This window comes from Delphinus delphis, chromosome 6 (assembly GCF_949987515.2).
Source record: "Delphinus delphis chromosome 6, mDelDel1.2, whole genome shotgun sequence".
NCBI classification, from domain to species: Eukaryota; Metazoa; Chordata; class Mammalia; order Artiodactyla; family Delphinidae; genus Delphinus; species Delphinus delphis.
Genome location: NC_082688.1, coordinates 87,731,564 through 87,839,455, shown reverse-complemented (window position 1 = coordinate 87,839,455; position 107,892 = coordinate 87,731,564). Strand labels below are relative to the sequence as shown.

At 36.5% G+C, this 107,892-nt stretch overlaps 1 protein-coding gene and 1 pseudogene across 9 annotated transcripts; one reads left to right on the top strand and one right to left on the bottom strand.

The window, feature by feature from the left end:
• Nucleotides 1–36,680: 36,680 nt before the first annotated feature.
• Nucleotides 36,681–90,648, top strand: ZNF782 (zinc finger protein 782). Of its 9 annotated transcripts, none has more exons than XM_060015023.2 (7): nucleotides 36,764–36,815; nucleotides 37,099–37,225; nucleotides 38,409–38,500; nucleotides 39,031–39,081; nucleotides 45,363–45,489; nucleotides 83,835–83,930; nucleotides 87,976–90,648. In XM_060015023.2, the coding sequence occupies exons 2-7, from the start codon at nucleotides 37,144–37,146 to the stop codon at nucleotides 89,853–89,855; spliced, it is 2,328 nt and encodes a 775-aa protein (XP_059871006.2). In that variant the 5' UTR covers nucleotides 36,764–36,815; nucleotides 37,099–37,143; the 3' UTR covers nucleotides 89,856–90,648. The 9 variants fall into 9 exon arrangements, with proteins under 9 accessions (XP_069396889.1, XP_069396888.1, XP_059871008.2 ...); XM_069540784.1 differs by having other exon boundaries at nucleotides 36,798–36,815; nucleotides 37,064–37,225; XM_069540787.1 differs by lacking the exon at nucleotides 37,099–37,225 and having other exon boundaries at nucleotides 36,727–36,802; nucleotides 38,338–38,500.
• On the bottom strand, nucleotides 81,176–81,850 carry LOC132427489 (NTF2-related export protein 2-like; annotated as a pseudogene).
• Nucleotides 90,649–107,892: the final 17,244 nt, after the last annotated feature.

Here is a 107,892-nt window from a genome sequence, read left to right as displayed (position 1 = left end):
CTAACAGCAGACAGGCTACCTAAAGTCATACTAAGGCCACAGGCAACCCAAAACACCACTGACAAGGTCCTGCCCATCAGAGGGAAAAGACTCAGCTCCACCCATCAGAACACAGGCACCAGTCCCTCTCATCAGGAAGGCTACACAAGCTACTGGACCAACCTCATTACCAGGGGCAGTGAACAGAAGGAAGAGGAACTACAACCCTGCAGCTTGGGGAGAGGAGACCACAAACACAGTAAATAAGAAAAAGTGAGAAGACAGAGAAATATCTTGCAGACAAAGGAGCAAGATAAAAACCCATAAGACCAAATAAATGAAGAGGAAAGAGGCAAACTACCTGAGAAAGAATTCAGAGTAATAGTAGTAAAGGTGATCCAAAATCTCAGAAATAGAATGGAGGCACAGATGGAGAAGATACAAGAAATGTTTAACAGGGATCTAGAAGAACTAAAGAACAGACAATCAGTGATGAACAACACAATAACTGAAATGGAAAATACACTAAAAGGAATCAATAGCAGAATAACTGAGGCAGAAGAACGGATAAGTGAGCTGGAAAATAGAGTGGTGGAAATAACTGCAGCAGAGCAAAATAAAGAAAAATGAATGAAAAGAAATGAGGACATTCTTAGAGAGCTCTGGGACAACATTAAGTGCACCAACATTCGAATTACAAGGGTCCCAGAAGAATAAGAGGAAAAGAGACGGTCTGAGAAAATAGTTGAAGAGATTGTAGTTGAAAACTTCCTAACATGGGAAAGGAAATCGTCAATTAAGTCCAGGAAACACAGAGAATCCCATACAGGATAAACTCAAGACATTGAGACACCTATTAACATATTAACGCCAAGACACATATTAATCAAATTAACCAAAATTAAACACAAAGAAAAATATTAAAAGCAACAAAGGAAAAGCAATAAATAAAATACAAAGGAATCCCCATAAGGTTAACAGCTGATCTTTCAGCTGAAACTCTGTAGGCCAGAAGGTAGTGGCAGGATATATTTAAAGTAATGAAAGGGCAAAACCTACAACCAAGATTACATTACCCAGCAAGGATCGCATTCAGATTAGACAGAGAAATCAAAAACTTTACAGACAAGCAAAAGTTAATAGAATTCAGCACCAAGAAACCAGCTTTACAACAAATGCTAAAGGAGCTTCTCTAGGCAGGAAACACAAGAGAAGGAAAAGACCTACAAAAACAAACCCAAAACAATTAGGAAAATGGTAATAGGAACATGCATATCAATAATCACCTTAAATGTAAATGAATTAAATACTCCAACCAAAAGACACAGACTGGCTGAATGGATACAAAAACAAAACCCATATATATGCTGTCTACAAGAGACCCACTTGAGACCTAAATAGACATTTCTCCAAAGAAGACATGCAGATGGCCAACAAACACATGAAAAATGCTCAACATCACTAATCATTAGAGAAATGCAAATCACAGCCACAATGAAGTATCACCTTACACTGGTCAGAATGGCTATCATCAAAAAATCTACCAGCAATGAATGCTGGAGAGCGTGTGTAAAAAAGGGAACCCTCCTGCACTGTTGGTGGGAATGTAAATTGATATAGCCAGTATGGAGAGCAATGTGGAGGTTACTTTAAAAACTAAAAATAGAACTACCATATGACCCAGCAATCCCACTACTGGGTATATACCCTGAGAAAACCATAATTCAAAAAGATACATGCACCCCATTGTTCATCGCAGCACTGTTTACAATAGCCAGGACATGGAAGCAACCAAAATGACCATCCACAGATGAATGGATAAACAAGATGTGGTACATATATGCAATGGAATATTACTCAGCCATAAAAAAGTATGAAATTGAGTCATCTGTAGTGATGTGGGTGGAGCTAGATTCTGTCATACAGAGTGAAGTAAGTCAGAAAGAGTAAAACAAATACTGTATGTTAACACATATATATGGAATCTAGAAAAACAGTACTGATGAACCTAGAGCAGGGTAGGAACAGAGACACAGACGTAGAGAACAGAATTGTGGACATGAGGGGAAGGGGAGGGTGGGACGAATTGAGAGAGTAGTATTAACATATGTACACTACCATGTGTAAAATAGATAGCTTGTGGGAAGCTGCGGTATAGCACAGGGAGATCAGCTTCGTACTCTGTGATGACCTAGAGGGGTGGGATGGGGAGGGTGGGAGGAAGGCTCATGAGGGAGGGATTATAGGTATACATATAGCTGATTCACTTTGTTGTACAGCAGAAACTAATTCAACATTGTAAAGCAATTATAATCCAATAAAGATATTAAAAAATAAAGGTTAAAAGCATAATGGAGAAGAAAATGAAAAAGATTATATATATGTATAACTGAATCACTTTGCTGTACATCAGAAATTAACAACATTGTAAATTAACTATACTTAAATAAAATTATTTTTTAAAGTAAAAAAAGTAGAATATGACACAAAGTAAAATTAAGTAGCATTTGCTTGTATTGTGAACATTTGGAACAAACATGCTGGGTTTCTGGGAGGCACTTGCTTGTAGGAAACAACTAAGTCATTGTCTGGGAATAATTAAAAGACACATTAACGAGTTTATTGATATGGATAGGACAGATCCAATTGAGGTGATGGATTGTTTGCCATTATATTGTTGTATCCTCTTTAGCAGAAGAAGGAGAGATTACATAGAAATGTATCCATCTTGTGAAATTCTCCTTATAACAAGGAAAAGTGTGGTTTACCCTGTATCAGGTCCTTTGTGTGATAAAGTTTATTCCACAAGAAGGAATGTATCTAGTCTTACCAAGAGAAGGCAAGAAGGACATTATATTATTTATCAAAGGGTCAGTTCACCAAAAAGATATAACAATTTTGTAAACAAATAACTGAACATCAGACCCCAAAATATCCATATATGAAGCAAACATTGACCCTAATCTCTGGTAGAAAACCCCAGAGATTACTGACATGTGCATGTCTGCACGTGCACACAGACACACACACATGCACACACAGCTAATTCAGGGAAGTTGCTAATAAACCAAGACAGTTGCAGGATCCAAATTAAGACACAAAAATCAGTTGCTTTTCTGTACACTAGAACAATGAATGATCCAAAAGGAAATTAAGAAAACAATTCCATTTACATAGCATCAGAAAATAAGTAGATAAAACACTTAGGAATAAATTTAACCGAGAAGGGAAAGATTTGTGCACTGAAAACTACAAAGCATTGCTGAAAGGAATTAAAGAAGACAAAAATAAATGGAAAGACATCTTATGTTAATGGACTGGAAGACCCAATATTATTAAGATGACAGTACTACTCAAAATGAAATACAGGTTCAATACAAACTCTATCAAAATCCCAGCAACATTTTTTGCAGAAATGGAAAGACTAATCCTAAAGTTAGTTTGGAATCTCATAGGACTCCAAATAGCCAAAACAATCTTAAAAAAAAAATTGGAGGACTCACACGTGATTTCAAAACTTACTACAAAGATAATAGTAATCTAAACACTGTGGTACTGACATAAGGACACATAGAGAACAGGATTGAGAGCCTAGAAATAAGTCCTCATTTATGTGGCCAATCTGTTTTTGACAAGGGAGCAAAAATCATTCAAGTCAACAAATGGTACTGGGAAACTGTATATCTACATGCAAAAGAATGAAGCTGGACCCTTATGCCACACACAAAAATAAACTCAAAATAGATTGAAGACCTACATGTAAGATCTAAAACCATAAAACTCTTGGAAGACAACACAGGGAAAAATCTTCATGACATTGGGTTTGGCAACTGGATATGACAGCAAAAACACAGATGGTAAAAGGAAAAATATTAGGTAAATTGGACTTAATCAAAATTTAAAACTTTTGTGCATAATAGGACACTATCGACAGAGTGAAAAGGCAACTCACAGAATGGAGAAAATATTTGCAAATCACGTATCTAATAAGGGATTAATATCCAGATTATATACAGAACTTCTAAAGTTCAACAACAACAACGTAACCTGATTATAATATGAAAAAAGGACTTGAATAGTTATTTTCCAAAGAAGATGAACAAATAGAAAATAAGCACATAAGCTGGCAAGCACCATTGTGGAATCCTCCCTCTAGCTTATTAGCCCTAGAACCCAGCCCTACCCTGGCCCAACAGCCTGTAGATGCCATTTTTGGGAAACCTCAATGGTTTGAGGCAACTTGACTGGGCAAGGAAGTGGACTCACACATTAGCAGACAGGCTGCCTTAAGAACCACTGAAGCCATGGCCCCCTCTGGACATGGCCCTGCCGACCAGATGGCCCAGAACCCAACGCCACTGACCAGTGGGCAGGTACCAGCCCTAAAATCCCCTGGGCCCCAGCTCTGCCTTCCAGGGCCTGCTTTAGCCTCTGGACCAGCCTCGCCTACCACAGGGCAGTTACCAGATGCAAGAAAAGCAGAATCCTGCAGCCTGTGAACCCAGCCTGCCCGTCAGCAGGCCAGACCCTGCCCTGACCCATCTGGGCCCTGTCCTGCCAACTAGCAAGCCAACACAAGCTTTGGGACACCCAGAACCCTTACCCAACTGTGTCAGGAACCACTGCCCCCTCCACCACCAGTGATCTGGCATCAGCTCTGGGACTCCTGGGCCCTGCAACCAGACTCTAGGACCTGGCTTTGCCCACCAGTAGGCTGGCACTAACCCCAGGACCTGGCTTCACCAAGCAGTGGGTGGGCAACAGCCCCAGAGCCTTCTAGACCCTGACGCCACCCACCAGTGAGCCACACTAGCCCTGAGGTCCCCTGGGGTTCTGCAGTCAGCCACCTCATGACCCAGTCCTGCAACCTGCAGCTGGCAGGCTTTTCACAAGGCAGGGCCTGGCAACCAACCAGACCGGGTGCAAACCAAGCCTAGCAGACCACCCAGATAGCCCACCATGATAGAAGGACCCACGCAGCCCTCATAAGGGGAAACCCTAGAAGATATAGCTTGGGTGACAATAGAGGAGTCTGCTGTTGGGACCCATAAGACATCTCCTACAAAAGGCCACTTCTTCAATGTCAGAAAACATAACCAATCTACCAGATAGATTAAAATATAAACAGTAACTTAGGCAAAATGAGTCAACATAGGAATATATTCTAGATGAAGGAACAAGATAAAACCCTAGAAGAACTAAGTGAAGTGAAGATAGGCAATCTACCCAAGAAAGAATTCAGGGTAGTGATTGTAAAGATGATCAAATAAGTTGAGAGAAAATGAAGTTAGAAAATTTTAACAAAAAATTAGAAAATATAAAGAAACAGAGATGAAGAATAAAATAACTGAAAAGCAAAATACACTAGAAGGAATCAACAGTACACTAAATGATACAGAGGAGTGGATCAGTGATCTGATAGATAAAGAAGTGGAAATCACTGATGCTGAACAGAGGGGGAAAAAATGAAAAGAAATGAGGATGGTTTAAGAGACCTCTGGGAAACATCAAAGGCACTAATATTTCCATTATAAGGGTCCCAGAAAGATAAGCAAGAGAGAAAGGGGCTGAGAACATATTTGAAGACAAAATAGCTGAAAACTTCCCTAACCTGTGGGAAAAAACAGACATCCAAGGTCAGGAAGCAGTCCCATACAGTATTAACCCAGAGAGAACACACCATGACACATTGTAATTAAAATGGCAAAAGTTAAAGATAGAGAATGTTAAAAGCAACAAGGGAAAAGCAACAGATAATATAATAGGGAACTCCCATAAGGCTATCAGCTGACTTCACAGCAGAAACTCTGCAGGCCAGAAGGGAGTGGCATGATATTTTTAAAGTGATGAAAAGGAAAAACCTACAAGCAAGAATACTCTACCCAGCAGGGTTCTCATTCAGATTTTATGGAGATATCAAAAGCTTTATAGATAAGCAAAAGCTAAAAGAGTTCAACACCAGCAAACCAGCTTTACAAGAAATGTGAAAGGAAATTCTGTTAGCAAAAAAGAAAAAGCCACAATCAGAACATGAAAATTATGAAAGGAAAAAGCTCATCGTTAAAGGCAAACATACAGTAAAGGTAGGAAATCATCCACACACAAAGCTAATAGGAAGGTTAAAAGACAAAAGTAGTAAAATCATCTATATCCATAAATAGCAGTTAAGGAACACACACACCAATTAGATATGAAATATGATATCAAAAACTAATCATCAGGGGAGGAGAGTAAAATGCAGGGTTGTAAAATTGCATCTGAAATTAAGAAATCAGCAACTAAAAACAATCATATGTATATACGTTGCTATATAAAAACCTCTTGATAACCACAAACCAAAAATCTATAATAGATAACACACACAACAAAAGAAAGAGCAGGCTTCCCTGGTGGCGCAGTGGTTGAGAGTCTGCCTGCCGATGCAGGGGACGTGGGTTCGTGCCCCGGTCCGGGAAGATCCCACATGCCGCAGAGCGGCTGGGCCCATGAGCCATGGCCACTGAGCCTGCGCGTCCAGAGCCTGTGCTCCACAACGGGAGAGGCCACAACAGTGAGAGGCCCGCATACCGCAAAAAATAAATAAATAGAAAAAGCAATCCAAACATAACATTAAAGAGAGTCACCAAATCACAAGAGGAGAGAAAAAAAGAAGAAAGGAATGAAAAAAAACCTACAAAAACAATTCACAAAATGGCATTAAGAATATACATATCAATAATTACTTTAAATATAAATGGACTAAGTTCTCCAATCAAACTCCCTAACACCATACACGAAAATAAGCTCAAAATGGATTAAAGACCTAAACGTAAGGCCAGAAACTATCAAACTCTTAGAGGAAAACATAGGCAGAACACTCTATGACATAAATCACAGCAAGATCCTTTTTGACCCACCTCCTAGAGAAATGGAAATAAAAACAAAAATAAACAAATGGGACCTAATGAAACTTCAAAGCTTTTGCACAGCAAAGGAAACCATAAACAAGACTAAAAGACAACCCTCAGAATGGGAGAAAATATTTGCAAATGAAGCAACTGACAAAGGATTAATCACCAAAATTTATAAGCAGCTCATGCAGCTCAATAACAAAAAAACAAACAACCCAATCCAAAACTGGGCAGAAGACCTAAATAGACATTTCTCCAAAGAAGATATACAGACTGCCAACAAACACATGAAAGAATGCTCAACATCACTAATCATTAGAGAAATGCAAATCAAAACTACAATGAGATATCATCTCACACCAGTCAGAATGGCGATCATCAAAAAATCTAGAAACAATAAATGCTGGAGAGCGTGTGGAGAAAAGGGAACACTCTTGCACTGCTGGTGGGAATGGGAATTGGTTCAGCCACTATGGAGAACAGTATGGAGGTTCCTTAAAATACTACAACTAGAACTACCATATGACCCAGCAATCCCACTACTGGGCATATACCCTGAGAAAACCATAATTCAAAAAGAGTCATGTACCAAAATGTTCATTGCAGCTCTATTTACAATAGCCCGGAGATGGAAACAACCTAAGTGCCCATCATCGGATGAATGGATAAAGAAGGTGTGGCACATATATACAATGGAATATTACTCAGCCATAAAGAGAAATGAAATTGAGTTATTTGTAGTGAGGTGGATGGACCTAGAGTCTGTTATACAGAGTGAAGTAAGTCAGAAAGAGAGAGACAAATACTGTATGCTAACACATGTATATGGAATTGAAGGGGAAAAAATGTCATGAAGAACCTAGGGGTAAAACAGGAATAAAGACACGGACCTACTAGAGAATGGACTTGAGGATATGGGGAGGGGGAAGGGTAAGCTGTGACAAAGTGAGAGAGAGGCATGGACATATATACACTACCAAACGTAAGGTAGATAGCTAGTGGGAAGCAGCTGCATAGCACGGGGAGATCAGCTCGGTGCTTTGTGACTGCCTGGAGGGGTGGGATAGGGAGGGTGGGAGGGAGGGAGATGCAAACGGGAAGAGATGTGGGAACATATGTATATATATAACTGATTTATTTTGTTGTAAAGCAGAAACTAACACACCATTGTAAAGCAATTATACTCCACTAAAAATGTTAAAAAAATAAATAAAAAATAAAAATAATTTAAAAACAAACAAATAAAAAATTGTATAAAAACACAAAAGACACTGAATAGCCAAAGCAATCCTAAGAAAGAAAAACAGAGCTGGAGGAATCAGGCTCCCTGGCTTCAGACTGTACCACAAAGCTACAGTCATCAAGACAGTATGGTACTGGCACAAAAACAGACATATAGATTAATTGAACAGGATAGAAAGCCCAGATATAAACCCATGCACCTATGGTCAATTAATCTATGACAAAGAAGGTAAGAATATACAATGGAGAAAAGACAATCTCTTCAATAAGTGGTGCTGGGAAACCTGGACAGCTACATGTAAAAGAATGAACACCATGACAAAAATAAACTCAAAATGAATTAAAGATCTACATGTAAGACCAAATAGTATAAAACTGTTAGAGGAAAACATAGGCAGAATCCACTTTGATATAAGTTGCAGCAATATATTTTTGGATATGTCTCCTTGAGTAATGGAAATAAAAACAACAATAAACAAATGGGACCTAACCAAACTTATAAGCTTTTGCACAGCAAAGGAAACCATACACAAAATGAAAAGACCACCCACAGAATGGGAGAAATTATGTACAAATGAAACAACTGACATGGATTTATCTCCAAAATATACAAACAGCTCATGCATCTCAATATCAAATAAACAAACAATCCAATCAAAAAATGGGCAGAAGATCTAAATAGACATTTCTCCAAAGAAGACATACAGATGGCCAAAAAGCACATGAAAATATGCTCAACTATGCTAGTTATTAGAGAAATGCAAATCTAAACTACAGTGAGGTACCACTTCATACCAGTCAAAATGACCACCAAAAATCTATAAACAACAAATGCTGGTGAGGGTGTGGAGAAAAGGGAACCCTCCTACACTTTTGGTGGGAATGTAAATTTGTACAACCACTATGGAGAACAGTATGGAAGTTCCTTTGAAAACTAGAAATAGAACTGCTATATGATCCAGCAATCCCACTCCTGGTCATATATCCAGAAAAAACCATAATTCAAAAAGATACATGCACCCCAATGTTTATTGCAGCACTGTTTACAGTAGCCAAGACATGGAAGCAACCTAAATGTCCATTGACAGAGGATTGGATAAGGAAGATGTGGTACATATATACAATGGAATATTACTCAGCCATAAAATAAAATGAAATTATGCCATTTGCAGCAACAGGGATGGACCTAGGGATTATCATACTAAGTGAAGTAAGTCAGACAAATATTATATGATATCACTTATTGATGGAATCTAAAAAGATGATACAAATGAACTTATTTACAAAATAGAAACAAACTCACAGACTTCAATAAAAAACTTATGGTTACCAAATGGGAAAGATGGAGGTGGAGGGGTAAATTAGGAGTTTGGGATTCACATATACATACTACCACATACACACTACTACTATAAAATAGATAATCAACAAGGACCCGCTGTATGGAACAGGGATCTCTACTCAATATTTGGTAATATCCTTTATGGGAAAAGAATTGAAAAAAATGGCTATATGTATATATATAACTGAATCACTTTGCTGTACACCTGAAACTAACACTACGTTGTAGATCAACTATACTCCAATATAAAATTTAAATTTAAAAAGTAACTGCACTTATCTCCCTCACCTATAGAGTGAGTGTAATATATCCCCACCTCATTGGGTTCTGTGGAAGTTAAACTTGCAAGATGCCATAAATAATTTCAAACTTTCCCAATGGTTGGTAAATACAAAGTGCTCACCACAAACCCTGACAAACAGTAAATGCTTTAACAGGGAGCATCATCCTTCAATGAACCTGATTTACACAGACGACATCAAAGCCTGCAGGGAGAGGCTGCATCCACAAAATCAAAAGACCTCCCTTCAAGGAGATGCATGATGCATAAACCTGCAGATTAGATTAATGCTCACCAAAGAGAAACGGATTCAACCCATATCCTGTCTTTGGTATACATTTGCAAACAGCCTTCTCCATCTTAAGGATTTCTTCAGAAGTATGTGTTTCATGGTGAGATTTGCATCCCGGTTTCCCTCTGCCTCAATTGATAGTACCTTTTACTGGGAAATACTGTAATTTTGATGTCTTTCCTTATCCTGCTTCTTATTCATCTTCCAGATTTAGCTGGTCAAGAGCTCTTATCCCCAGATCATCCTGGTCCATGACAGTGTGGAATCTGGAGCAGTTATCATTAAAAATGTTTTAAAAATATTTTTCTCTATCATCTCCATGCTAAGAGTAGGCTTAAGTAATATTTTTAATTTGTTCTGGAGAATTTGTAATAAGGTGAATGCTAAAAACGATTCTGGGCAAATTGAGTCTGGCTTAAAATGTGTGACTAGGATTCCACTGATGGATTCTCCCTACATGGTAAGGATGGGACCCAGCAGGGAGGTGATGAGAAGTAATTAATCTGACTCCTCCTAGGGGAAAAGAAAAGTTACCTTGGGGGAGGCCTTTGACAGGGCACACTTGTAACATTCAGGGAGATACAATCACGGGTTTACGCTTTCAAAGTAACTAACCGTTCCCTGGAAGGAGTGGATGTGTACTTAGGTGTCTCCTGGGGCTGTCAGAGTATTATTTTATAGGAAAGTCGGTGATTAGTTATCATGGTCTCAGTGAATCATTGAAGCACCGCTTGCAGGCCAGTTGATTGAAAGCCCATGTCCAATGCAATTACCAACTTGTCGATCAGATCTCCCAAAACAGAACACGGAGCCCTGCATGGGGCTAGTTAAACTATTTATACTGGCATTAATTGTGATTCCCAACATTGACAACATGCATCTAAAGAGAAATTTATTTTAATATCTCCTCAAGAATTCCATGATGGCATTAACCTAAAAAAATATACTTTTAGTATTTGCTTCCATATCTTGGCTATTGTAAATAATGCTGCTATGAACATTGGGGTGCATGTATATTTTCAAATTGAGGTATCATAAAATACAAACGAAAATTAAGTACCTGCTTTATGTTTAAAATACGTTCAGTCAAAATGTGCAACAGAGGCACCTAATAACAAAACTTTAAAGCAGTTCTGTGTTTAATTGGAAAACTTATACACAGATAAATTATGACATGAATTAAATCATTTCTATATGCATAAACAAAGTGTAAGATGAGAAAGTTTAAAAATATGAAACACACACATAGTTGCAATGAATTGAATTTGGAGAATTTTAACTAATTTTTCAAGTCAGACTAAAATAGTAAGTATACCATCCATTGATTCTACAAATGTGTATATCAATATGATAATATACAGTACTAGGAAAAAAAGGACATAAGAATTGAATCTATGCACACACACACACAAGCTAGAGGTTACAACATTTTATCCAAAATTGCTCTTTATTTGGACTTTTTTTCACTATAACACACAGTGTTAGAATTACAGAGCTATGCTTCTCAAATTTCAATCTCCTAGAGAATTACAGAAAATCAGGACCTTCTTTGTATCAGAATTTCCATCACTTAATGGTTTTAATCCATGTAGATCCTCTCTTTTAATCTGAACTTATTTCATGGACCTGAGTTAATAACTGTTGATTTATGACATACTCTCATTATTGGCTCATGAATTACTTCCTCTTTTTTTCCCTTCCTCTCTCCTTCCCTCCCTCCCTTCTTTTTTTCCATCCCCCTTCCTTCTCTCTCCCATTCTTTGCCCATCCTTTCCTTACCCCTCTTATTTCTTCCACCTGTCACCCAACACACAAAAAATATAACCTTGATAATAACTTAAAATACTTGTAATGCCCTCTTCATTCCAATCCCCTGCCTTCACTGCCTCAAATCATTACCTTAAATCTGTACCTATTATTTTATTGCCTTAAGGTTGATGGGATATATATATATATATATTCTTTAAGAGAATATCATAAGGTTTAAATAAAAGTGTATTATACTCTTGGTAAAAAAAAATGAAAATTAAATTGGGTGAAACCTGTAACTTTAGGCAACATTTTACCTCTTATCATGGAAATAAGAATCTCCATGCTGTATTTTTGCTGTATACTGGACAGAGAGAATCTCCAAGGGTGGCATGTGATTTGTGATTTATATCTTTGTAGAAAAGAGAAGTAAAATGAGCATCACAAATGCAGCCAGAGTCCAGAGTCCAGTAATGACAGCCATGGACACCCAAACCTGAATGCTTTAGCCTGAGGGATATCAACACAATTTAGTGCACTAACTAATCCTAATCCTTTCCCCAACATCCATCTAGTTGTAAGAGCTCCATCTAAGTTGTCAAGGGCACTTGTTTCACTCTCCTCATTCGCAGAGATGTGAAAATATGAGGCACTTACCAAATGTCATTCTTCTGCTATCAGTCACAAACATGGGAGCATTTGAGAGCAGGAGGCTGGAGGGGAGTGATAAGGATGTCTGCCAGTTATGGGGAAGGAACTCTGGAAAAAAACATCTCCAAGACAGCTGTGATTATCACCTCAGTTGCAGTCTCAAAGGGAGTACCCGCCTGACAGGTTCACAACAATTACAGCCATTTCAATAACTCTCAAGTTCTTTTTCTGAATTATCTGGAGTAACCTTAAAGACAAAATGCTACCATCTATTCAGTGTCTTGTGGGATCAGTCTCTTAACCATTAAGCTCTATTGGCTCCAAATGGGGCCTGGGAGATTATTTTTTTCCCAATACAACATTTACAGATGGAGATTCTAACTGAAACTTAGAAATATTAAGTAAAGTTTGTGCAGCCTTTTCTGCCAAACCTGGAGTTGTTAAAAGTCTTCTAGCCTCCCACTGTAATATTCTTAAAGTGCTTTATACTCATTGATCCCAAAAGTTGATTTCTAGAAAAACATTCCAAGAAGTGATCATGAGCACAAATAATTACTTTAAATATTTTTTACTATAACACTAATTTTGACAAAAATAATAGAAAACACATGAAATAAGGACATGTTCTAATGAATTACAATGGTATATATAGTGCTGTTATTTTGTTGTTATTGTTGATGATGATGATATATTAGCTAACATCTTGTTCAGAGCCAGTGACAGTTTTAAGCACTTCATCTATACTAGTATATCAATTCTCATAGGTATAATTATAATCCCCCTTTCAAGGTAAAAAACAATTAAACTCAAATGATTAAGATTAACCCTTGGGGGCTTCCCTGGTGGCGCAGTGGTTAAGAGTCCGCCTGCCGATGCAGGGGACGCGGGTTCGTGCCCTGGTCCGAGAAGATCCCACATGCCGCGCAGTGGCTGGGCCCATGAGCCATGGCCGCTGAGCCTGCGCGTCCGGAGCCTGTGCTCCGCAACGGGAGAGGCCACAACGTGAGAGGCCCACGTACTGCCAAAAAAAAAAAAAAAAGATTAACCCTTAAAGTCACACAGTGTATGAATGATGGAGTCTAGATATGAACCTAGTCAGTTTGACTATTGTTTAATAAATAATCTATTATGAAAAATTTCAAAACCCACAAATGTAGAAAGAATAGTATAAAGAACTTTGATATACCCATAACCTAGTTTCAATAATAATCAATTTTTTCAATGCTATTTCATTTATATCTTCAACTATTCATTTTTATTTTTATGGTAATATTTTAAAGCAAATACCAGTCATTATGTTATTTCACCCATAAACACTGCTGTAAACTTAAAAAAGGAATTTTTTACATAATAACCATGTCATTTTCACACTTAATGAAGTTAATCATAATTTCTTAATGTCATCTATAGCCAATCCATACTCAAATTTCTCTGATTGTTTAAAGATCTCTTTATATAGGTGGTTTGCTTGATTCTGGATCCAGAGTTGTAAAGAATGGAGTCATGGAAGATTTGGAAGCAAAGACCAGTCGAAGCTATGACTTAAGAATGGGTAGCAAATATGATAAATTGAAGCTATTGACCATTACATTACTCTTCATTTCTTTGTATGTATTCAAATTTCTATTATTCCTTTCCTTTTGCCTAAAGAGCTTCCTTTATTATTTCTTGTAGAGCAGGTCTGTTAGCAATTGGGGTTTCTCTGTTTGGAAAAGTCTATATTTAACTTTTATTTTTTAATGTTTTTTTCTGTTTAATTTTGAAATACAAGCAGTCCTCATTTTACATGATTCCAATATGCATGTGTTTCTTCACCAAGTTTTAGGTAAATAATACCAGTCCCCCAACAACACAGTCTGAATTTCACCTATCATGGTATTTTGACTGGGAGTGGTTGCATGAGGTACCAACTTAGCTGCTGGATCATCAGTCCACAAATCACCACATAAGTAACAGATAGATATCTTGATCTGTGACCTCTTGCCACTTTTTTCAAAGTCTGACAGTGATTTGTCACAACAGATTTATCATTCACTCACAGACAGTGAAGTGTATGGTTGTGTTACCTACTTTCCCAGTGATAATCCCACAGGACGGTTTATAAAAATAGAGAAATGACCAACAAATATGAAAGTGTAGCAACAGAAATGAAAAGTAAGTATGCTGGAACTGAAATCTGAATCCAGTGTAAGTGAAATTATAGAAGAACTAGCTGCCAGTGGGAATACTGGCACTGCCATTGTTCTAGACATGCAGCTGGAGGAACTTAGTGAAGGAGAACTTATCAACATAAAAGAGGGAAATGACTTCGACAAAAAGGATGTGAAGATATCCTAGAGGTAGTGATGTCAGCAAAAACTTCTTGTTAAAGGTAATCTGGGAGATATTTCAGGACATTGAAAGTGCAAAGGGCATTATGTTGGAAGTTGATCCATATGACAATTTGCCAAGGATAGAAAAGGTATTCACTTCAGAGTCCTAAGTTATATAACAAAAGGAAAACAAGCACTGTTGGAACTACTCTTGATAAGATTTTTACAAGTTAATGGAACACTTTAAGTCTCCATGTTTCTAATGTTTTAGATTACCATGAGCTACGTAAATATTGATTTTACTGTTTTCACATTTCCCTATGCATGTATAACTGATAGGAAGAGTTTCAGTGTTTTGTCAAGAAATTTTAAAGATCACAGAACAATTGTAATTTTTCCCTTTGATTATTAAGATTGCTTTGCACAGATTCAACTTGCACAATAATTTTTATGATTCTGCACTTCTTTGCAAAGCAAGAACTTCCTGTAATTACAGACTCATAAGAAGTTACAAAAATTGTACAGAAGGCCTTGTGAACCCATCACCCAGCTTCCCTCAATGGTAACATCTTATGTAACATTATATTATCAAACCTTGAAACTGACATTGGCCAACACAACTAGAGTACAGACCTCACAAGTTTTTTTCATACACTAATTTTTAAATGTTTTGTGTTTAGTCCTGTGATGTTTTTATCACAAGTACAAATTCATATGATTGATATGACCACCACCACAATCAAGATGCAGAGCTGTTATCACTAAAGAACTCTTGCTTCCTACTATAGTCTCTCCTTTGCTGGCCACTGGTAACCCCCTTGCAACTATCTATCTCTTCTTTATCTGTGTAATTTTGTCATTTGGAGAATATTGTATAAAGTAGTCATACAGTAACTCTTTGAGATTGGCTTGCTTTGTTTCTCAGCATAATGCACTTAAGATACAAGTGTATCAATAGTTTGTTATTTTTGTGGGCTAGTAGTATTTCCATTGTATGAATGTGCCAGTTTGTTTAACCATTCACCCACTGAGGGACGCTGGGGATTTGTGCAGTATTTTGATGCAAAGATATGTGTGTAAAATGTGTGTGTGTGCATGTGTGTGTGTGTCTGTATGAAAATAGTTATTATTTTTTTAAATAAATTTATTTATTTTTGGCTGCCTTTGGTCTGCATTGCTGTGCACAGGCTTTCTCTAGTTGTGGCGAGCGGGGACAACTCTTCGTTGCTGTGCGCAGGCTTCTCGTTGCAGTGGCTTCTCTTGTTGCGGAGCATGGCTCTAGGAGTGCGGGCTTCTGTAGTTGTGGCGCGTGGGCTCAGTAGTTGTGTCTCACAGGCTCTATAGCGCAGGCTCAGTAGTTGTGGCGCACGGGCTTAGTTGCTCCGCGGCATGTGGGGCCTTCCCAGACCAGGGCTCGAACCTGTGTCCCTTGCATTGGCAGGCGGATTCTTAACCACTTGCTACCAGGGAAGTCCAGACATAAGTTCTTTAGTTCTCAGAACTTTGGTTATGCTGTGCTTTGCCATAATTTTTTTTCCTTTGATCCTGTTTGAGGATCACTAGCTTCGGTAATCTTTTAGGTTTATGCTCTTTGCCAAATTTGGGAAATTGGTGTTTTGCCTTGTTGCTACCAGATGTGAGTGGCAATTCCCCTTTGAGCCCTTCTGAACCCATTAAGCCCTCACTGGGGGAAGGGAAGTGGAGTGCCTCCTCATACTGCCTCATTTCACTTTGCTGCTGTGGAGTGGAATAGAGGTTCAACTTCCTGCTGGACCCAGCTGGTCTCAAGGGAGGTCGGAAAGCAGAGGGCTAATTCATACCTCCTCCTTGCCACCTACATGGGAGAGGATGTTTAGCTCCTCACTGGCCCCAGTGACCATACTTCAATAGAGATATTTGAGAGCCAACAAGGACAACCTAGTTTTACCTTGCTGCTATGTGGGGTAGGGGGGAGGGTTGGAACTTAAGCTCCCTGCTTGGCCTCATTCACACCAGCTGCAAGAAAGTAGATAACCCTAGTTGCTGCTGGGCGGGGGTGGAAGTGCAACTCCCATTTGGCCTCACTGACACCACATGGGGGAGTTTTTCTGTTCATATTTGATTGGAGTAGGGTAAGTATTCTGTTCTGTTAGATCACCCTTTTCACAGGTCTTTAGCTAGAGGAAGGAGGCTTTTTTTGAAAAGGGCTTCTATTGCAGACTTTTTTGGAAAAAGGCTTCTATTGCAGACTTCTTCGGCTCCCCATCTTGTATATATGAGAGGCAAAAAGAAAACCCAGGGTACTCACCACTGCATCACGTCTCAAGTCCCTAGCCTGTCCTCCTCCTTTCTACCATTCAGAATCTTCTTTTATTTATTTGTTGTATTATGTCCAGGGCACGTAGTTCTAAGAGGGATGACTGGGAGGAATGGGGCTACTCCATCTTGGCCAGAGCTGAAAGTCCTTTTGTCCTTTAAAATTTGAGTTGCTTTCCTTCTTATTGCATTGTGGGAGTTCTTTTTATATCCTGGATTCAAATTCTTTATCAGATATGGGATTTGCAAATATTTTCTCCTTGTCTGTGGCTTGTTAATTGTTTTCTTACTGATGTTTTTGAAGGGCACACACTTTTAAGTTTGATAAAGTTCAATTTATCAATTTTTGTTTTATAAATTATGTATTTGGTATGATATCAATGAATTCTTTGCCTAGCCCAAGGTCATGAAAATTTTCTCCTATGTTTTCTTCTAAAAAAGCTTGTAGGTTTAGCTTCTATATTTAGGTCTATGATCCATTTTGTATTGCTTTTTGGTTATGATATAAGGGTTTTTGTTTGGTTGGTTTGGGGTTTTTGGGGGTGCAGGGGAGATGCAAGAAGGTTGCATATGGATAGTCCATTGTCCCTGCACCAATTTCTGAAAATACTATATTTACCCCATTGAACGGTCTTGGCACCTTAGTCAACAATTATTTGACCATAAATGAAAAGTTTATTTGTATTCCATTGATATACATGCCTATCCTTGTGCCAATACAGCATGATAGTGATGACTATGGCTTCATAGTAAGTTTGGAAATTGGAGAAGTAAGTTACTCAACTTTGTTCTTTTATAAAATTAGCCTGTCTATTCTAAGTTCTTTGTGTTTCATCTATAGTTTAAGATTAGCTTGTCAATTTTTACCAAAAAAAAAATCCTACTGTTATTTTGATAGAGATTGCTTTGCATTTATAGATCAACTTGGCAAAATTTCTATCTTGACAATATTGAGATTCCAATTCATGCACATGAAATGTCTCTATATTTATTTAGTTTTGCTTTAACTTCTCTTAGCAGGTTTTTGTATTTTTAAGTGCACAAGTCTTACACTATTGGTTAAATTTATTCCTAAATATTTTTTAGATACTATTATTAATGGAATTATTTTCTTAGTCCATTTTCTGATTTTTCTTTGCCAGTGTGTTGAAATGTAGTTGATTTTGGATATTGATCCTACATCCTGTGACCTCTGTAACCTTGTTTATTAGGTATAGTGTGTGTGTGTGTGTGTGTTCCTTGAGATTTACTACATATAAGATTATGTCCATCTGTGAATACAGATAGTTGCACTGCTTCCTTACCAATAAGGATGCCTTCAGTTTCTTTTTACTGACTTATGTACTGCCTAGAAACTTCAGTACAAAGTTGAATAGAAGTGGTGAGAGCAAACATTCTTGCCTCGCCTCCTCTCTTAGGGGAAAACATTAAGTCTTTTATCATTAAGTATGATGTTAGCTGTGGATTTTCTATAGATGTCCTTTAGTTTTTTAAGAGTTTTTATCATGATTTGGTGTTGCATTTTATCAAATGCTTTTCCCTGCATCTACTGAGATGATGTTATGATATTTATACTTTCTTCTATGAATATAAAATGTTATACAAGTTGATTTTCCGATGATTAACAAAAGTTGCATTTGGGGGCTAATTCTCATTTGTTTATATTATATAATAATTTCCATAGATTGCTGGAATTGGTTTGCTAATATTATTTATTTATTTACTTTTTGGGGTTAATGTTTTATTTTGATTAATTTCAAACTACAGAAAAGTTGTGAACACTACACATTTTCTATTTATTTTCAAATTTTACATTCAAGGTATTTAACAAAAATTGGAAGATTTAATTTTTTCAGCTTAGTGAGATCTAATTGACATACGACAATGTGTAAGTTTAGCGTGTACACTGTGGTGACTTGATAAATGTATGTATTACAAATGTTTACCATAATAAGGTGAGTTGATACATTTCACCTCAAATGATTACCATGTTGTCGTTGTTGTTATTGTTGTTGTAGTGGTGGTGGTGAGAACATTAATGCTCTTCTCTCATAGCAGCTTTCAAATACACGATACAGTATTGTTAACTATAGTCACCATGTGCACGTTAGATCTCTGGAACTTATTCATCTCATAACTGAAAGTTTGTACCCTTTGACCAGCACCTTCCCATTTCCCCCAACTCTCCATACCTGGCAAATATCATTCTACTTTCTGTTTCTGTGAGTTCAGTGTAACTTCCACATATAAGTGGATCATACAGCATTTATCTTTCATGTATGACATTATACTTGGCATAATGCCCTCAAGGACAACCCACGTTGTCACAAATGGCAGGATTTCCTTCTTTTTATGACTGAATAATATTCTATTTTATACAGAATTTGTACAGAATTTTATACAATTTTTTTAACATCTTTATTGGAGTGTAATTGCTTTACAATGGTGTGTTAGTTTCTGCTTTATAACAAAGTGAATCAGCTATACATATACATATATCCCCATATCTCCCTTTTGCATCTCCCTCCCACTCTCCCTACCCCACCCCTCTAGGTGGTCACAAAGCACCAAGCTGATCTCCCTGTGCTATGCGGCTGCTTCCCACTAGCTATCTATTTTACATTTGGTAGTGTATATATGTCCATGCCACTCTCTCACTTTAATCCATTCATCTGTTGATAGACACTTAGGTTGTTTCCATGTGTTGACTTTTTTGAATGATGCTTCAATGAGCATGGGAGGGAAGATATCTCTTTGAGATAGTGATTTCGTCTCCTTTGGATATATACACAGTAATAGGGTTATTGGATTATATGTTATTTCTATTTTTAATTTTTTGAGGCGTTTCCGTACTGTTTTCCTTAGTGGCTGCACCAATTTATATTCCCAACAGTGCACCAGCGTTCCCTTTTCTCCACATCCTTGCCAGCATTTGTTATCTATTCCTTTTTGATGATGGCTGGTCTAACAGGTGTGAGGTGATATTTAACTGTAGTTTTGATTTTCATTTCCCTGATAATAAATGATATTGAGCACCTTTTCATGTACTTGTTGGCTAGTTGTATGTCTTCTTTGGAAAAATATCTGTTCCGGTCCTTTGCCCATTTTTCAATCAGATTGGTTTTTTGCTATTGGGTTGTATGAGTTCCTTATATATTTTGAATAGTAACCTCTTATCAGATATATGGTTTGCAACTATTTTTCCCCACTCCATACGTCGCCTTTTTACTCTGTTGGCAGTTTCTTTCTTTGAGCGGAAGTTTTCTAGTTTGAGGTAGTCCCACTTGATTTTTGCTTTTGTCGCTTATGCTTTTGGTGTCATACACAAAAAATCACAACCAACACTGATGACAAGGTGCTTTCCCCAATGTTTTCCTGTAGGATTTTCATGGTTCTAGGTCTTACATTTAAATGCTTAATCCATTTTGTGTTCATATTTGTGAATGGTATAAAAGAGGGACCCAGTTTCACTCACTTGCATGTGAATATCCAGTTTTCCCAGCACCACTTATCAAAGAGATTATCCTTTCCCCCACTTATTCATGGATCCCTTGTCAAAGATTAGTTAACCACATACACGTGGGTTTATTTCTGGGTTCTCAGTTCTCCATTGATCTATGTGTCTGCTTTTATGCCAGTACCATACTGTACCAATTACTATAGCTTTGTCATAGAGTTTGAAATCAGGGAATGTGATACTTCCAGCTTTGCTCTTTCTCAAGATTTCTCGGCTACTTGAGGAATTTTGTGGTTCTATATAAATTGTAGGATTGTTTTTTCTATTTCTGTGGAAAATACCACTGGAATTTGGTAAGGCCATCTATAGGTGGCTTTGGGTTATATGGACAATTTTAACAATATTAACTCTGCTGATCCATGAACACAGGATGTCACTACATTTATTTGTGTCTTCAATTTTTCATCAATTTCTTATAGTTTTCATACTAGATCATTTATTTCCTTGGATTAATTGATTCCTAAGTGTTTTGTTATTTTCGATACTATTGTAAACAGAATTTTTTAAATTTCTTTTTCAGATAGTTCATTATTAGCATATAGAAATGCAACTCATTTTATATGCTGATTTGTATACTGTAACTTTATTGAATTTGTTTATTAGTTCTAACAATTTTTTGGTGGAGTCTTTAGGATTTTCTATATACAAGACCATGTTATCAGCAAACAGAGCCGATTTTACTTCTACGTTTCTGATTTGGATGACTTTTATTTCTTTGTCTTGCTTAATTGCTCTTGTTAGGACTTCTATTACTATGTTGAATAGGAGTGGTGATAGTGGGCACCCTTGTTTTGTTCCTGATATTAGAGAGAAAGCTTTCAACCTTTTACTATTGAGTATAATGTTAGCTGTGGGCTTGGCCTTTATTATGTTGAGGTTTGATTCTTCTTTACCCAATTTGTTGAAAGTTTTTATCATGAAAGGATATTGAATTTTGTCAAATGTGTTTTCTGCATTTATTGAGATCACTATATGATTTTTGTCTTTTATTCTATTAATTTATCAATTTGCATATATTGAACCATCTTTGCTTTCCAGAAGTAAATGACACTTGATCATGGTGTAGGATCCTTTTAATGTGCTGTTGAATTCAGTCTGCCAGTATTTTGTTGAGAATTTTTGCATCAATATTCATCAGGAATATTGGCCTACAGTTTTCTTTTCTTGCATTATCCTTATGTGGCTTTGGTATCAGGGTAACACTGGCCTCATAAAACAAGTTTGGGAATGTTCCCTCTTTTTCAATTTTTCTGGAAGAGTTTGAGAAGTATTGGCATTAATTATTTAAATGTTTGGTAGAATTCAATGGGGAAGCCATATGGTCCTGGACTTTTCTTTGTTTGGTGGTTTTAGGTTACTGAATCAATCTCCTTACTCATTACTGGTCTGTTCAGATTTTCTATTTCTTTGTGATGTGGATATGGTAGGTTTTATGTTTTGAGGAATTTTTTCATTTCTTGTAGGTTGTCCAATTTGTTGGCAATACTGTTCATCTTTTAAAAAACCGAACTCAATTTTATTGATCTTTTCTATTGATTTTTTAATTCTCTATTTTATTTATATCTGCTCTGATCTTTGTTATCTTCTTCCATCTGCTAATTTGGGATATAGTTAGTATTTTTATAGTTCCTTGAGGTGTAAAGTTAGGTGACTTATTTGAGACTTTTTGTTTTTTAGTGTAGTCATTTATCACTATAAACTTTCCTCTTAGTGATGCTTTTGCTGCATCCCATAAGTTTTGATATATCTGTTTCCATTTTCATTTGTCTCAAGATGTTTTTTGATTTGTCTTGATTTCATCTTTGACCCACTGGTTTTTCAATAGTGTGTCATTTGATTTCCATATATTTTTGAAATTTCCAGTTTTCTTCATATTATTGATTTCTAGTTTCATACCATTGTGGTCAGAAAAAAATACTTGGTATGATTTCAATCTTTATAAATTTGCTGAGATTTGTTTTGTGACCTAATATATAATCTCTTTTGGAGAATGTTTTATGTGTGCTTGAAAAGGATATGTATTCATTCCATTGCTGTTAGATGGAATGTTCACTATATGTCTGTTAGGTTCATTTGGTCTAAGATGTAGTCCAAGTCAAATGTGTGCTTATTTATTTTCTTTCTGTGTGATCTATCCATTATGGAAAGTGGGGTAATGAAGTCTCCTACTATTATTGTATTGCTGTCTATTACTCCCTTTATATCTGTTGGTATTTGCTTAAAATAGGTGCTCCAATTATGCATGCATCATATTTATAATTATTATATCCTCTTGATGAATTGACTTCTTTAAAATTATATAATGACCTTCTTTATATCTTGTGACAGTTTTTGACAAAAGTCTATTTTGTCTGACAAAAGTACAGCTCTTTTTAGTTTGCATTTGCATGGAATCTTTTCCTATGTCTTCACTTGAGCCCGTGTGTGTCATGAAGTCAAAGTGAGTCTCTTGTAGGAAGTATATAATTGGATCTAATTTTTTTATCTTTCATCTACTCTATGCCTTTATATTTAGAATTTAACCCATTTACATTTAAAGTAATTATTTATAGGTAAGGACTTATTTGTGCCATCTGTTTATTGTTTTCTGGCTGTTTTAAAGTTCCTTTCTTCCTCTCTTGTTCTCTTCATTTGTGAATTGATATTTCATAGAGGTACACTTGATTCCTTTCTCTTTATCTTGTGTGTACCTACTATAGATTTTGGTTTTGTGGATATTCTGTGGCTTACTTGAAACATCTTCTAGATAAACAGCTTATTTTTAGCTGTTAACAACTTAATTTTGATCACATACAAAAAGTCTACCCTTTTATTCCCCTCCCTTTTTACATTTTATGTTTTTAATGTCACAATTTATATCTTTTTATATTGTGTATACATTAACAAATTTTTGTAGCTTTAGCTATTTTTAATACTTTTATTCCTTTATTCTTTATATTAGTGTTAAGTAGTTAACACTGCCATATTATAGTATTAGAGTATTCTGAGTATGACTGTATACTCACATTTGCCAGTGTATTATGTATTTTTCATATGTTTTTATGTTAGTAGTTAACCTCTTGTTTCAGCTTTCACCATTTCTTGTAAGGCAGTTCTAGTTGTGATGAACTCCCTCAGTTTCTCTTTATTTCTTTATTCCTGAAGGACAACTTTTCTGGGTAAAGTATTCTTAGTTGGCGTTTTTTTTTTTTTTCTTTCAGCTCTTTGAGTATATCATCTCACTCTCTCCTTGCCTACCAGGTATCTGCTGAGAAATTTGCTGATAGCCTTATGGGGTTTATCTTGTATGACAGAGATTTTTTTTTTCTTTGCTGCTTTCAAAATTCTCTCCTTGTCTTTGATTCTAGACAGTTTAATTATAATACATTTTAGAGAAGTTCATTTTTGATAGAAAATTTGAGATGACTTATTAACTCCATGAACTAGGATGTCCAAGTCTCTCCCCAAGGTTTGGGAAGTTCTCAGCCATTATTCCTTTTGCTTGTTTATTTTATTTTATTTTATTTTATAGCCATTTTTCTTTAGAAAAGGTTTTTACACTTTTCTCCCTCTCTTTTCTTTCTGGGACTCCAATGATGTGTAGATTGCTTCTCTGTGTCTCATAAATCTTGTAGGCTTTCTTCATTCCTTTTTATTCTTTTTTTGTTTTGCTCCTCTGATTGGATAATTTCAATTGATCTGTCTTCAAGCTGACTAATTTCTTCTTCTACTTACTCCAGTCTGCTGTTGAAGCTTTCTATTGAATTCTTCAGTTCAGACATTGTATTCCTCAGTTCCAAAATTTCTGTTTTGTTCTTTTATATGTTTCTCTCTCTTTGTTGAACATCTTTTTGTTCTAGTAATGTTTCCATGATTTTTTTAAATCTCCTATCTATGTTCTCTTGTAGCTCTGAGTATCTTTAAAAGAATTATTTTGAATCCTTTGTCAAGCAATTCCTGTATCTCCATTTCTTTGGGGTCAGTTAATGGAAGTTTACTGTGTTCTTTTGGTGGAGTTGTGTTTCCCTCATTCTTCATGATCCCTCTAGCCTTGTGTAGATATCTGTGCCTACACAATAATAAACAGTCACTTCTTCCTGACTTTATGGACTGACTTTGGTAAGAAAAGACATTTACCTAGGGGTGGGGATATGCTGGAGCTTGTAGTGACCCTGGATCTAGTGATGCAGAGTGCCAAGTGCAAGGGCATGTGGTGGTTCCAGTTTTGGCAGGGCGTGCTGACCTATTTTTCAGGCCACTGAGTCCTTGGAATGATCAACAACTGTGTGATCCTTGGTGAGCACTGCAGGGAGTCCACAGAGGCTTCAAAGGCTATTAGGGTCCTCAGAGGCACCTCTAGTTCCAGCATCTAGGGACCAGGGCAGGCAATGGTGGTAGCCAGAGCCAGTGGTGTATACACGCTCAGCTGCAGGGGTAGCTGTGGGTGCCTGCATAGTGTCAGAGCCAGTTACAAACACACTTATAGTAGTGGGGGCCAGGGTAAGGGTCGAGGCCAACTGCAGGCACCCTGGAAGCTCTGGGGGCCATGGCTGTTGGCATGCACCACCATGGCTGCTGGTTCTCTCTACAGGTGCATGGCAGTGGAGCCCGGTGTTGAGAGTCAGGCCAAGGGCATACAAATATACAGCCCAAGGGGTTAATTGCAGGTGAGCCGAGTGGTGCAGGTCAATTATAGAAGAGAGGGACAGATGCAGGCCCACAAGAAGCTACAGGGGCTCTGGCATGCAATCCTGTGGCTGCACAGTCTCCTCACAGGCATACACATGACAGTGGAGGCCAGGGTCAGGGGTCAGACTGGGGTCATGCAGATGCACAGCTGAAGTGGCTAGCTGCAGAGGAGCCCAGTGGTGTAGGCCAGTGACAGGAGACAGGGCTGGGTCAAGGCCCACAAGTAGCTGTGGGGCCCTTGGCTATTGGAGCGTACTTCCTTGGCTGTAAGATCTTCCTATGGGTACACACACAGCAATGGAGACCAGTGGTGTGCAAGTACAAAGATTGAAGTGATAGAGGTCAGCCACCAGGGTCTATACTTGACATTTCATACTCACGCAGCTGCAGAGGCCTGGACTGGTTGCCAGCATGGGTCCCAGGTTCCAGTGGAAATGGGGATGGGGAGCAGGGAGGGACTCAGGTGGCTGGCATCTACTAAAGTGAATACCCATGAGGCAAAAATCAGTGAAATTTGGGGGGTTTGAAGTGGCTGTTTCTTCTGTGATAGAAGCTGCTGAGGTCAAAGAACTGAGGTTGCTTTCAATATATGTTGATATTAGTAAACCCTACTTTTCTTCCTTGCTCCTAGCCATCTCTGTACATTCTCAGCTTTGCCAGTCTCTGGGAAGGTAAAACTGAATCAAGTGCTTTTTGTGTGTCCTGAAAGGCTAGGAAGCTGGTCACTCACTCCACTCTCCCTTTCCCTTCAAGGAGAATGGTTTCTAGCTGGGGAGTTTTCTCTTGGCACTGAGCAGTGCCAGCTTGGAAGACAGGGTGATGTAGGCAAAATGAAGCTGTTCTTCTTTCCCTTTTTGTGCAGTTATTTTCAATTGCTTTGTTCCACTGTGTTGCTGAAGTTTCTTAAGTGGACTCCAGCACTCTTTTTGTTCATGGAGAGATGTCTAATTGTTGATCTTTGTTGGGGGATGGAGGCTGAAGTCTCCTACTCCACCGTCTTGGTGACATTACTCTGGCTTAATAATATATTGTTAAGGATTTTTTCATCTATATTCATGAGGAATATCAGTCTTTTCTTTGCATGTGATGTCTTTATCTGCCTTTGATACCAAGATGAAACTGGCCTAATAGAATGATGTGAGACATGCTCTCTTTTCTACATTTTCTGGAATAGATGGTGAGGGATTGAGATTATTTCTTCCTTTAATATTCAGTGGAATTCACCAGTTGAGTCATCTGAATCTGGGCTTTTATTTCCTGAAAGGATTTTAATTACTAATTTAATTTTATTATTTGTTATAGATCTATTGAGATTTTCTATTTCTTTTTGAGTCAGTTTTGGAAATTTGGATCTAAGAATTTGTATCTTATAAAACGTCTAATTCGTGGCATAAAGTTGTTCATAATATTCTCTCATACTCCTTTAATTTCTGTATCTAAATTTCTTGTTTTGGTAAATTCTTGCTTGGAATGCTAGCTAAAGGATTGTCAATTTTGTTGATCTTTTAAAGAGCCAGATTGACAAAATTCTGGTTTTATTAATTTTTGTGTTTTGTATTTTGTTGACATGTGTTCTAACCTTTATTATTTCCTTTCTTTTGCATGGTTTCTTCTTTTTTAGTGTCTTGAGGTTGAAACCTATGTTATTGATATGAGACTTCGCTTCCACTACAGGTGTTTAACAGTATAAATTTCTTTCTAAGCACTGCTTTAGGCACATCCTATACATTTTGATATACTATTTAAAATTTTCATTTACTTCAAAATACTTTCTAATTTTCCTTCCAATTTATTTTTTGACTTATGTGTTATTCAGACATGTGTCATTTAATTTCCAAATATTTGTGGATATCCCAGATATACTCTGTTCTTGATATTTCACATTCCACTGTGGTTGGAGAACATATTTATATTGTTTCATTCCTGTTTAATTTATTGATATTTGTTTATGGCTGAATACACAGTCTATCCTAGAGAATGTTCCATGTGCTGTTGAAAAGAATGTGTATTCTGTATTTATTGAACGGAACATTTTATATATGTCACTTAAATTACTTTGGTTGATAGTGTTTTTCAGATCTTTCTTCTATAACCTTGATGATTTTGTTTCATTTTTCTTCTATTATTTTTGGACATTAGGAAATTGAAATTCCCAACTATTATTGTTGTATTGTCTATTTCTCCTTTCATTTCTATCAGATATTGCTTCATGTATTTTGAAGTTCTGTTATTATATTTGTATACATTTATAATATTATTGACATTTTATCATTTGGATTTGTCCCTCTTTATCTCTAGTAATATTTCTTGTTTTAAAATCTACCTTGTCTAGTATTAATACAACCACTTCAGCAGGCTACTACTTGCATAACATATCTTTTCCATCCTTCTACTTTCAATGAAGATGTGTCTTTAAATCTAAGATATGTCTTTTGTAGCTTGTTTATAGTTGGATCTTGCTATATTATCCATTTTGTCAATCTCTGTTTTCTAATTGAGTTGTTTAGACTATTTACATTTAGTGCAGTTATTGATAGGGTCAGAGTTACATTTGCCATTTTGTTATTTGTTTTCTGTTTTCAGTCTTCTTTGTTCTTCTGTTCTCCCTTTAATGACTTGTGTAAAATATTTTAGTACATTATTTTAATTCTTTTATTGATTTTTACTACATTTTTGAATTATTTTCCTAGTGTCTGAACTTCGTATTCCAATATACATCTTAACTTATTGCAGTCTATTTGAAATTAATATTAACTGAATTCCCATGAAACATAGAATGTTTTCTACAATATAACTCTATTCTTTTCCCTTCTTGAGTAATTGTTTTAATATATATTACATCTATATGCCTTACAAACCAACAATACAGTGTTATAATTATTTATTTATACAATCTTATGCATTTTAAAGAATTTAATAGAAGAAATGAGAAAATATATTTATAAATTCTTTTATTCTTAAAATCTAGATATTTATTACTCCTGGTACTTTTCATTTCTTCCAGTTGATTTGTGCTAGTGTCTAATGTCATTTTCTTCTAGCCCAAAGAATTTACTTTAGTATTTCTCATAAATCAGTTCTGATAGCAAGGAATGCTCCCAGCCTTTTAAAATTCAGAAATGTCCTTATTTCACCTTTATAACTGGTGGATAGTTTTGCTGGATAAAAAATTCTTCATTAGCAGTTTTTCTTTCAGTATTTTGAATATGTTATTCCACTGCCTTCTTGAGTCCATTTTCTCTGGTGATAAGCTAGGCTTTTATTTATAGTGATGCTCTCCAGTACGTATTAAGTTGTTTTTCTCTTTCTACTTTTAAGATTTTTCTCTTTGTGTGTGGCCTTCAACATTTTGACTACAGTGTGTCTGGGTACACAACTCTGTGTATTTATTCTACTGAGGATTCATTAAGCTTCTTGGATGAGTAAATTAACATTTTTCGTCAAAGTTAGGAAGTTTGGGCCATTATTCTTCAAAAAATAACAATAACAATTGGATTCACAATTTGAGGAAGTATATTAGATGAAACTTGATACATTTAGTGCAAAAGTCTAGGGACCTTGAAATTGGAATGAGTACATGTCTTTGGATTCAGATATAGCCTGAATACATTGAGCATGATGAGTACACCTTGATCTCATAAGCAGTTGTTTCTCCCCATGTGAGACAGTTTCTAAATTGCTGGTACACAACTATTAGATAAATCTCAAAGTCATTATCCTGAATGGAAAAAAAAAAGACATAGAGAAGAGTATGCACCATATGATTCCTTCTGCATGAAATACTAGAAAATACAAAGCTAACCTATAGTGACCAAAATGGAGGGGGACAATTCCTAGATGGAAGTGATCGAACAGTTTCAAAAGTGATCCAATATATTTGGGCTCTCAATAGATGGAAATTATTTTAAGTATTCATTCTGATAAGGCTTGAATACAAGAATATCTTCAAGAGGGACATTATACTTCTGAATCTTTTATAAAATTCTACACATAGGAGGATGGGTGCCAAATAAATACACCTTCTCCCCCAAACCCTACTAGGATGGACTCAATGTGAGGTCAAGATCAAGGTGAAGATATTCACTTAGGCAGATTTACCAAGCATCCAGGAAGCCTAATGTTATTATCAGAGGAGAAGGATATGGCCAAGCATCTGCTACTAGTTGGTCAGAGCAGATATTCTCTGCTCTGTACACCTTACCTGGCAAATTAGGCACTTGAAGCTTGTGAGGCAGTTCAGGCTTGTTGTACCTGAAATGCTCTCTGAAATTTTAAGGCCTCTAGGGTTGACTAAAAGTTACTGCTTGTGAGCAGATATGAAAAAGAAGTGATTAACTGACTTCTAACAGTGGTGCTCTCATTTCTTTCTCACCTAATACTAAGGAGTGATCCTAATATAACTCATCCCTCTTCTAGGGGAGTGCACACTCTCCTCAGGGTCTGCCTGTACAACCTCCCTTACTGACTCCAGGTGCATAATGGGAATTTAAAAACCAACTATGCTTGGAGGGAAAATTGCAAGGTCTAATCCAGAAAAAAAAAACACACAAAAGGAACTCAAGATCTTTCTCAATACTAAATGCTGCAATCAAAATACATAGGGTAGCTGATTGGATGAAAAAAACAAAATCCATCTACATGCTGCCTATAAGAGACTCACTTCAGAGCTAAAGACACACAAAGATTGGAAGTGAGGGGATGGGAAAAGCTATCTCATGCAAATAGAAATGACAAGAAAGCAGGAGTAGCAATACATGTATAAGATAAAGTAGACTTTAAAAAAAAGTCTATTACAAAAGAAAAAGAAGGGCATTATTTTTTTAATAAATTTATTTATTTGTTTTTATTTTTGGCTGTGTTGGGTCTTCTTTGCTGTACACGGGCTTTCTCTAGTTGCAGCGAGTGGTACGCGGGCTTCTCATTATCGTGGCTTCTCTTGTTGCAGAGCATGGGCTCTAGGCATGTGGGCTTCAGTTGTTGTGACACACGGGCTCTAGACCACAGGCTCAGTAGTTGTGGCACCCAGGCTTAGTCGCTCCGCGGATGGATCCACGGATCCATCTCCAGGGATCTTCCTGGGCCAGGGATCAAATCCGTGTCCCCTGCATTGGCAGGCAGATTCCCAACCACTGCACCACCAGGGAAGCCCAGAAAGGCATTATTTAATGATACAGGGATCAATACAAGAAGAAGTTATAATATTTGTAAACATATGTGCACCTAATATAGGAACACCTAAATATATAAAGCAAATATTAACAGACATAAAAGGGAGAAATTTATAATAATACAATAATAGTAGGGGAATTTAACACCAACTTACATCACTGAACAGATCATCCAGACAAAAATTCAATACAGAAACAGTGGCCTTAAATGACATATTAGACCAGTTGGAATTAATAGATATCTACAGGACATTCAATCCCCAATAAAAACATAATACACAATATTTTCAAATGCATGTGGAACATTCTCCAGGATAGATCCCATGATAGGCCACAAAACAAGTCGCAACAAATTAAAGAAGATAGAAATTTTACCAAACATCATTGCTGACTACAACGGTATGAAACTAGAAATCAGTTACAGGAAGAAAAGTGGAAAAAACACAAACACATGGAGATTAGACAACATGCTATTAAAAAACCAATGGGTCAACAAACAAAGAGCAAATCAGAAAATATCTTGAGACAAATGAAAATTAAATGCAACTTTCCAGAAGCAGTTCTAAAAGGGAAGTTTATAGCAATACAGGCCTACCTCAAGAAATAAGAAAAATATCAAATAAACACCCTAAGCTACCATCTAAACGAATTAGAAAAAGAAGAAAAAGCCCAAAGTCAGGAGAAGGAAGGAAATAATAATGATCATAGCAGAAATAAATAAAACAGAGACAAAAAAAATAACAACAACAGAAAAGATCAATGAAACCAAGTGTTGCTTTTTGGTTTTTTAAAAAGCTAAAAAAATAGATAAGCCTTTATCCAATCTCATTAAGAAAATAAGAGAGAGGACCCAAATAAACAAAATAAGAAATGAAACCAATATCACAAAAATACAAAAAAAAATCCTAAGAATACTACAAACAGTTATATGCCAATAAATTGGACAACCTGGAAGAAATGGATAAATTTGTAGAAACATACAATCTTCCAAGACTGAATCAGGAAGAAATAGATAATCTGATCGGACTGATTACTAGTATGAAATTAAATCAGTAATCAAAAAACTCCCCAAAAAAACAAAATCCCAGGACAGAACAGCTTCACAGGGGACTTCTACAAAACATAAAAATAAGAGTGAATACCTATCCTTCTCAAACTATTCCAAAAAGTTGAAGAGGGGGCTTCAGTGGCACAGTGCCTGGTGGCACAGTGGTTGAGAGTCCACCTGCCAATGCAGGGGACACAGGTTCATGCCCCAGTCCAGGAAGATCCCACATGCCGAGGAGCGGCTGGACCCATGAGCCATGGCCACTGAGCCTGCACGTCCGGAGCCTGTGCTCCACAATGGGAGAGGCCACAACAGTGAGAGGCCCACGTACCACAAAAAAAAAAAAAAAGTTGAAGAGAAAGGAATATTCCCAAACTCATACTATGAGGCCACAATTACTCTGACACCAAAACCAGACAAAAAAGAAAATTACAGGTCAATATCATTGATGAACATAGATGCAAAATGAAATATTAGCAAACCAAATTCGACAATACATTAAAAGGATCATACACCATGATCAAGAGGAAGTTATTCCAGGGATACAAAGATGGTTCAATATGTGCAAATCAACCAATGTGATACACTATATTAAAAAAAAAAAAGGATATAAATCACATGATCATCTCAATAGATGGAGAAAAAGCATTTGATGAAATTCAACACTCATTCATGATAAACTCTAAACAAATTGGTATAGAGGGAACATATCTCAACATAATAAAGGCCATATATGACAAGCTCACAGCTAGCATAATACTCAGTGGTGAAAAACTGAAAACTTTTCTTCTAAAATCAGGAATAAGAAGGAATGCCCATGTGACACTTCTATTTAACATAGTGTTGGAAGTCCTAGCCACAGCAATCAGGCAAGAAAAGGTAATAAAAGGTATTCAAATTAGAAGGGAAGAAAACTATCACTATTTGCAGATGACATGATACTATATTTAGAAAGCCCTGAAGTTTCTACCAAAAAAACTACTAGAACTAATAAATAAATTTAGAAAAGTTGCAGGATACAAGATCAATGTACAGAAATCTGTTGCTTTCTGTACACTAATAATGAACTGTCAGGAAGAGAAAGCAAAAAAGCATTCCTATTAACAATTTCATCAAAATGAATAATATATCTTAGGCATAAACTTAACCAGGGAGGTCAAAGACCTAACTCTGGAAATTATAAGACATTAATGAAGGAAACTGAATAGGAAGCAAATAAATGGAAAGATATCCAATATTTGTGGATTAGAAGAATTAATATTATTAAAATGTCCATACTACCTAAAACAATCTACAGATAAAATATCCATGAAATTTTTCATAGAAGTAGAACAAATAATCCTAAAATAGTGCTCCCTGACTTCAGACTTTACTACCAAGCTACAGTAATCAAAACAGTATGGTACTGGCACAAAACAGACACATAGATCAATGCAACAAAATGGAGTGTTCAGAAATAAACCCATGCACTTATGGTCAATTATTCTATGACAAAGGAGGCAAAAATATACAATGGGGAAAAGACAGTGTCTTCTCTAAGTGGTGCTGAGAGAACTGGACAGCTGCATGTAAATATTGAAATTAGAACATTTTCTCACACCATATACAAAAATAAACCCAAAATTGATTAAAGACCTAAACATAGGACTGGAAATCATAACATTCCTAGAAGAAAACAACAGCAGTACACTCTTTAAGATAAGTCTTAGCAATATATATATATATATTTTTGATATCTCCTAAAGCAAAGGAAACAAAAGTAAAAATGGGACCTAATCAAACTTAAAGGCTTTTGAACAAAGAAACCATCAACAGAACAAAAAGGCAACCTACTGAATGAGAGAAGGTATTTGCAAATTATATTTCTAATAAAGGATTAATATAGAGTTCATACAACTCAACATTAAAAGAAAAGCCCTATTTTAAAATGGGCAGAAGACCTGAATAGACATTTTTCCAAAGAAGACACAGATGGCCAACAGGCACATGAAAAGATGCTCAGCATCACTAATAAATGCAAATCAATCACCATAGTACCTCACACCTGTCCAAATAACTATCATCAAAAAGATAACATATAATAAATGTTGGCAAGGATATGGAGATAAGGGAACCCTCATACACTGTTGATGAGAATGTAAATTGGTACAGTAACTATGGAAAACAGTATGGCTGTTCCTCAAAAAAATAAAAACAGAGCTACTATATGATCCAACAATTCTGCTCCTGGATATGTGTCTGAAAAAAAATGAAAACACTAATTTGAAAAGATATGTGCACCCCCATGTTCATAGCAGGGTTATTTACAATAGCCAAGATATGGAAGCAACCTAAGTGTCCACCAACAGATAAATGGATAAAGAAGATGTGGTATATATACAATGGAATACTACTCAGCCATAAAAATGAATGAAATTTTGCCATTTGCAACAACATGAATGGACCTGGAGGGTATTATGCTTAGTGAAATAAGTCATACAGAGAAAAACAAATACTGTGTGTTTTCACTTATACGTGGAATCTAAAAAAGTAAATGAATGAATATAACAAAACAGAAACAGACTCACAGATACAGAGAACTAACTAGTGGTTACTAATGGGAGAGGTGTAGCAGAGGGGCAATGTAGGAGAAGGGGATTAAGACGTACAAACTACTAGGTATAAAATAAATAAGATACAAGGTTGTAATGTATAGCACAGGGAATGTAGCCAATATTTTATAACTTTAAATGGAGTATAATCTATAAAAATATCGAATCACTATGTTGTATACCTGAAACTAATATAATATTTTAAATCAACTATACTTCAATTTTTTTTTTTTTTTTTTTTTTTTTTTTGGTGGTACGCGGGTCTCCCACTGTTTTGGCCTCTCCCGTATGCGGAGCACAGGCTCCAGACGCGCAGGCTCCGCGGCATGTGGGATCTTCCCGGACCGGGGCACGAACCTGTGTCCCCTGCATCGGCAGGCAGACTCTCAACCACTACGCCACCAGGGAAGCCCTATACTTCAATTTTTAAAAAATGATCTTGCTCAGTAGTACAAGCAAAAACTTGGTCGCATATATTTGGGTGGATCCTTAGGGTATTAAACCAGGAGAGATGAATTATGTTTAGATAGGGGCAAATTTATCAATATGTGTATACCCACGATGGACTCAGGAGCAGCCCATGCTGCATTTCATAGCAATGAAATACGTATTTCTCTAACGAGATCCTGATAAATATTTTTTAAAACTCTCTAAGTTTTTTTTGACATGCAGCCATCTTTTGTGGTAACCTGAAGACATCTGTGGTGGTGGCTCTTCAATAATGAAGTCTGTGAAATAGAATAGATGGGCACCCTACAAAGATACTTTTTGACATATATACCTATATGAAATTCTGTGTCTCGTGGGCAGAACACACAAGTCATCATAACAGGGATTCAGATCCTCTTTCTCAGTCCTTGATATATCCTACTTTATAGACAGGAGGCTTCAAGTAAAGGAGAGACTGGGTCCTTTTGACAAAATTTCTCGTAACTTAACACAAGTATATAACACAAGTATATACAATTAATCATTCCCCAAAAGTCCCTAAGGGAGATCTGTGCCATCTACCAGTTGAATCTCCTTCAAACTGGATCTACAATGTATGGTAGCATCATTGGAAGTTATGGCTACTGCAATTACAGTCTCACTTAGGAGTGGTTCTCAAATGTGTAGTGATAAGAAATCTTCCTAGGGGCAAATTTTAAGGAGGTATATTTAGTAGTTCACTTTGTGAAGAAGAGCTGTGTCCTGAGGTTAGATTTATACTGATTCGTGTCCAAAGCTCAATGAGTTGACGGGTAGAAGGGGGCTAGACAAGAATAAGACTGGAATAAGATGTCTGGAGGAGACAGATGTGGATGAAGTTCTAGGAATAGGTACTGAATAGGGTTTACAAATGCTTAAGAGAGGATAGGACATTAGAGGGAAGAAAACAAGTGAGGTTTGTGTATTTATAATTTTGGCTGGCTGTGCAGAGCCATGTAATGGCCATTACAATGTTTCTCTTCCTAAGGCCACAGCTCTCATAAGTGTAGCCTTTTCTGCCAGGCTCTGGTAATATTACTTACCCTCACTATAAGCCTGATGGTGATAATGGGTCCCTACCATCATCAGTTACAGGATGCTTCACCAACCCTACCCATGTTTTTGGAGCCCCCGTTTATTAAACTCAAGTGTCCTTTTGTTTCTTGACAACCGACACGTGTTTTTTGAGGTGACCCTGACAACAACCCTGATCATAAACTCCATGGGGATAGAGAATTTAATATCTTTTATCTGCTGTTGTTATCCCAGCATCTAGAATGATGTCTATCACACAGCAAGTTTTCAATAAATATTTGTTCCATGAACATATGTAGTGACCACTTTCTTTCCGTTAGTGAAATTTATGTTAAAGTCTATTATGATTGATTTAATGTAATATTGATTTAATACAGTTTGACCAGCATTTTTGTGCTGTTATTTGTAATTCATTAAAGAATGACAAAGAATTACGTATGTCAGCAAAAAGCAAGCAAACTTGTTATGTGCACAGTAATCCAAGACCAACGTAATTTAATTAACAAAATTTGTTGAAACAATAATAGAATTCATCTGAAAACAATGTTGAGTCATAAAAACTAACAGCTTCCTTATATATCAATACATCTATACCTGCAGCACTGCCTTGACCTCCAGTAGAACCTCCACACTGGGCTCCAGGGGTGCTAGCACGGGGCTTAGGGGTTAATGGGTCTGTTGGCTGTATAGAAACAGTGTAGAGGTCCCAAGTTGAAAAATTACAAAATTATAATTTTACAGCTATTTAATTTCAATCCTAAATGCCTCAGTCGTCCGGCTTTTTTTTTTTTTTTTTACAAAACCAATTTTCTTACGTAACTCAAAATTTTTTCACACTTTACCTACGTAATGATAATTTTAACGTTTTCAATATCCAATCCATATTCAAGTTTCCCCAACTGTCTCCAAATGACTTATGAAAAAACTGCTAGTTCAATTGGGAGCCAATAGAAGACCACCCTTTGCATCTGGCATTTAAGTTGATATTTAACCCGTTCTCTTCAGGATCTTTGAGAGGCTGGGCAGGATACTTGTAAGACATCGCCCTTCAGCTTTCTAAAATACGCAAACGCCTAAACAGTGACCGCAGCAGTGGACGCGGAGGTCTATGGGAAATGTAGTCTTGAATCCTTCTGTTTTACCGCGCGGCGCTCTGGGAAGGGGATTCTGGGCTGCTTCTGCGCGTGTGCGGCTGTATCCCCGCCTCCTCTTTCGTCTTCTCTGGACTCCAGGGAAGAGGTTTGGGAAGCTGGGAGTCGGCACGGAAAGTGAAGGGTGCGCGCCTGGGGTGAGAGTGCGGGGGAACCAGCTGAGAGGGGTGCATTTGTGCCTAGGGATGGAAGCGGAAAATCTTTGGAACTCCCTCCCGCCAACGCCGGTGTATGCGCCCGGGCGGGCCCTCAGCCTGGGGGAGGCTGGTAGGGGGTGACCCCGGCCCTCGGGCTCCCGGGGTACAGGTCGGGCTGGTCCGGTTAAGAGCAGGTGCTCAGTGTAGGCCTGGGTGTGTGGGGACTGTGTGCTCGGCCCCGCCTGCAGCCCGACAGGGGAAAAAAAGCCCATGTCGGCGGCAGGGGGCAAAGTGAATTTATAGTGCTGACGGTGGCCAGGGGTCTGCGATGAGAGCCCCAGCTCTGGAGCAGAAGGGCCCGGTAAATTACAGGTCTGTCACCTGTAAGCAGGGTTACAGAAGGAATCTGGGTAAGAGGTATTTCATATGAAAATGATACTAATGATGACTGTTTCATGGCGTTGTTTTGAAACTTAGATCTAAGTCATCACTTCTAAAGCATTTAGACTAGTGCCAGATACTGAGCACTGAGTAAGTGACAACTGCTATTATAGTTGGAAGACACTTTATTCTTTTCATTGGACGGCTTTATGTTATCTCACTACCACTTTAACAAAAACCGAGGCTTAGATTGGTGGAACGGTGTGGTCAGGTCACAAGCTAGTAGTGAGGGAGTTTAGATTCAAGGGCAGGTGTGCTTTACTTACAGCCTCAGGCTTTGTCTAAATATCACACCTACCTAATACCGACATTGTAGCCTTCACAGCACTTAGCAAAGAGGCCTGTCGCTGGTTCCCAGAAGTATAAGGGAAAGTGAATGTAGATGGAATCCTACCATGTGTCAAAATGTGTTCTGGGATTTCTAGTGTCTCTTCAGGTCACTTGGGGCAGACAGAGGTCCCTGGCCCATTCTGCATTGTCAGGCTGTCTGTCTTTTAAGTCTGGTATTATAATGAATTCCAAGAATTAGGTTTTTGCTCCTAAAATGAATTGTTTCTTGGATCCACGTCCCAGTTACCTTGAAACAAAGTGACCCTTGTGAAGTAGGAAGCAGGGAGTCTCTGTTAACAGGGAGTCTCTGTTAACAGGAGTCTTACCTGGAAGAGAGCACCCCTATGACCTTAGACCTCGTTCCAGAGCCTCAGAGCAGAGACAGAAGAGCCCAGAAAGGAGCAGATCCTAGATTTGCAAGATCAGAAGCTGTTCTTAATCTCCCTGCTCAGAATGAGCCAGTCTTGATGATGACCCCATCTCCAGAAGCCACCAGACTATGTGGCAGTGGGGGGTTTGGGCCAGCCTTGAGAAGAGCAAGGTGAGCTGAACTGGTCCAGGGGCAGGCTATTCAGGAAAGACCATTTTTGCTGGAGAGCTTGTGAGGGTGAGGTCTGGGGGTAAGGGATAACCAGGCAGAGGGAGGAAATGCTGTCTCCACTCCCCTTAAATGCCCCCCCCCAAAGATGCTGTGTTGCTGTCACGTGTGTCTATCACCACATGTGACACTAGTGATATGCTGACCTCACAGGATCCCAGAATGATGATATGTGAAGGGTTTTCCAAGGTCATCTATTTCTAACTCTCTTGAAATCTTTAAAGACATCGGGCCTGAAAAGTTCAGTGACTTGTCCAGGGAAACCCAGTTTGTTTGTTACAGAATCAGGAAAACAGTGCACTTCGCCCTCTCACAGGTACGTCACCAAAAGGGCCTTTTGACAAATATATCACGGCTGAAACAATTAAAATTTCCTGACTTAAGGCATCCCATCTCTTTTATTAGGCTTTCTGTAGATTGTTTATACCAGCGGGTAAATAATATTAATAAGAAAAATAGATAAATGGTGCATACTGAGTATTGTTCTGCTACGTTAATTTTAATGAAAGTATAGTGTCTTATCCTTTGGTGTATTTAATTCAGCTAATCTTCTGTTGTTTTTATTTACTTGTGTTAGGACACATGCATTATTTTTAAAGTGATTGAGAAAAGTTTACATTCACTCAGTTAAAAACTGCAGATTTAATCCTCATGGTCATCTCAGAGTCACACAAAGACAGGTGGTACCACCTGTATGTGATCACTCTAGTGCCTTTTCAAGGCCGAGAGGGCCCTATGCCTATAAGGAAGATGATCCCCACCTGGGGTGCTGAGATTTTGGGGGGGTGAATCTAGGAGCTATAAGACAGGTTATGTCTCATGACACCCATCTTTCTGTCCCCTCAGCTGAACCACAGTTCTCTACTCTCCCAAGAGCAGAAAATGAACATACCTCAGGTGAGCTCTTTCTTCTTTCCCCATTTTGCATTTTTGTGGATTTATAAGGTTAAGAAGCATCCATGCATTAAATGGAAAAAAATAAAAATAGATCAAGTCAATCTTGAGGGATAATATACACTATTTTACTATTAATTGTGATGTTTGCTGTCAGCTTTTGGTGGGTTACCTTTGTCAGGGTAAGAAGGTTGCCTCCATGTATCTGTTTGTTAAGATTTCACATTAGTCATGAATGTGCATTAAATTACATTGATTACATTTTGTGTATCTATTGGAGCAAAGCTATAGTTTATTTCCTTTAATCTATAAATACTGTAAACAGTATAATGGATTTTCTAATGTTAACTTAAATCCCTGTGTAGACCCTAATTGCTAATAAGTGTGGTAAGTTGCTTCTTACATATCTTCCTAGGACTTTTTGCTAATACTGTATTTAGGATTTTTATTTTTGTATCCACAACTTGGATTAGACTATGCTTTCTTGTTTCTGTGTCCAATTATGGTATCATGGTCACAGTCTCATAAAAGGAAATGGGACATTTTCCTGCTCCTTTTCTTTAATAATAATTTAGATGAGAAAATTGTGTTACATGTAGATTTTGTTAAACTCACCTATAAATTAGGGCCTTATGAAGACTTTTTGCATGAAGATTTTGATTAATTTATTGGTCATAAGTCTATGATGGATTTGTATGTTTTTTTTTTAGTGTAACTTTCCTCATTACGTTTTCATAGAAAATTGTTCATTTTTATTTATTTATTTTTAAATTTTGGCTGCAAAGGGTCTTAGTTGTGACACACTGGATCTTTGTTGTGGCATGCAGGATCTTTAGTTGTGGTATGCGGACTCTTAGTTGTGGCACGCAGAGTCTTAGTTGCAGCATGCATACAGGATCGGATCTAGTTCCCCAACCAGGGATCGAACCTGAGCCCCCTGCATTGGGAGCGCAGAGTCTTACCCACTAGACCACCAGTGAAGTCCCTATTTATGTTTTTAAATGTATTTTCATGAGCTTGTTGATAGTATTCTCTTAGGATTTCAAAATCTGTGTTATATCAATAATTTCCTTTTTTGATCAACTTTAAAATTTTATTTCAGTGTAAAGCTTGCCAATCAGAAAAGGACAAAGTATGTTCTCGTTGGTGCAATCTAAAACCAAGAATTTCTGTGTCTGAGGGTCTTAGTATTCTGTGCTGGCAGAATAGAATAGAGGAATTGGGAGTAGAGGAACGTGCACTTACCATGTTTGTGCTTTCTACCTTTGCATACCCACCTATCAGCACCATTTGTTGACAAGAGTATCCTTTCTCCATTGAATTGCATTGGCATCTCTGAGGGAAATCAACTAGCAACCTATGTTTGGGTCTGTCTCTGGATTCTGTTCACTTCTTTTTTTTTATTTTTTAAAAAATTTTATTGCAGTATAGTTGATTTACAATGTTGTGTTAATTTCTGCTGTACAGCAAAGTGACACAGTTAAACATATATATACATTCTTTTTTGTATTTTCATTATGGTTTATCACAGGATATTGAATATAGTACCCTGTGCTATACAGTAGGACCTTGTTATTTATCCATCCTATATATAAAGCTTGCATCTGCTAATCTCAAACTCCCAATCCTTCCGCCCCCCACCCCTCCTCCCCCTCGGCAACCACAAGTCTATTCTCTGTATCTATGTGGACTCTGTTAACGTCTGATGACCTTAATCCTTTTGCTAATACCACATTGCCTTGATGAGTGTCTCTTTATAGTAACTCTTGAAATCAGATAATATGTGTCTTCCAACTTGGTTCTTTATTAGGAGTGTTTTGGAGATTCTAGGTACTTTGCTTCTCTATAGAAGTTTTGAAAATTGGCTTGTCTATCTCAGGAAAGCCTGCTGAGATTTTGATTTTGACTGCACTGACTCTATAGAATCTGTAATATCGATCAATTTGGGGAGAATTAACATCTTGATCAAAATGTCTTCCAGTACATTAACACATTATCTTTCGCAATGTGGGGTTTTGAGGGTTTTCATTTTTATTCTTTTGAGTCAAAAGGATAGTTTTCACTTACAGTTTAAAAGAATAAGTCTACATTTTGAAGATAAACTCTAGTGGGGTAGTAGTGAAAGCAGGAACAATATAGGAGGCTATTTCTATAAGCCTAGCAATAAATGATGATCATTTAAGGGTGTTAGTTGCTTTCAAGTGGTCAGATTCTGAAGGTAATTTAAGGTAGAGCCAACAGTCTAGGAGTGTGTGTTTCTTCTCCACAACCTTACAAATAGAGTGTGCCATCAAACTTTTTGAATTTTTACTAATGTGATTAAAAATGATAACTCAAGTTTAGTTTTACAAGCTTTCCTCTTCTCATGAGTGAGGTGGAACATCTTTTTTGTTTGTAATTCATCTATATTTCTTTTTTATTGAACTGTTTATTTCTTACTGTTTTCCTGTTGATGTGCTGATTTTAATTAATATATCCAATATATCTTTATAGCCATTTTTCAGTGATATAAATTGCACAATTTTCCTAGTTTTTCATATTTTTGCCTTGCTCATGTTTTTTTTAATTTTTGCCATAAAGGCATTTGTTTTTTGTTTTTAACTGTGGTGAACTTTTTTGGCATTTAAAAAAATGTATTGAAATACAGTTGATTTACAATGTTGTGTTAGTTTCAGGTATACAGCAAAGTGATTCAGTTATACAAATGTATATACATATATATACATATACATATATATACGGTATATATATTCTTTGTCAGATTCTTTTCCATTATAGGTTATTACAAGATATTGAGTATAGCTCCCTGTGCTATACAGTAGGTCCTTGTTGGTTATCTGTTTTATATATTGTGGTATGTATATGTTAATCCCAAATTCCTAATTTATCCCTCCCCCCCCTTTGCCGTTTGATAACCATAAGTTGTTTTCTACGTCTTTGAGTTTATATCTCTTCTGTAAGTAAGTTCATTTGTATCATCTTTTTAGATTACACATATAAGTGATATCATATAATATTTGTCTTTCTTCTTCTTATGATAATCTCTAGGTCCATCCATGTCACTGCAAATGGCATGATTTCATTCTTTTTTGTGGCTGAGTAATATTCCATTGCATATATATAGATATATGTAGATATATACACACCACATCTTTGTCCATTCATTGGTTGATGGAAATTTAGGTTGCTTCCATGTCTTGGCTATTGTAAAATGCTGCAATGAACATTGGGGTGCATGTATCTTTTCGAAGTATGGTTTTCTCCAGATATATGCCCAAGATTGGGATTGCAAGATCATATGGTAGCTCTATTTTTAGTTTTTTAAGGAACCTCCGTACTGTTCTCCATAGTGGCTGCACCAATTTACATTCCCACCAACAGTGTAGAAGGGTTCCCTTTACTCCACACCCTCTCCAGCATTTGTGATTTGTAGATATTTTGATGATAGCTATTCTGACTGGTGTGAGGTGATACCTCATTGTAGTTTTGATTGGCATTTCTCTAATAATTAGTGATACTGAGCACCTTTTCATATGCCTGTTAGCCATCTGTATGTCTTCTTTGGAGAAATGTCTGTTTAGGTCTTCTGCCCATTTTTTGATTAGGTTGTTTGGTTTGAGCTGTTTGTATATTTTGGAAATTAATCCCTTGTCAGTAGCATCATTTGCAAATATTTTCTCCCAGTCTGTAGGTTGTCTTTTCATTTTGTTCATGGTTTCCTATGCTGTGCAAAAGCTCTTAAGTTTAGTTAGGTCCCATTTGTTTATTTTTGTTTTTATTTACATTACTGTAGGAGACAGATCCAGAAAAATATTGCTGTGATTTATGTCAAAGAGTGTTCTGCCTGTGTTTTCCTCTAGGAGTTTTATAGTAGTTGGTCTTACATTTAGATCTTAAATCATTTTATTTTTGTGTATGGTGTTAGAGAATGTTCTAATTTCATTATTTTACATGTAGCTGTCAAATTTTCCCAGCACCACCTGTTAAAGAGACTGTCTTTTCTCCCTTGTATATTCTTGGCTCCTTTGTCATAGATTAGTTGACCATAGGTGTGTGGGTTTATTTCTGGGCTTTCTATCCTGTTCCATTGATCTGTATGTCTGTTTTTGTGGCAGTATCATAGTGTTTTGACGACTGTAGTTTTGTAGTATAGCTTGAAGTCAGAGAGCATGATACCTGCAGCTCAGTTCTTCTTTCTCAAAATTGCTTTGGCTATTCAGGGTCTTTCGAAGGCATTTGATTTTTATGTTGTCAAGTTTAGCGGTTTTTTCATTTATGCTTCCTGGATTTTTAGTCATAGTTGGGCATTTCCCACTCTGACCTTATAAAAGAATTGCTCTGTGTAGTCTTTTAGAGTATGATTTTATTTTTTACAGTTAGATCTCGAATACATTTTAATTTTATCCTGCTCTGTGGTGTGAGATATAGATCAGTCTTTTCCCAGATGGCCATCTAGTTATTCCGATGACATTTGTATCTAGCCATTTCTCACTCATTTAAATGATGTCACCTGTATTCAAATAGGAAATTGACTCTGTTTATCATTTCTCCTACTACACAGTTTCTTCAGTTTAAGCTTGGACGTCTTTCTGGGCTTTCACCAGTGCCCTGTTCCTTTTTCCCACTTCTACATTTATATTAGATTGTGGGCAATATTGTTCTATTTTTTTTATCAATACTACCTTACCCTCTATCTTCCAGAATTTGTTCAAAATTCAGGCCTTGTGCTGGGACGTTTCTCTGAATTCCTCTTTTGTCATACTTTTATAGCTATAAAAGCTTTTTATTTTACCTGAATGTGTTTTTGGAGGCAGGGGATGTAAATGTGTGTGTTCAGTTTATTCCCTTGAACTAGAGAAATAATTTTTGCTTGTAATTCTCTCGTCTCTTAATTTCTGGTACTCTAATCTTTCTGTTTTCTCTTTCTATCACTTAGAAATTCTTTCTCAGCCTTCCTGGCCTATCTTTCTACCTGCCTTTTAAATTTTGCTATTCCCTTGAATTTTGTACTTGCTCCTTTTCTTTCCTAAAGTTTCTATGTCCTTTCTGAACCAGCCCTTTTTCCCTGATGACTTAAGTTACCATCTTAATGACTGTCTCCTAGATCCTTATTTTCATTTTAGATTTCCCTTCTCCGTTCCAGAATCTTGCAGCCAACGATGAAATAAATAATTCCATATGTTCCATGGGTGTTTTGAGTGCAGTTGAACAACATCTGCTCCCTGTGACCCAGCCTCTGATTCTTACTTATTCTTCCAGTCTCTGGGTATGGCATCAGCATCTACCCACTTGCTTGTGCAGCATCTCTGTGTATTAATTTCCCATTCTTTATCGCTGTTGCTTTGCCTTAGTATAGGTCATTTCTTAAACTGGGTATTTTGTTCGGTCGCTGAAGATATTGTCCACTATTCATATAGAACGATGGTTCCTAACTAGGGGTGATTTTGCTTCCCAGGAGACATTTGGAAGTATTTGGAGATATTTTTGATTGTCATGATTGGGAATGCTATTGATATCTAATCAGTAGAAAACAGGGATACTGGTAAATATCCTAAAATACACAGGACAGTCTTCCACAAAAATAGCATTATCTGGTCCAGAGTGTCAGTAGTGCCAAATTGAAGATACCCTGCTATAGAGCAAAGGCAGAGTTAGTCATCTTCTATAGCATTTTGTTTTAAACTCTAAACAGTAAAAATATATCTGGAGAAAACCATGGTTCGAAAGTATACATGCACCCCAGTGTTCATTGCAGCACTGTTTACAATAGCCAAGGCAAGGAAGCAACCTAGATGTCCATCAACAAATGAACTGATAAAGAAGATGTGGTAGATATATATACACACACACACACACACACACACACACACACACAATGGAATACTACTCAGCCATTAAAAAGAATAAAATAATGCCATTTGCAGCAACATGGATGGAAAGGTGGGGAGGGAGGGATAAATTGGGAGTTTGGGATTGACATATACACACTAGTATATTTAAAATAGATAACCAACAGGAACCTACTGTGTAGCACAGGGAACTCTGCTCAATATTCCGTGATAACATAAATGGGATAGGAATTTGAAAAAGAATAGATATATTTATATGCATAACTGAATCACTTTGCTGCACACCTGAAACTAATACAGCATTGTAAGTCAACTATAGTCCACTAAAAAATAAAAATTAAATAAACAGTAAACATAGTAGGAGTTAGTTTTCAAAAATATTTTCCATGTCCCAATTCTGAACCCTCAGATTGATTAGAAATACGTTGTTAACAGGCATCAGTGTCATTCAAGGACGTGACTGTGGAGTTCACCCAGGAGGAGTGGTGGCAGATGGACTCTGCTCAGAGGACCCTGTACAGAGATGTGATGTTGGAGAACTACAGCCACCTCGTCTCAGTGGGTGAGCAGACCTTACCATGTGACTTCCTCAGGAATGCAAATTCAGTTTTTTCTCTTTTTAAATGTTAATCACTTTTGTTGACGAATATTAAATGGAAAATTTAGCACTTTTCAATGTACAAGTCAATAGGTTTTAAAAGATTATACAGTAGATTACCATCATCAAAATCATGATTTGGAATATTTTCATCATCCCCCCCAAAATTCCTTGTACCCCTTTGCAGTGAGTCCCCTCCTTTCATTCCTACTTCTCAGACCCCAAGCAATCACTGATCTGTTTTCTATTTCAATAGCTTTTCCTTTTTTCGAATTTTACATAAATGAATTCGTAAAGTATATACTGTGTTTTGTCTGGCTTCTTTCATTTAGCATGATGCTTTTGAGACTCGTGTGTGTGTGTGTGTGTGTGTGTGTGTGTGTGTGTGTGTGTGTATGTGTGTGTGTGTGTGTATCACAGGTTTATTCTTTTTATCCTTAGTAGAATTCCTTTGTGTGCATATACCGCAGTTTGTTATCCTTTCAGTTCATAGACACATGGGTGTTTTCCCAGTTTGGGGCTGTTATGAAAAAGCTTCTATGAACATTCACATATAAGTCTTTGTGTCAATATCTTTTCATTTCTTGCGTAAATACCTAGGACTGGGCTTACTGGGTCTTCTGGTAAGTTTATATGTAACTTATTTAGAAAGTGCCAAATGTTCCCAAGTTGGGTCTACTGTTTTTCATGCCTATAAGCAATGTCTGAGAGTTATCATTGCTCTTTGATTACCAACATTTCTAGTTGCATCTTATTGGATTTTAATTTGCATTTCTCTGATAATTAACAATGTTGAACTTCTTTTCATGTGCTTTTTAACCATTCATAATCTCCTTTAATGAAGTATCTCATGAAATCTTTTGCCCATTTTTTTGTATAGTTTTTTGGTTTGCATCTTATTGTTGAGTTGAAGGAGTTTAGATCTTTATCAGATACATGTTTTGCAAATGTTGTATTCTCTAGCTCTGGCTTGCCTTTTTTTTTTTTTTTAACATCTTTATTGGGGTATAATTGCTTTACAATGGTGTGTTAGTTTCTGCTTTATAACAAAGTGAATCAGTTATACATATACATATGTTCCCATATCTCTTCCCTCTTGCGTCTCCCTCCCTCCCTATCCCACCCCTCCAGGCTGTCACAAAGCACCGAGCTGATCTCCCTGTGCCATGCGGCTGCTTCCCACTAGCTATCTACCTTATGTTTGTTAGTGTACATATGTCCATGCCTCTCTCTCGCCCTGTCACAGCTCACCCTTCCCCCTCCCCATATCCTCAAGTCCATTCTCCAGTAGGTCTGTGTCTTTATTCCTGTCTTACCCCTAGGTTCTTCATGACATTTTTTTTTCTTAAATTCCATATATATGTGTTAGCATACGGTATTTGTCTTTCTCTTTCTGACTTACTTCACTCTGTATGACAGACTCTAGGTCTATCCACCTCATTACAAATAGCTCGATTTCGTTTCTTTTTATGGCTGAGTGATATTCCATTGTATATATGTGCCATATCTTCTTTATCCATTCATCCGATTATGGGCACTTAGGTTGTTTCCATCTCCGGGCTATTGTAAAATAGAGCTGCGATGAACATTTTGGTACATGACTCTTTTTGAATTTTGGTTTTCTCAGGGTATATGCCCAGTAGTGGGGTTGCTGGGTCATATGGTAGTTCTATTTGTAGTTTTTAAAGAACCTCCATACTGTTCTCCATAGTGGCTGAACCAATTCACATTCCCACCAGCAGTGCAAGAGTGTTCCCTTTTCTCCACATCCTCTCCAGCATTTATTGTTTCTAGATTTTTTGATGATGGCCATTCTGACTGGTATGAGATGATATCTCATTGTAGTTTTGATGTGCATTTCTCTAATGATTAATGATGTTGAGCATTCTTTCCTGTGTTTGTTGGCAGTCTGTATATCTTCTTTGGAGAAATGTCTATTTAGGTCTTCTGCCCATTTTTGGATTAGGTTGTTTGGTTTTTTTTGTTATTGAATTGTATGAGCTGTTTGTATATTTTGGAAATTAATCCCTTGTCAGTAGCATCATTTGCAAATATTTTCTCGCAGTCTGTAGGTTGTCTTTTCATTTTGTTTATGGCTTCCTATGCTGTGCAAAAGCTCTTAAGTTTAGTTAGGTCCCACGTGTTTATTTTTGTTTTTATTTCCATTACTGTAGGAGACAGATCCAGAAAAATATTGCTGTGATTTATGTCAAAGAGTGTTCTGCCTGTGTTTTCCTCTAGGTTTTTTATAGTATCTGGTCTTATATTTAGATCTTTAATTCATTTTGTTTTTGTATATGGTGTTAGAGAACGTTCTAATTTTATTATTTTACATGTAGCTGTCCAGTTTTCCCAGCACCACTTGTTAAAGGGACTGTCTCCATTGTATATTCTTGCCTCCTTTGTCATAGATTAGTTGACCGTAAGTGTGTGGGTTTATTTCTGGGCTTTCTATCCTGTTCCATTAATCTGTATGTCTGTTTTGGGCCAGTACCATACTGTTTTGATGACTGTAGCTTTGTAGTATAGTCTGAAGTAAGGGAGCTTGATTTCCTCAGCTCTGTTTTTCTTTCTCAAGATTGCTTTCTCAAGATTGCTTCTCAAGATTCGGGGTCTTTTGTGTTTCCATACAAATTAAAATGTTTTTTTGTTCTAGTTCTGTGAAAAATGCATTGGGTAGTATCATCATTTTGAAAATATTAATTCTTCCAATCCAAGAACATGGTATATCTTTCCATCTGTTTATGTCATCTTCTGTTTCTTTCCTCAGCATCTTAGAGTTATCAGAGTACATGTCTTTGGCCTCCTGAGGTAGGTTTATTCCTAGGTACTTTATTCATTTTGATGCGATGATAAACAGAATAGTTTCCTTAATTTCTTCTGATCTTTCCTTGTTAGTGTATGGAAAGGCAATGGGTTTCTGTGTATTAATTTTGTAGCCTGCAACTATACTGAATTCATTGATGAGCTCTAGTAATTTTCTGGTAGCATCTTTAGGATTTTCTATGGATAGTATCATGTCATCTGGAAACAGTGACAGTCTTAGTTCTTCTTTTCCAATTTGGATTCCTTTTATTTCATTTTCTTCCCTGATTGCTGTGGCTAGGACTTCCAAAACTATGTTGAATAAAAGTGGTGAGAGTGGACATCCTTGTCTTGTTGCTGATCTTAGAGGAAATGCTTTCAGATTTTCACCATTGAGTATGACATTAGCTCTGGGCTTGTCATATATGGCCTTTATTATGTTGAGGTAGGTTCCCTCTATGCCTACTTTCTGGAGAGTTTTTATCATAAATGGATGTTGAATTTTATCAAAAGCTCTTTATGCATCTATCGTGATGATCATATGGTTTTATTCTTCAGTTTGTTGATGTGGTGTATCACACTGATTGATTTGTGGATATTGAAAGTCCTTGCATTCCTGGGATAAAGCCCACTTGATCATTATGTATGATTCTTTTAATGTATTGTTGGATTTGGTTTGCTAGGCTATGTTGAGAATTTTTGCATCTATGTTGATCAGTGATATTGGCTTGTAATTTTCTTTTCTTGTGGTGTCTTTGTCTGGTGTTTGGTATCAGGGTGGTGGTGGCCTCATAGAATAAGTTCGGAAATGTTCCTCCCTCTGCAATTCTTTGGAATAGTTTCAGAAAGATAGGTGTTAACTCTTCTCTAAATGTTTGATAGAATTCACCTGTGAAGCCATCTGGTCCTGGACTTTTGTTGGGAGTTTTTAAATCACAGATTCAATTTCAGTAGTTGTTTGTTCATATTTTGGTCTGTTCATATTTTCTATTTCCCCCTGGTTCAGTCTTGGGAGATTATACTTTTTAAAGAATTTATCCATTTCTTCTAGGTTGTCCATTTTATTCGTATATTTTATTGTCCATGTTGTTGGCCTGTAATAGACTCTTATGGTCCTTTGTATTTCTGTGGTGTCAGTTGTAAATTCTTTTTCATTTCTAATTTTATTGATTTTGGCCCTCCTCTTTTTTCTTGATAAGTCTGGGTGAAGGTTTTTCAATTTTGTTTATCTTTCCAAAGAACCAGCTTTTAGTTTCATTCATCTTTTCTATTGTTTTCTTAGTCTCTCTTTCATTTATTTCTGCTCTGATCTTTATGATTTCTTTCCTTCTAGTAACTTTGGATTTTGTTTGTTCTTCTTTTTCCAGTTGTTTTAGATATAAGGTTAGGCTGTTTATTTGAGATTTTTCTTCTTTCCTGAGGTAAGCTTTTATCGCTATAAACTTCCTCTTGGAACTGCTTTTGCTGCATGCCATGGGTTTTGGATTGTCATGTTTTCATTTTCATTTGTCTCTGGGTATTTTTCGATTTCCTCTTTGATTTCTTTGGTGATCCATTGGTTGTTTAGTAGCATATTGTTTAACCTCCATGTTTTTGTGTTTTTTGCAGTTTTTTTTCTTGTGGTTGATTTCAAATCTCATAGCATTGTGGTCAGAAAAAATGCTTGATGTGTTTTCAGTTTTCTTAACTTTACTGAGGCTTGCTTTGTGGCCCAGCATGTGATCTATCCTGGAGAATGTTCCATGTGCACTTAAAAAGAATATGTATTTTGCTACTTTCTTATGGAATACTCTAAAAACATCAATTAAGTCCATCAGGTCTAATGTGTCATTTAAGGCCTGTGTTTGCTTATTGATTTTTTTGTCTGGATGATCTGTCCATTGATGTAAGTGGGGTGTTAAAGTCCCCCACTATTATTGTGTTACTGTCGATTTCTCCTTTTATGGTTGTTAATGTTTGCATTGTATATTGAGGTGCTTCTGTGTTGGGTGCATGTATATTTACACTTGTTATATCTTCTTGGATTGATCCCTTGATCATTATGTGGTGTCCTTCTTTGTCTCCTGTAACAGTCTTTATTTAATTTATTTTTTATTTTTTTGCGGTACGTGGGCCTCTCACTGTTGTGGCCTCTCCCGTTGCGGAACACAGGCTCCGGACGCGCAGGCTTAGCGGCCATGGCTTATGGGCCCAGCCGCTCCGTGGCATGTGGGATCTTCCCGGACCAGGGCACGAACCCGTGTCCCCTGCATCAGCAGGTGGACTCTCAACCACTGCGCCACCGGGGAAGCCCCAACAGTCTTTATTTTAATGTCTATTTTAATGTCTATTTTGTCAGATATGAGTATTGCTATTCCAGTTTTCTTTTGATTTCCATTTGCATGGAATACCTGTTTCCATCCCTTCACTTTCAGTCTGTATGTGTTTCAAGGTCTGAAGTTGGTCTCTTTTAGACAATATACGTATGGGTTTTGTTTTTGTATCTATTAAGCCAGGCTGTGTCTTTTGGTCAGAGCACTTAATCTGTTTACATTTAAGGTAATTATCGATATGTACATTCTTATTGCCATTTTGATAATTATTTTGGATTTGTTTTTTTAAGTCTTTCTTCTTCCTTTCGTCTTTTCTTTTCTCTCTCGTGGCTTGGATTCCTCTTTCTTTTTCGTGTGTATATCTATTATAGATTTTTCATTTACAGTTACCATGATGTTTTTATACCGCAGTCTATATATTTATATACATGATTGTTTTAAGTTGCTAATCTCTTAATTTCAAGTGCATTTCAAATATCCTGCACTTCTACTCTCTCTCACGATTGCTGGTTTTGATATCATAATTGTGCCGTGGATGATTTCCTACCCTTATGTTTGCTTTCCCATTTTGTAATTTTCTTGTTTCTAGTTGTTGCCTTTTCTGCCTAGAGAAGTTCCTTAGCATTTGTTATAAAGCTGGTTTGGTGGTGCTGAATTCTCTTAGCTTTCACTTGTCTGTAAAGCTTTTGATTTCTCCATCAAATCTGAATGAGATACTTGCTGGGTAGAGTATTCTTGGTTATGGATTTTTCCCTTTCAGCACTTTAAATACATCATTCTAGTCCCTTCTGGCCTGCAGAGTTTCTGCTGAAAAATCAGCTGCTAGTCTTATGGGGATTCCCTTGTATGTTATTTGTTGCTTTTCCCTTGTTTTTAATATTTTCTTTTTGTCTTTAATTTCTGTCAGTTTGATTACTGTGTGTTTTGGCATTTTCCTCGTGTTTATCTTGTATGGGACTCTGTGCTTCTTGGATATGGGTGATTGTTTCCTTTCCCATGTTAGGGAAGTTTTCACCTATTATCTCTTCAAGTATTTTCTTAGTCCCTTCCTTTCCCTCTTCTCCATCTTGGACCCCTATAATGTGAATGCCGGTGTGTTTGACGTTGTCCCAGAGATCTCTTAAACTCATTGTTTTTCATCCTTTTTTCCTTTTTATGTTCTGCAGCAGTGATTTCCACCACTCTGTCTTCTAGCTCACTGTTTCATTCTTCTACCTCATTTATTCTATTAATTCCTAATTGTGTATTTTTTATTTCAGTTATTATGTTCTTCTACTCTCTTTGGTGGTTCTTTATATTTTCTGTTTGCTAAAAATTTCTTATAACTTCTCACTCTGTCCATTCTTTTCCTACCTTCTGGGATCATCTTTATGATCAGTATTCTGAACTCTTACGCAGGTAAATTGGCTATCTCCACTTCACTTAGTTGTTCTTCTGGGATTTTATCTTGTTCCTTCATCTGGGATATATTCCTTTGCCATCTCATTTTGTTTAAATTAATACTTGTATTTTTATGAATGTAGTAGCTTAGTTACGTTTTCGACCTTGGATAAGTGGGCCTCTGTAGGGGATGTCCTATGTGTCCCAGCAGTACACTCCCCTCCCATCACCCAAAGGCTGGGACCAGCTCGTCCCAGGGTAGGTTCTGACCTGTGTTTGTGGACTCAGTTCTGTAGGCTGCACGATCATAATTTCCTTGCTTCTGGTATCTGCTCCCTGGAAGATGAGGTTTGTCTAGAACCTTGTGTGGGCTTCCTGGCAGGAGCATCTGGTGCCTGCCCACTGGTGAGTGGAGCTGGGTCTTGGCCCTCTGGTGGGCAGGACCATGTCAAGGGCTGTGTCTAGAGGTGACTGTGGGCTCAAGAAGTCTTTAGGCAGCCTATCTGCTGATGGATGGGGCTTATTCCCCCCTTGTTGGTTGTTTGGCCTGAGGCATCCCAGCACTGGAGCTTACAGGCTGTTGGGAAGAGCCAGGTCTTGATGCTAAGGACCCAAAATGTCTGCCTCCAGCCAGAGTTCATGTACGTCTCCGCTATGTCTGCAACCAGCTTTTATGACCCCAGAGAGAGCCACAGCCTCCCTAAGAGACCCTCCAAGACCAGCAGATATGTCTGGCCCAGGCTCCTATGGAGTCACTACTTTTGCCTTGGGACCTGGTGTGCACAGGACCTTGTGTGTGCCCTCCAAGAGTGGAGTCTCTGTTTCCCCCAATCCTATTGTGCTCTTGCAGTCAAGCCCCACTGGCCTTCATAGCCAAATGCTCTGTGGGCTCCTCCTCCCGATGCCGGACCCCTAGGCTGGGGAGCCTGGAATGGGGCTCAGAGCTCTCACTCCTGTGGGAGAACTTCTGCTATATAATTATTCTCGTTTGTGGGTCACCCACCTGGGTGGCATGGGATTCTATTATATTGTGAGTGTGCCCCTGCTACCGTCTCAAGGTTTCTTCTTTGTCTTTGGATGTAGAATATCTTTTTCTTGTAGATTCCAGTCTTTTTTATCAATGGTTATTCAGCAGTTAGTTGTGATTTTGGTGTGCTGTGCCATTTTATCATATGTGGAGATTCATGTAACCACCACCACAATCCAGATACAGAACTAACTATTCCATCACCACAAGGATTTCTCTCATGCTACCTCTTTAGTTTCATACCCATCCCCTCTCCCACACTATGCCTAATCTCTGCCAAATATTAATCTGTTCTTCATCTCTATAATTTAGTAATTTCCAGAATATTATATAAATGGAATCATACAGTATTTGATATATTGAAATTGAGATCTGCCCAAGTTGTAGTGTGTAGTTTATTTCTTGTTTTACTACAATGGTATTCCAGTCTATAAATGAATGTATTATAATTTGTTTAGTCATTCACCTATTAAAGGACATTTTGGTTGTTAATTTTTGGCTATTATAAATAAAGATGCTATGAACATTCATGTTCAGATTTTTGTGTAAAATAAATTATTATTTCTCTGGGATAAATGCCCAGGAGTGTGATTGGAGCTGTATGGTAAGTATGTGTTTTGTTCTTTAAGAGACTGTCAAACTCTGTTATCAAAAAGACCACGAACAACAAATGTTGGCAAGCATGTGGAGAAAAGGGGACCTTTGTATGCTATTGGTGGGAATATAAATTGGTGCAGCTGCATACTAGAAAACAGTATGGAGGCTCCTCTAAAAGCTAAAGATAGAACTATATGATCCAGCAGTTCCACTCCTGGGTATATATCCAAAGGAAATTAAAACACTTTAATTCAAAAAGATACATGCACCCCAATGTTCACAGCAGCATTATTTACAACAGCCAAGATATGGAAGCTACCTAAGTGTCCATCAACAAATGAATGGATAAAGATGTGGTATAGATACACAATGGAATATTTACTCAGCCGTAAAAAAAAGAGTGAAATTTTTCTATTTGCAACAACATAGATGGACTTGGAGAGTATTATGCTTAGTGAAATAAGTCAGACAGAGAAAGACAAATACTGTATGATATCACTTATATGTAGAATCTAAAAATTAAGACAAACTAGTGAAGATAACAAAAAAGAAACAGACTCACAGAGGGAACGAACTAGTGGTTACCAGTGGCGAGAGGGGTAAGATAGGGGTAGGGGATTAAGAGGTACAAACTACTATGTATAAAATAAGCTACAAGGATATATTGTACAACACAGGGAATATAGCCAATATTTTATAATAACTATAAATGGAGTGTAACCTTTAAAGATTGTGAATCACTGTGTTGTACACCTGAAACTTACATAATCTGTAAATCAACTATACCTTAATTTAAAAAAAACAGAAACTGCCCAGAATGGCTGAACCATTTTGCATTTCCACCTACAGTTTGTGAGAAATCCAGTTATTGATACTTTCTATCCTTCCTTGTACTTGTTACTATTTTTTGTATTAGTGGTTGTAATAGGTGTATAGTAATATCTCATCTTGGTCTTAACTTGCATTTCCTTAATGGCTAGTGATGTTAAATATTTTTTCATGTGTTCATATGCCATCTGTATATTCTTAAATAGTAAATGTTCATGGCTTTTGCATATTTTTTTTCTACCTTTATTGAGGTATAATGACAAATAAAGATTGTATATATCTAAGGTGTAAGACCTTTTTTTTTATATATGTATACATTGTGAAATAATGGCCACAGTCAAACTAATTAACATACCCATCATTTGACATAGCTCCCTTTTTTCGGAGGTGGGGGGTGGGGCTTGTGAGTACACTTAGGATCAACTCTCTCGGCAAATTTCAAGTATACAGTATAGTATTGTTAACTACAGTCACATTTGTATATAAGATCTCCATAGCTTATTCATCTCTGGTTAATTGACCTTTGTACCCCTCGACCAACATCTTCCTGTTCCCTAGCTCGCCAACCCGTTTAAACCAACATTCTACTCTCTGTTTCTATGAGTTTGACTGTTTTGAATTCCACTGAGATCATGCAGTATTTGTCTTTCTGTTTCTGGCTTATTTCACTTAGCATAGCGTCCTCTAGTTTTATTCATGTTGGGGCAAATGTCAGGATTTCCTTCCTTATGTGGCTGAATAATATTCTATTGTGTGTTGATATACCACATCTTCTTTAATCATTCATCTGCCAATAGACATTTTTAGATTGTTTCCAAATCTTGGGTATTTTGAATAATGCTGCAGTAAAAACGGAGTGCAGATATCTCTTCAAGATCCTGATTTCACTGACTTTGGATATATACCCAGAAGTGGAATTGCTGGCTCATAAGGTAGTTCTGTGTTTAGTTTTTTGAAGAAACTCTATTGTTTTGCATAATGGCTGTACGAATTTACATTCCCACCAACAGTGTACAAGGGTTCTGTTTTCTCCACATCCACAGCAACACTTACCTTTTGTCTTTTTGATAATCACCATTCTCTAACAGCTGTGAGATGATACCTCATTGTGGTTTTGACTTGCATTTTCCTGATGATTAGTGACATTGAACACACTTTCATATTCCTGTTAGCCATTTGTATGGCTTCTTTTGAGAAATGTCAACTCAGGTCCTTTGCCCATTTTTATTTGCTTTTTTGCTATTGAGTTGTATGACTTCTTTATATATTTTGAATATTTACTCCTTACAATTATTATTATGATTTGCAAATATTTTCACCCGTTCTTTGAGTTTCCTTTTTCATTCTGCTGATTATTTCCTTCTCTGTCCAGAAGCTTTTCTGTTTGATGCAGTCTCACTTGTCTATTTTTGCCTTTGTTGTCTGTGCTTTTGTTGTCATATAAACCATTGCCAAGACTGATGTCAAGGAGCTTTTTACCTATGTTTTCTTCTAGGAGTTTTATGATTTTAGGTCTTCCATTTATGTCTTTAATCCATTTTGAGTTGATTTTTATGTACAGTGTTAGACAAGAGTCCAGATTAGACTTCTACATGTGGGTGTCCAGTTTTCTCAGCACGATTTATTGAAGAGACTATTCCCCCATTTTGTGTTCCTAGCACTCTTGTTGAAGACCAGTTGACTGTAGATGTTTGGATATGTTTCTGGGCTCCCTGTACTGTTCCATTGGTCTGTAAGTCTGTCTTTATGCCAGTGCCATACTGTTGTCATTACTGTAGCCTTATAGTATATATACTGAAGTAAGGAAGTGTGGTGCCTCCAGGATTGTTCTTCTTTCTTAAGATTGCTTTGGCTAAGCAGTCTTGAGGGAAAAAAACAGAGCTGGAGGAATCAGACTCCCTGACTTCAGACTATAATACATAGCTACAGTAATCAAAACAACATGGTACTGGCACAAAAACAGAAACATAGATCAATGGAACAAGATAGAAAGCCCAGAGATAAACCCATGCACCTATGGTCAACTAATTTATGACAAAGGAGGCAAGGATATACAATGGAGAAAAGACAGTCTCTTCAATAAGTGGTGCTGGGAAAACTGAACAGCTACATGTAAAAGAATGAAATTAGAACACTCCCTAACACCATACACAAAAATAAACTCAAAATGGATTAGAGATCTAAATGTAAGACGGGACACTATAAAAATCTTAGAGGAAAACATAGGAAGAACACTCTATGACATAAATCACAGCAAGATCTTTTTTGATCCACCTCCTAGAGTAATGGAAATAAAAACAAAAATAAACAAATGGGACCTAATGAAACTTCAAAGCTTTTGCACAGCAAAGGAAACCATAAACAAGACCAAAAGACAACCCTCAGAATGGGAGAAAATATTTGCAAACGAATCAACGAACAAAGGATTAATCTCCAAAATATATAAACAGCTCATGCAGCTCAATATTAAAAAAACAAACAACCCAACCCAAAAATGGGCAGAAGACCTAAATAGGCATTTCTCCAAAGAAGACATACAGATGGCCAAGAAGCACATGAAAAGCTGCTCAACATCACTAATTATTAGAGAAATGCAAATCAAAACTACAGTGAGGTATCACCTCACACCAGTTAGAATGGGTATCATCAGAAAATCTACAAACAGCAAATGCTGGAGAGGGTGTGGAGAAAAGGGAACCCTCTTGCACTGTTGATGGGAATGTAAATTGATACAGCCACTATGGAGAACAGTATGGAGTTTTCTTAAAAAACTAGAAATAGAATTACCATATGATCCAGCAATCCCACTACTGAGCATATACTCAGAGAAAACCATAATTCAAAAAGACACGTGCACCCCAATGTTCATTGCAGCTCTATTTACAATAGCCAGGTCATGGAAGCAACCTAAATGCCCATCGACAGACAAATGGTTAAAGAAGATGTGGTACATATATACATGGTGGTACATATAGACATGGATGGATCTAGATACTGTCATACAGAGTGAAGTAAGTCAGAAAGAGTAAAACAAATATCGTATATTAACGCATATATGTGGAACCTAGAAAAATGGTACAGATGAACTGGTTTGCAGGGCAGAAATTGAGACACAGACGTAGATGTAGAACAAATGTATGGACACCAAGGGAGGAAAGTGGCGGGGGGTTGGGGTGGTGTTGTGATGAATTGGGCAATTGGGATTGACATGTGTACACTGATGTGGATAAAACTGATGACTAATAAGAACCTGCTGTATAAAAAAATAAAATAAAATTCAAAAAAAATTAAAAAGAAAAAACAGAATGCTTTGGCTATCCAGGGTCTTTTGTGTTCCATATGAATTTTAGAATAGTTTTCTCTATTTCTATAAAGAATGCCAGTGAAATTTTGATAGGGATTGCATTGAATCTATAGATTACTTTGCATCATATGGACATTTTAACAGTATTTATTTCTTCAATTTGTAAACATGGGGTGTCTTTCCATTTATCTTCTTTGATTTCCTTCTTCAACATTTTATAATATTCAGTGTACAAGTCTCTGACCTCTTTGGTTAAGTTAATTCCCAAGTACTTTTTAATTTCCTTTTTGGATAATTCATTGTTGGTATAGAAACACAACTGATTTTTGTAGGTTGATTTTTGTATCCTCTAACTTTCCAAAATTTATTTATTAGTGCTAACGTTTTCTTCAGTTGAGTCTTTTGGGTTTTCTACATATAGAATTTTGTCATCTGTAAACAGAGGTAGTTTTACCTCTTATTTTTTTATTTAGATGTCTTTTATTTCTTTTTCTTGTCTAATTGCCCTGGGTAGGAGTTCTAATGCTATGTTGAATATAAGTGAGAGTGGGCATTCTTGCCTTGTACTGGATCTTAGAGGAAAACTTTTAGTTTTCCCCCACTGGCTGTGGGCTTTTCATATGTAGCCTTTACTAGGTTGAGGAAATTGTCTTCTATACCTATTTTGTTGAGAATTTTAATTGTGAATGGGTGTTGAACTTTGCCAAATGCTTTTTCTACATCTTTTGAGATCTTTTTTCTTTCATTTATTTAATGTGATGAAACACATGGATTGATTTGCATATAGTTAACCATCCTTGTGTCCCAAGGATAAATTCCACTTGTTCATGATTTAAGTTCTTTTACATGTGCTGTTAAATTTAGTTTGCTAGTCTTTTGTTGAGCATTTTTGAATCTCTATTCATTAGGGATATTGGTGTATAGTTTTCTTGCCATGTCTTTCTCTGGTTTTAGAATCAGGGTGATGCTGACCTCATAAAATGAGTTTGGAAATGTTCCCTGTTCCTTTTTTTAAAAAAATTTATTGGACTATAGTTGATTTACAATGTTGTGTTAGTTTCAGGTTTACAGCAAAGTGATTCAGTTATACATGTACATATATTCATTCTTTTTCAGATTCTTTACCCAGATAGGTTATTACAGAATATTGAGTAGAGTTCCCTGTGTTATACAGTAGGTCCTTGCCCTATTCCATTTTTTAAAAGAGTTTAAGAAGGATTGGTATTAATTCCTTGAGTGTTTGGTAGAATTCTACCATGAAGCCATCTGGCCCTGGACTTTTCTTTCCCAGGAGTGTTTTGATTACTAATTAAGTCTTCTTATTTTTTTATAGGTCTGTTCAGGCTTTCTGTTTCTTCATGATTCAGTTTTGACAGGTTGTATGTTTCTAGGCATTTATCCATTTCACCTCAGTTATCTAATTTGTTGGCCTAGGGGCAAGACGGGAATAAAGATGCAGACATACTAGAGAATGGACTTGAGGATACGGGGAGGGGTAAGGGTAAGCTGGGACAAAGTGAGAGAGTGGCATGAACATATATACACTACCAAGTGTAAAATAGATAGCTAGTGGGAAGCAGCCGCATAGCACAGGGAGATCAGCTTGGTGCTTTGTGACCACGTAGAGGGGTGGGAACCACGTAGAGAGGTGGGATAGGGAGGGTGGGAGGGAGGGAAACGCAAGAAGGTAGAGATATGGAGATATATGTATATGTATAAATGATTTACTTTGTTATAAAGCAGAAACTAATACACCATTGTAAAGCAATTATACTACAATAAAGATGTTCAAAAAAATCTGTTGGCATAGTTGTTCATAATAGTCCTATATGATCCTTTTTATTTCTGAGGCATCTGTTATAATATCTCATCTTTTCATTTTTTATTTTGTTTATTTGAATTTCTCTTTTTTACCCTTAGTCTAGCCTAAGGGTTTGTTGACTTTGTTTAGCTTTTCAGGAAGACAACTCTTAGTTTATATTGTTGTGTTCTCTATTTCTAATCTAATCTTTATTATTTTCTTCTTCCCACTAACTTTGGGCTTAGTTCTTTTTTCTACTTCTTTGAGATTTAAAGTTGTGTTTCTTTGATATGCTTCTTTTTTAATGTAGATGTTTATCACTATAAACTTTCTTCTTATACTGCTTTTGCTGCATCTCACACGTTTTAGTATGTTTTTGTTTTTCTTAAGATACTTTTAAAAATCCCTTTTCATTTTCTTTTTGACCCAGTATTTGTGCAAGAGTATGTTATTTAGTTTCCACATATTTGTAAATTTTCTTATTTTCTTGCTGTCACTGATTTCTAGTTCAGAAAAGATACTTAGAATGATTTCAGTCTTCTTAAATTTGTTAAGACTTGTTTTGCGACCTAACATCTATCTTGCAGAATGACCCACGTGTGCTTGAAAGAATGTGTATTTTTCTGTTGGGTGATGTTCTATATATATATATATACATATACACACACACACACATACATACACACACACACATGCACACTCTAGACTGGGTGTGCATATGTTTATAATTATTATACCTTCTGTGGAATTTACCTTTTTATCATTATATGATGATTTCCTTTGTCTCTAGAGACAGTCTGTTTTGTCTGCTGTAGGTATAGCCACTTCTTTCTTTCTTTCTTTTTAATGTGTTGTTGGATTCTGTTTGCTAGTATTTTGTTGAGGATTTTTGCATCTATATTCATCAGTGATATTGGTCTGTAATTTTCTTCTTTTGTAGTATCTTTGTCTGGTTTTGGTATCAGGGTGATGGTACCCTCATAGAATGAGTTTGGGATTGTTCCTTCCTCTGCAATTTTTGGGAAAAGTTTGAGAAGGATAGGTGTTAGCTCTTCTCTAAATGTTTGATAGAATTCTCCTGTGAAGCCATCTGGTCCTGGACTTTTGTTTGTTGGAAGATTTTTCATCACAGTTTCAATTTCATTACTTGTGATTGGTCTGTTCATATTTTCTACTTCTTCCTGGTTCAGTCTTGGAAGGTTATACCTTTCTAAGAATTTGTCCATTTCTTCCAGGTTGTCCATTTTATTGGCAGAGAGTTGCTTGTAGCAGTCTCTTAGGATGCTTCATATTTCTGTGGTGTCTGTTGTAACTTCTCCTTTTTCATTTCTAATTTTATTGATTTGAGTCCTCTCCCTCTTCTTCTTGATGAGTCTGGCTAATGGTTTATCAATTTTGTTTATCTTCTCGAAGAACCAGCTTTTAGCTTTATTGATTTTTGCTATTGTTTTCTTTGTTTCTGTTTCATTTATTTCTGCTCTAATCTTTATGATTTCTTTCCTTCTGCTAACTTCGGGTTTTGTTTGTTCTTCTGTCTCTAGTTCCTTTAGGTGTAAGGTTAGATTGTTTATTTGAGATTTTTCTTGTTTCTTGAGGTAGGCTTGTATAGCTATAAACTTCCCCCTTAGAACTTTTGCTGCATCCCATAGGTTTTGGATCGTCGTGTTTTCATTGTCATTTGTCTCTAGGTATTTTTCGATTTCTCTTTGATTTCTTCAGTGATCTCTTGGTTATTTAGTAACATATTGTTTAGCCTCCATGTGTTTGTGTTTTTTACGTTTTTTCCCCTGTAATTCATTTCTAATCTCATAGCGTTGTGGTCAGAAAAGATGCTTGATGTGATTTCAATTTTCTTAAATTTACCGTGGCTTGATTTGTGACCCAAGATGTGATCTATCCTGGAGAATGTTCCATGCGCACTTGAGAAGAAAGTGTAATCTGCTGTTTTTGGATGGAATGTCCTATAAATATCAATTAAATCTGTCTGGTCTATTGTGTCATTTAAAGCTTGTGTTTCCTTGTTATTTTTCTGTTTGGATGATCTGTCCATTGGTGTAAGTGAGGTGTTAAAGTCCCCCACTATTATTGTGCTACTGTTGATTTCCTCTTTTATAGCTGTTAGCAGTTGCCTTATGTATTGAAGTGCTCCCATGTTGGGTGCATATATATTTATAATTGTTATATCTTCTTCTTGGATCGATCCCTTGATCATTATGTAGTGTCCTTCCTTGTCTCTTGTCACATTCTTTATTTTAAAGTCTATTTTATCTGTTATGAGTATTTTCACTCCAGCTTTCTTTTGATTTCCATTTGCATGGAATATCTTTTTCCATCCCCTCACTTTCAGTCTGTATGTGTCCCTAGGTCTGAAATGGGTCTCTTGTAGACAGCATATAAATGGGTCTTGTTTTTTTTTTGTTTTTGTGGTATGCGGGCCTCTCACTGTTGTGGCCTCTCCTGTCGCGGAGCACAGGCTCTGGACGCGCAGGCTCAGCGGCCATGGCTCATGGGCCTAGCTGCTCCGTGGCATGTGGGATCCTCCCAGACCGGGGCATGGACCCGTGTCCCCTGCATCGGCAGGAGGACTCAACCACTGCGCCACCAGGGAAGCCCGGTCTTGTTTTTGTATCCATTCAGCAAGCCTGTGTCTTTTGGTTGGAGCGTTAAATCCATTCACGTTTAAGGTAATTATTGATATGTATGCTCCTATAACCATTTTCTTAATTGTTTTGGGTTTGTTTTTGTAGGTCCTTTTCTTCTCTTGTCTTTCCCACTTAGAGAAGTTGCTTTAGCATTTGTTGTAGAGCTGGTTTGGTGGTGCTGAATTCTCTTAACTTTTGCTTCTCTGTAAAGCTTTTTATTTCTCCATCGAATCTGAAAGAGATCCTTGCCAGGCAGAGTAATCTTGGTTGTAGGTTCTTCCCTTTCATCACTTTAAGTATATCATGCCACTCCCTTCTGGCTTGTAGAGTTTCTGCTGAGAAATCAGCTGTTAACCTTATGGGAGTTCCCTTGTATGTCATTTGTCATTTTTCCCTTGCTGCTTTCAGTAACTTTTCTTTGTCTTTAATTTTTGCCAGTTTGATTACTATGTGTCTCGATGTGCTTCTCCTTGGGTTTATCCTGTATGGGACTCTCTGCCCTTCCTGGACTTGGGTGGCTATTTCCTTTCGCATGTTAGGGAAGTTTTTTGACTATAATCTCTTCAAATATTTTCTTGGGTCCCTTCTCTCTCTCTTCTCCTTCTGGGACCCCTATAATGCAAATGTTGTTGCATTTAATGTTGTCCCAGAGGTCTCTTAGGCTGTCTTCATTTCTTTTCTTCTTTTTTTTTCTTTATTCTGTTCCTCAGCAGTGAATTCCACCATTCTGTCTTCCAGGTCACTTATCCGTTCTTCTGCCTCAGTTATTCTGCTATTGATTCCTTCTAGTGTAGTTTTCATTTCAGTTATTGTATTGCTCATCTCTGTTTGTTTGTTCTTTAATTCTTCTAGGTCTTTGTTAAACATTTCTTGCATCTTCTCGATCTTTGCCTCCATTCTTTTTCCGAGGTCCTGGATCATCTTCACTATCATTATTCTGAATCCTTTTTCTGGAAGGTTGCCTATCTCCACTTCATTTAGTTGTTTTTCTGCCTTTTCATCTTGTCTGTCTTTCTGTGAATGTGGTTTTTGTTCCACAGGCTGCAGGATTGTAGTTCCTCTTGCTTCTGCTGTCTGGCCTCTGGTGGATGAGGTTATCTAAGAGGCTTGTGCAAGTTTCCTGATGGGAGGGACTTGTTCTCTCCTTTCTTTTGGTTACCATTTCTGTGGAATAGCCTTTTCCATCCCTTCACTTTCAGCCTATATTTGTCTTTAAATTTAAAATGAGTCTCTTGTAGATAGCACATCTCTGAAACTTGTTTTTTATCCATTCAGATAATCTTTGCCTTTGATTTGAGCATTTAATATATTTATATTTATAGTCATTATTGATAAGTGAGGACTTACTGTTGCCATATTGTTGTTTTCTGTGTCTCTTGTAATTGTTTTGCCGCTCTCTTCCTGTCTTGGTGTCTTCCTTTATTATTTAATAATTTTTGTTGATTTGCTTTGATTCTTTTTCGCAGTATCTTTTGTGTATCTATTGTAGTTTTTTTTCTTTGTTTTTAGTTAGCTTGACTTTTGCAAAAATATTTTGTAGTTATAACCGTCTATTTTAAGTTGATAATGTCAGCTGCACACAAAAACTCCACACTTTATGTTCTTGTGGTCAGAGTTTGCTTCTTTTTCATATTACGGACCTATTATATAATCTTTATCTAATTTTTATCTTTTAATTTTTATATTATCATTAAAAGTAATTTAACTATTACAGTGTTACATTATTCTGTATTTATTTGCCTTCATCAGTGAGACTATTTCATGTTGCTCTTTAATGTATTTTCATTTCATTTTGAAGAACTCCCTTAATTAAGCATTTCTTATAAGGCTGGTCTAATGGTTACAAACTCCATTGGTTTTTCTTTGTCTGGAGGAGACTTTATTTTTCTTCATTTGTAAAGGATACTTTTGCCAAGTGTAGCATTCTAGTTTAGCAGGTTTTTTCTTTTAGTGTTTTGAATGTAACACCCCACTCTGTCCCACCCTGCAAGGTTTGTGCTGAGAAATCTACTAACAGTCTTATGGGAGTTCCCTTCTATGTGATGAGTGACTTTTGCTGCTTTCAAAATTCTCCTTGCCCATGACTTTTGACAATTTGATGATGAGTCTCAATGTACTTTATGTTAATCTTATTTGGGGCCCTTGAGTTTCATGAATCTGGATGTCCATTTCCCTCCCAAGATTTGAGAACTTTTTAGCCATAATTCCTTTTTTATTCTTTTTACTTTTTTATTGAAATATATTTGACATATAACATTGTATAAATTTAAGGTATTCAACTTGTTAATTTGATACATTTATGATACATTTATATATGGTAATATGTTTGCCATTGTAACGATAATTAGCACCTCTATCACACTATATAATTATCCTTTTTTGTAGTTGGAGTAATTAAGTTATAGTCTCTTAGCAAATTTGTTGATTATAATACAACATTGTTTCCTCTTTTTACTGTGCTGTGCATTATATCTCTAGGGCTTATTTACTACTCGTTGCAAATTTGTACCCTTAAACAACATCTGTCCTGCCCCCTACCCCGCCATCCCCTGGAAACTATGATATTATTCTGTTTTTATAAGTTTGGCATTTAAAAATTCCACATATAGGTAACATCATACAGTATTTGCCTTTCTCTGTTTGACTTATCTTACTTAGCATAATGCATAATGTGCTAAAGGTCCATCCATGTTGTCATAAATCAAATGGCAGGATGTCCTCCTTTCTCATGGCTGAATATTCTGTTGTATATGTGTACCACATATTCTTTATCCATTCATCTATCAGTGGGCATTTAGGTTGCTTCCATATCTGTAAATAATGTAATAAATAAATAATTAATAAATAAATAAAATAAAAATAAAATAATAAATAAATAAAAAAATTTAAAAATGTATCTGTAAATAATTACTGTAAATAATGCAGCAATGAACATGGGGGTGCACATATCTTGTTGAGTTAGTGTTTTTGTTTCCTTGAGATAAATGCCCAGAAGTGGAATTGCTGTATCATATGGTAGTTCTATTTTTTAATTTTTTGAGGAGCTTCCATACCCTTTTCCACAATGGCTGTACCAATTTATATTCCCACCAACAGTGCACCAAGTGATCCTTTTTCTCCACATTCTCACCAGCCATTGTTATTTCTTGTCTTTTGATAATAGCTATTCTAACAGGTGTGATGTGATACCTCATTGTGGTTTTGATTTGCGTTTCCTTCGTGATTTATGACATAGAGCATCTTTTCATGCATCTGTTGGCCATCTATATGTCTTATTTAGAAAAATATCTATTCAGGTATTCTGCCCATTTTTTAATTGGGTTGTTCTTTTGTTATTGAGTTGTATGAGTTCTTCATATATTTTGGATATTATCAGATATATGTTTTACAAAATTTTTCTTCCATTCTGTATGTTGTCTTTTCATTTTGTTAATTGTTTCTTTTGCTTTTCAAAAGCTTTTAAGTTTAATGTAGTCCCATTTGTTGATTTTTACATTTTGTTGTTTGTGGTTTTGGTGTCCTGTTAAAAAAAGTATTGCCAGGACCAATGTCAAGGATCTTGTTCCTTGTGTTTTCTTTTTCTTTTTAAAAATTTATTTATTTTGTTTATTTATTTTTGGCTGCATTGCATCTTTGTTGCCGTATGCAGGCTTTCTCTAGTTGCAGCAAGCAGGGGCTACTCTTTGTTGCAGTGCTCAGGCTTCTCATTGCAGTGGCTTCTCTTGTTGCAGAGCATGGGCTCTAGGCGCACGGGCTTCAGTAGTTGTGGTGCACAGGGTTCAGTAGTTGTGGGGTGCGGGCTCTAAAGCGCAGGCTCAGGAGTTGTGGCACGTGGGCTTAGTTGCTCCACGACATGTGGGATCTTCCCAGACCAGGGCTCGAACCCATGTCCCCTGCATTGGCAGGCAGATTCTTAACCACTGCACCACCAGGGAAGCCCTTCCTTGTGTTTTCTTTTAGGAGTATTGTAGTATCAGGTCTCATGTTTAAATGTTTGATCCATTTCAAGTTAATTTTTGTGAGCGGTGTAAGTCAGGGCTTCAGTTTTATTGCTTTGCATGTGTTTCTCCAGTTTTCCTAGCACCATTTATTGAAGAGACTATCTTTTTTCCATTGGGTGCTCTTGGCTACCTTGTCAAATATTAGTTGACCATATAAGCAGGAGTTTAATTCTGGGATCTCTATTCTGTTCCATTGGTCTGTCAGTTTTTGTGCCAGTACCATATTGTCTTTACTACCATAGCTTTTTAGTATAGTTTGAAATCAGGAAGTGTGATACCTCCAGCTTTGTTCTTTTTTCTCAGGGTTGCTATGGCTATTCAGGGCCATTTGCCAGTCAATACAGATTTTAGGATTTTTTTCTATTTCTGGGAAGAATGCCTTTGGCATTATGATGGGGATTGCATTGAATCTGTAGATGGCTTTGGGTGGTATGGACATTTTAACAATATTCTTTTTTTTAATTTATTTTATTGAAGTGTAGGTGATTTACAATGTTGTGTTAATTTCTGCTGTATAGCAAAGTGGTTCAGTTATACATATATATACATTCTTTTTCATATTCTTTTCCATTATAATTTATCATAGGGATATTGATTCCCTGTGCTATACAGTAGGACCTTGTTGTTTATCCATTCTGTATATAATAGTTTGCATCTACTAATCCCAAACTCCCAATCTGTCCCTCCCTGTCCTCTCTTCCCCCTTGGCAACCACAAGTCTTTTCTCCTGTGATCCATGAACTCAGGTCCATTTGTTTGTCTTCTTCGATTTCTGTCAACAAAATCTCGTAGTTTTCATTGTAGAGATTTTTTACTTCCTTTGGTTAAATTTATTCCTACGTGTTTTATTGTTTTTGGTGCTATGGTGAATAGAATAGTTTTATTTATTTTTTCAGATGTTTCATTCATTCTTAGTGTAGAGAAATACAACTGATTTATGTATGTTGATTTTGTACCCTGAAACTTTACTGAAATTGTTGATTAGTTCCAACAGTATTTTGGTTGAGTCTTCGAGATTTTCTAAATGTAGAATTATATCATCTGCAAATAGCGAAAGTTTTGCTTCTTCCTTCCCAATTTGGATGCCTTTTATTTCTTTGTCTTGCCTAATTGCTGTAGCTAGAACTTCCAATACTATATTGAATAATAGTGGTAAGAGTGGGCATCCTTATATTGCTCCTGATATTAGACAAAAAGCTTTTCAGTTTGTTGTATATGGCCTTTGTTATGCTGAGGTATGTTCCTTCTATACCCAATCTGCCAAGGGTTGTTATTATGACAAGATGTGGTATTTTGTCAGATTCTTTTTCAGCATCTATTGAGATGATCCTGTGATTTTTATCTTTCATTTTATTAATGTGATATATTACATTTATTAATTTGCATATGTTGAACCATCCTTGTATCTCAGGTATAAATCCCACTTGATAATGGTTGTATAACCTTTCTTATGTGTTCTTGAATTTGGCTTACTGATATTTTCTTGAGAAAATTTTTGCATCTGTTATTTGTCAGGCTTACTGGTGTATAGTTTTCTTCTGGTGTCCATCTCTGGCTTTGGTATCAGGGTAATGCTGGCCTCATAGAATGAGTTTGAAAGTATTCCCTTTTCCTCGATTTTTTGGAAAAGTTTGAGAAGAATTGGTATTAATTCTTCTTTAATATTTGGTAGAATTTGTCAAGTGAAGCCACCTGGTCCTGGGATTGTCTGTGTTGGGAGGTTTTTGATTACTGATTCAATCTCTTTGCTCATTATTGTTCTGTTCAGATTTTATTTCTTCCTGATTCAGTCTTGGTAGGTTGTATGTTTCTAGAAATAACCATAATTTTTTTAAATAAACTTTTTTTTTATGATTTCCATATCTTTGTTTAACTTCTCATTTTGTTCAAGTAATGTTTTCCTGATTTCATTGAGTTGTCTATCTGTGTTCTCCTCTATCTTGCTGATCTTCTTTAAAACATTTTTAATTCTTTGTCAGACATTTTGTAGATTTCCATATCTTTGGAGTTTGCTACTGGAAATACATTGTTTTCCTTTGGTGGTGTCATGTTTCCTTTATTTCTCATGTTCCTTGTAACTTTGCATTGATGTTTTTGCTGGTGAAGGAATAGTTACCTCTTCCAGACTTTACAGACTAGATTCAGTAGGGAAAGACATTCACCTGTGGATGATATGAAGGGGGCAGCTGGGTTGGGTGCCAGTTGTGGACTTCAGGCAGCTCTATCAACTGAGGTCAGCATTCGCAAAGACTATGGGGGTCCTTGACATTAAATGCTGCAGTTATTTGCAGCAAGGGCAAGGACTGTTAGGGTTCTTGCTGGCAAAGGTTGCTTGATTCCTCTTGCTCTCCTTTTCTCTTGCAGAGGGATGTCTCAGCAAAGGGGATCCCTTTTGGTGTCAGAGTACAGGCATGCACAGTGGCAACACTAGAGTCCACAGCTCAAGCATGTGCATGGTGTTGCCAGGGAGGGGTGGGGGATTGTAGTGGCTCCAGCCCCAAAGGGAGCACAATAGAATCTCCTGCTCTAGAGCACTGTAGCAGCATGGGCTCCAGGCACCCCCATCAGCTAAGATAACCATAAGCAAAGACCGTAGGTGTCCTCAGTGAAGAAACTTGCAAGTGTCTGTTGCAACAGTGAGATCTCGGGGTACTTGGTGGTAAAGGCTGCAAAGGGGTAACTTGGTTTTTCATCTTCTTCATAAGGTCTTCTGCAGAGCCTAAATTTTTAATTTTGACAAAGTCCAATTTATCTGGATTTTGTATGTACGTGTGTACCTAAGAACACTTCACCAAGTCCTTGGTCCAGTGGTTTTCTCCAAATTTTAAAAATTACATCATTTTACATTATATTTAAATCTGTGGTACATTTTGAGTTAATTTTTTATAGGGAGTGAAGTTTAAGTGGAGATCATTTTTTAAAATATTTATTTACTTATTTATTTATTTGGCTGCACTGGATATCTTCGTTGCTGTGTGTGGGATCTTTGTTGCAGCATATGGGATCTTTAGTTGCAGCTTGCAAACTCTTAGTTGCGGCATGTGGGATCTAGTTCCCTGAGCAGGGATTGAACCCAGGCCCCCTGCATTGGGAACGTGGAGTCTTAGCCCCTGGACCACCAGGGAAGTCCCTAAGTTGAGATCATTTATTAACCTATCCATTTGTTCATGTACCATTATCTTTCTTTCATTGAGTTTCTTTTTCAACTTTGTCAAAAAATCATTTTGGTGTCTTTGGGTGGATCTCTTTCTGGGTTCTCTAAATCCGGTAGAGTACTGCTTCCCATGTTATACTTATTTTTCAATATTGTTTTGGCTATTCTAGTTACTTTGCCTTCACATATAGATTTTGGAGTAATGTCATTATGTTTTTTAAATGCTTGCTTGGTTTTTGATAGGAATTATATTAAAAATATATAAATTATCAATTTTGTAAGCTACCATCTTTGCTGTGTTGCCATTCAAAGTTCCTAATATATTTATTTATATCTTTGATTTTTTCATCTGTGTTTTTTAGTGTTCAGCATAAAAGTCCTATACATGTTCTGTTAGATTTATACCCCAATATTTTATTTTGAGTAATTGTAAATGTTATTATATTTTAAATTTCTGTCTCCTTATCATTTGCTAGTTTATAGAAACATTTTTATATGTTGTTCTTTTATGCTGAGACCTTGATGAACTTTCTTAGGAGTGATGAGAGCAGACACATTTGCCTTGTTTCCAACCTCAGAGGAAAAGCATTCTCTCTTTCACCAAGTGATGTTAGAAGATTTTCTACAGCTATTCTTTATCAACTTGAGGAAGGTTTCCTCTATTCCTAGTTTTCAGAGAGTATTTTTCATGAATGGGTATTGAATTTTGTCAAATACTTTTGTTGTATCTATTGCTGTGATTATGTGGTTTTTCTCATTTACACCATTAACATGGTAGACTACACTGGCTGATTTTCAAATAGTAAACCAGCCTTGCATACTTGGAATAAACCTTACTTGGTCATGTCATATAATTCTTTTTATTTATTGCTCAATTATATTTGCTAATATTTTTAAAGTAGTTTTTCATTTTTATTCATGAGAAACATTGGTCTACAGTTCTATACTGTGTTTGTCTAGGATTTATATAAGGATAATGCTGGCCTCATTAAATTAGTTGGAAAATGTTTCCTCCTGTTGTATTTTCTGGAAGAGATTGTGTAGTTTTGTTTATTCTTCTTTGAATGTTTGGTAGAATTCTCTAGCAAAAGCACCTGGGCCTGGAGATATCCTTTCTGAATGCTTTAACTTACAAATTCAGTTTCCTTAATAGTTATAAGACTCTTTAAGTTGTCTCTATTGGACGAACTATGGTATTTTTGCTTTTCTTTCTAGCAATTAGCCCATTTTATTTAACTTGTCAGATTTATAAGTGCAGAGTTGCTCATACTACTCTCTTGTTTTCATTTTAATATCTGTAAGATCTGTATTTATATTCCTGTTTTATTCATCATATTGATAATTTGTTCTCTCTCAAATAAAATTTGTCAGTTTTATCGCTCTTTTCAACCATCTTCTTCTATCATTGATTTTTCTCTGTCATTTTTCTGTTTTTAACTTCATTGATTTCTGCATTTTATTTTTTTCCTTCTGCTTAAGTTGGTTTGTTGTGCTCTTTTGTAGTTTCTTAATGTGAGACTCTTTTGGACGTTTCCTGTTTTCTAATGTAATCATTTAGTGCTATAGATTTCTCCTTCAACACTAGAAAAGTAATTGTGACCAAAATGCAGTCCATCTCTGCTTTCAGGGAGCTCAACATTTTGAGAGGGAAACTTAAATTATATAACCAAATGTAACTTTGTAAATTTGATATGCAATGCAGTTTCTCTAATAGCGGTACTTGACTTTAGGGAGTGCAATGAAATCTTTCCATAAAAAAGGTGTGATATGAGACTTCCCTGGCAGTCCAGTGGTTAAGACTCCATGACTCCAATGCAGGGGGCATGGGTTAGATATCTGGTTGGGGAACTAAGATCCTGCATGCTGCACAGCACAGCCTAAAACTAAAAAGCTAAAAATAAATAAAAATGTGTGATATTTGTTGATACTGGATGAAGGATATATCAGGAGAGGTGTTCACTGGACTATTTACTATTTTATAAAGTTTTTCAAACTCAAAAAGAAATGTTACAATAAAGTGATGCTTGAGGAAAGCTCTAAGGAAAGTGTAGGAAGAAGTGAAATAAAAAATGTAAGTATTCCAAGCAGAGAACAGGCATCAAGATTCTTGGTAGAAGAGAAGATAGTGAGCACAGGGTCCTAAAAATAGATTAGTGAGGCTGGAATGAAGAAAGCAAGAAGACATATGGGGGCTTCCCTGGTGGCGCAGTGGTTAAGAATCCGCCTGCCAATGCAGGGGACACAGTTTTGAGCCCTGGTCCGGGAAGATCCCACATGCCACGGAGCAACTAAGCCCGTGCACCACAACTACTGAGACTGCCCTCTAGAGCTCGTGATCCACAACTACTGACACCCGCATGCCTAGAGCCTGTGCTCTGCAACAAGAGAAGCCACTGAAATGAGAAGCCTGCACACCACAACGAAGAGTAGCCCCCACTCACCACAACTAGAGAAAGCCCGCAAGCAGCAACAAAGACCCAACACAGCCAAAAATAAATAAAATTTATAAAAAAAAAAAGATAGATATATGGTATAAGATGTGGAAGAGGACCAAGAGAATATATTGAGGCCATATTCTGAAGTTTTTAAGCAATGGGTAGCCATTAAAGGTTTTAAATAAAATCGTAACACAATCAGATCTGCCTTTAATAAGTGTACATTTTTGGCACTAAAAAAAATTCCAGATATATTAGATTTTACCCAGCAATCTCATCCCCAGGAATCTATCTTAAAGCTATACCTGCACAGGTATAATATGATACATACCCAAGGTCATTCATCATAGCATAGTTGATAAAACATCAACAACACAAATGTTCATCATTGACTAGTTGACTTAAACTTGGGTTACATCTACCCACAAATGAATGTTAAGCAACCATAGTATAGGAAGAGTTTTTAAACAGGTAAGGAGTAATATTCAGTATATATTAAGTCAAAAAGAGAGAAGCAGAACAGTGTGTATTAAAAGTTATCTTTTGAGTAAGAAAGACAGGAATATATGTAATTGCTTATATTTGCAAAAATGAAATACTGGAAGAAAATCAGAAAGTAATAAAAATGGGAAGGAAGGGAATGAATGGAGGGGACAGGAATGGATATGAGCCTTTGAATATATCTTTTTATACAGTGTGGATTTTTGAACTACATAAATATTTTACATATTTAAAAGTTACACAAAAATTTAAAAGCAGTTTTTAAGTATGAAAATTCTGGAGACTGATAGTTTCAGATATGATTGATTAGACATACCCTGTTCCTCCCCTTAAATACAACTAAAACCCTAGACATTATATATAAAACAAACATAAGACTTTGGACAGTGGAGAGAAGGAAACAGACTGGCTAGTGATCTCAGAACCCAAGAAAAAACAGTTTCCTCAGTTTTATTTTTGTCTAACATATTTGAGCTTGGGTGCTGTATAAAACAAGCAACTCAGAAACACCAATGGGCACAGGCAAAAAAAGCCCAAGTAAAGGCTGTTTCCTCTAGACAGGGAAAAGAAAAGGAGCAGCATAGAAAGAAAAATTTAGAAAACTGCCCTACCTCAGCTAAAACACCATGGAAAAAAGTGAAGCCCACCTCCATTAGTAAAGACTGACATCCCTCATTCTGCTGTAACAAGGTACCACTCCACCTTTCTAATAGGGTGATGGCAGAGAAGGCCTGATGGGGAACCAAGACTTTCAGCACTGACTAGCAGCAAAAAGTGGGTCCAGTCCCTACCCCATGGTGTCCAGAGAGGCCAAGTGGAGAACCTAGACTTCAAACCTCACGTGGCAGTGAGAAACAGTATTTCCCTCTCCAGCTGCCACAGTGTCAGAGGAAGCCTGCTATAACAGAAGATAAAGAAGATCCAGTCACATAACAATGCTTAGAATGTTCAGGATGCAATTGAAAACAACAGTAACAAGGTATTAGGTGATTATAGCATATGGATAAGTTAATGACAGCAGTAGCACAAGGGATGGCAAAGACCATAGGGAATACACTGTTATAAGGTGCATGCACTACATGTGAAGTGGCATTGTTATAGTGTTATTGTAAGGTGGATGTAGATTACTTTAAAATGTATACTGTAAACACTAGGCAACCACTAAAAAGATTTTAAAAGAAGTGTAAATGATACACTAAGAGAAGAAATAAAATGGATTCATATAAAATGAATGGCTACAAGAGGGTAATCTAAACACAAAGACTCAGGTAGCTTAAAAGTAAAGAGAAATAGAAAAATATGCCATGCTAACACCAAACAAAAGAAAATTGAAGTAAGTATACTAATTTCAGACAAAGTATACTTCAAAACATGGAAGATTACCAAAGATAGAGAAACATTGCATACTGAGGTCAATTCTCTAAAGAAGACATAACAGTCCTAAACATTTATGTACCTGACAACAAATTCAAAATACAGGGGGAAAAAACTGATAGAACTGGAAAGAGAAATAGGCAAATCCACTATTAGAGTTGGAGCCTTAAACTCTGCTCTGTCAGTATTGATAGATCAAGAAGGCATAAAATTAGTAAGGATATAGATGACCTGAACAGCACTATCAACCAATTTGGATCTACTGATACACACACACACACACACACACACAGACACACATATATTTGTGTGAATATACACAGACACACATAGACTATTCCAACTACAAGAGAATACACTTAATTCACAAGTATACATGAAATGTTAACCAAAATAGAATGATTCTAGACCAAAAAGCACACTTTAACAAATTTAAAAGTATAGAAATTAAAAATATGTTCTCAGACTACACCAGAAGTAGATAAGAAATCACATACAGAAAGATAGCTGGAGTACTTCAAAATATTTGGAAATTAGCCAACACGTTTCTAAATGATGCATGGATCAAATAAGAAATCACAAGAGAAATTTTGAGAATTTTTTTAAATGAAAAATAATTTTTCATTTAAAATGAAATGAGTTGCAACTAAAGCAATACTCAGAAGTTAGTTTATAGCACTAAGTGCACATAATAGTAAAGAAGATCTAAAATCAGTAACCAAAGTATCCACCTTAGGAAACTAGAAAAAGGAAATTAAACTTAAAGCAAGCAGAAAAAGGAAACAATAACAATTAGAGCATAAATCAGTGAAATTGAAAATAGGAAAAGAATGGAGAAAATTAAAACAAGATGAGTTCTTTGAAAAGATCAATAAATTGCTTAATCTCTACCTAGGCTAACAGAGAAAAGACACAAGTTACCAATACCAGTTATGAAAGAGCAGTCAGCACTGCTGATCCCTTAGTCACTAAAAGTATAATACTACAAACAGTTCTGTGCCCATAAAGTTGATTATTTGGACAAAATAGACCAATTCCTTGAAACACAAACTTCCAAATGTACTTGTGACAAAATAACTAACCTGAGTAGTTCTATATCTATAAAAGAAATTTAATTTAGAGTTTAAAACGATCTAAAAAAGAAAACACCAGACCTAGATGATTTCACCAGTGCATTCTACCAAACTTTTAAGAAATAACACCAATTCTATACAAACTCTTCAAGGAAGGTAAAGAGCAGGGAAGAATTCCCCACCATTTCATGAGCCTAGAATTCTAATATGCAATGAGAAAACTAAAAGAAAACTATAGACTAATATTTTTCATGAACTTAGCATGAACTAAAGGAATGGAGAGTTCAGTGATCACACACTACAAGCAATTGACTTTCCAAAAAAATAGTTTGGAAGAGTCTCAAGACAGATGAACTACTACAGCGTCCAACAGTTAAAAAAATAAAATCAGCAAACCCTGGGGAAGAGGAGAATCTGATTTCCAGAGTTGCCACATTATAATAGTCTAATGCCCAATTTTCAACAGAATATCACAAGGTATACAAAGAAACAGGAAAACATGGCTCACTGAAAGGAACAAAATTCTTTGACAGGCAAAACCACCCTTGAGGGACCCAGACATTAAACTTGCTGGACAAACAGTTTAAGATAACTGTCTTAAATATGACCAAAGAGGGCTTCCCTGGTGGCGCAGTGGTTAAGAGTCCGCCTGCCAACGCAGGGGGCGCGGGTTCGTGCCGCGGAGCAGCTGGGCCCATGGGCCGTGGCTGCTGGACCTGCACGTCCAGAGCCTGTGCTCCACGACAGGAGAGGCCACAACAGTGAGAGGCCCGCATACCACAAAAATATATATATGACCAAAGAGCTAAGAGAAAACATGGAAAAGAACTAAAGGACATCAGGAAAACAATATAAAACTAGAATAACAACAAAAAGATGGAAAAATTAAAAGGAACCAAACAGAAATTCTGCAGTTGAGAAGTATAATATCTGAAATGAAAAATTCACTATAGGACTTCAACAAGAGACAAAAAGACAGAAAAAAGAACTAGAAGATAGGATAGTCAAAATTACCTAATCTGAGAATCACTAAGGAAAAAGAATGAGGAAAAGTGAACAGACCAAAAGACTTGTGGGATACCTTCAAGAGGGACAATGAATACATAATATGAGTCCCAAAAGAGAAGAGAGAAAAAGGAACAGAAAGTTATTTGAAAAACTTATGGCTAAAAACTCCAAACTTGATGAAATACATGAATCTACAAATCCAACAAGCTCAATGAACTGCAAGTGTAAGCCCCAAAAGACCAAAACTGAGGCACATACTCTGTCACAGTACATACAGAAAATCTTGAAAGCAGCGAGAGAAGTGACTCATCACTTACAAGGGACCCTGAATACAATTATCACCCTATTTCTCCCCAGAAACTTTGGAGACCAGAAGGCAGTGGGATAATATAAGTAAAGCGCTGAAAGAAATGAAATGTCAAATGAGAATTCTATATCCATTAGATGGTCCTTTAAAATTGAGGGGAAAATTAAGAAATTCTAAGATAAACAAAGTCAGAGATAGTTCATTACCACTGGAGCTGCCCTATAAGAAATGTTAAAGGGAGTTCTTCAGGTTGAAATGAAAGGATACTAGATGGTGACTAGCATCTAGCATCTCCAGTAAAGGCAAAGGCATGGACTAATATATAAGCCAGTATTATTTTAACTTTAGTATATAACAACACTTTTTATTTCTTCAAAATTTAACAAATACATAAAAATAATTATAAATCTATGTTATTGGGCTCACAATGTATACAGGTTTAATTTGTGAGATCAGTAATATAAAGGTAGAGGATAGAGCTCTAGAGTTTTTTTATGATTGAAATTAAATTGACATCAATTTAAATTAAATTGTTATAGCTATGTATATAAACACCATGATAAAAAATATACAGAATATACATAAACAGAAATGAGATGGAAATCAAAATATATCAGGACAAAAAAATCAACTAAACACAAATGGTGCCAGTAATGGAGGAAATGAGGCCAAAAAAACTATAATACATAAGAGAAACCAGTAGCCAAGTAGATGAAGTAAGTCATTACTTGTCAGTAAGTACTTTAAATGTAAATGGATTAATTCTATCAAAAGATAGAGATTGCCAGAATGAATTTTTAAAAAATTGATCCAACTCTATTCTTTCTTATAAGAGACTTAATTTAGATCTAAAACACATTTGGATTGAAAATGAAAGATGGGAAAAGTTATTCTATGCAAATAGTAACCAAAAGACAGTAAGGGAGGCTATACTATTATCAGACAAAGTAGACTTTAAGTCAGAAATGGTTACAAGAGACAGAAAAGGACATTATATATTGATAAAAGGATCAATCCACCAAAAAGAATGTATAAGCATATATGTACCAAACATCAGAGTCTCAAAATATATGAAGCAAACATTGACAGAATCGAGGAGAAAAGCATACAATTCTACAGTAGTAAACACTTCAATATTCCACTTTCAATAATGGAATAAACAACCAGATGAAAATTAAGTAAAGGACTTGAACAACATCATAAACCAACTGAACCTAACAGATATATAGAAGGCTCCACCCAAGTTCAGTAGACTACACATTTTTTTCTTATGTGCACATGAATCATTCTCTAGAATAGATCACAAAACAAGTTTTAACACATTTTAAAAGACTGAAATCATATGTAGTATCTGTTCCAATCAAAATTAATGAAACCAAGAAATCATTGACAGAAAATTAAATGTCATAAATATATAGAAAATAAGATGCTCTTAAAAACCAATGAGTCAAAGAAGAAATCATATGGGAAATTAGAAAATACCTTGAGAGAGTAAAAATGTTAACACAGTATACCAAAACTCATGGGATATGGTGAAAGTAACACTTAAGGTGGGAATTTGTAGCTGTAAACACATATACAGGACAAGAAAAAAAGATCCCAAATCTATAACCTAACTTTACAGCTTAAGGAACTGAGAGACAGAAGAGCAAACTAAACCTAAAGCCAGCAGAAGGAAGAAGATAATATAGATTAGAAAAGAGATAAATAAAATAAATAATAGAAAAACAGTAGAGAAAATCAATGAAACCAAAAGTTGGTTCTTTGACAAGGTAATGAAATGCACAAACCTTAGCTAGATTGAATAAGAAAAAAAGAAGGCTCAAATTAACTAAAATCAGAAATGAAAGTGAGGCAGTATTACCAATTCCACAGAAATAAAATAATTATGGAAATATTATGAGTAATTATATGCCAGCAGATTGGACAACATAGATGAAATGGTCAGATTCCTAGAAACCCATTGTTTTCCAAAACAAAATTATAAAGAAATAGAAAATGAAATAGATCTATAAGTAATTTCTAGTACAATTCTCCAATAAAAGGAAGCAACTATGGAGAAGTGGCTGGTTCTGGGGGCATGGAACATAGAAGATGAGTATGTAGGAACTTAAGGAAATACTCAAAAACAGAATGATGGGGGTATGTCAAAGAACATAGGAGCCAAACTGAAAGAGCTCCCAATAGCCAAAGCTGCAACAATTTGAGCAGTAAGATAATATAGTGTTGGTTTATAACACAAAGTATAAATTACTTATGAGTCCATACTGATATGTGATTAAGTAAATAAATAAATGGGAGAGAACAGAAACATCTCTGTCACAGAATTACTAATAATTTATGTAATTGCTCCACCTTCAAGGAGGTGGAGCAGAATTCCCCACCCATTTAGTGGGCTGTGCCTAATGACTTCCTTCTAAAGAGTACAATATGGGGACTTACCTGGTGATCCAGTGGTTAAGACTCCGCACTTCCACTGCAGGGGGCATGAGTTCAGTTCCTGGTCGGGGAACTAAGATCCTGCATGCCGCACGGCCAAAAATTAAAAAATTAAAAATTAAAAAAAATAAAGAGTACAGTATGCATGGGGGTAGGGGTGGGGGTGGGGAGTAACTTTACATTGGAGAATCCTGGCACACACTACCTCAACCAGGTTCTCATCAATGATAAGTCATATTGATAGCATGTACCCTTGATAAGGTGGGGTAAGAATGACAGTCATTTTACCACTGTGGTCTTTCTCCCAAAAATACAACCCCATTTTTAACTGTGAGAAAAAGATCAGACAAATCCAAACTGAAGGACCTTTTTACAGTGTCTTCTAAACTGTCAAGATTACCAAAAAAGATTATCACTTACAGTCTAGAGGAGGCTAAAGAGACATGATAACTAAATGTAATGTGGTATCCTGGATGGAATTGTGGAACAGGAAAAAAAATGATTAGGTTAAAAAAAAAACAAGGACATCTGAATAAAGTATAGATTCTATTTAATAATGTATCAATATTATATTAATAGGTATGACAAATCTGCTAGTAATGTAAGATGTTAACAGTAGGGTAAATTGGGTGCAGGTTATACAGGAATTCTCCTTTCTCTCTTTGCAACTTTTCTGTGAGTTTAAAGCTATTCTAAAATAAAACATTTATTAAAAAAAAAAAACAAACACCTCAGTGCATGTGCACAGCAGAATGGAGAGGAAAGAGGGGAAAAACATCACTGAACTTTATAAGGGGACAATAGAAATGGCTCAGTCATTACAGAGGAAAAACAAAATAGAATACAGATTAACAGAACATCAGGGAACTATGGGTCTACAACAAAATCGCTTAACATTTGTGTCTTTGGAGTCAGAAAAGGAAAGGCTAAAAAAATTTTCAAAAACATGGCTGAAATTTTTCCAAATTTGGAAAAAGCAATTCATATACAAGCCGTAAAACATTCAATTCATGAACAGTATACAACCACTCAATTCCGTTATTGCTAGTTATATCCAGCTTTTACCTGAGACTGTTCTCCTTAAGGGAAAGGGCAGTGTTTGGGCAATCTGATTGTTGCTGCTAAAGCTGTGGTTTTAAAAAGCCAATCTAAAATTAGAATAAACTCACTTTGTGTAGAATATAACGTGTAAGTTTTAGTCAGTACTACAAGAAGGTGTGGTCTAAAATCAGTTCCATCCCCTTATCCCACTTAATTCTATTTTGTTAATATATCAGAAATGTAATGTGTAGTTTGGGACAAGAGTAAATGAATCACTGGTTTTCAAATTAAGTGGCAAGAAACATTAACTTTGAGCTGCATTGTAGAAACAAAGCTGGCACATCTAGTGTAAAAACATGAAAACAGTAAATTCAAAAATGGAAAGACACTTAAAGTTTAACCAAAAACAAAGCTAGATTTATTTTTCTTTAGATGTTGAGATGTAAAATCAATCAGTTGGTTCTTTTGAAGTATGTGGGCTTATGAAGATCTGCTGTTCTTTATTTTCTCTAAAAAGACAAAGTGTTAGCCACATAACAGAAACATGTTTTATAACAGATTTATTTGCTCAGTGCCATATGGAAGAAGAAATGATGAGATTAGATGATTTTAACTTTAGTAAAAAGATTGTGCAGTTGACAGTGTAAACACAGGGAACAAATCACTCACTTTGGGGGTGGGTAGTACATATGAGACTTTTGGTCTGAAGTTCATGTGGAAGACTTAGAAGGGCCCCAAAGAGAGAGCGATGGCTTTGTTTCCAACTTTCCTGTCAGACCCTGCTGCAGGATCAAGCTTATTGCTGACATTTTACCCCCATAAGTTCTTGAATAAATTGAGACATTTATTGGTGATAAGCATGAGGTGAATTGGAAAAACCTTTAAAAATAATTCTTAGAACAAAAGTGACATTCATGACCATTTGGTTAGGATACTTATTACCTTAACGGCTTAAATCCTAAAATTAGGCTACATTTTTAGGAGGTAGAAAACTAGTACCAAAAGTATACCATTTGATACCCTGCCTTACTTTTGGCCAACCTCTGATCTCTACAGTTCTCACTCCACATTCTCCCATTAGAGCTATTAGTCCTACTACCTACCATTCACTACCTAGAGTTACAGACCTGGAGCTGCCAAGAAAAATGTTTTTAAGAAGTTTGCTTTTAAGCCACTGAGTGTATTCAGCACTCAGGTATCAATCCAGAACATTTTACACCTCTCTAGTAGATCAATTCACTTCATAGGAAAACAAGCTGACATTTAAAGAACCCGCATTTCTTAACATAAAAAGACTATTGAACATCTGTACGTGAGATTCTAGTATGTCAGAGTAGTTATGTAAACCTAAATTAGCAATGTGTTCATTGATTGAAAAAGCCTTATATTAAAACTGCATTACCACTGTTTACCAAAAATAGGTACATGTTGTACTACAAAATTAACTAAATAAAAAAAAAAAAAACCTCCACATCCGCCCAGAGAGATTACATTGTGCTGATATCCCATAGACAGTACAATAAAAGGATTTCATTTTTGCGATATGCCGGGCTCACAGTGAGTATGTTAGTACAGAGATCATAGCTTTAGTATTACTGTAAGAATGTCATTAGTGAAACTTATAAAAGGCATGTAGAAAACTAGCATTAAAACTCTTAAGGGCAACAATTCAAACTGGCAGCTGCTAGAAAAGGTGCTGCTAGGAATAAAAAAAATATTAAAGAAATTTAGTTTCAGCACATACTAGTTTTTAGTGCTTCTACAATGAAATTAATTAATTCATATAGATTTCTGTTGCTGGAACTAATGGACCAAAAGTGAATGGACTTTTGCCCCCTTTGACGACTAGCCCAATCTTGAAAATGGAAGCAGTCACTTGCAGTCTTCCACACGGTATTGTTAGAAGACTAAGCAGTCAGCAGGAAGTTCTGGTTGAAGTAGTGTTTGTTTCCATCAAACTTCACAGTTCCACTGGTCACAACAAGAACTGTAGTCTGGGCCTGAGTAGCTTGCTCATGAACTGGCTGGCAATCTAACATATTGACCTGGAACTCACTAGAAGGCAGTATCTCAAAAAAATTAGGGCTTCCAGTCCTGTAACATTTCCATTACATATTAAAGTGGCCTTGTCCAGATGGAGCCTGGTTAGTGCCCATCTTCTTTTGTCCATTGTCTCATAGTAAATATTGACAAATTCCTCAGCAGCTCTGCATGCCTGATCTACATAAGTTTTAAAATCCCTAACATTCCCAACTCTCGCTAGTTCCCATTTCCTACAGTACATTATTGTTTTAAAACACAATTTATTATTTTTAAGAGAGTTCTGAAAATGAGAAAAGTTTATTTTTATCCTCTTGTTTCCAGATAATGGTGCTTTTTTTCCTATGTATTAATCCAAATTTCCACCCGATAGCATTTTTCTTCTGTCTGAAGAATTTCTTATAGAGAATTAACTTTCCTGTAACACATGTCAGTTGGTGATAATTCTTTCAATTTTTGTTTGAAAATGACATATTTGCCAAGCATAAAATTCTAGGTTGACTTTTTTGCTTTCAGTACTTTAAAATTGTCACTTCATAGTCTCCTGGCTTGTATAATTTCTGACAAGAAGTAGACATTCATTCTTTTTTTTTCTCTGTACATATTATGTCTTTCACTATCTATTGAACATTTTCTCTTTATCACTGGTTTTAGCAATTTAATTTTAATGTATCTTGGTGTGGTTTTCTTCATGTTTATTCTCCTTGGCATTCAGTTAGCTTCTTGGATCTGTCGGTTTATACACTTCTTCAAAAATTGAACCTTTGCCCCTTATTTTTTCCATCCTCCATTTTTCCTTCTGAAATGCTAATTACACATGTTACATAACTTTATCCCACAGGTCACAGAAATAACTCTGTTTATTATTTTCCAGTCTTTATTCACTGTGGGTTTCTTCTTTCATAGTTTTTATTTCTATACTTTAAAGTTATCTATCTACCTTAGGTCATTTAGCCTTCCTTATGTGGTATATATACTATTATTAATCTATCCAGTGTTTTTTTGTTTGTTGTTTGGTTTGTTTTCTCATTTCAGATGTTTTTCATATTTAGAATTTCAGTTAGGAACTTCTTTTTTTAATAAATTCCCTTTCTATTCTCATCATGGAGTATATTTACTGTTTTAATGGCCTTGATTATTAATTTTATATGTGTCATTTCTTACTCTGTGGCTTACTGATTGATTTTTCTCCTTGAGTACAGTCATATATCCCTTTTATTCCTACCTAGTAATTTTTTATTGAAGGCTAAATGTTGTGGATTTTATATTGTTAGGTGCTAGTTTTGTTGTATTATTTTAAATCTTTTGGGGCCTTTTCTGGAATGTAGTTAAATTACTTGGAATTAATTTGATCCTTTCAAGGTTTGCTTTAAGCTTTGTTATATTGGATTCAGAGCTCACTTTACTCTTGGACTAATTTGGCTCCTCTACCAAGTCAATAAATACCCTTCTGGTTATTCTACCCAATTGGCCATGGATTAGGAAGTTTTTCTACGCTGGCTAACAGAAACAGAAGTTCCTACCTCTCTGTGTGCTTTGGTAATACTTCAGGCTACTCTTTTTTCACTGGTCTTCCCCCCAACCTCAAGTGTTTTCCTTACACTTCCAAGTACTCAGGAGATACTTCTGCATATCAGATAGAGAAATACACTGTATCTTTCTTTTCTTGTATTTTATTTTACAAATCCTAGTTTTCATGACTTCCTTAAAATCCACTTCTGTTGCCTTAACTTACTGAATCAGCTAGGCTCTGTTTTGGTGATCTCTTTTTACATTATGCGTTGAAAACTCTCCAAGCAATAAGCTGTGATAAGCACAGGGCTCACCTCATTTGTTTCTCTATTCTCAAGTATCCCTGTCTGTACTGCCTGTTTTCCAAAGTCTAAAACCCATCTCATATAGTTTGTATGGTTTTTTTTAGGTGTTTGATATGAAGGGTAAATCAGTTCCTTTTACTCCATTACGGTCAGGTATGAAATTGGTCCTTACGAAATCTCATTTGAAGCACAGACATTGACTATTTTAGAACTTAATGTTATTTAGGCTTGTGACTTAAGGGTTTAAGAAGAGGGATCCGTTATGAGTGTAAGAAAATGTTTTTTGCTGTCATTTCTGCCCCCCACAAAAAATTCTAGCAAGCACCCTCAATGTACCACTTCTGAAGCTATACCTTTCTTCACATTCAGAAACAGTAAAACCTATGCAGCTAACTCAAGTGCTAAAGTATTTCCCTTTTACAGGGTACTGCTTTACAAAACCAGAACTGATTTTCATGTTGGAACAAGGAGAAGATCCATGGTTATTAGAGAAAGAATTTGTAAACAGAAGTTCCCCAGGTGAGTTATTGAATACTGGCAGAAGGCATCCAAGAAAATTAGATCCAAAGTGATCACCTAGAAGTGAGCAGTTTGAAATGTTTTTCAGCACTCTCCCATTAGAGGCCTTCACATTTGAAACATTAGAAATAATAGATCTATTAAAAAGTAGAAGGGGGACAACTAAAGAAAGGAATGTAATGTAAGTATGTTGATATTCTCATCTTTAAAAAATGGGAGCTAAGTGTACCCTTTGAAGCTGAAAAATTAAGTAATGGTTGTATATTTAACAGTAAAAAGATAAAAACAAAGAAAAGTTAATAAAACAACTAAAATTGGGAGTAAACAGATCAGAAGAGAGAAATAATCAAATTTTATCATTATATAATAATAAATTACTATATACAATCAAAGTAAATAGATGATTGCATAGTATAATTAGAAAGCATTAAAACTAGAGCAAACTGCAACCTTCCTTATTGTTTACATTTGACAGAGCAAAGAAAACAGATCTGTTACTAGAAAAGTTTCTTATAAAGCTGTATATCAAGGGTCCCCAGGATCATCATCAGGTTCATTAACTCACCTTGGAGGACTCAGCATATAGGCATACTCATAACTAAGATTTATACAGTGAAATCATACAAATCAAAATCAACAAAGAGAAAAGGTGCATGGGGCAAAGTTGAGAGAAAACCAGGTGTGACAACACATGTGAAATATGTACCTGGAAAGTTCATTTGAGATGAGGTGCCCAGAGTTTTCACTGGGGGCTGCTCATGTAAGCACACTCTGTCTAGCATGTATCAAAATTGTAGGCTTTCAGATGGAAACTAGGTGTTCAGCATAAATATATTGTTTGTACAGTTTAGGCTCATTGAGTCCCTCTTAGCAGTTCTGGGAATCTTGGGAACCATCTCAAAATCTAAGTTCCCAGATGCCAGCTAAGGACTAATCTTGTAAACAGGCCTTTCTAAGGGTAGCAGTCTCAGGCCTGCTGTGTTAAACATTTTCTGCACAAAAGCTATGCAAACACACATAGAGTAAGACAAACATATCTGACATATGAACTACCAATGTAAATGGATCTTAATACACCTATTAAGAGAAAATCCTATCATACTGTATCAGATACACCTAGAAAATAATTTAGAAAGTTTGAAAATACAGTCATGAGTTGTTAAGACTATAAACATAAAAACAACTCAGTGTTTATTTATCTCAAAGTTCAATTCAGGTCAAAAACAGGTGAGAAAAAGGACATTTTGATAATGCTAAAGAAGATAATTTTTAAAGGATACATAAAAGTTTAAAATATTAGTACACCAAATAAGTTTTTCATCAGGATTCATAAAACAAAAAACTGCAAGAGTTATAAGGAGAAATAGGAACACATTAGATATAGTCAACCTTAATATGCCTCTGATTTCATTCCGTAGCCTGTGGACTCTAGAATAGTGCTTGGCAAACTATGGCCCACAGGTCAAATCCTGCCTACTGCTTGTTTTGGTAAAGAAACATTTATTGGAACACAGCAATATCCATTTGTTTACATATTCAAACTACAAGGCAGAGTTGAATTGTTGCAATAGAGAGTGAATAACCAGCAAAGCCTAAAACATTTACTCTCTGGCCTCTTACAGAAAAAGTTTACCAACCTCTGGTCTAGACATTATAAATAGCATATTTTATAAAATGAATCTATTATGTTCTGAAAACAAAGCTATGCAAACACACTACATAACTATTCTGAAAACAAAGAATAAACTCCTTGTAAATGACCTTGGAACATTGACAAAATGTAAAAGTATTTTAGGCAAATTCTACAAAGTAAAGATATTATTGTCAAATAACACTATAAATTGCAAACAATATGAGAAAATTTTAAATCCCTCTATCTTAAAATTAATAATGAATATATAGCTTTAAAAACCTATTTTATAAAAGAGTAACTTAAAACTGTACAATATCCAGAAATTATTTTTTAATGAAAAACATGTTTATTAGACTCTTTGCACTATAGATGAAATGGTGCTTAGAGGAAACAATTTTAGCCTCATATACTTATTTTTTAAAGCAATAAAGTTTTAAAAGAAAACTAAGCAAAGCAAGAAATGTAATAAAGATAAAACATTATAGTTATAAAACGTTATAAAGACAAAAGGTGGTTCTTGGAACAAAAGCAAATAAAATAGCTAACCTCAACTAGAAAAAGAAAAGAAAGCACTATTACTCATTTTAAGTTTGGGCTCAGATTCCTACTTCTATAATATAATCTTGGAATACTTTAGCCTATACTTTTTCTCTTACTTTTGTAAACTCAGCCCATTTGATGGATGTGTCAAAAGAAAATGAGATTCTGTGTCAGGTAGCATATAGTTACTGAATGAGCTCCTTTCCTCACCTGGATTATAATGTCCCAAAAAGAATGGTCTCTGTTTCACTCTTCCTTTCTGGGTATTTGTCACATGATAAATATTTTTTAATAACATTGTAGGCTGATTCCAAAGTCAGGTGAAGAGAGGCATTTCATACTGATTTACTCAGAAAACACAATCCACAAATGTGAATGCCCAAGTCAAATTTCTGGGACTTTTGAATCATCTAATGTAGGTGTTGCTGGATCTGAACCCTTATATTAGTAAAAGAACTCTCTAGGTAATTCCTATGCATGGAGCTTTTTATGGACCACTAAATTTATATTACAGAGAGATGCAAAGTATATCACAGTGAGGGTTTTATTTTGGAAAGGTGAGCAAAGCTGCATAAACATATTTTATATTATGTAAGATGCTATTGACTAAATGGTGAGCCATTATTTTAGGTACAACCAAGAGAGAAGATGCTGCTCATTTAACTATGGATTTGCCATCAGTTTTATGATGCCTCCTGATTTCAGTGATGGTTATTTACTTTAAAAATTGTGAGTCACAGACATTTTTGCATGGAGCGTGGGTATCAGGAGGACAATAGCAATCAAATATGCACAGGAAATTTATGGTAAATAAATATAAAGGATACTTGTAGGGTTTCTAGAGCCAGTTTGAAACATATGATCCTTAAGATTCTTACAGTGAATAAAAACTAGATATGTGGAAAAATAGATGGAAAATAGAATTAAGGATTGGACAGGGCATGACTGGTTTGGGGGAAATGAGTAAACAAATTGAAAAGAGGAAAGTTAAAAGATTTGATGATTAAGAGGGACTCACTATTGAACAACCCTAATATAATACCAAGGCACCAGAACCAGGAAAGAGAGGTGACTCCAGTATAGGTGGAAAAATTACTTTAACTCTCATCAGTTTTTTCACTTCCACCAGTACATTTATGTTTCTGTTTCTGATTATTTCTTTCAACATGAGAAATTTGGTGCCATGATAATTTTTCTTTGGCCACACTACGTGGCTTGCAGGATCTTAGTTCCCCGACCAGGGATTGAACCTGGGCCCATGGCAGTGAAATCGCTGAGTCCTAACCACTGGACTGCCAGGGAATTCCCCATGATAAATTTATTTTAGTGTTGATGTGTAGAATGGAAAAATGGAGCTCCAATTGGAATCATATAGACTAATGGTTATCAATGTAATCTGTGTTTGTGAATGTAGTCTCTGGTATTCTTCCCTAATGCAAACTCTATCTCAATAAAGCCACTGAAAGCAATTCTCCATTGATACTTTTTGTTATCTAATTAGTGCAAAATCCTTGTTGAATTCATTTCAGTCTTTGTTTCATCTGTTCCCAGGATTCAACTCTCTCAAATATGTTCTTCTTTTTTAATTGTTCCTTTCCTTTATATCCTCTTCTCTACCTGGTTTTGAAAATTATACTTTAAGATACCAAATATAGATGTAATTTCACTTCTAGATTCCTCTCTGTCTTTCCACTAGAAAAAGTTTTTTTAACAACAAAATAAGAGAGAATATACACTTGAAGTTACTTTATTTTTGGGAAACTGAGCCAGACACCAAGGAGTCAAATACATAATGGGGGATATGTATATAAATTTCACTCCCTAATAAGTGTGTTAAATATCATTAAATATTTTTAATTTTCTCACTTTTAGAAGAATCCCAACCTGATGAACTCTTACAGGAGAGCCTAGAAAACCAAGGCAAACATTTGAGGCAAGTTTTATTTGTCAACAAATCATTGACTACAGAGCAAGAAATTTCAAGAAAACTGTGTACTCTGGATATAAACATTTTCCCTGCAGAAACAATGCCTTGTAAATTTGACACTACAGGGTCTACTTACTTGCTTCTTAGCTCATTGACCCCACACTGTCAGTATTCAAGAAAGAAGGCTTATGAGCTTAATGTATGTGAGGATTGGCTCCTCAGTATTAAGGATCGCAGAACTAATACTGGAGAGAAATCTTTTGTTTATAGTAAAAGTGTGAAAGCCTTTGGACATAAAGACAAAGTTATTCAGCATCAGACAATTCAGACTTTACAGCAAACTTTTGAATATAATGAATGTGGAAAGGATTTTCTTGAAAAGACTGCCCTTGTTACATCTAAGGATACCCACCCAAAAGTGAAATCTTATAAATTCAGTAAATTTGGGGAAAACCAATATGATAAATCAACCTTGATAATCTCTCAGAGCAATCATCCAGAGGAGAAGAGTCACTATGAGTTTAATAAATATGAATATACTATTGATAAAAACAGAAATAATTTCAATAGGATCACTCAAAGAACTGACACAGAAGGGAAATCTTTCAGCCAAAAATTACACATTAGAGAACAGCAAAAAATTCATATAGGGGTGAAACCCTTTGAATATGGAAAGAATTTCAGCCATAATTCAACCCTCCAAGTGCATCAGGGAATTCACACAATAGACCAGTCCTCTGACTATGGCACATGTACAGAATCATTGGCTTACCAATCAACTTTCAATGTACATAAGAGAACTCAAATAACAGTGAAACCCTATGAGTGTAATGAATGTGGAAAATCCTGTACTATGACTTCATGCCTGATTCAGCCTCAGAAAAGTCACACAGAGGAGAAACCCTATGAATGTCATGAATGTGGGAAAGCTTTCAGTGAGAAGTCACGCCTAAGAAAACATCAGAGAACTCACACAGGAGAGAAACCCTATAAATGTGATGGATGTGAGAAAGCTTTCAGTGCAAAGTCAGGCCTAAGAATACATCAGAGAATTCACACAGGAGAGAAACCTTTTGAATGTAATGAATGTGGGAAATCTTTCAACTATAAATCAATCCTCATAGTACATCAGAGAACTCACACGGGGGAGAAACCCTTTGAATGTAATGAATGTGGAAAATCTTTCAGCCATATGTCAGGCCTAAGGAATCATCGGAGAACTCACACAGGAGAAAGACCATATAAATGTGATGAATGTGGGAAAGCTTTCAAACTGAAGTCAGGTCTAAGAAAACATCATAGAACTCATACAGGGGAGAAGCCCTATAAATGTAATCAATGTGGGAAAGCATTCGGTCAGAAATCACAACTCAGAGGACATCATAGAATTCACACAGGGGAGAAACCCTATACATGTAATCACTGTGGGGAAGCTTTTAGCCAGAAATCAAACCTCAGAGTACATCACAGAACTCACACTGGGGAGAAACCCTATAAATGTGATGAGTGTGGAAAAACCTTCAGGCAGAAATCAAATCTCAGAGGACATCAGAGAACTCACACAGGGGAGAAACCCTATGAATGTAGTGAATGTGCCAAAGCTTTCAGTGAGAAGTCAGTCCTAAGAAAACATCAGAGAACTCACACAGGAGAGAAACCCTATAATTGTAATCACTGTGGAGAAGCTTTCAGCCAGAAATCAAACCTCAGAGTACATCAGAGAACTCACACTGGGGAGAAACCCTATAAATGTGATAAATGTGGGAAAACTTTCAGCCAGAAATCAAGCCTTAGAGAACATCAGAAAGCCCACACAGAGAACTAAACATATAAATGTAATGAATATGGAAAAGCTCTGAGCTGGAAATCAAGTCTCGCAATACAAAATAAAACATGTAGGAGAGAACCCCTATGAATATAATGAACACTTGGAAGTTCCTCTGCAAGATACCAGCTTTCACTAAACATCAGAGAACTTACACAAGAGAGAAATTCTTGGAATATATTTTACACAGGCAGTCTCATCTTGAGTGCAGTCCTCATTGTAGATCAGAGAATTCAATTCAGCAAAGAAACTCTGTAAAGATAATGAATACAAGAAATACTCTGTGCATTCAATCCTTGGAAAACTCACACTGCAGGAGAACCCTGGGAATGTAATGAAAATTTCAAAACTTTGTCCCAGCAATCAAAATTCATTCATCATCAGAGAAATCAAAATTCATTCATCATCAGAGAAATCAAACAGTGAGAAAATTGAGAATGTAATAAATGTGAGATAACCTTTAGCCAAAAGCCAGCTTCCTCAGTAAAGCAGAAAATACATAGAGACCTCACAGTATATGAGAACAGACAAGAAATCAGGGTAATGGATGTGGGGAATCCTACTGTAAGTCACACCTCAGTTTGACTAACACAGGGTAATAACTATATGACATATAATGACTATTAATTGTTCACCAATGACCATTTCCTTTTTTCTCATGCCACACCTAGTCTAAATTTCTCAACTACTCTGTCATCCAAATGAGATCATATTTTTAACCTCTGGATAGTGAAATGTAGAAGTCAATGACAGATCTTACTAAATACGCCTCTTAAATTCTTAATGTTTTCTCCTGTCCCTTGTCAGAATGGAGTGGAGATTATCACCGGCAAAACCAAAGGGGCTCATGCACGGAAGATGAAAGAGTACAAAGTAGAAAGAAACAGGTCCAAAGAGTGACTGTTGAATGAAATTTTCTTCTGCATGTACACAGACATTTTGCTGTGATGAAATAAACTTGTTCTCTGCTGGGCTTCTACAGTTTGGGTATAATTAATACTGATATTTACTCACCAACCCTCAGTTAACAAAGCCTGTGAATGTGATTTCTGTGGACATGTGAACTCAGTGTAGTGTATCAGAAATATCACACAGGAAAACCCTCTGACAACATCCTGAATGACCTAGTTTTTACCCACAACTCTTCCTCCTTGGTCAGGTAAGTATCAGGGGAAGATATTTAACATTACAACATATATAGGTAATCCTTTACCCAAAAAATGATATCTCATTAAATATCTGATAATCGAGCTGTGAATGTGTGAAAGCTTTCAGTGAGTCATCAAAGTTTAATATCTCTCAGAGTTTGTAATAAGGAAAAAATTTATCAATTTGAGAAAGGTAAATAATAGCCTTTATGTTATATAAAAACTATTTCATATGTAATATTAAGACAGTTAATGAAATATAACAATTTTGGTTCATAGATATTCACTAGAATAAGATTTTTAAAAATAAGAAAGAAATTGCATAAACTGCACAGTGTTGAATGTATGTGAATATTTTCTGAGTTCTCTATGTGTGTCTATGTGAGTGTGCATGCCACTTAGATGTTTGTTTTGTATGTACATTGGAAGTCAACTGCACTGTAATAGAATTATGTACCTTAGTAACTATTCTGATATCAGCTATGATTTGCCACATGTATATTCATAACAAGTAAACCTTTTACGGGAAGTATCTGAAAATTCAGAATCCTATACCTCATTCCTTTTCTCCTGCTACCTCCTGACATGCACATATAGGAAAGGCCATTGTTACTAAGCTGTCTTTTTTCAACAAAGTCAAACCATGTTTTCTGTGTACTTTTGTATCATCTCTGGGTCACTAATACAAATACTGTATTGAAGCATACACAGATACAAATATATATAAAAGTGTGTATATATGCTACAAATATATATAAAAGTGTGTGTATATATTCTATCTCTCTTTTCAATGTCACTGAGTCCTTCCTCAGTGGTATCAAGTATACTGATAATCCCTTTGAAGGCATTCTTCATTTATTGTATGTGTTTTTTATATCCAGCATTTAAATTTTACTATAGTTTATATCTCTCTGCTGAAATAACCTATCTGATCTTGCATGTTGTTTAGCTTTTTTACAATCATTTTATATGGTGTTTGGCATTCTCTTTCTCAGTTAAGCAACTGCTTGGGTTCTTGTTTCTCTCTGCAGCCACCTAGCTCTCCAGACTTTGGGCTAGTTTTTTGCCCTGCAATCTCAGATATGTGATGTATTCAAGAAAAGTTGTTAAATTTAAACTCTTCCCATATGTCTTCTTGTTTAGGAATAGGAGCAGTGCTTTTTCCTGCTCTCTAATGATCTGAAATGTAACTGAAAGTTGTTAGTTAATTTTTGACACATGTTCCAGGGTAATTTGATGTGAAAAAGGTGACTTTTTTCAAAAATGATGATAAAATAATTGGATAATCATATATTTTAAATGCACCTTGATGTTTATACCATAATTAAAGTTTATTCAAAATAAATTATAAACCTAAACAAAATAGCTAATAGTACAAAATTTCTGTTGGGAAACATGGAAACTAATTTGAAGCACACAGAGATTTTTAATATGTAACGCAAAGAATTGTGTGAGACATAAGAGCAAAAAAGATAAATTGGAGTTTATTAAAATTTAAAGTGTCTGCTTTTCAAGATTTTATTATGAAAACAAAAAAGAAAATCACACATTGGGAGAAAATGTCTCTAATAGATAGTCTGTCAAAGGACTTGCATCCACAATATGTAAAGAATGTTCATAATGCAATAATAATACAAACAACTCAGTTTAAATGGGGAAAAACCGGGTAAGATTAAAACAAGCATTTCATAATAGAAGATATATAGATAGCCAGTAAGTACTAGAAAAGATATACAAAGCTTTAGTCATCAGGGAAGTGCAAATTAAAACTATAATGTGATATCATTAAAAATCCATTTGATAGTTCCTTTTAAAGGTAATGACACCTTACCTAAAACCAACAATTTCAATTCTAGGTATTTACCCCCAGGAAAACTTAAATAATTATACAAAAACAAAATCAAAAAAATAAAATTTTTAAAAAGAATTGTATGAAAATGTTCATAGAATCTTTAGTCATAATAGCCCCAAATTAGAAAGAACCAAAATGTCCTTCAGCAGATAAATGTATAAACAGTGATGTTGCCTGACAATGGAATATCACTCAGCAATGAAAAGGAACTACTAATGCATATAACAACATTAATAATAAAATTAGGCTGGGCAAAAGAAGCCAGGCACAAGAAAGTAGAGCTGTATGATTCTATTTATACAAAATTCTAGGAAAATCATCTAATTTAGTGGGTGGGGGTGAAAATTAAGTGGGTAGGGGAACAAGGGAATGTTTTAGTATGATGGAAAGTTCTGTATAGATTGTGGTGTTTACAAAGGTGTATAAATTTTCAAAACTCATCAAAAGGTATCAAAAATGCATATACTTATATAAATTACACATCAATATAGCTGATTTTAAAAATTATGTATATATAAAAGTGAATTTTGGATCCCCAGCATATTATGAGACCCAGATTCTGAATTTGCCACATAGCTCATTGGCTTTACTACCAATACTTGTGTATTTATTCCCTTGTCCCTCCCGTATGGCTCTACGACCTTGGGCAAGTCAGTTCTCCTTTAATGTCTCTTAGTTTCCTCATTTGTGAGGAGTGCATAATGATGGTAATTACCTACAATCCTTTTTGGAGGCATTTTCTGAGTTAATCTATCAATAAGTCAGACACTTAAAACAACGTACAGAGTACGTTGTTTTAACGTAAATGAGCAATAAGAGTAAATGAGCAATAAGTAATAACCAACCATTATTTTACTACTATTATTAAAAATCAAAATAAAAGTCTGTGTTCCTTAAAAAAGCTTAAAGCAATATTATAGCTGATAATAAAGAAAAATAATAAATTAGGCTGAAAGGAGATTCAGCCTTGATGTGATGGGTAGGTGGGAGTTCCTTACACTCTCAAGGCATTACTTTTTATCTGATGACACCATTCCTGAAATTTTGGAAGCCTCAGGCCTGTGCACTGTTTACGTGCCTCAGACCCAAGCGTTTTCTGAGTGTCCAGTCCCCTGGAAATTGCTTTTCCACAAAGGCAGGAAGAGCACCCTCTGTGACTCTATCCCTCCTCCCCCCAGAGCTTCTCTCTGATGGAAGTCTGAACTAAACTGGAGTATTGTCACTTGGGTTCTCCGTTACAGATTCTTCCATCCAGGGTAGGAGTTACATACCAGATGTATAAATACTCTAGAGAGAAGTCACTATAATATAGTACTATAAATACTATAAGATAGTACTATAAGAAGTACTATAAGATAGTACTAACAACACACATACATTCGTGCATGCACGCACTCACACACACATACACATCCTTTCATGGCCACTGCTGCCCTGAGTTCTGTTTCCCTGCTATACTTGAGGTGATTTCATTAATGCCTTTTAACACAGGAACTGCATCGTGAATTCTCGTGTAATGGAATCACTTCATTTGGTGACCTCTATGAGAAAAGAGGACTTAGAGATCAGCAGATGATTTGGCCCTAATCATGGGCAAAAGGTATGGAATTCTGCATTCTTCACCACAGGTGCGTCAGGACATTAAAAAGACACCATGTCAAGTAGTAGGCGGTCTCCTGCCAGTGTACAGAGTTTGTGGGGGCATGACTTGGGCCAGAGTTTGAGAACCCATCTGGGTCAGTGGAGAATTTTGACAAGGAACTTGAAATAAGATTGAGCTCAATTCGCAGAGGCCCCTCCATATTCCTAAGGGAAATTTCCAGCCATCATTGGTGTGGGCATGACTATACTTGTAAATGCTTCAGCAGTAGGTGAGATGAAATCAAATGGAGTGATGCGACAAAAGCAGTCTTTTATTTGGTAGTATAACTTATTTTCATATCAAAATTATTGGAACAGTGCAGAAGCATAGTCACAAGATATAGGAAAATAGGTATAAAAGATTATAGTGAAAGTATGCAATGCATTGTACATAAGTATGCAACAGAAACCATTAAGTTGCCATCGATTTTAATTGTGAAACTTTATTCCCTGCATTAATGCTTTATATCCACATATTTAAAATGGAACTGAGGGTTTCAGGCCTTTATTTTTCAATTTGCATCACATGTTTTGGTGACTTATCCTTGGAAACAGCAAAATCCAATGTCTGATCTCCATAAGAGGATGAGCAATGTCTTATCCTGAGCCCACAAGCCAAGTGTCTGTCCCATGGAAGCCCCTTTGCAGCTGGCAGGTCCTGGACAGGAAGGTGACCCTCCTGGCACAGATAGCACAGAGGTAGATATCCCCAAATAGGTGAACCTGGTAGACTTCGGGACCTCCTGTAAAGCCCTGCTAGTCCCACACTGGAAACACAGCCAGGCTGCAAGCTTTGAGCAGCTTCCCAGAGCAGTATCTGTAATGGCTGTTGAGGATCAGAGCCCCTGAGATTTCTGATTCTGCCTGATTTCACAGAGAGCAACAATCCATTGTAGTAACAGTGTGATGCTGATGGGGGTTACTGTCTTGCCACTGTGGTGCCAGGGGCTTTCAGGATCCTGGGGATCATTACAGGTGTTTTTGCTGGTCTTGGTACACCACTTGAGGCTGTCAAGCAACGTTTCACATCCATCTGCCTTTTCTGTGCGGTCTTCAAGAGCAAGAGTAGCCTCTGTGCCTGAAAGAGTGCAAGGCAGCTGTTGCCACATAGCAATACTTTAGCTCTGAACCATACCTAAGTGTGGACTTCTTTTTGTTTTAAAGACAGTAATACTCTATATGATACCAGACTTTTCCAGATAAAACTATTTTTTAAATTAATTTATTTGGTTGCACTGGGTTTATACTTGTGTCAGGTGGGCTCCTTAGTTGCAGCAAGTGAGCTCCTTATTTATGACTTGCAGGCTTCTTAGTTGTGGCTTGCCAGCTTCTTAGTTGTGGCATGCATGTGGGATCTAGTTCCCTGACCAGGAATCGAACCCAGGCCCCCTGCATTGGGAGCATGGAGTCTTACCCACTGCGCCACCAGGGAAGTCCCTAAGTGTGGACTTCTTGGCACATTACACCTACAGATTCTGCCAGCATAATTTTTGTCTGGATAGGGAGACAGATTCCTGGTCCTTCCTAATCCCACCATCTTCCCTTTAACTCCACCTCCTTTTCATATTATTTAAATTTACAATGGTAAGGGACAGTGTTTTGTTTTATTTCTATAACAGCATTTTTAGCCATATTAAGTTCTATTGCTTATTTCTGAATGTTCTCCAGTTTGTGGCTTGGAAGTTCTCAGAGCTAAAGTCTCTATCCTCAATCACTGTAAAGCCAAGTATATTGTTTCTAGGAAGCTAAATGGTTTGGTCAGGTGTTTGATGTATGATTTATGTTTTATTTTATCTACAGGATTATTCTTTAAGCCCATGGGAAAGATTTTTAATTTGGGGGGTAGTTTTCTGAGAGTTAAATCTCCCTACCCAATTATCTGGCAGTCTTGCTGTCATTAACATTAATTTCACTCCATCTGGTGAGTCTCATTAAGACTATTTGTGAAACTTAATTATGGAAGACCTGGCATCTTTTATTTCCCTAATCAGACGTGGCTTTCAGGTGGCCTTTATTTCTGTGGAAGGACTGTTTAGTGCTAGTAAACCAAAGGCCCCCTGAATGCCTATTGACCATTGGTCAGACAAATTCATCATGAAAAGCTAGTACCTTGGGCTTCCCCGATGGCGCAGTGGTTGAGAGTCCGCCTGCTGATGCTAGGCGACATGGGTTCGTGCCCCGGTCCGGGAAGATCCCCACGTGCCGCGGAGCGGCTGGGCCCGTGCGTCTGGAGCCTGTGCTCTGCAACGGGAGAGGCCACAACAGTGAGAGGCCCGTGTATCACAAAAAAAGTTAGTACCTTTTATTTTTTCAAAAACCACCACAGCTAATTAGCATTGGTTGGTTCCTTCAAGTTTCTTATTGGCATGTGGCCATCAAAATTAAACAACTGCATTAAATAAGCATGTTGTATTTTAAACTAAAAATGTAGGGAAATGTGAAGAGCAATATTATTAAGTAATGTCAATCAAATTTAATAACAAAACAGAAAACAATTAACAAAATGGCAATAGTAAGTCCTTACCTATTAATAATTACTTTAAACATAAATGGGTTAAAGTCTTTCATGAAAATACAGAACAGTTGAATGGATAAGAAAAACAAAAAAATCCCACAATATGCTGTCTACATTAGACTCACTTGAATTTTTAAAACACAGGCTGAAAATGGAGAAATAGAAAAAAAGATATTCCAAGCAAATGGTAATCAGAAGAGAGCAGGGGTAGTTATATTTATGTCAGACAAAATAAACTTTAAGCTGAAACTGGTCACAAGAGACAAAGAAGGTCATTATATAATGATAAAGGAATCAATTCAAGAAGATATAACAATTGTTTAGTATTTATGGACCCTACATTGGAGCAACTAAATATGTAAAGCTTGTACTAACAGAACTAAAAGGAGAGATAAACAGCACTACAATAATATTAGGGGCCTTAATACCCCCACTTGCAACAATGGATAGATCATTCAACAACACTTGTGAATTAGTGTTCATTGAACAACTCTATAGACCAAATGGACCTAACAGAACATTCCATCCAACAACAGCAGAATACATTCTTCTAAAGTGCACATGGAACATTCTCCAGGATAGATCATATGTTAAGGCAACAAAACAAGTCTCAACAAATTAAGGAAGATAGAAATCATATCAAGTATCTTTTCTGACCACAGTGGTATTAACCATACCATACTGACACTTTCTGTGCTTTCCTTATTCAGAACCTTCACCCTACAAATATGTATTAAGTTAATTTGCCCCATATATAAACCTAATAAATAACCCATTGTGTGTTCAGTGTAAATGGAAATGAAAGACTTATCCTTTCAGTTTATTTATGCACTTTCTCTCCCCTGCCCTTGTCAGGTGGAAGAGATAGCTAAGTATCACCACATCAATCAAGCACATTTTTGCAGTGGTAAATTTTTCACAAACAAACATTAATGATGCCTTTTTTATTTTGCCAGAGTCTTTTGTTGTTGTTCATTTATGTTGGTGATACAGACAAGTAAGAGTGTATAATTATTTACTAATCTTTTGATATTGTTTGTCAAGAAAATGTTGAAAAACAAAGCTATATAAATAACAAATGGAAACTTCTTTATGTTCATTTTATTCTATTAATTCATTTTATGATGATGTGCTATGGACCCACTGTTTTGTGGCATTCTACTTCTTTTGGACATTTATAAACATGATGAGCCATGATCTCCATCCAACCTGTGGACATGTGGGCAACACTAGAATTATGCTCAACCATTAAGTTTGGTCAGGTTTACCTGGGCAAATGGATGCTTATGTCTTTACAATCCAAATGTTAATCAAGTAACATTTAATGTGATAATTTATTTGGCCATATTTCCAACTAACTGGAAGCAACATATTCTATTTTTCCATCATTGTTCTTCAGGCACTTATTCATTTATCTTAATGGCTCCTGACTGTCTCCTGACAGTAACTGACCTTCCCCTCACTGTACTATCACTGAATTTTAAAGCCAATTAGTTACTCTTGATCACAGGCTACAATGATCAATTCTCAGATTTCCCTACTATTTCAGTCACTGACATAGGGAGCCCCTGAATAATGCCTCCCATAACCCCCATATCCCTGATCTTCAAATACTAATTTCTGACCACTCACTTGAATCTCTAACCATCACAGATTTTATGTGTCTGAGTCATCAAACAACATTATATCCCTTTATAATGGACCATATTGTTCACATATCACTGAACTTTGTGGCATTCTCCAATACCCATTTGTCCCAGCACTATACCCACAGGTCACTGATCAATATTCAGCAGAGACTATGATCATTGTTGGTCCCTTGCACACAATTACACAGCTACTCAGATCACCCAGTATCTCACCGCCACATCCCAAGTAGTGATTCCCCAAAGTTCTCAGTTGCTGTAAGCTGTAGAACTCCATTTCTTTTATCCCGTTTGACACCAATTAATTGGCCTTCACTTTCTTTGGACATCAACTGAACAAAACATTGAAGCTGTGTCTTTAGTTCCAGAATGGTTGAGGCTGGAGACCGATTTTGCAGTGAGCTTTGTACAGACACTGGATAACATGTTTAGAGTGGTTGCGCTTGCCCAAAGAGAGTAGGTGAAAAATAGTCAAGGTCAGAAAGTCACAAATCTAAGAATAAAGGGAGATGCAGAGAAGGGTATACAAGGAAGTCCAATAAGAACTATTTCTTGCTGAACTGTGCTGTCCACAAAAACAGACTTAGCTATGCTCACTGCTGTCTCCTCAGGACCTAGAACAGTATTTGACATAGAGTAGGCACACAGGAGACATTTGTTGGCAGAACTCCCAGAAATATCTATGGAAAACTAGGAAAGTTAGTGTCATAGATGTCAAGAAAGGAATTTTTCTAACTGAGGGGATTGTCATCAGGACAAATTCAACAGACTACCAGTAAAACTAGAAAATCAAAGTTGTATGAGGTCTTCATATATCAAATATATTAAACTCTTTTCAGACAAATGTTTTGAAACTTATTCCAAGGTCATCATTTTTTTAAAAATTAGTTAGAATTTATGCTTTGGATATATAATATGTAAATGTGTATATACTCAAATAAATCAATCTTTTTATATTGTGTTTTCCTCACCTTACTTGAAACTACAAAACAGCTCCATGTAATATCAAATGGCAAACATCTCCCAGAGATTTCAACATCAAGACCAAGCACCAGTCAACGAAAAGCAAGCTACAGTGCAGGACACCCTATGCCAAATAACTGTCAAGCCAGGAACACAACCCCATCCATTAGCACAGAGGCTACCCCAAATCATAATAAGGCCACAGGGACCCCAAAACACACCACCAGACGTGGAACTGCCCACCAGAAAGACAAGATCCAGCCTCATCCACCAGAACACAGGCACTAGTCCCCTACACCAGGAAGCCTACACAACCCACTGAACTAACCTTAGCCACTGGGAACAGACACCAAAAATAACGGGAACTACGAACCTGCAGCCTGTGAAAAGGAGACCCCAAAACAGTAAGTAAAGCAAAATGGGAAGACAGACAAGCATACAGCAGATGAAGGAGCAAGGCAAAAACCCACCAGACCTAACAAAGGAAGATGAAATAGGCAGTCTAACTGAAAAAGGATTCAAAATAATGATAGTAAAGATGATCCAAAATCTTGGAAAAAGAATGGAGAAAGTGCAAGAAACTTTTAACAAGGACTTAGAAGAACTAAAAAGCAAACAAACAGTGATGAACAGCACATTAATGAAATTAAAAATTCTCTAGAAGAGATCAATAGCAGAATAACTGAGGCAGAAGAACGGATAAGTGACCTGCAAGACAAAATAGTGGAAATAATTACTGCAGAGCAGAATAAAGAAAAAAGAATGAAAAGAACTGAGGACAGTCTCACAGACCTCTGGGAAAACATTAAATGCAACAAAATTCGAATTGTAGGGGTCTCAGAAGAAGAGGAAAAGAAAGGAACTGAGAAAATATTTGAAGAGGTTATATTTGAAAACTTGCCTAATATCGGAAAGGAAATAGTCAAGTCCACAAAGCACAGAGAGTCCCATACAGGATAAATCCAAGGAGAAACACACCAAGAAACATATTAGTCAAATTATCAAAAATTAAATACAAAGAAAACATATTAAAAGCAGCAAGGGAAAAATAACACACAAGGGAATCCCCTTAAGGTTAACAGCTGATTTTTCAGCAGAATCTCTGCAAGCCAGAGGGGAGTGGCAGGACATATTTAAAGTGATGAAGGAGAAAAACCTACAACCAAGATTACTCTACCCAGCAAGGATCTCATTCAGATAGGATGTAGAAGTTAAAACCTTTACAGAGAAGCAAAAGCAAAGAGAATTCAGCACCTCCAACACCAGCTTTACAACAAATGCTAAAGAAACTTCTCTAGGTAGGAAACACAAGAGAAGGAAAAGACCTACAATAATAAACCCAAAACAATTAAGAAAATCGTAATAGGAACATACATATTGATAATTCCCTTAAATGTAAATGGATTAAATGCTCCAACCAAAAGACATAGACCAGCTGAATGGATACAAAAACTAGACCCATATATATGCTGTCTACAAGAAACCCAATTCAGGCCAAGGGACACGCACAGACTGAAAGTGAGGGGATGGAAAAAGCTATTCCATGCAAATGGAAATCAAAAGAAAGCTGGAGTAGTAATTCTCATATCAGACAAAAGAGACTTTAAAATAAAGACTATTAAGGGAGACAAAGAAGGACACTACATAATGATCAAGGGATCAATCCAAGAAGAAGTTATAACAATTGTAAATATTTATGCACTCAACATAGGAACACCTCAATACATAAGGCAAATACTAACAGCCATGAAAGGGGAAATCAATGGTAACACAATCATAGTAGGGGACTTTAACACCCCATTTTCACCAATGGACAGATCATTCAAAATGAAAATAAATAAGGAATCACAAGCTTTAACTGATACATTAAACAAGATGGACTTAATTGATATTTATAATACATTCCATCCAAAAACAACAGAATACCCATTCTTCTCAAGTGCTCATGGAACATTCTTCAGAATAGATCATACCGTGGGTCACAAATCAAGCCTTAGTAAATTTAAGAAAATTGAAATTGTATCAAGTATCTTTTCCGACCACAAAGCTATGAGACTAGATATCAATTACAGGAAAAGATCTGTAAAAAATGCAAACACATGGAGGCTAAACAATACACTACTTAATAACCAAGTGATCATTGAAGAAATCAAAGAGGAAATCAAAAAATACCTAGAAACAAATGAGAATGGAGACACAATGAACCAAAACCTATAGAATGCAGCAAAAGCAGTTCTAAGATGGAAGTTTATAGCAACACAATCCTACCTTAAGAAACAAGAAACATCTCAAATGACCAACCTAATCTTACACCTAAAGCAATTAGAGAAAGAAGAAAAATAAAATTCCAAAGTTAGCAGAAGGAAATAAATCATAAAGATCAGATCAGAAATAACTGAAAAAGAAATGAAGGAAATGATAGCAAAGGTCAATAAAACTAAAAGCTGGTTCTTTGAGAAGATAAACAAAATTGGTAAACCATTAGCCAAACTTATCAAGAAAATAAGAGAGAAGACTCAAATCAATAGAATTAGAAATGAAAAAGGAGAGGTAACAAATGACACTGCAGAAATACAAAGAATCATGAGAGATTACTACAAGCAACTATATGCCAATAAAGTGGACAACCTGGAAGAAATCTACAAATTGTTACAAATGCACAACTTTCTGAGACTGAACCAGGAAGAAAAAGAAAATATGAACAGACTAATCACAAGCACTGAAGTTGAAACTGTGGTTAAAAATATTCCAACAAGCAAAAACCCAGGACCAGATAGCTTCACAGGCAAATTCTATCAAATATTTAGAGACTTCTCAAACTCTTCCAAAATATAGCAGAGGGAGGAACACTCCCAAAATCATTCTACAAGGCCACCAACACTCTGATACCAAAACAAGACAAAGATGTCACAAAAAGAAAACTGCAGGCCAATATCACTGTTGAACACAGATGAAAAAATCCTTAACAAAATACTAGCAAACAGAATCCAACAGCACATTAAAAGGATCATACATTATGATCAAGTGGGGTTTATCCCAGGAATGCAAGGATTCTTCAATATACGCAAATCAATCAGTGTGATACACCATATTAACAAATTGAAGGAGAAAAACCATATGATCATCTCAATAGATACAGAGAAAGCTTTCGACAAAATTCAACACCCATTTATGACAAAAACCCTCCAGAAAATAGGCATAGAGGGAAATTTCCTCAACAAAATAAAGGCCATATATGACAAACCCACAGCCAACAAAGTCCTCAGTGGTGAAAAACTGAAACCATTTCCACTAAGATCAGGAGCAAGACAAGGTTGCCCACTCTCACCACTATTATTCAACATAGTTTTGGAAATTATAGCCACAGCAGAGAAGAAAAAGAAATAAAAGGAATCCAAATTGGAAAAGAAGAAGTAAAGTTGTCACTGTTTGCAGACGACATGATACTACACATAGAGAATCCTAAAGATGCTACCAGAAAACTACTAGAGCTAATCAATTAATTTGGTAAAGTAGCAGGATACAAAAGTAATGAGCAGAAATCTCTTGCATTCCTATACACTAATGATGAAAAATCTGAAAGTGAAATTAAGAAAACACTTCCATTTACCATTACAACAAAAAGAATAAAGTATCTAGGAATAAACCTACCTAAGGAGACAAAAGACCTGTATGCAGAAAGATATAAGACACTGATGAAAGAAATTTAAGATGATACAAATAGATGGAGAGGTATACCATGTTCTTGGATTGGAAGAATCAACATTGTGAAAATGACTCTACTACCCATAGCAATCTACAAGTTCAATGCAATCCCTATCCAACTACCACTGCCATTTTTCACACAACTAGAACAAAAAATTTCACAATTTGTATGGAAACACAAAAGACCCCGAATAGCCAAAGCAATCTTGAGTATGAAAAACGGAGCTGGAGGAATCAGGCACCCTGACTTCACACTATACTACAAAGCTACAGTAATCAAGACAGTATGGTACTGGCACAAAAACAGAAATATAGATCAGTGGAACAGGATAGAAAGCCCAGAGATAAACCCACGCACATATGGTCACCTTATCTTTGATAAGGGAGGCAAGAATATACAGTGGAGGAAAGGCAGCCTCTTCAATAAGTGGTGCTGAGAAAACTGGACAGGTACATGTAAAAGTATGAAATTAGAACACTCCCTAACACCATACACAAAAATAAACTCAAAATGGATTAAAGACTTAAATGTAAGGCCAGACACTACAAACTCTTAGAGGAAAACATAGGCAGAACACTCTATGTCTTAACTCACAGCAAGATGCTTTTTGACCCACCTCCTAGAGAAATGGAAATAAAAACAAAAAGAAACAAGTGGGACCTAATGAAACTTCAAAGCTTTTGCACAGCAAAGGAAACCATAAACAAGATGAAAAGACAACCCTCAGAATGGGAGAAAATATTTGCAAATGAAGCAACTGACAAAGGATTAATCTCCAAAACATACAAGCAACTCATGAAGCTGAATATCAAAAAAACAATCAACCCAATCCAAAAATGGGCAGAAGACCTAAATAGACATTTCTCCAAAGAAGATATACAGATTACCAACAAACACATGAAAGAATGCTCAAGATCATTAATCAATGCAAATCAAAATTTCAGTGAGATATCATCTCACACTGGTCAGAATGGCCATCATCAAAAAATCTAGAAACAACAAATGCTGGAGAGGGTGTGGAGAAAAGGGAACACTCTTGCACTGCTGGTGGGAATGTGAATTGGTACAGTCACTATGGAGAACAGTATGGAGGTTCCTTAAAAAACTACAAATAGAACTACCATATGACCCTGCAATCCCACTACTGGGCATATACCCTGAGAAAACCATAATTCAAAAAGAGTCACGTACCAAAATGTTTATTTCAGCTCTATTAACAATAGCCCGGAGATGGAAACAACCTAAGTGCCCATCTTCGGATGAATGGATAAAGAAGATGTGGCACATATGTACAACGGAATATTACTCAGCCATAAAAAGAAACGAAATTGAGCTATTTGTAATGTGGTGGATAGACCTAGAGTCTGTCATACAGAGTGATGTAAGTCACAAAAAGAAAGACACATACCATATGCTAGCACATATATATGGAATTTAAGAAAAAAATATGTCATGAAGAACCTAGGGGTAAGACAGGAATAAAGACAGACCTACTGGAGAACGGACTTGAGGATATGGGGAAGGGGAAGGGTGAGCTGTGACAAAGCGAGACAGAGGCATGGACATATATACACTATTAAACGTAAGGTAGATAGCTAGCGGGAAGCAGCCGCATAGCACAGGGAGATCAGCTCGTGCTTTGTGACCACCTGGAGTGGTGGGATAGGGAGGGTGGGAGAGAGGGAGATGCAAGAGGGAAGAGATATGGGAACATGTATATGTACAACTGATTCACTTTGTTATAAAGCAGCAACTAACACACCATTGTAAAGCAATTATAACCCAATAAAGATGTTAAAATAAATCTAGAAACAATAAATGCTGGAGAGGGTGTGGAGAAAAGGGAACCCTCTTGCACTGTTGGTGGGGATGTAAATTGATACAGCCACTATGGAGAACAATATGGAGGTTCCTTAAAAAACTACAAATACAACTACCATATGACCCAGCAATCCCACTACTGGGCATATACCCTAAGAAAACCATGATTCAAAAAGAGTCATGTACCAAAATGTTCATTGCAGGTCTATTTACAATAGCCAGGACATGGAAGCAACCTAAGTGTCCATCAACAACTGAATGGATAAAGAAGATGTGGCACATATATACAATGGAATATTACTCACCCATAAAAAGCAATGAAACTGAGTTATTTGTAGTGAGGTGGATGGATCTAGAGACTGTCATACAGAGTGAAGTAAATCAGAAAGAGAAAAACAAATACTGTATGCTAACACATATATATATATGGAATCTAAAAAAGAAAAAAATGGTCAGAAGAACCTAGGGGCAAGACGGGAATAAAGATGCAGTCCTAGTAGAAAGTGGATTTGAGGGTACGGAGAGGGGGAAGGGTAAGCTGGGTAAAAGTGAGAGAGGGGCATGGACATATATACACTACCAAACGTAAAGTAGATAGCTAGTGGGAAGCAGCCGCATAACGCAGGGAGATCAGCTTGTTGATTTGTGACCACCTAGAGGGGTGGGATTGGGAGGGTGGAAGGGAGGGAGATGCAAGAGGGAAGAGATATTGGGACATATGTATATGTATAACTGATTCACTTTGTTATAAAGCAGAAACTAACACACCACTGTATAGCAGTTATACTCTAATAAAGATGTTAAAAAAAAAAACCCCAAAACTACCATATGATCTAGCAATCCCACTCCTGGCCATATATATCTGGAGAAAACCGTAATTCAAAAAGGTACGTGCACCTCAATGTTCACTGCAGCACTATCTACAATAGCCAAGACATGGAAGCAACCTAAATGTCCATCAACAGAGGAGTGGATAAGAAGATGTGGTACATATATACAATGGAATACTACTCAGCCAATGCTACTGGCGCAGTGGTTGAGAGTCCGCCTGCCGATGCAGGGGACACGGGTTCGTGCCCTGGTCTGGAAAGATCCCACATGCCGCGGAGCGGCTAGGCCCGTGAGCCATGGCCGCTGAGCCTGCGCGTCCGGAGCCTGTGCTGCGCAACGGGAGGGGCCACAACAGTGAGAGGCCCGCGTACCGCAAAAAATAAATAAATAAATAAAATAATGAAATAATGTCATTAACAGCAACATGGATGCATCTAGAGATTGTCATACTGAGTGAAGTAAGTCAGACAGAGAAAGACAAATATCATATGATATCTCTTACACATGGAATCTTAAAAAATGGTACAAATTAGCTTATTTACAAAACAGAGTCACAGATGTGGAAAACAAACTTATGGTTATTAGGGGGAAGGAAGGGAGAGATAAATTGGGAGACTGGGATTGACATATATACACTATTGTATATAAAATAGATAACAAATAAGGACCTATTGTATAGCACAGGGAACTCTACTCAAAACTCTGTAATAACCTATATGGGAAAAGAAACTAAAAAAGAGTGTGTACGTGATTCACTTTACTGTACACCTGAAGCTAACACAACATTGTAAATCAACTATACTCCAATAAAAATTTAAAAATAAATAAATAAAATAAAACTGATCTAAAAATAAATGTAAAAAAGTAAAAAAGAATAGCATTCTTTCCCAGCTCTGTAAGGGGTCATGGTGAGTTTATATAATATATTGGAATGTCATTTTGATGTACAATCCTTTGCCTCAAAAATGTATATGACTGTACCTTCAACTTCTAACAGGTAGAACAGTTCTCAGAGCTTTCCAAGAGTCTATCTCCTAGGTTATAATCCTCAGTTTGGCTCAAATACATTTCCCTTTTTTTTTTTCTTAACTTGATTTTTAATTGAACTTTTGTTGACATTTCCTTGGTATAACTGGCATGATATCAGAGACACCCACCAGAGGACACCTAGAGTCTACCCTGAACTGGCAGTTGGTACCAGCATGGGCCTTTTGAGCTCCACCCACTTCTCAGTATTACTCAGGTGCTATGTGAGTTCTGGTATCCAGACATAATTGCTATAAATGGCATCCTGAATTTTAGTCAAGCTTTCTTGGGACTTGGAGCCCTAAGGGGGTATTGGTACATTTCCTAGGCAGGGACATAGGGGGAACTTTGGAGTTGGTTGGGCTTTTCTAAAATTTTGGCTTAAATTGGAAAACAAGTTGATGTACAGTCTAAACAAACTGTTTGCTAGTGAAATGAGAGACTGAGCCTGCTCAGCTCCAAAGAAAAGGGACATTTGCTCCTTCTGGCCACAGGAATTCTCAGGCAACTTAGAACCTAGTGTAAGTATCTGAGGATCAATTCTCATGATACGCAGTGCTCCCACAGGGGATCCCACTACAACCATTAAGTAAATTCTGCTCACCAGAGGACAACAAGGCTGACCACCTAGTGCTCTGAGTACCCAAGGCAGTTTTAGACTGTCAGAGGGAGAAATTGAGACATGTAAGAAAGTCAAATCAACCCAAGATTAATTCCTTGAGGAGCCAGACTTAGAAGCAGCACACATTCAATCCGTCATACTACCCTCAGAAAGTTGCTCAGATCATATCTGAATTAGGCTACCAAATTAATAACGGGAAACCATACCTCAAAGACCAAATAGCTCCCTGATGAACAGCTACTCACTGGAACCCCAGCAGGTTTCAT

Excerpts from the sequence above, each read along its gene's own strand:
- ZNF782 (XM_060015023.2), top strand. The coding sequence starts at position 37,144 with ATGAGAGCCCCAGCTCTGGAGCAGAAGGGCCCGGTAAATTACAGGTCT. Across the intron at positions 38,501-39,030 it reads TGCACTTCGCCCTCTCACAG|CTGAACCACAGTTCTCTACT; the intron begins GTACGTCACCAA and ends CTGTCCCCTCAG. Across the intron at positions 83,931-87,975 it reads TGTAAACAGAAGTTCCCCAG|AAGAATCCCAACCTGATGAA; the intron begins GTGAGTTATTGA and ends TCTCACTTTTAG.